Source organism: Grampus griseus, assembly GCF_964374135.1.
Source record: "Grampus griseus genome assembly, chromosome: 15".
Lineage (NCBI taxonomy): Eukaryota > Metazoa > Chordata > Mammalia > Artiodactyla > Delphinidae > Grampus > Grampus griseus.
In genome coordinates, this window is record NC_139009.1 from 19,765,876 (window position 1) to 19,873,455 (window position 107,580).

The 107,580-nt window shown below is 39.6% G+C and overlaps 1 protein-coding gene and 1 long non-coding RNA gene across 2 annotated transcripts; one reads left to right on the plus strand and one right to left on the minus strand.

The window, feature by feature from the left end:
- Window positions 1–331: 331 nt before the first annotated feature.
- On the minus strand, window positions 332–16,278 carry LOC309833662. Its single transcript, XR_014297794.1, has 3 exons — window positions 16,134–16,278; window positions 13,244–13,313; window positions 332–1,264 (listed from the first exon to the last, which is right to left on the minus strand). It is a non-coding gene; the product is annotated as an uncharacterized lncRNA (long non-coding RNA).
- A 308-nt stretch (window positions 16,279–16,586) lies between these two features.
- Window positions 16,587–92,244, plus strand: RAB10 (RAB10, member RAS oncogene family). The gene is made up of 6 exons (XM_082672221.1): window positions 16,587–17,230; window positions 67,521–67,581; window positions 80,324–80,462; window positions 84,490–84,579; window positions 84,923–85,024; window positions 89,772–92,244. Exons 1-6 carry the CDS (start codon window positions 17,104–17,106, stop codon window positions 89,853–89,855), a joined length of 603 nt encoding a protein of 200 aa, XP_082528347.1. The 5' UTR covers window positions 16,587–17,103; the 3' UTR covers window positions 89,856–92,244.
- The last annotated feature ends 15,336 nt before the right edge of the window (window positions 92,245–107,580 follow it).

Consider the following 107,580-nt stretch of genomic DNA (forward strand, 5'->3'; position numbering starts at 1 on the left):
AAGTTTTTCATGATACCTTTGTAAACAAAGACTGGATAATTGAGTTAGTTGGAGTCACGTTTCATTGATCAGCCATTTCCAGAAAGGACTGACGAATGAGTCAACCTAGTAGATCTTGGTGGGTCACAGAGATCTGCTCTTAGTGCTGACCTGGTTGACCTGTTTATTAACTACTTAGATACAGATACAGAAATCATGCTTATTAGATGGAGAGAGGTTACAGGACTAAGCGCAGTTAATACATTCGATGAGAGAGGCAAGATTCAAAATAATTTTCTTTTAATTTTTCTTTAGGATAATTTCAAACATTCACAGATTTAGACATTATGGTATAATAAACCCTATCTACCAATCATCCAGCTTCAACAATTTTCAACTCATGGTCCATCTTGTTTCTCCTATTCTCCCACCCCAACTTCCCTTCCCTCATTTTATTTTGAAGCAAATCCCAGACATCCTATTTGTTAAAAACAAAATTCGAACACTATTATCACACCTAAAAAGAAAACTCAGTAATTCCTTGATCATAAAATATCCATTTTTCAAATTTCCAATTGTCTCACAAATATTAAAAAAAGTATTTTTTGCAGTTTATTTGTTCAAATCAGGATCTAAACAAAGTCTATATACTGTAATTGGTTGATATGTTAGGTCTCTTTTATTCTACCAGTTGCCCTCTCTACCACTTTTTACCTTGCAATTTATTTGTAAATGAACCAAAATAATCTTGATAACAAAATGACAGTAGAGATAAACAGATGTAATACTAAAATTAAATCTTATAAAGTCAGCTGTAACAGTACAAAATGCTGGAGACACCTGCAGTTCGTGAATAAAGGTCTAGGATTTTCAGTTGGCCACAAACCTAAAATAGTCAACACTATGATATAGTTGCCAAAGTCCCAATATATACTCAGGTTACATTAACCCCAGTATGTACGCACACCACAAGATGTGGTGGGTCTTTTCTACCATACCAAGTCAAATCCTGCCTGGAATATTGTCCTGATTGTGGCTCCCAATACAGTTATTCAGAGAGACTGAAAACTGGCACACTTAGACAAAGCCCTGATCCTGGTAAGAGAGCTGAAACACACTTCCTTTGGCCAGAGAGCAGCTGGAGAGAAGGGAGTGGGAGAGCTAGCTGTTTATCTGGGTGTGTGACTCAAGGCAGAGAGGGTCCTTAGAAACTGGGTATCCACAAGGAGATGGTGCTGGGAGAAGGAACATTCTTCTGGAACACTCACATTCAGGAGTTATGAAGCTAAAGAAAGGGAAGAAGAAGCTCATTAGTTAGTGGGCGACACAGAAATAATCAGGTGTGACTACATGGTGGTAGCCAAGGGAACAAATTAAGAGTGTGTAGAATCATGGCATCAGGACAGTGGTGTAGTGTGGTCTGGGCTGGCAGATGATCAGAAAACGACTGGCCCATGTGGGAATTATGGGAAAGTAGGTCTGAGTACCCAGAAATGAGACACAAGAGCTGGGGCAGTACTTGGTTTCAGGCCTGAAAACTTTGATGTCAGTCCAATTTGAGCAGAAGCCAATCCCCAGGCAGAGTGAAGGAAACTGATGGGTGTTGTGCACCTACTAAGTGCTATACATACAGAACATTGTCTGACCCTCACAATAAACCTGCAAGGTAGGTATTTTATTCCTACTTTACAGACATAAAAACTGAGGCTTGGCTTCCTTGGTGGTCCAGTGGTTAAGAATCCACCTTCCAGGATTTCCCTGGTGGTGCAGTGGTTAAGAATCTGCCTGCCAATGCAGGGGACACAGGTTCGATCCCTGGTCCGGGAAGATCCACATGCCATGGAGCAACTAAGCCAGTGAGCCACAACTACTGAAGCCAACGCGCCTAGAGCCCGTGCTCTGCAACAAGAGAAACCACTACAATGATACGCCCATGCACCGCAACGAAGAGTAGCCCCCACTCATCGCAACTAGAGAAAGAGTGCAGGCAGCAACGAAAACCCATCGCAGCCAAAAGTAAACAAACAAAATAAATAAGTTTAAAAAAGAATCCACCTTCCAATGCAGGGGACGCAGGTTTGATCTCTGGTCGGAGAACTAAGATCCCACATGCCACAGGGCAACTAAGCCTGTGCCGTAACTACAGAGCCCATGTAGCACAACTAGAGAGCCCGTATGTCACAACTACTGAGCCTGTAGACTGTAACTACTGAGCCCACGGGCCCTGGAGCCTGGGCGCCACACCTAGAGAGAAGCCCACGCACAGCAACTAAGAGACCATGCGCTGCAACTAAGACCCGACGCAGCCAAAAAATAAACAAATAAATAAATATTTTTTAAAAACCAAAAATCTGAGGCTCATAGAGGTCAGTTACTAGCCCAAGGTCATGAATGCCTAAGTGGCAGGGCCAGGATTCAGAACAGGCTGGCCTGGAGGCCAGAAGGATAGAGCTGACATGGGGGAAAAGCTAACCTTAGTGACTTAGCCATGAGGTCAATGCCAGGGCACCAACACCTGGGGAATATATCGTGTCAGCACTTGCTGTAGCTTCACATCTAGACCAAGAAATGGGTATAATAAGAGGACAATGGGGAGGGATGGGCTGGGATTTGGGGGTTAATAGATGCAAACTGTCATATATAGAATGGATAAACAACAAGGTCCCGCTGTATAGCACAGGGAACTATATTCAATATCCCGGGACAAACGATAATGGAAAAGAATATAAAAAAATGTATATACATGTATAATTGAGACACTTTACTGCACAGCAGAAATGAACACAACACTGTAAATCGAATATACATGAATTTAAAATATTAATTAAAAAAAAAAAGAGGACATTGAGCATTCTCCACAAAAACACGGACCAAGAATTTGGTCTTCATGTCGCCCCAGCCCTGGGCTCTTCTGGGTTTGAGCCTAGGCGTGGAATCCTCTTCTATAGGAGAGGAGAGATGTCTTTGTATTTTCCTCTGCTTTCCTCCTAAAGCAAATCCCAGAGTCACCAAGCAAAGGAAGACTATCTTTGGTAGACGGTGGGAGATGCTGGGGCCCAGCTCATCCTTTCTACCCAGGGATAGATTCCTGAGCCCTGGCCGTATCTCCAACAGCTCGGGGGTGGTCTTCAGCTCCCTTCAGAGCTGACAGGGGCAGTGCAAGGGTGGGAACCCCAGGTAAGAGTCAGGGAGCAAGAAGCCACCCACTGAAGAGGATGCTGGGATGGGGCAGGGCTGGGCTGGCCCAACCAGTTCAGCCCAGCCAGGAAAGGGCAAGTCAGATCTGGCTCAGCAAGGGCCACTGGGTGGGGGCGTGGTGCTGACTCAGGGCCTGGCAAGTCAGGTGACAGCCAAGGACAGCTGTTGCCTGGGTGTTTTTAGAAAACTGGCTGCCAAAGGCTCTCTCATGGGCTGCTTCTGCACCTACTCAGAAGCAGGCAGAGAAAATGGGGGCATCTTCTTTATAATAAGCTGTAGGCGTGGGGAATTAATAACCCGACCATACCCTGTTGATTCTTGCTTTAATGTACCTAGAGAACAGGAGCAGAAATTAGTCGAGTCTTCTGAATTCCCTTTGAATCCTTTGAAAATCACTGATCTGTTCCCCTTAGATCTTTTTAGGTACCTTGCCAGGAATCCAGTGCAGAGGTTAAGAGAGCAGGTGCTGAAGTCAGGAGGGCCTGGGATCAAAACCCAACTTTATCACTTATTATTTGTATGACTTTGATCAAGTTTCTTAAATTAAAACAAAACATACTTTTTTTTTTTTTTTTTTTGCGGTACGCGGGCCTATCACTGTTGTGGCCTCTCCCGTTGCGGAGCAACAGGCTCCGTACGCGCACGCTCAGCGGCCATGGCGCACAGGCCCAGCCGCTCCATGGCATGTGGGATCTTCCCGGACCGGGGCACGAACCCGTGTCCCCTGCATCGGTAGGCGGACTCTCAACCACTGCGCCACCAGGGAAGCCCAAAACATACTTTTAATTATGGAAAAATTCAAATATATACGTTAGACATAACAGTATGAATTTCCATATACCTGTTACCCAGCTTGAACAATTATCGACCCATGGGCAACTTGTCTCATCCACATCCTACTCATTTACCTCCCTCCAATTATTTTAAAGGAGATCCCAGGCATCATCTCACTCCATCCCTCTTTATTCCTTTAAACTCTTGTTTCCTCATTTGAAAATGGGGATTATAATAATCCCCACCTCAGAGTATTAATGTGAGGTCATGCATGTAAAGGGCCAGCACAATGTAGGAACTCAGTAAATGATAACTTATAGTATTAGATTAAAATATAAAAATAAGAAATGTCTCTGCTACCCTCCCATCTCTCTGCCTGTGCCCTTCTTTCCTCTTGGTGACCCTTCCTTCTATCTGAGGACTCTCTCCCCTGGTCAGTACTAGGTCCAGTGCTGACATCACAAAAGGGTTAGGATGACTGCCCAGCTGTCCAGGCCTCAGGATGGGCTGGGAGTACAGGGTGCTTGAGCCCGAGGGAGGGAGCTGGAGGAAGGCAGTGGAGACACAGGGAAGAGGGATCAAAAGTACAGCAGCCTGGGAATTCCCTGGAGGCCCAGTGGTTAGGACTCTGTGCTTTCACTGCTGAGGGCCGGGGCTCAATCCCTGGTCGGGGAACTAAGATCCCACAAGCTGTGCTGTGCAGCCAAAAAAAACAGTACAGCAGCCTTGGGAGAGAGACCGGCAGACAGGGGCAAAGTTTGAGCAGGTCCAAGTGGCAAGGGCAGCAGAAAATAGGAAAGAGAAAGTGGATAGGGTGAGAATATCAGGCAAAGTTGGAGTCACCCTAGGAGTTCTACCAGAAACAAGTGTGTACGTCAGGAATCTTGGTTGCAGCACAGTCTGACTTTGGCAAATAGAAGCAGAAAATAAATTTACTGAAGGGCTACTGGGAAGCTCTCAGAATTACTGGGGAGGCTGGAGAACCAGGCTAAGGAATTGGGGCACAGAAACAGGCCACACATGCAGTCTGTTGAGGCCAGACAATGAGGTCATCACTGCCCTCTCTAGACACTAAAGAGATTCTGCAGCCGGCAGCAGGGCCAGCATTGGACGGAGGATACACCTAGCTCTGGGGCCCACGGGTGCCCTGGAAACCAGGTGCTCCTGCTGTACCCCACTGCCTTCTCAGTACACACCCCACTGCGCCTGCTTCTTTGTGTCCTAAGCCCCTGTGTCAAGGTTTTGGGCTGGTGCTTGAGACTGGTAGAGCCCCACTCATGTCCCCACAGCCTAGCTGTGTGTTTGGGGGTGCAGTGGGGGTGGGTGCTGGGGAGGAGAAGATAGTGGGAGGAGGGCTCTGCATACTGAAGACTCACGGTGGAGAGTTTCTTAGTCAAAGAAGGGGGTTCGGGCTTCCCTGGTGGCGCAGTGGTTGGGAGTCCGCCTGCCAATGCAGGGGACACGGGTTCGTGCCCCGGTCCGGGAAGATCCCACATGCCGCAGAGCGGCTGGGCCCGTGAGCCATGGCCGCTGAGCCTGCGCGTCCGGAGCCTGTGCTCCGCAACGGGAGAGGCCACAGCAGTGGGAGGCCCGCGTACCGCAAAAAAAAAAAGAAAGAAAAAAAAAAGAAGGGGGTTTAAGGCTTGGCAGCCAAAGACCTGTCAAATGTCCATTACACAAGGAAGGGAGTGTGAATATGGGTGAGGGGTGGCGGACTGGCACTGGTAAGAACAAGGCAAAGAAACAGGATCTCCATGTGGCTGTCAGGGACACCAGAGCCCTGAGGTAGGGCAAAGGGTAGTGGAATGCTGGATGCACAAGCTACATGGGAGAGAGCCTCGCTTCCTCCTGGGGGTATTTTGGACAAAAGAGATGGCTGAGCTCAGATATTATCTTGGCAGTGTCTAATTCAATTGGTATGTAGCATGAGGGCTTTTGATACCCTGCGCTTCTACCCTCTCTCTGGCTCTGGGAAAGAGGTGGGGCAGCCTGCAAATAACTGGGTGCTTAGTCTGAAAAGCTGGGACCAGACAGGGTTGGGCAAGGGCTGACAAGGGACAGCTGAGAGCAGAGTACAAGCTTTGTGAACAGGCAATTCCATGAAGTCTGAGCTTCCGTGATCAAATAAATGTGATCAAATCAATCTGCCACAAATTTTAAAATCTGCATGACTATTGTTACGCTATGTGTCAGTTAGGCATAAAAGCAAACAGCCAGAATCTGTGTTCTTTTTATCAAACCAAACCAAATATTTAGGGGTTTTCCCCCTCACTTTACTATTATTCTGATATCTATAAGGAGTATCAATCAATATCAGTTTCCTCTATCTCCATGTACAATATTAATCCCTTCCTCACTTTTTTAAAAGTCCTTGTTTATTTATTATTCTTTTTGCTGTGCAAACATCACCACCACTTATTTCCAGAACATTTTTATCACCGCAAAAAGAAATCCATACCCACTAAGCAGCTGCTCCCATTTCCCCCAGCAACCATTAATCTGCTTCGTGTTTCTGTGAGATTGCGTATTCTGGACATTTCATGTAAACGGAATCACACTTTATTCCTTTTCATACATGTGAAAATAGAATATTTTCATACTTATGAATCATATAATATGGCCTTTGGTGACTGGCTTCTTTCATGTAGTGTAATGTTACGGTGCATCTGTGTTGTAGCATGTATCAGTACTTTATTAAAATAATATTTTGTTTATCCATTTGTCAGTTAATGGACATTTGTGTTGTTTCCATCTTTTAGTTATTGTGAATAGTCCTGCTAAGAACATTTATGTACAAGTTTTTGTTGAGCACCTGTTTTCACTTCTTTTGGATGTATACCCAGGAATGAAATTATGAGGTCACATGGTAATTTTATGTTAATTTACTAAGGAACTACTAAACTGTTTTCCACAGTTTAGTACTATTTAACATTTCCACCAGCAATGAATAAGAGTTCCAATTTCTCCACATCCTTGTCAACACTTGTTATTTTCCCTTTATTATTATAGCTATCCAAGTGGATGTGGAGTAGTATCTCACTGTGGTTTAAATTTGCATTTCTTAATGACTAATGATGTTGAGCATCTTTTCACATACTTGTTGGCCATTTGTACATCTTCTTTGAAAAAATGTCTGAAAAGACATTTTCTGACATGAAATGATCTGAAGAGACGTTTTTAATTTATGTATTATTAATTTATTTTTTGGCCGTTCTGTGTGGCTTGTGGGATCTTAGTTCCCCAACCAGGGATTGAACCTGGGCCATGGCAGTGAAAGCGCTGAATCCTAACCACTGGACCGCCAGGGAATTCCCCCTCTTGTTTTATCTCATTTTATATTTTTCCCTTCTTCCCTTCTCAATGTCCTCTCCCTCCACAGGTTCCCTCTCTAATGTTGGATGGGTGTTATTAAATACCTATGAAACTTCATAAAACATAGTTTTGCATTTTTTTTTTTTTAGTTTTGCATGTTTTTAATTTACATGAATGGCATTGTACTATAAATCAGTTTGTTTCCTTTGTTTCAGTTTTCTATGTTGCTGAATGTGTAGCTAGTTAGTAGTTTAATATTGCTATAAGGTATTCAATAGCATGTGGGGTAAGCCATGGGCGGGCCTGCTATAGGCCCAATAGTACACCAGGAATTTTCTTTTCTTTTCTTTTGAAGTATTATTTTAAAAACATATTTGTGTATATATGTATTTATTTATTTGGCTGCGCCAGGTCTTAGCTGCAGCATGCTGGATCTTTGTTGCGGCATGCGGGCTCTTAGTTGTGGCATGTAGGGCCTTAGTTGCGGCATGCAGGATCCAGCTCCCCGACCAGGGATCGAACCCAGGCCCCCTGCACTGGGAGCACGGAGTCTTAACCACTGGACCACCAGGGAAGTCCCCAACAGGAGTTTTCTTACGTGGTAGATGGTAGACCCTTGAATGCTGACCCAGCCCCTCCCCAAGCCTAATCTTACAAAAACTTAGTCCTGACTGAACTCATTAGACAAGTTTTCTCCCTCTGAAAAGCCTGCTCTGATCACCAGAATTGGGGCATGTTTCTGTGGGGAACTAGGAAGGCATTGTTCTTTGCAAGTTTGCTAATTTATTAGTAAACTGAAGTGATAACAAACTTGACTTGGGTCTGAGTTTTCATATTAGCCAATTTTCAAACCCAAGCCAACTCTTTATCACCTGGACTAACCACCAGGGAATTCCCCGGGAAGGCAGTTTCCTCTCAGTCAGGTACCAAACCACCTCAGCCTTACAGAGTATCCCAACTGGCCCTTACTACTATAATAAGGTAATAGCCTGATCTGGGCATTTTCACAGGGTTATGTTATCAACTCAAGCACAGTGTTCAATTATGGATGCCACGCTCGAAAACGGACACGTGCAAATCAGAATGGTGGCACTAACAGTTATCTGAGGGTCATCTTATTTGAAGAGGGTTAGTTTGGAGCAGTTTAGAGGAAAATACCAATGCTATCTTTAGATAGTTGAAGAGTTGTCAAGTGAATATAGGGGAAGGTTTATTCTGTGTTGCTCCAGAGGACAGAATTAAAACAAGTTGATGATATAACATGGAAGCACACTTAGACTCAGTGCACTCTTCCGTCAGAAATATCCAGCCCTGCAAACAGCAATCAGCCCTGCAATCAGCCTTCTTGGCATCAGCAGCTCACTGGCAGTGTTCACACAGAGGCTGGACAGGCCATACGTTGGTTTCGGCATTTCTTCACAGAGCAGAAATCAGTTTAGATGACTTCCAAACTTTTTTCTAATGCAGACACAATTCAACCTAATTAATATTCATTGAGCCCCTATTACATGCAAGATACTGGGCTGGGTATTATAGGAGATACAACAGTGCTTCCTTAGATGGTTTACATCTTATGGGGGAAGAGAATTAGTGTTTAATGAACCACTTGTTCTCCTGCCAGGTTCTTCGCATAGATTAGTTTAATCTTTACAATAGCTTGAATTTCACAGCTACTGATAACCTCAGTTTCCAGATGAGGAAACTGACGTTCGGAATGCTAAGAAATGGTCTAAGATGACCCAGCTAAAATGAGATGGAACAACGATTCAAGATCAGATCACTGTGGGGACTTCCGTGGTGGTGCAGTGGTTAAGAGTCCACTTGCCAATGCAGGGGACATGGGTTCAAGCCCTGGTCCGGGAAGATCCCACATGCTGTGGAGCAACTAAGCCTGTGTGCCACGACTACTGAGCCTGTGTGCCACAACTACTGAAGTCCAAGTGCCTAGAGCTCGTGATCCGCAACAAGAGAAGCCACCTCAATGAGAAGCCCGTGCACCGCAACGAAGAGTAGCCCCTGCTCGCCGCAACTAGAGAAAGCCCGTGTGCAGCAATGAAGACCCAACACAGCCAAAAATAAAAAAAAAAAAAAAATCAGATCATTGTGACTCCATTATACCGTGCCATGAGTCTACGAATTTATGTTAAGTGTAGCTTCATACTTCTTGTCTTGGCAAAGGGTTAAAGCATTCCCCTCTTGTCATTGTCTTTTTAAGTCTGATGAATCCTCTACGTCTTGATGCTTGAGATACAGTTTTCTGGAGAGATATCTAAGTTTCTGTTCCATTGGGGTTCCAAGTCTTTCCTTGAGCAGACCTCTTTCCTCACTTTGCCAATGCTCCCCTGGGTTCTGCCTTTAGGAAGTGCTTTTTTTCTCCAACTCTATTCTGCCCTAACTTTTAGTGGCTTCTAGGGTTTTTTCCAATCGTCTCAGGCATGTCAAGTTGCCAAAACCTGTGCTCTCTGCCCTTTTCTCTCTCTCAGTTTACCTAAAGCCTTTTTTGCTCTTCAGAGCTCTGACCGCTGCTACAATAAATACCCCAGTTTTCCTTTGACAGCGGAAGTGTGCCTTATAGCCCTCTTTTGTATTGATCCATCTGGGGGTTTACTATGCACCTCTTCATGTTAAAAGAGAACCACTATGTTTGTTCATTTCTTGGTGCTCTCCATTTTCTAAGTAAAAAATGAATGAGCAGTTATTACTTTAATATATAGTTGAATAGCCAATTATTAGCAAATAATCATCCTTTGCCTTAGATGATTCTTTTGTTTTCCTTTAGATATTAAAAAAAGAGATTAACTTACATATTTACATTTTAATATGTAAATGTAAATATACAGTTCCTAGTGTGGTTAGGGCTCCTGCTTGACCGATAGTCACTTTTAGAAGAGGCATAGAGTTGCAAAGATGGATTTAGGGGAAGTTTTTCCCTTCTAGGAGATCCCTATAGATTAACAGAATGCATTACTTGTCTCAAAACTATGAGTTTTTTTTTAACTTATGTCCCTCTAGATTTGCTTTTTTCAGCAAGCCAATGATCCCCAAACAGAAAAAGTTTTCTCAGTTCTTGTGGTGGTAATAACATTTCTGAACATTAACTAAAGGCCAAACATTATGTCTTATTTCATCCTCACTCAACCCTATAGTAGTTTTTATCTTGTTCCGACTTTACAGATGAGGAAACAGGTTTAGAGAGGTTAAGTAACTTACCCAAGGTCTCTAACAAAGTGACAGATATAGAATCTTAGGTCCAGCCAACTCAAGGCCCATGTTTATAACCACTGTGCTGGACCAATTGCTCCAACAGAAGTGAATAGAGATTCATCCGCTGGAGTTGATGGTGGGAAGTTTTTTTTAGGGGGCAGTTGTCTGCTGCCTTCAGCCATTGTATTTCTTTCTTTTGGTCTCCTTTTGATGATTCCATTAAATCTTCACAGCTTGTCAGTTCCAATTCTTGTTTCTCCCTGTTTTAATATTTCATTCTCCTTCTGACCTATTCCTGTTCTTGGTTCAACTTCCTTTGGCACCATGTTTTGTCCAGGATGGCTTGTTGCTTTGATCATTTATAAGTATTCTAAATTTACTTGTAATTTTCTGCTTTCTTTTTCCTTATGGTGCAATTCATTGCTCTTATCTCTTAGTAATAATAGTAATCATTTATATTTGCATAGTGTTTTACAGTATAAAAAGTACATTTACTTGCATTATCTTATTTAATTTTTAAAACAGTCTCATGAGGTACTATATTCTTTTGATGTATGAGGCTTAGTGAGGTTAAATGAATCACAGAGCTAGTCAGTAGCACAATTGGTTTTTTTTAAAATTTTTATTTATTTTTGGCTGTGTTGCATCTTTGTTGCTGCACTCCAGCTTTCTCTAGTTGCGGCGAGCGGAGGCTACTTTTTGTTGTGGTGCACGGGCTTCCCATTGCGGTGGCTTCTCTTGCTGGGAGCACGGACTCCAGACGCGTGGGCTTCAGTAGTTGTGGTTCGCAGACTCAGTACTTGTGGCTTGCGGGCTCTAGAGCGCAGGCTCAGTATTTGTGGCGCATGGGCCCAGTTGCTCTGCGGAATGTGGGATCCTTCTGGACCAGGGCTCGAACCCGTGTCCCCTGCATTGGCAGGCGGATTCTTAACCACTGGGCCACTAGGGAAGCCCACACAGTTGGTTCTTGAGTCTATGTTCTCTGATTCCAAGTTAAGTGTTCATTCCACTATATCACAGTTGCTCCATTAGTACTAACAGTATTTCTTGTTCATAGAAATAAACTCTAAAATGGAGTTAGGTGAGTTCTTCATGTATTTTCTAAAATTAATAAAATATTGCTCCAAAGGTATTATCTTCCCATTCACTTCTCTTGAATTTTCAATCCCTCCCCACTCCCAGCATTTTGAAAGTTTCTCCAAATTAGTACTGTTTTCCAGGAAAAAAAAAAAAAAGTGAATCAGATTATCTCTGAATTTCATTTGCTTTTTCCTTCACTAAACATGTTTTGATGTTCTGATATATTCAAGGCACTGTGCAAAGTGATGTATGCAATAGTCACAGCCCTCAAGGATATTCCAGTTTGAGAAAATACGATATGTACATAAATGTCTTTCAGAAAATGGAGAAAATGTGTCATAAGAAATGTCTAAATAAAGAGTTGTGGGAAGAAGAATATCCACGTAGCTATTCACCAAAATGCTAATAGTCGTTATCTCTGGGGTAGAATTTTTAAGAATTAAAATTTTTGTTTTGCTTATCTGCAGGTTTTAAGTTTCTAAAAGTAAATATGTATTATTTGTGGAAATGAAAAGGAGGAAACATACTCGATTTTTTAGTGCTAGGGAGTTCAAAGGTGGAACAAGTTCCTTCTTAGAGAGTGTGCTGTGGAAGACAGGCTATGGTGAGGACATTTAAGTTGAAGGGATGTGGGTGGGATGAGCAGCGGTGTGCACTTTGCATGGAGAGAACCACAGTAAACTAAGCATGAAATCAAGAAGATACAGAGTAACTGTGAGAAAGATGAGTAGTTCAGCCTGTCTAGAGACTAGTATGTGGAAGATAGATAGGGTAGGAAATAAAGTTTGTTGGCTAGGGCCTGGCGCTCCTTAAGTGCCAGGTGAGGAGGCCAGCATTTCAGAACTGAGATATTCCTGCAGACTACAACAAACACATCCAGTGTGCTGGAGAAGGTTCATGGGGCAGTAATTCTCTAACAGGAGGTAGGACTAAATCAAGATATGAAGGCAGAGCAGAATATTGGCAGGCTATGGTGATAAGAACAGTGGTAGCCTCTGGGCAATCAGTACTTAGCATCAGGAAGGTCAAACAAAGACCTTCCTCTAAGAAGGCCCTGGGGAAGAATGAGAGTGTGAACACAGGAACTAGGCAGTAGTAAATAGGCAAAGTCCCAGGAACTGGAGGGGTAGGTTTTACAGCAATGTGATGACTTAGCAGTGGGGCTGCCATTCAAGGGAAGACTTCATTCTTTTCTTTTTTTTTTAAAATTAATTAATTAATTTTCGGCTACGTTGGGTCTTCGTTGCTGCATGCGGGCTTTCTCTAGTTGCGGCGAGCAGGGGCTACTCTTTGTTGCGGTGCGCGGGCTTCTCATTGCAGTGGCTTCTCTTGTTGTGTAGCACAGGCTGTAGGTGCGCGGGCTTCAGTAGTCATGGCACGCGGGCTCAGTAGTTGTGGCTCATGGGCTCTAGAGCACAGGCTCAGTAGTTGTGGCACACGGGCTTAGTTGTTCCGCAGCATATGGGATCTTCCCGGACCAGGGATCAAACCCGTGTCCCCTGCATTGGCAGGCAGATTCTTAACAACTGTGCCACCAGGAAGTCCCTGGGAAGACTTCACTCTTAACAATAACAGAGAGAGCAAGGGGCAGAGAGATTAAAGAGGAAGAAATCAGGGAGAGAGACTGGGAAATACATGTGGGAAGAATGATAAAGACAATCCTGAGTCACTATCTTTTCACGCAGGGATTTCTTACATGTTGTAGAGGCAGGTCCTGAAAGTTGAAGCTGAAGACTGGAACCATGAACTGGCCAGCTGTGCACTTTCTAGAAAAATACAGAGACAATACCTTAATTACTGGTATGAACATATAAATATACCTATTTTCTTTCTTGGCTTTGCACATATTTGGACTAGATTCTGTACAGAGCAATTCTTTTTTTTTGCGGTATGCGGGCCTCTCACTGTTGTGGCCTCTCCCATTGTGAACACAGGCTCTGGACGCACAGGCCCAGCAGCCATGGCTCACGGGCCTAGCTGCTCTGCGGCATGTAGGATCTTCCCAGACCGGGGCACGAACTCGCGTCCCCTGCATCGGCAGGCGGACTCTCAACCACTACACCACCAAGGAAGCCCTGTACAGAGCAATTTTAAAAGCAGGTATAAGCTCCAAGCTACTACTACTAAATTGGCATTTTCTTTCACTGTTTCAATTATTACCAAATATTACTTCGCAACTCTAGGTATACCTTTAGGCCTACATGGACTCCCATTTTATTCTTATTTTCTAGAGTCAGAGATCATGCCTGATCACTCTAGTGGCCTTCAGTGGTAGACAGGGCTTGAGGTTCAGGCCTCACTGCAGCAAAACCTTTAATTAATTTTAGGAAAGCCAAACATTAAGTACTTGCTGAGCCTTCCAATTCTCGCCTTCTTGCAGTATGATGTCCTGTAGAGGTGTTCTTCCCTTTTCCCTTGCGCATGTAGTGGCCGGCTCTGCCACTGCCAGTGTGACCTCTGGCAAGTCCCTAACCTCCCTGAGCCTTAGACTCATCTGTAAATTACGTGCAGGAGTTGAATTATGACTTAAAGATATTACAGCTCTAAACTTCTAGGATCCTGATACAATACTAAATAAACTTCATTAATAGTATAATTAATTACTAAAGTTCCAGAATATTGAGTGCATGGAGAAAAGGCTCTAACTGATAAAACTGTTGGAAACAACTGGGATAAACAAAGAAATTTAAAAAAAATTATTTTTCATTTTTAGTTGCCCACTGTCCCCAACATTTATGTAGTGGAACTAATTAGGCTTTCTATGTTTAAAAATCATAACTTTCTAAAATGCTTCACAACATTGGGGCTTGAGTTAATTGTAGTTCTTTTGAAAGGAAGAATCACATTAATACTGATGATTTTCCTGAATGTTATGACTCTGAATTGATGACAAACCTGTGAGGCACTGATCATAGCTCATTTTGTGATGTGCATGGCTAGGCTATTTTAGAATTGTGGCATTATTCCTAATAAGACATTCCCAATTGGAGAAAGAATGATTCATAGAGAATAAGGTTTAAATGACAAGAGCAATTCCAGAAACAGAACGGAGAGTGAGATTAGAGAAGACAGGCATCTTCAGAAACGAACGAAGCTTTAGGGGTAGTTGGAAAAGAAGAATGTAAGACAAGTCTTCAAAGAATGGGAGACTGAAATACGATTACCCTACTGCCTAAAGACTAATTTTAATCACATATTAAATACACAAACATTTTGGTGGTGGTGGGGCGTAAAAATGCAGTTTTTACTTCTTTCCCAATCCCTGTTGCTTTTTTTTTTTTTTTTTTTTTTTTTGCGGTACGCGGTCCTCTCACTGCTGTGGCCTCTCCCGTTGCCGAGCATAGGCTCCGGACGCGCAGGCTCAGCGGCCATGGCTCACGGACCCAGCCGCTCTGCGGCATGTGGGATCTTTCCGGCCCGGGGCACGAACCCGCTTCCCCAGCATCAGCAGGCGGACTCTCAACCACTGCGCTACCAGGGAAGCCCCAATCCCTGTTTCTTGCTTTCCAGATGTCTCAGGGTTTTCTCCTGTATCGGGCTGAACCAGCCCACCAGGTTCAACTACTCTGCCATCACATCCTAGGTGTGCTTCGGAGCCATGACACACACTAAGAAAGGTAGGGCACGAGTATGAACATTTAAACTACAGAAAGGAAGAAGAAAGGGAAGGTATACCTGAGACTGATGGAAAGAGAGGGAAGGAAGAGTGCTAGGCATATGAAAAGAAAGTGCAAGGAAAAGACAGCGGGGTTGGGGCTGGCTTCACTATCTCTCAATTTGGTACATTGATGGTTCGATTCTGGCGGCAGGGAGGGGCCCCGCTTCCTCAGCATGGTGCTATTGGGCTCTCCCTATTGCAAAAGGGTGGCCAAGGGCTTCCCCGCTGGCACAGTAGTTAAGACTCTGCCTGCCAATGCAGGGGACACGGGTTCGAGCCCAGGTCTGGGAAGATCCCACATGCCGCGGGGCAACTAAGCCTGTGTGCCACAACTACAGAGCCTGCGCTCTAGAGCCCGCGAGCCACAACTACTGAGGCCGCGTGCTACAACTACTGAGACCGAGTGCTACAACTACTGAAGCCCAGGCGCCTAAAGCCTGTGTTCTGCAACAAGAGAAGCCACCGCAAAGAGAAGCCCGTGCACCGCAACGAAGAGTAGACCCAGCTCGCCGCAACTAGAGAAAGCCCGCGTGCAGCAACGAAGACCCAACGCAGCCAAAAATAAAAATAAATAATAAAAAAATTAATTAATAAAAAAAAAAGTGTCCAAGTTCTGGAGCCGGTTCTCCACGTAGAGCACAGCACCGGCGCTTCCACTTGGTGGGGAGGTTGGCCCTGCACCCAAGTGTTCCTCGGCCCTCTACTCCTCGCCCTGGAGGGCAGATTACATCATCCCAACTGAGCAGCGTGGCCAGTTTTTCCCATTTCAAACTCCTGCTCTCTTGAACGCCAACTCTGGTTCCTTAAGTAAACCGGGACGGAGCTTAATGTTTCCCCCGCCCCGACTAGCCACGAGAGAGGGCACTCAGGATGCGCCTCATTTTAGCAAAGAGGCTATTAAATGACCCAGGGCGCTACTTTTTCTCACATTTACAGCTACAGCTACACAGGAACACACGGCGACCCAAGCTCTTGGCTGCGCCAAGACTCTCAGCGAAACACACGCGCCAAACGCGGCCCGAAGCATCCTCAGCTGAGCCCGGTGAGCGACCTGAGGAGGAAAACGGTGGATGTCAAAGGGCTACTCCAGCATGCCGCGCCTGCGCAGTCACTAGGCAGCGCCCCCCCGCGGGGCGTGCTCGTAACGCTGCGCACCCTATCAGACGGCCGCAGGGAGCGCGCCCGCGGCCTCGCCCTCTCTCGTCCCTCCCCTCTCTAGTCTCCGTCGGGGCTTAGACTGAGGCTCGGAGACCTAACGCTCGACTCTGCGCCCCCGCGGGCCCCCACGCCCTCTGGTGCGCGTGCGCAGAGGCGGCCCGCAGGGCGAGGGCGCGAGGGGAGGGCGGGCGTACGTCCTTGCGTGCGTCTCAGGCAGCGCGCACGCCGGCGTGAGAGGGCACGGGGAAAAGGTGGCTCTGGCCGGGGCGGCTCGGCTTCCTGTGGCTATGTAGCTGAGCTCGTCGGCTCCGGGTCCTCCTTCGCTGCCATCGCCGCGTCCTAGCGCGGAGCGGCTGCTCGCGAGGAATACTGTCTTCACGCCCGCCGCTCTCCCTCGACGTCTGAGCTTGCTTGCTCGCCCGTGGGAGCGTCCCGGCCGAGCAGCCCTGAGGGGGGAGGGGAGGCCATTTTGTCCCGACCGACTCCCCGGAACCGGGCGGAGCGGCTGGGAGAGGCTGCGGAGCCGCGGTCGCCGCCCTCGGAGGCACCGGACGCTTCCACCGTCGGGGCTTCCTCGACGAGGCTGTTCCTAGGTCGCCCGCGCCCTCTCGAGCCCTCCTTTTTCCCACGCTTTCCCGGTCCTCCGGCCTGAGAACGCCCGAGAGAGGAGGAGTTGGCCGTAGTGAGAGGGACCGATCCCTTGGGGCCGCCGGCGGCGAGAGCCTGTGCCGCTCCTCCCAATGGCGAAGAAGACGTACGACCTGCTTTTCAAGCTGCTCCTGATAGGGGACTCGGGAGTGGGGAAGACCTGCGTCCTTTTTCGTTTTTCGGATGATGCCTTCAATACCACCTTTATTTCCACCATAGGTAAGACCTGTGGGAGGGTGGTGTGCGGTCTCTGCATCTGCAAACCGTTTCTTTTATTCCAGACATCTTGCTTCCAGTAATATACGCCTTTGTTTCAGTGATTCTGATTCCAGGCGACAGACCCAAGTTACTGTTTGAATCGGCATCGAGCTTTCTGGGGCGGGGTCTTCCCAAGCTTTGCATCCGGTCTTTTGCTTTCAAGTCTCTCACTCTGCTCGGTGCCTGCTGTTACAAAATATGCAGCATTAACAGCGTTCCAGAATCCTATTTCTTTAAGCGTCTGGATTGGCTTTTTCCATGTTTGTGTGGCGTTACTGGCTGTACGATATTTGTAAGGGATTTATTTTGGTGGTTGGGACTGAAGCACTAGAAGTCATTTGGTAAAGGCCTGGATTCATACTTCAGGGCAAAGAAGATTCCATATGGTCTTAAAGTAAACTTGAGGATTTGTGTGAGGAATAATTAAGGCAAATTAGAAGGGAAAAGTGAGTTGCTCGGCGTTGACTAATCCATTGATGTGTCAAACAATCGGAGGCTCTTCGTGCTTGGGGTGGGACTCTCTGGCATGTTTGCTCACAGAGCTGTTCGAGACATCAACAGAAGCAGTAATCTAATGGAGACGATCAGCTTCTGTCCTCGAACCCGAAAAAATGAAGTTCTCCCTTCTGTTTACGCTAGAATTTACAGGGAAGTGTCTTGCCAGTCATAGCCTTGGGACTTCTAATGTACTTTTCACCTCATGTTTCAGAATTATTTAGTGTGAAAATAAGAGCTAAAGATTGACCTTTTAAATCGGTTTCCCGTTTAGGAAAAGAAAAGGGAACGCTCTAGGAAAGTCCCATTTGACTCTGCTGAGACAATTTAGTGCATTAACACGAATTGTGTTAAATGGGTTGTATGCGAAATCCGTTTTTTCCCCCCCACACAATAAATATCTTAAAGGACACATAGTTGTCTCTGTCACTTGGGGCCCAGAACACAGCGTTGGGGCAGTGCAATGAAACCCATTTTTAAGTGTAACTAGTTTTATATTAAGATGAGTTTTTAAAAAAGCAACTGTAGTCTTTGAACTCTGGTAGTTGTCACAATTAAGCTGATTTCAGACAGTTTATAGCATTTGGAATCGTTGATTTGGATTTCTTGTGATAAATATTTGTCAGCTACTTAATTCATTCTCATAAAACAAATTTTACTGAATTTAAATTGGGCAAGTGATCATTTAAACTACGTTTTGATTTTACTCCCTTTTTTGGGGGGAGGGGGTCATTGTAATCATTATTTCCTGAGTGTCATACTGCTCTCTAGACCTGTCATAAATTTCACGAAACTTAGAACTTGTTCTCTGCCTGTGGGTTAGCACTTCCTACCACTATGTTTACTTTTAATATTCCACTTTTAGCTGTATCTGGGTGGGTCAGGTAGTTAGATAGTTCAGTAAATATTTATTGAGCACCTAATGCTAGGCACTGTTTTAGGGACTGGGGATAGATAAGTGAACACAATAGACCTTTTAAGGAGCAGTCTAGTGAGGACAATCACAATAGAGTGTGGAAAGTGCTACAGTGGGGGTAAGCATGGGAAGGAGGGGTGACTAGCCCAAATTAGGCGCTTGCATGGAGATGGTGTCTAAAATGAAGTCTGAAGGACAGATAGGAATTGGAACACGGGTGGGGTAGGGCCTTTCTGGAAAAGGGAGCATTGAATAAACCTGTAGTAAGATCAGGGATTTAATTCACGTGGTCAACTTTAACCTTTCATTGAGAAGGGTAGGGGGTGGAGGGTAGGAAGCAAAACATTAACTCCATCTACTCTTGTCTTTTTTAATGAGTGCATACCCTCAACTAAAGCCCAATCCTGTAAGATAATGACATAATCTTCTTGTGTAGTCTTTCTTTTTTACTTTTTTTTTTTTTTTGGCTGCCCCGCAAGACTTGTGGAACCTTAGTTCCCTGACCAGGGATTGAACCTGTGCCCTCTGCAGTGAAAGCTGGGAGTCCTAACCACTGAACCGCCAGGGAATTCCTTGTGTAGTCTTTTTAGTAGGGAAAATGTGTAGTAATTTAGGATCAAACCTGCTGGGTTGGAATCCTAGTTCCACAGGTTACTAGTTAGGGAACTTTGGCAAGTTAATTAATCTCTGTCTGCTTGTTTCTTCTTTAAATAGTGTTAATAATAGGACCTATCGCATAAGGTAGTTGTGAGGATTTTATGGGTCATTGAGAGCAAAGCACCTAGCGTGGTGCCAGGCACACTGTAGGAGCACAGTGCATGCATATTAGCTGTATGTGGAACTTGTGACCCTTCTGCTGCTGAAGTGAGGCAGAACAAGGTACTTTATGGATTGAATGCCCTGCATGCAGTGTTCACACAAATATTTGTTAGTGCTCTGCTAAACAATTTCACTTTAGATTCTGAAACTTTAATATTTTGATATAAAAGTGTGATATGTATGATATTTTGATATATAAGATATATTGAACAGTGTAAGCTGAGAAATGGATAAATACATGGGTGTAAAATTCTGAGTACAGCTCCAACACATTGCATGTATTAGCTCTGTGTGCAGGTTTTAGAAGTCTGCTGGCATCTTAACACCAGTGCATCCAAAAGAAATATAATGTGAGTCACATAGATAATATTTTTTAGTAGCCACATTTAAAAAGTAAAAGAAGTATTTAATACTAATTTTAACTCATGTTATCCAGTCTTATAATTTTATTATGTAATCAAGATTAAAAAATAGTTGAGACATTTTACATTCTTTTTCTCCAGAGTGTATGTTATATTTACAGCTCATCTCAATTTAGATTAAGCACATTTCAGGTGCTGAGTGTGGCTAGTGCTGCCATATTGGACAATGCATGTTTAAACAGTATAAACTAGCCAGTTGGCTAATGTGCAGATGATTAGAGATACTTGGAATGTGTACTACTTTTAGGACATTTTAAATTTCATCAGTTGACTAGGATGTTTCTTTGTTTTGCTTTGCTTTTTAAAAAATCTAGAGCACTCTCTAATTATGAATGATACTGAAATTTGAGTTGTCACTTGATTGTTAAAACCTCTTGAGGTTTGGACAGAAGTAGTTACCTTGCAGGTGTTCAGTAGGGCCAAACTGCCGGTATAACGCTGGCCCTCATTATTTTAGGCACAGTCATTTCAGTTACTTATTGGCTATTGATTCTTGGAAGAAATAATTTTTATAGGCTTATGGTGCTTACTTTACAGTGCTTACACAGACTACCGTATTTAAAATTTTCTGTATATTTTCACTTCCCACACATCTGTGTCAGAAATTGTGTATGATGTTTATGGTCAGATTTATTGCAGACAGAGTTGTAAAAACAAATTACTGGTATGTTCCACACTCACCAATCGCAAAGTGAATCCAAGGGCACTGGAATATATAAGCTGCACAAGGACAGAGGGCTTTGTCTTTTAGCTGATAGATGCTAAGCACCTAGAAGAGTCCCTGCATTTAATGGGTGCATGGTAAATAGTGAATGAAGGCAGGCAGACAGACAGGTAGTAAGTATAATCAGCATCCTCTAGAATTGGCTAGTTTTATTTTAACATTTCTTGTCTACCTACTTTCTGAGCATTAAATATGTGAAGTAGATTGAGGTCCGATTTTACATAAAAAAATCAGCTGTTTGGCTAATAGAGTAATTTTAGGGTAAAACTGGTCTTGGAAATTCAGATTGTTGAAGTATTTGCTAAAGAGAGTTACTGGTTTTGGATGAGCAGATTTCATTGGTTTATTTGGCTATAACCCTGTTGGCAGTATGAGCTCAGGAAAGCATTACCCTTTTCGTGATATGGTAGGTACTTGGACTCGTCCCAAAGCAGAAATTTTTAGTGGGCTGTTTTACTGAAAGTGCTGTCTTTTGGTGGTGTTAATCCTCCCTCCACCCCTCGACATCATATTACTTTTTCTGTTAGGACTGTCTTTCACTGGGAAACGGAGCCTCTGGGTTCCACGTAAAAAATTAAATTGGTGGGCTTCCCTGGTGGCGCAGTGGTTGAGAGTCCGCCTGCCGATGCAGGGGACATGGGTTCATGCCCCGGTCCGGGAGGATCCCACATGCCGCGGAGCGGCTGGGCCCATGAGCCGTGGCCGCTGAGCCTGCACGTCCGGAGCTTGTGCTCCGCAACGGGAGAGGCCACAACAGTGAGAGGCCCGCATACCGAAAAAAAAAAAAATTAAATTGGTAAAGGCTCTTGCCTCTGGGAGAGGTATAAAATGAACACACCCTTTTTGTTGTCTTTCTGAGTGTTTTTACTAAGCGTTGGAAGAGTAGGATGGTTCCACTAACATGCATTTAAGAATTGGTTTATTTAATTGAAATGAGCCCATTTTATATGAGAGGCTGCTTTTTCGAGAATTGAGCAAAACCTTTTTCATATTAAACGTGACAGGACTTTGCTGTGACACCCAGGCAGTGGCTCATGCTGCAGGAATGCCAGCGTGCCCAATGAATTTTTCTTTAAAAAAAAAAATATTTATTTATTTATTTATTTATTTTTGACTGTGTTGGTCTTCGCTGCGGTGCGCGGGCTTCTCATTGAGGTGGCTTATCTTATTGCAGAGCTCCCAGTCTAGGCGCGCGAGCTCAGTAGTTGTGGCATGTGGGTTCGGTAGTTGTGGCTCACGGGCTTGAGAGCACAGGCTCAGTAGTTGTGGCGCATGGGATTACTTGCTCTGCGGCACGTGGGATCTTCCCGGACCAGGGCTCGAACCTGTGTCCCCCACATTCCCAACTACTGCACTACCAGGGAAGCCCGCCTAAGGAATTTCTTTCATTTGAACTTGTATTTTTAGGATTGATTAAGAACTATCCCGAGATTTTCCCAAAGAAGATACAAAGGGCCAGTAAACACATGAAAAGATGTTCAACATCACTAATCATTAGGGAAATGCAAATCAAAACCACTATGTGACGTTACTTCACATCCATTAGGATGACTGACATCAAAAATTAACTTTGGGAAAAAAAAAAAGAACTTTGTCATAGACTTATCTGTTCGAGTCCCTGCTTTCAGTTCTTTTGGGTATATACCTGGAAGTGGCATTGCTAGATCATACCATAATTCTATTTTTAATTTTTTGGGAAACCACCATATTGTTTTCCACAGTGGCTGCACGGTTTTATGTTGCCATAGCACTGCACCAGGGTCTTACTTCTCCGCATCCTCATCAACACTTGTTATTGTCTGTTTAGTAGCATTATTCACAGTAGCCGAAAGGTGGAAACAACCCAAATGTGCATAGACCAATGAATGGATACACAAGATGTAGCATATACATACAATGGAATATTATTGAACCTTAAAAAGGAGTGAAATTCTGATAGATTTTACAACATGGATAAACACTGAAAACACTATGCTAAGTGAAACAGGCCAGACACAAATAGACAAATACTGCATAAAATCATTTATGTGAGGTACCTAGAATAGGTCAATTCATAGAGAAAGTAGAATAGTGGTTACCAGGGCCTGGGGACTGGGTAATGGGAAGTTATTGGCTAATGTGTACAGAATTTCAGTTAGTGGGGAATTATTGCTTAAAGGGTACAGAGTTTCAGTTTGGGAAGATAAAAAAGTTTTGGAGATGGATAGTGGTGATGGTTGCACAGCAGTGTGAATATATTTAATGCCACAGAATTGTATACTTAGAAATGGTTAACATGCACAGAAGGACAAATACTGCATGATTCCATTTATATGAGGTATTTAAAGTTGTCAAATTCATAGAAACAGAAAGTAGAATAGTAGAAAGTAGAATGATAGTCTCCCAGGGACTGGGGGGAGGGGGAAATGGGGAGTTGTTTAATGGATATAGTATAGTTTTAGTTTTATGAGCTGAAGAAGTTTTGGAGATCTGTTGTGTATCAATGCAAATACACTTAACACTACTACACTATACACTTAAAACTGGTTAAGTTGGTATATTTCTATGTTATGTGTTTTTTTTACTGAAATTTAAAAAATGGTTTAAATGGTCAATTTTATGTTACGTATATTTTACTACCAAAAAGCCCCCAAAAAACTCTTTGCCACTTGACACAGCTCTCTAAAAGGGCATTTAATCACAGACAGCCCCTCACTGTTTCATGTGATAACTACTGTTAACCAGTGGTCATTGAGTCAAGAGGATCCTTTAAGGTACTTTCCCATGCTTTATTATTACCGGTCTGTACTTTCAGATACTGAAGGCAGGTTTGTCTTTTTGTTGTGTGTATCTACATAGATCTCCTTGGAATATTAATACAGGAAAATACCCTAATATGAATTTTTTTTTCCTTTTTTTAGCACGTTGGGTCTTAGTTGCTGGGCGCAGGCTTCTCTAGTTGCAGTGAGCAGAGTGGGGGGGCTGCTGTTCGTTGCGGTGCGTGGGCTTCTCATTGCAGTGGCTTCTCTTGTTGCAGAGCACAGGCTCTAGGCGGGCAGGCCTCAGTAGTTGTGGCACGTGGGCTCAGTAGTTGTGGCTCGTGGGCTGTAGAGCTCAGGCTCAGTAGTTGTGGCGCACAGGCTTTGTTGCTCCGCAGCATGTAGGATCTTCTGGACCAAGGATCAAACCCATGTCGCCTGCATTGGCAGGCGGATTCTTATCCACTGCACCACCAGGGAAACTGAGTCAGGAAACTGAGACTGATGAGGGGAGGTAACTTGCAGAAGATTATATGGCTAATTAGTGAAAGAGTTTTGACTAAAATCCACATCCAATCCTGTTCATGGCTGTGTTTCTCATCCTGAGAATTTCATTGTTTTGTTTGAAAAAATTAATGATAGGGTCATTCTCCTACTCATCAGTTTTAATTTGAAAAGTGGAGTTACAGTGGTTTATTGTTGTTTTGTCTTTGTTTTGACAGAAGTGGGAAAGTAACAAGTCTCAGCACCAAATACCAAGGGGTTTGTTCAGGTTACTTGTCTTTTGCAAACAGAGTGTAACACAGCAGAGCTGAGCTGATAATGTTAGAAATGATTATTTTATTTTCAAGAATTATCATGTATAATGGTATACGAGATGTGGCAAAGGAAATACTGATATTCCTGTTCGGTTTGTAAAGGGAAAGAATGATAGGAGAAATACTGTCAATCTGTTTCAACTTTTAACAGTACAGAGTTGCCCAGCCAGTGCTGTGATAGCAATTGTGATTAACCGAGAAATAGGGGCTTGTTGAGTTGATTTACAAATAAGAGACCGTTATTTAGCACAAAATATAAATTTGTGAATAGCTAAGAGATCTGCATGGGAAGACTGCTTATGGAGATGGTTCAGTCATAAAGGTAGAGTGTAAAAGAGCTATAAAGTGTTGAGACCATTGTCTGAACCCAAAGACTGATAAAAGTCTTGAAAAGGTCATGGATTTGCTTCCTTCAAAGAGGTGAATATTGGGGGTTAATGGATTAAGTCCTTTAAATTTGGGTCATAAGAAAAGGAATTTGAAAAGATGACTAGAGTAAAATTTTGGTGAAGAAAACTCATCTGAAGGTAAATCTCAAATGAGAAAAAACATTATATTTGAAGATAGTAGTACCATATAGTTTGAGTTACAAACAAAAGTAATTGCTTGATATTTATCCTTCTTTCCAGAGATGAAAAATCATATTTTTGGGGAAAACAGCAACGGGTGATGGAACACTAAGTTTCCAGCAAACAGAGCATCCAAGGTTGTAAAACATTAGAAAATGGAAAGAAACATTATTCTGGAGACCCAAAAAGTACAATGTAGCAAAATCAGAACAGAGGACAGTATTGATTTGTTTCTTTCATATCAGTAGCAGTGCTTACGCAGGCTTTTTTAAATTGACATTTTTATTAAGGCAGTTGTAGATTCACATGCAGTTGTAAAAAGCAGTACAGAAGGATCCCTTGTACACTTTGCCCAGTTTCTCCTAATGGTAACATTTTGTGAAACTGTGGTATAATATCACAACCAGGATATTGTCATCTGTTACAGCACACCAGTCTTACTCAAATTTCTCTAGTTTTACTTGTACTCATTTGTGTGTGTATGAAATTCACTACAGTTTTGTCACTTCTGTAGGTTCATGTAGCCACCACCACAGTCAAGATACTGAACAGTTCCAAGAGACAAGGATCCCTTGTGTTCTTTTTTAACTATACCCCTTTCCTCCCTCCACCCCCGCTTCTCTCCTCCAAAAATTTGTCCTCCATTTATAAAATTTTGTCATTCACAAATGTAATATAAATGGAACCATATACGATGTAACCTTTTGGGATTTGCTTTTATTCAGTCGGCTTAATTCCCTGGAGATTCATCCAAGTTGTATGCATCAGTAGTACCTTTTTTATTATTGAGTAGTATTTCATGGTATGCATTCCCCACAGTTTGGTTAACGACTCACCCATTGGGGAACACCTGGGCTGATTCCAGTTTCTGGCTGTTATAAATAAAGCTGCTATGAATTTTTGTGTAGAAGGTTTTGTATGATCATAAATTTTTGTTTCTCTGGGATAAATGCCTAATAGTGCAATTACTGGGTCATATGGTAATTGCATGTTTAGTTTTATAAGAAACTACTGAACTGTTTCTCCAGTGGCTGTGCTATTTTATATTCCTTCAATAGCGTGTGAGTGACCTTGTTTCTCTGCATCTTCACCAGCATTTGGTGGTTTTACTATTTTGTGTTTTAGCTATTCTGATAAGTGTGTAGTAATAATCTCATTGTTGTTTTAAATCGCATTTCCTTGATAGCCAGAGGTGTTGAAAAATCTTTTTATGTTCTTATTTGCCATCTGTGTGTTCTCTGGTGAAATATCTGTTCACGTCAGTTGCCCATTTTCTAATTGCATTCTTTTTTCTTTTTTTTTTTACTATTGAGTTTCATGAGCTCTTTATACATTTTATTTTATTTATTTGGGTGCGTTGGGTCTTCGTTGCTGCACGCGAGTTGCGGTGAGCGGAGGCTACTCTTCGTTGCAGTGTGCGGGCTTCTCATTGCGGTGGCTTCTCTTCTTGCGGAGCATGGGCTCTAGGCACGTGGGCTTCAATAGTTGTGGCACGTGGGCTTCAGTAGTTGTGGCGCACAGGCTTAGTTGCTCCGTGGCATGTGGGATCTTCCCGGACTAGGGCTTGAACCTGTGTCCCCTGCACTGGCAGGCGAATTCTGAACCACTGCACCACCAGGGAAGTCCCTTGAAAGCTTTTTAAAGTTAATTTTTACCAGTGATGTGTACACATATTTGAAGTTAAGTAAACTGCTAAGAGATTTATAGTAACAAAAAAAGCAGTCTCCTGACTCATTTCCTCTCCATCTTCAGTCCTTTTCTTTAGAAGCATCTTCTACCTCTTCTGTTATATACTCCTATATTTTCAAAATATAAGGTATACAGCCATCTCTTGAGTATTAATATTAGATGAAAATTTTAACCTGTTATAATCTCATCCCACTTTTATCCCAGTTTTTTTGGTTAAATTGATATCCAGTGGTTACGTTAATATGGCCATGTGAATATTCCCTATCAAGCCAAATAGTCTGTTATGACTCTGTTTCCTTTTCTCCGAAGTTGAAAGTTCTCTTTATTTGATTAATTTCCTTTACCCATTAGCAAGTCTTCCTATATCCTTCAACAACCTCTCAGAATGACTTTCTACACAGTCAAGCCATTAGAGATATATATATATTCCTTCCTGGATGCCTCTCTTCTAAGTCTTTCTCCTTCTTGCTTCCGTTCCCTTAGCCTCTCTCATGTGAGATACTGTTGTTAATTTATTGCCTTGGATCATATCATTCTCTAGTAGCTTCTTGCAAAAAGGGTACATGGCAAAGGACATTTTTTGAGACTTTCCATATTTGATAATGTCTAAGTTCTTTCCTTTCACTCCATCGAAAGTTTGACAGGGCCTAAGGTTCTGGTTTGAAAATAATTTTCCCTTAGGATTTTGAAAGTATTACTTTTGTCTTTTAGCTTCTGATGTTGTTGGCAGGTACAATACCATTCTGATTCTTTTTTTTTTTTTGCGGTACCCTGGCCTCTCACCGTTGTGGCCTCTCCCGTTGCGGGACTCCGGATGCGCAGGCTCAGCTCCGGACGCGCAGGCTCAACGGCCATGGCTCACGGGCTCAGCCGCTCCGCGGCATGTGGAATCTTCCCGTTCTGGGGCACGAACCCGCGTCCCCTGCAAAGGCAGGCGGACTCTCAACCACTGCGCCACCAGGGAAGCCCTCATTCTGATTATTTATCCATCGTTTATGGCCTAGTTTGTCTCTGTAAGTTTTTAGATTTTTTAATTTTTTTGAATTCCTGGTAACAGATCATGTACCTTAGTGGGTGGGTCTTTTTTAAAATAAATCTATCATTCTCGATACTTGGTGGGCCTTTCCAGGTCCTTAACTTCTTCACGTTTTCTTACATTTTTTCCTCCTGTGATTTTCTTCCCTTTTTTTTCTGTTTTTAGTTGGATGTTGGACTTCCTGGATTGATTGTATAATTTTCTATTTTCTAGCTTTGCTAATTCGTTCTTTCTGGGAGATTTCTTTGACTTTATCTTTTAACTTTTCTATTGAAGATTTTATTTCAGCTTTAGTATGTTTAAATTTCTAGTGCTTTTTCTGCTTTATTCCTTAAAATTTGTTTTTTAAGCATTCTGTTCCTGTTTTATAAATATGGTATCTTTCTTGGAAGATAGGTTTTTTGACATTTTCTTCTTGACTCTCTTTTTCCTTCCAAGTTTTCCATACCCATGTTTGTTTTATTCTGTATTTTATTTTAGAGGCCTTTCTCAAATGATTGGTGATTTCAGGACATACGTTCATAATTAAGAATGGGTCGTTGAATCAGCTGCACTTCAATAAGATTTTTTTTAAAAGTGCCAAAAAAAAAAAAAGAATGGGTCTTTGAAAAGATGTTCCTGAGCTTTGTAAACATGGGCGGGGCTTTTTAATCTCCCTGGTTTTAGAGTCATCTCCACACTCCACTGAACCTCTTGTTCCTAAATTCAGAGTGTGTCAGTTTCACATTTTCTAGAGAATAAATCTTTAGACTCCTGCTAGGTCTTGAGGAGTGGTAATATCTGGTTATGTGAAATGGAGGCTACGTCTTGGGGTGTCCTTATATAAACCTTCAATCAGCCTTTACTTTCTGCCTGGTACCTAATACCTCCTATTGCTAAACCTCCTATTTAGACGTGAATTGGCTTGCTCCTCATTGGTATCTTCTTTAGTGGGTTCTGAGGTCATAAACTTCTTCGTCTATTGTGGTTAGTTACAGTGTCTCTCCATTTGTAAACTCTTTATATTTCTTGTTTTCCTTGAAGTTTTGGTGTGATTTTGGAGAGAAGGGGTCAGAAAGATTTTTCTCTTCTAGTTTAACTGGAATTTGAAGTAATTTTTGACTCCAAATGATTTTTGACTCCACTTTTTAACTCATAAATAACATCCAGTAGGATTAGGGATGGACGATACTTTGCTACTGTTCTTGTAAATATCTAGTCCATCCTCAAAATACTGATATTTTTGTTATTTAGGATAGTCAAATGAATGTAGTAGGGAATCAGAGTATTCACAACAGCACCATTTAAAGGAAAGAGCTTTAATTTAGATGTATAATTCTTGGCTGATTTACTTGGGGGGAAGGGAGAGTATTTTTTGCTTTTTGAACAGAGTATGACTGTAGTCTTAAATTTCAGTCTTTTGCTCTCGATGTATACTATTTTATAGAATACTGACCAACAAATGATTCAGCAAACTCATAATCTGTCAGAGGATTGCAATGGGTCCTATATATTATAGCACTTGGCATTGAATGATAAGGTATCGCCCGCTTGATTTTTAGCTGGTTTGAAACCTACTAGTAAACATTTTTCCCTACAAAATGTGAGTAGAGTTATTCTACCTCTTTGTATATTCTCAGTCTTACTAACTTTGCCTTCCTTAAATTAGACATTAATGGATACGTGTGAATTTTTAAAAATCCAGTAGTGTCTTTTTGCATATTTTTGTGTGTGGGAATATATATTCAGCATAATAAATGGACAAGAGTGCTGTGGAAGGTAAATATAATATCAAAATAACTGTTCAAGTGTTAGCTCTTTGCTTAAGTGAGTAAGAATTCTGAAAACTTTTTTCTTCTTTTGCAAAGTTTCAGACCTACAGGAAAGATACTTATTATAATGAATCCTCTTATATCCTTCCTCTAGATTCACCAATTGCCAATATTTTGCTACATTTGCTTTTATGTCTCTTTAGATAGTTTATTTTGTGTATGAAGTGGTGTCTGATTCAAAATAGATTAAAGATTTGTGTGCCATAGTCATTTTTCAAAAATAAAGTAGGAAATTAAGCTATAAGCCTTTGCACTTGCCGTTGAGGTTTTACAATGTGTCAGGCACTCTCTGTGAGCGCCAGAGATGCAGTGGTGAGTAGTACAACTTGGTGCCTATCCTTGTGGTGTTTAAGTTCTAGTGGAGAATTTTGAAAAGTGCACCAAAATACCACTACTTTCTCAGCACCTAAGTTAGAATCTGATTCTCAATATCTTTGCTGCTCTTCTAAGACATTTCATATTTGTGGGAAACACAGGCTTTATGCCCTTTACTGTTTTGTCTTACAAAGTTATGTTTGCTATACCTCATGAAAGAAAGTTTTGTTTTGTTTTTTTTAAGATACAGAATTTTAAACAGTCAGGTGGAAACACTTACATGTATCTAGAGATTAGTCTTCCATTAACCTCTGAACATAATCCAGATGAAAACAAATAGTATATTCACAAATCACCTAAATTAAAGCCACACATAGTACTTAGTGTTTTCTTAGTGCCTTACTGACTTTGTTTTTTAATTCCATTTTATTAGACCCTGAAGAAGCAGCAGACTTTTGTTTTTATGCAGGTGACATGTCCAGCCAGCAGAAATGAGACGAGATAGACATTTAGGTAGGAGAACTGAAAACTAAGACAGAGATTAAAGATTGTATTACCATACGATACAGTTACAGATTTGTGAATTGATGATTATGGCCAATGAGAAGTTCCTTTTTTTTTCTGGGCCGTGCCGCACAGCTTGCGAGGTCTTAGTTCCCCGACCAGGGGTTGAATCCCGGCTGTGACAGTGAAAGCACTGAGTCCTAATCACTGGACCACCAGGGAATTCCCTAGAAGTTCTTTTATCTTCTGTAGTCTCTGTTGAAGTAGAAAGTTTGATATATTTTGGAGACATAATAAAAAATGAGTTTTGTTGCCTTATGTATGTATAATCAGCGTTTGACTTTTGTGGAATAATTTTTCCACAAGATGCTAGATAAATGCTTTATTATAATAAAATGAAATTATTTCTTGTATTCAGAAAGAATTTTAAAAATTGGGATGCATCGATGGAAAAGTGAAGCCTGAGGGTGAATATAATCCAAACAAAATTATGAGCTTGGATGAGGTAAATTTAAGATTTACTCACTAGTTCTCAAGTATTAGGATTGTTGGAGGATTATCCTTTAAAATGTGAGTGAACCAGTTTTGGGGGATAAATATAAGGATTTTTTTTTCATATTGAATGAAACATTTACAGAAGTAATTTCTCTATTTTAAATGGATTCAAAAAGGGTCTCCACAGGTTTGTGAATGTCAGGACCATAAATAGCATCTTAATGAAACTGGCTTAAACCTAAGCTCTAAGATGGACTTCCAGGAAGTCAGCCATGCTCTTAACTTAATATGCCTCCCTCAAGAATAGTGGGCTGGGCTTCTCTGGTGGTGTAGTGGTTGAGAGTCCGCCTGCCGATGCAGGGGACACGGGTTCGTGCCCTGGTCTGGGAAGATCCCACATGCCTTGGAGCGGCTGGGCCCGTGAGCCATGGCCGCTGAGCCTGCGTGTCCGGAGCCTGTGCTCCGCAACGGGAGAGGCCACAACAGTGAGAGGCCCGCGTACCGCAAAAAAAAAAAAAAAAAAGAATAATGGGCTTTTTGGATAAGTCAGACAGGGTTTAGCAGTTTGTATTTCTCTGTACAATAAAATATTCTAATAAAAGTGTTTAATAGTAATATCTTATATAACACAGGTAACTATAAATTAAGCAACAGGTGAACAGTTTCCTTTTTGGGGTATTTGTGACTGATGATCAGTGGGTGCTTAAGGGAATAAAAATAATTTCATTGTTAACCTGATACACTCAAATAACTAATTTTTACACTATAATATCACAACTTCCCCCTCTAATTTTTTTTTCTTTTTCTTTTTTTAAAAATACGCACACAGTCCTCTTGCATGTGTATTTAGGGGTGGGATTGCTGGGTCATGGTGTACGCATATATTTAGCTTTGGTAGGTACTAGCTTTCACACATAGTACTGAACGATTTTACAAAGTGGTCCTATCAATTTTGGTTCATCTTTTTTTTTTAAATTTATTTTTATGTATTTATTTTTGGCTGCCTTGGGTCTGCATTGCTGTGCATGGGCTTTCTCTAGTTGCAGCGAGGGGGCTACTCTTCATTGCAGTGCTTGGGCATCTCATTGTGGAGCACAGGCTCGGCATGTGGGCTTCAGTAGTTGTGGCGAGTGGGCTCAGTAGTTGTGGCTCACGGGCTCTAGAGCGCAGGCTCAGTAGTTGTGGCGCACGGGCTTTAGTTGCTCCACAGCACGTGGGATCTTCCTGTACCAGGGCTCGAACCCGTGTCCCCTGCATTGGCAGGTGGATTCTTAACCACTGTGCCACCAGGGAAGCCCCTTCCCCCTCTAATTTTTCTTCAATTTCTCTTCTGAAAAACTTTCTTTAGTAAGATGTCTATATGTAGGTGCCACAGATTACAGGACTTTTTTTAAACTTTCTTCTTTAGCCCCCAACACATTTTCTTGAGCTGATTTTTTACTTTTTTTCTACGTTATGCTTTTTAGTAGGCACTGTTTAAGTCATTGGTGATGAAGATATACATACACATGTGTGTGTGTGTGTATATATATATATATATATATATATATAAAAATACTATTACTCTTTGCCCTAGGTTGTGGTCTTTCTATTAAATGATGATTTCCAACTCCAGCAGTGATTTAATTAAGCACAGTTTGCCTTTTAAAACTTGCCTCAGTCTCAGGTAACATCCTCATCCTTGACATTCTGTCTCCCTTGGAATGCGTGAGCCCCCTGGAATACTTTAGCCCCTGCTGAATGGATTTGTTTCTTCAAACATTTGCCTTTTTTCCTGATCTTCTATTGAATTTTAGCAAACCTACTGAGTTTAAAATTGCTTCAGTTGAGTGAGAGTTTTTTAGAGAACTGTATTTTCAAATACAGTTTGTTTTATCATCTCTTGTTAGGTGAATTTGGTTGATGGAAATGAGTGGCTAGAAGGGAAGAAATGGAGGTCTTAAAACATTAATTTTAAGGAAAGCATTATAGGTAACTCAATTTCAAGAGTAAATAATTAAAAATTTTTGTTAGTTTGCTCTTGACTCTTCTACTGTAAAACACATCTTCCTGAAAGCAATGGTGTCAGTGTGCCTGCTTGGTATTGTATGATATATGCAATGCAATTGTACATATGTTGTTTTGTAGATTTTGAAATGGAGTACTATTACAGCTTGCCTCATCCTCCTTGCTATTTGTCAGTTGAATTTTCTCACATAACTACCATGATCTGCTTCAGTGGATGATTTTCTTTTAAGACCATATTTGGCTTTCCTCAGCCATTGAATTTGAACAATCTGTGGTGGGTTGATTTTCTTTAAAGATGATAAAGAATGATCCTTTTTTTTAAAATACCTTTATTGGAGTATAATTGCTTTATAGTCTTGTGTTAGTTTCTGCTGTACAACAAAGTGAATCAGCTATATCTATACGTATATCCCCATATCCCCTCCCTCTTGAGCCTCCCTCCCACCCTCCCTTTCCCACCCTTCTAGGTCGTCAACAAAGCACCAAGCTGATCTCCCTGTGCTGTGCAGCAGCTTCCCACTAGCCAGCCATTTTACATTTGGTAGTGTATATATGTCAGTGTTACTCTCTCACCTTGTCCCCTTCCCCACTGTGTCCTCAAGTCCATTCACTATGTCTGCATCTTTATTCCTGTCCTGCCACTAGGTTCATCAGTACAGTTTTTTTTAGATTCCATATATGTGCGTTAGCATCTGGTATTTGTTTTTCTCTTTCTGACTTACTTCACTCTGTATGACAGACTCTAGGTCCATCCACCTCAGTACAGATAACTCAATTTCGTTCCTTTTTATGGCTGAGTAATATTCCATTGCATATATGTGCCACATCTTTATCTGTTCATCTGTTGATGGACATTTAGGTTTCTTCCATGTCCTGGCTATTGTAAATAGTGCTGCAATGAACAAAGAATGATCCATTTTTTAAAATACGCAGTGACTGTGAAGACACTGGTTCCAAAGTGTGGACCTCTTCACGGCAGCACCAGCATCACCGGGAAACTTGCTGGAAATGCAAATTCTCACGTTCTACCTGTCAACTGTTGAATCAGAAATTCCCTGGGTAGGACTCATACATCTGTATTTTTTTTTTTAACACGCATAGTCTGACATTTATAAATTTATTTATTTATTTATGGCTGTGTTGGGTCTTGGTTGCTGTGCACGGGTTTTCTCTAGTTGCGGCGAGCGGGGGCTACTCTTGGTTGCGGTGTGTGGGTTTCTCATTGCGGTGGGTTCTCTCGTTGAGGAGCATGGGCTCTAGGCGCGCGGACTTCAGTAGTTGTGGCATGTGGGCTCAGTAGTTGTGGCTCATGGGCTCTAGAGCACAGGCTCAATAGTTGTGGCACACGGGCTTAGTTGCTCCGCGGCATGTGGGATCTTCCCGGACCAGGGCTCGAACCTGTGGCCCCTGCATTCACAGGCAGGTTCTTAACCACTGTGCCACCAGGGAAGTCCCCAGCCATCTGTGTTTTGACGGAGCCGTCCAGATGATTTCCATACAAGCTGAAGTTTGAGAACCAAGGTTGTACTATTAAATACATCACAGAAATAGTTGTATTTTACTTTTCTTCCTCCCTCCACAGTGTATCTTGGAGATCATTCCTCATGATTAGTTTCTTCATTTTTTTAAAACTGCGCATAGTGTTCCATTAGATGTATCACGATTTAGTTAACCAGTTCCCTGTTTATCAACATTTTGGGTCTGGAGCATAAAGTGTTTAGAAATTATGTGGTGCCGCCTGTGAAGGGCCTTATATGATCTGGCAGTAAGCTTGTACTTCATCCTGTAGATGGGGTAGTGAGTGGCAGGATTAGATCCATGTCACATAATCCTGATGCTACCACTGGCTGGGCGAATCAGTGCCACTAACTTACGGAATATGCTAGTTAGGAGCATGTCTCACAGGCATGATGATAAGTTTTTTTAACCAAAATGCGAAATTTGAGAAGTACATGGTAAATATTCCAAAGGTTTATTGGGGCAAAAACCGTGAGTATTTTAGGATTACAAGTATCATAACTAGTCAGATAATTTAAAAAATAGAACTACTATATGGTTCAGCAGTCCCACCTTCGGGTATAGATCCTGAGGAATTGAAAGCAGAGTCTTGAAGAGATTTTGCACACCCGTGTTCATAGCAGCACTTGTTACAGTAGCCATGAGGTGGAAGGAACCCAAAGACCATTTGTGCTTATCAGGAGCTGGGGGGAAGGGGCAAAGGAGCGTTGTTTAATGCACGTAGTTCTGCAAGATGAAAAAGTTCTGGAGATCTGTTGCACTACAGTGTGAATATACTTAACACTACTGAACAGTACACTTAAAAATGGTTAAGATGGTAAATTTTATGGTACTATTTAAAAAAATAAATTTATTTTATTATTTATTTATTTATTATTTATTTATTTATTTTGCTGCGGCTTTCTCTAGTTGCGGTGAGCTGGGGGCTGCTCTTCGTTGCAGTGTGCTGGCTTCTCACTGCGATGGCTTCTCTTGTTGTGGAGCATGGGCTCTAGGCATGTGGGCTTCAGTAGTTGTGGCACACAGGCTCAATAGTTGTGGCTCATGGGCTGTAGAGCACAGGCTCAGTAGTTGTGGTGCGTGGGCTTAGTTGATCCGCGGCATGTGCGATCTTCCCAGAGCAGGGCTCGAACCCCTGTCCCCTGCATTGGCAGGTGGATTCTTAACCACTGCACCACCAGGGAAGCCCTGGTACTTGTTTTTACCACCAAAAAAAAAAAAAAAAAACCCACATCACAACTAGGTTGAGATTGTATAGCATCCATAGTTCAGGCCATACCAGCATGGTCATGTCCAAAGCGCACTCAGTACAGGCGTACCTCATTTTACCGTGCTTTGCTTTATTGTTCTTCACAGATTCTTAACTTTTTACGAACTGAAGGTTTGTGGCAACCCTGCATTGAGCAAGTCTGCTTTTCCAACAGCATTTGCTCACTTCGTGTCTCTGTCATATTTTGGTAATTCTCAATATTTCAAAACTTTTTCATTATTATTGTGTTTGTTATAGTGATCTGTGATCAGCTATCTTTGATGTTACTGTGACTTGCTGAAGGCTCACATGATGGTTAGTATTTCTTAGCAATAAAGTATCTTTAAGGTATGTACATTTTTTTAGATCGAATGCTATTACTGAATGGACTACAGCGTTGTATAAACATAACTTTTACATGCACTGGGAAACCAGAAGATTCATGTGACTTGCTTTATTGTGGCATTTGCCTTACTGTGGTGGTCTGGAACAAACCTCCAGTAATTTGGAATATTTCGAGAATTATCAAAATGTGACAGACAGGAGGAAGTGAGCAGTGCTGTTGGAAAAATGATGCCAACAGACATCCTCGACACAGGATTGCCACAAACCCTTCAATCTGTAATACGCAATGTCTTTGAAGCACAATAAAGTGAAATGCAATAAAATGAGGTATGCCTGTACATTATTTCAGTTCATTCTCACACTGATCCTCTGAGGAAATTTGTATTATCCCCATTTTGTTAATGAGAAAATTGAGGATTAGGAACATTAAGTAATTGAGCCAAGAAGGTCACACAGCTAGTAAGTGGTGAAACGAGAATTGTTAATCCTGGTCTCTCAGACTCTAAAGCCCATATTCTTTCCAGTACATTATACCAGAGAAGCTGGAAATACAGACCTTTACAAAAGTGAAATCATTTTTAAAAACCTAGAACAAAACAATACTGGCCAGGCCTGAAATATTGGTACAAGGGCTACCATTATTTGACTCATAAAACTTTATTGAAAAGTATCTTTTCGGACTTCCCTGGTGGCGCCGTGGTTAAGAATCCACCTGCCAGTGCAGGGGACACAGGTTTGATCCCTGGTCTGGGAAGATCCCACATGCCACGGAGCAGCTAAGCCCATATGCCACAACTGCTGAGCCTGCGCTCCAGAGCCTGCAAGCCACAACTGCTGAGCCTGTGCACCACAACTACTGAAGCCCATGCACCTAGAACCCGTGCTCTGCAACAAGAGAAGCCACTGCAATGAGAAGCCCGTGCACCGCAATGAAGAGTAGCCCCTGCTCACCACAACTAGAGAAAGCCCGCACGCAGCGACGAAGATCCAACGTAGGCAAAAAATAAATAAATAAAAAATAGAAGTAGTTATCAAAACACACACACACACACAAATGAGAAGAAAAATATCTTTATGAGAGTAATTTCTTTGGGTACATAATTTTGGGGATGGTTATAAACAGATTAGATGTAGTTTCTTTATAGACAAAGAATTTGACTTCATATTTTTAGGTTGAAAGAGCTGATACGTAGTTGAGATTTTTTTTCCCATTTATCTCTTTTGTTGATAATTTTAAGCAGCCATTGCTCTTCCCAGCATCAAACATCATACCCCTTAAATGGGACTCACTGGAATGTCAAAATCTAACTACCACCAACCTAAGGTTCTAGGAGCTTTCAGAAAAGGGATGGAGTTGGTTTCTATATATGACATTTTCTTTGGTTTAGAATGTTTTTATCATGTGGTAAATCACTGTAGTAAGTGCCTTTACTCCTGGGTCAGGAAAGTGATTTCCAGTGACAGGTGCATCTGTTTTTATTTGAATAATATTTTTTAAAAATTTTATATTTAAAGTAATGCCTATTAGCTTAAAAACATAGCATTAGAATGTATAGCATAGAAAGGATAAGTACTGTGATGTCCCTCTTCTTTGCTGCTAATTCTTTGTTCCGCATCCTTAATGTAATTTTGATGGCAATACTTTTTTTCAGTACATTTATGTATTAGGAGGTGACAGCTCTTTGCTTTTCCCTGCCCCCCCAACCCAGCTGGCTTAAACAACAGCAAAATGTTTGAAGATGTGTCACTTTTAGGGTTAGTTTGTTAAATGCTCAGCATCCTCACCAAGAACCCAAGTTATCTTTACATCCTGCCACTAAGTCAGTTTGTCCTCAGGCTAGTTCTCTTCATTGGTATAGAGATACATGCAGCAATTTTAGGCTCCAGACGTACTGAGTCATAACATCATCCAGAGGAAAAGGGACAATTTCTTCCTCATGTCTCTTTTTTTTTTTTTTTTGCGGTACGCGGGCCTCTCACTGCTGTGGCCTCTCCCGTTGCGGAGCACAGGCTCAGCGGCCATGGCTCACGGGCCCAGCTGCTCCGCGGCATGTGGGATCTTCCCAGACCGGGGCACAAACCTGTGTGCCCTGCATTGGTAGGAGGACTCTCAACCACTGCACCACCAGGGAAGGCCCTCGTGTCTCTGTTTTTCCCTTCCAGCTTTTTATTTTAAAAACGTGCAAATGCACTGAAAATTTGAAAGAATAGTGTAACTATTCACATATATGTCCTTCATGTAGATTTTCTATATTATTAACATTTTGCTGCATTTGTGCACTCATACCATTTGTATTTCTTTTATTTGCTAAGCGATTTGAAAATTTGTAAGTAAGCTGCAGATATCATGACACTTCATCCCCTAAATACTCCAGTACGTATCTCCTCAGAACAAGAATGTTCTCTTATAGAACTACAACCTCATAGTTACACCCAAGAAATTTAATATTAGTCAGTAATATATGCTTTATAGTTCTTATTCAAACTGCCTCAACATTTTTGCCTTTTTTGGGGAGTGGTTGGTGGTGTAGGTGTCCAGAGTCCAATTCAAGATTATGCATTGAATTTAGTTGTCTTGTCTCTTTACTTTTGTTAATCGAGAATAAATAAGATAGTGACATTGACTTTTTTGAATGAGTCTAAATATTTTATTAAGAATGGCCCACATTTTGGATGTTTCCCCATGAATAGATTCAAATTAAACATTTTGGCAAAAATACTACCTAGGTGATGTGTCTTTCTCAGTGCATCACATCTCAGTGCATAATGTCATTTTGTCCTATTATTGGAGATACTAAGTTTGAGCCCTTGGGTAAGATAGAGCCTGCCAGATTTCTCCATTAAAGGTACTTTCCCCCTTTGTAATTAATAAATGATAGGTAGGGTGATGCTTTGAGATGGTGCAACTATCTTATTCTCTAGTAACATTTTACCTGTTGGTTTGATCTATGAATGAATCAGTTATTACATTTTTGGTTGCAAAAACTGCCTTTCTCTCATTTCTTTTTCTCTTTTTTTTTGGGTGGGGGGCACACCTCGCCGCTTGTGGGATACACCTCGCAGCTTGCGGGATCTTAGTTCCCTGAGCAGGGATTGAACCTGGGCCCCGGCAGTGAAATTGCCGAGTCCTAACCACTGGACCACCAGGGAATTCCCCCATTTTATCTTCTTTTAGGAGCATAAAAACTCTGACCAGAAGCCCTTTGGCCGGCTTACTTTCACATTTCATTAGCTATAATTGTGTTAACATGGCCATGATTAAGCAAGCATTTTCCTGACTTTTTTTTTTAAGTCATATTTCTAAATCATATGATTATACTTCTGTATTTATTAATTTTAGACATTATGTGTTGATTTCCTATTGTGGAATATGAGAGCTTGAGTCTAGACATTCTGGAGCCAGAATATATAGGAATATAGGAATGGAGGAGTCATTGGTACATGGTGTGTTTGGGGACTGCAGGTAGTACATAGAGGCTAGAATTCGAGGCATGACAGGACATAAATTGGGGCTAGATTGTAGAAGACCTCAAAAGTCTTGTTAAGGAGTTTGGATTTTCTAAGATATCATCAAGTAGGGGAATGACTTCAGATTTAAAGTATGACATTTTCCTCTCTTTAAAAAGTGTGCTGTAGTTGGCCCTCTGTATCCAAGTTACAGAGGGCCAACCATAAGGGACTTGAGTGTCCACTGATACCGAGGGATGACTGTATATATACTTTGATGTGTGTGTTAAAAAGAACACAAAGAGATATATACCAAAATATTAACATGGGAATTAATGGAGGCAGAGAGACAGATTTGCAAAATGCTAGGTAGAATCCAAGAGAGAGAGATGATGAGGATCCGAGCTGGGAAGGTGAGAATTAACATATTAAAGATTTGGTGTGATTCGTGTTGGGGACAAGATTGGTGAGATCAAGGGACCTAACTTAGGTAACTAGTAACTGATATCTTTAACTGAAGTAGTTAATGGTAGGGCGGGGATGGGGATTTCCTCCCCTTATTTGTGAATTCATTTATGTGAGGTCTCTACTAATCCATATAAACTCTATTGGAAAGATCAAAGGGGTGAGCTCTTCAGTAAGTTGGCAAACATGTATTCAGTACTCACTACGGGCACTGTGCTAGGTTGGTGGAGAGTGAACAAAATTGAGTATGCCTAGTGGCTGGAGTGACCATGTAATTTATCATCCAGACTGAAGTATTGAGAGTGAAAGGGGTGCAGAAAATAGTTACATAATTTATTGAAATATTTGACACTGATTTTATTTATTCCAAAACTATTTTTAAAAATAAGAATTTTTAATTCTTAAAAATGAATGTCTGTATTCATGAAAGTAACACTTTTTTTAGTATCAAATATTTGATTGTTAAAAAGATAATCAAGGCAGAATAGTCTTTGTGTCATAGTCATATACCTTTATTAACTATTAACTGTGTCTCTAATGCCATGTCCCTTGTATTTCTGTGAAGAATGTGTTTTTTCCAGTATGGTTGTGTTTTTTAAATAGAGTTTTCGGCAGTTCTCTGAGTTGTATTTTAGGGTTTATATATTGCAAATACATAATTGGAAATTTCATTTGGCACTTCCCTGTTTGCAGCCTCATTTTCAAGAACTGCAATTTGCCAAAGGCTTCAACGCCTTAAGATGGGGCTTCCCTGGTGGCGCAGTGGTGGAGAGTCCGCCTGCTGATGCAGGGCACACGGGTTCGTGTCCTGGTTCGGGAAGATCCCACATGACGCGGAGCGGCTGGGCCCGTGAGCCATGGCCGCTGAGGCTGCGCGTCTGGAGCCTGTGCTCTGCGGCGGGAGAGGCCCGCGTAAAAAAGCCTTAAGATGTTTTTGGCATTTCACTTCATTAAATACTTTGATTAAATACTTCCAGCTGATTTTTAAAAATGCAACCAAAATTTAGAAGGCTCATTTATTAAAAAAAAGTTCAGTACCATTGTAGGATACTTAGATTCATGAAGTAGTTCTTTAAAGGCTCAAACACTTCTAAAATATGATTGAGGACATGTAACAAATCACATGCTGCCCGTTCATTCATATGTATTATTAACAGCTTGATCACAGGTTTTATAGTTGAGTCACTGTGTGTATTTCTAAGGTTTAACATCTAAAGCTTGTCTTTCAGTTGGTAGAATATTGTAGCCTTTTTATATGCAGTTATTTATTTATTTTAATTTTCTTTAAAATTTATTTGTTTATTTATTTTTGGCTGTGTTGGGTCTTTGTTGCTGCGCACAGGCTTTCTCTAGTTGCTTTGAGCAGGGCTGTTCTTTGTTGTGGTGCGCGTGCTTCTCATTGCGGTGGCTTCTGTTGTTGTGGAGCACAGGCTCTAGGCACGAGGGCTTCAGTAGTTGTAGCACGTGGGCTCAGTAGTTGTGGCTTGCCAGCTCTAGAGCGCAGGCTCAGTAGTTGTGGAGCATGGGCTTAGTTGCTCTGCGGCATGTGGGATCTTCCCAGAGCAGGGCTCAAACCCGTGTCCCCTGCATTGGCAGGCGGATTCTTAACCACTGCACCACCAGGGAAGTCCCTGCAGTTATGAATAATGTGTTCCACAATCATTCCAAGTATATTTTTTGTTGTATAGGTTCTTTTTTTTTTTTTTAAGCTTAGTAGAAATACTGTCTTACCATGACATCTGTACTCCACTGGAATTTGTATCCTCATTATTACTAAGAGAAAAAAATTGTCTTTAATGTTGCATATATTTTTAACTCAATTCACAGTCGCATTCACAGTAATATCAGATGTTTCATCTTCAACAGACTGAACCTACAGAAGCTTTACTCTTATTATTATTTATTTACCCACAACACTTTATAGGGGAGAGGTGTGCCTAGTAAATGGGAGTATGGCAAAACCAATAGTTGCTCAAGTTCTAATTCTCTAGTGTTTTCATGATGAGTCCACTTGTGAAACAAAACTTCTTTAGAATAAAGTCTCCAGTTTTTTACCATGTGCCTTAAAGTGATTTCTATTCCTGTTGCTCACGTAAAGGCTTATTTGGTGTTTTTAGAAAGCACTTGTAATGACCCTGGGACTGACTTTGAAAATACAGTATTTTCAAAATTTAAAAAAGTACACATAACCATTTTGCCATAGTGTTCATATATAACTAACTTCTTAACATGTAGTTTTCAAATTACATTATTCTGTTTTCAGTGCCAAAAGCTTAATTTTCATTCCATAAATTGGACTAAGTAAAACATGCCATTAATGGGATGATGGTTTTTCTGTTTTAAACATGACTATCTCTTTGTCAAGTTATTCTGCTAATGAAGCCAACAGATTAATAATTATTGATTCATTAAAATTTTTTTTGAGTGACAAGAAACTTGGAATTGAAAAAATGAAAAATTAATTTAGAGGAACGGTGGTTTGACCTAAATTAAGTCATGCTTCACAGAATGTTTGTAATGGCATCTTTTGTAGCTGCATGTGTTATTGTCATCTTCAGACACAGTGTTACAGTAACTACTACCTTCTGAATTAAATGCTGATGCTGCGTCAGATTTGTTTCTTCTCGTCAGTATTATCACTTTAAACATAAACTTTTTCTGAGTAAATTGCTGCCTAGAGGGCTTACTGCAAAATATATAGATTGATTTTATATATACTTGTATAATATAAAATTATCGTAGCAAAAACATTTTTACTCTCTGTATACCTTATAAAAGAACATTTCACATACACGTATAATTTTCCATGTTACCCATTTATCCCACTGACTGGTGACCTGATGACTTCTTGCATCTTGTTGAGGCAGCAGCTTCAAACATTCTCTTCCCAGCATCTGTTAAAACCAGAGGGAATTGAGGACTTCGTAGGTGGTCCAGTGGTTAGGACTTGGCACTTTCACTTCCATGGCCCTGGGTTCAATCCCTGGTCTGGGAACTAAGATCCTGTGAGCAGAGCGGTGTGCTACCCCCCTCCCCCCCCCAAAAAAAAACAAAAACAAAACAGGGAACTGGCTGCCTTTTATTACACTTTGTCAGCTTGCTATGCTGGAAAGGGAAATGTCAGTTATTTTGCATTTGTAAAGGGTTGGGAAAGAGCAACAGGTTATCACTGGTTATCTTTTTAGATGCAACCATGTGTTAGAAAGTGATAACTGTTTACACTGGACATTTGTCTCACATAACTACTTGGTAAGACCTTGGCAGAAGTTAGTACCAATTCAAGGTCTGCCAAACCCTCTCCACATACTTTAACGCAGCTTTGTTAAAAATATGAAATCTGAGACATAGTAAATTTGGACAGGACATTGGGAAACATGACAAATGAAGACTGTTTTGGTCAAACAGACTTAATGATCACCATACTTGCAGCAATTTGGTGGGGGTGATGTGTTGCATATTCATCAAACAAAAACACCAAACCAGAGTAATCTCTAATTAGATAATTACTATGAATACAAAATATATTGTGAGATCAGAATAAACAGGTTCTTAATCTGTTTCAGGGAATGGGGAGACAGCTCATGGAATTTGGTCCTGAGGAATTGGAATTTATGCTGTTATCTGAGATATTATTAGAAGTTAGGTAGGAGAAAAGAGTGAGGAGAGAAGGAAGAACATTCCAGACAGAGGAAATAGTCAGGAAAAGGTCCTTGGTGAGTAAAGAAGCTTATCTAGTTCAAAGAACGAAAAGGTCTGTGTTGCAGGTATGAGTCAGGTAAGTTGAGCAGAGCAGTAGATGTTGAAGAGGTAGGCGTTGGCCAGATCATCCGGAGCCTGGTAGTCCATGCTAACGATTTGAATTCCAGTGAAGGTCTAAGCAGGTATGTGATGTGGTTAGATTCAGCTTTAAAAGGATGAGTGGCCCAGACAATGTGCAAAATGTATTGGAGTTGGAATTTTCTAGTGAAAGACTTAACAAAGGTGTGTTTAAACTCTTGTTTGTATATTGAGTGATTTAATCTTTAAGGATCATGAGAGAGTATATGTGAATGTGCCTACTGGTGGCTGACAATGAGCCTTTAATTTTTTGGAAATAATCTTTTAGTGCCCAAGTATATGTGACAGAATATTGAGCCGGGGGACAGAATTCTAATCATGGTTAATTTGCTTTGTGAGCTTGAGCAAGTAATTTAATCTCTGAGCCTCTTTCTTTATCTGTAAATTGAGCATGTTAGAGAAATGTGTGTTTAACCTAATTGTGTTAATCGCTTAACTCATATGGGCTGAGTCTTGCTGAGTCATTTTCTCAGACTGACTATGTGGGCAAGGCTTAATAAAGGCCAGTTAAACTTAATGATATCTCATACCTCATCTGTAGAAGTCAGGGGAAAGAAAGAGTCGTTGTGTGTATGTTTTATTTACTGTTTTTTAATAAAAGGGTGTTTTGCAGAGCAGTTAGCATATCAATTCATGCAGATTCGTTGTTGAGGAGAGAGAATACAGTACACTATAGCTAGGGGACAGGACTACTGAGGCAGCTCCTTCTATTTTAAATTTAAGAATTTCTGATTTGCCTTATGCCTATTATGTCTATCATCTCATATATTTTTAAAAAAATTTGAGCTGCTAATACATTCTTAGTGTCTAATGCAGCCTCTTTTTCCCTCTAAACAGCATTGAGATGCTTTGGAATTTTTTTGCCCCCAAAATTGGCTTTAATAGAAGTGGTTTAAATTTTCTGCAGCAGGACCGTGGTTGAAGCTAGTGGTCCTGTCACCAGTAGCAAGAACCTACCTAGTAGCATCAGTAAAACTGCATCTTTGCCTCTGTAAATAAAAAACATAATCCTAACTGTCCCTGGAACTATTGGATTGCAGTGTCCAGCATTTACAGATTTATGTTTTTCCATAATTTAAACTTTCTGAGGTATATCTTGAAGATATTAATGTATTAGATAGCAAAAAACTTTAAGTGCTCAGATAGCTTTGTTGGTAACAGTCTTGGTGTGGAGCATTGTACTTCATTGCGTGTTAGTCTTAGATTTCTCTTTACTTTTCATTGCCTGTTATATTGAGCCATAATGGACGTGTAAGCTACAAGTATTCAATGAGAGCTCCTTGATTTTTAATGCTTGGGCCCTTGAACTTGAAGCTACGCATCCTTGGCTTTATCACGGAAGTTGGTTTTCTTGGCTTTAAGTTTCTCTTTTTCTGTGTTTGACTTCCTGGCTTTTTCACAGAGTGTAGATGACTTGTTTTTGGCTCTTCTGGGAAGTTCAGAAATTCGAGCTTGCTTCAGAAGGATAGGCTAGAGAGCTCAATAAGATATGGTGGGGAAGACTAGATCAAATCATGAAGTTGTGATTTGAGCAAAACAGTATTAAATCTGGTTTTATCTGTTTGTGTGTTTTACCATTTTAAAAAACATTAAGTTTTCACAGTCAATAGAGTGACTGTACATCTTTTTGAACCTCAAGGATTTATTTTTTCCTTTTTGGAATTAATTTTTTTTTTTTTTTTTGCTGTACTTGGGCCTCTCACTGTTGTGGCCTCTCCCGTTGCGGAGCACAAGCTCCGGACGCGCAGGCTCTGCGGCCATGGCTCACGGGCCCAGCCGCTCCGCGGCATGTGGGATCTTCCCGGACCGGGGCACGAACCCATGTCCCCTGCATCGGCAGGCGGACTCCCAACCACTGCACCACCAGGGAAGCCCTAATTTTTTATATATATAAATTTATTTATTTATTTTTGGCTGCGTTGGGTCTTCATTGCTGCACGCGGGCTTTCTTTAGTTGCGGCGAGCAGGGGCTACTCTTTGTTGCAGTGCACAGGCTTCTCATTGCGGTGGCTTCTCTTGTTGCGGAGCATGGGCTCTAGGCTTGTGGGCTTCAGTAGTTGTGGCACACGGGCTTCAGTAGTTGTGGCTCAGGGGCTCTAGAGCGCAGACTCAGTAGTTGTGGCGCACGGGCTTAGTTGCTCTGCAGCATGTGGGATCTTCCCAGACCAAGGCTCGAGCCCATGTCCCCTGCATTGGCAGGTGGATTCTTAATCACTGTGCACCAGGGAAGTCCTCCCTATCTGTTTTTTTTAAAAAAGGAACCAACGAAATACATAATGAAAGCGTCTAACATCGTATGGCATGTAAATTATCAACAGATGTTAGTGTACCTCCATGGTTCTCAAAATTTGGATCTCCACTGACCCTACCTGGGGATCTTTTTTGACAGATAGTCAAAAGTATTTTCATATTAATTCTAAGATGTTATTTGCCATTTTCATCATGGTACAGAAACAATGGTATGTAAAATTGCTGGTCTTAGTGTGAACTAAGACAATGGCACCAAGCTGGCCTAGTTAGTTGTTGTATTCTTCACCACCATGGACTCTAACAGGAGAAAACAAAGCTTAATTTCACTTAAAAATGTCCTTGATGAAGCGGAAAGAATTTTCAGTTTTATTAAATCTTGACGCATGAGCACACATCTTTTTTCTGTGACAAAATGGGAAGTAAATGTAAAATACTTCTGCCTCATTCTGTGAGAGTGATGGTTGTCTCAAGGAAAAGCACTTGTGAAATTGTTTAAATTGGCGACCTTTTTTAGGAACTTGATTTATACTTGAAAGAAAACTGGCATCGTATGGTTATTCAAACGAGTATTTGGCAGATACTTTCTCAAATGAATGAAATGATAGTATTTGTTGCCAATGATAAATTCATGCTTTTAAATGAAAATTAGAATTTTGGAAAACTTGGGTCTGCCTCCATGAGCTTGACAGCTTTCCAGTTCTTAGAGATTCTCCTGATGAAGTCCATGGTGATATTAATGAATATGATTTTTTTCATATTGTGTAATGAGATGTGTCAACATTTGGAACTTATGTTCTTAAGCTTAGTGAACTGATGTTTTCCAAAAAATTAATGTTTTATATGTTATAAAATCATGCATGGATAAAAAGATCCACTCAAAGTGTAAAGTAACTGATGGATTTAATGTAATAGAATATGAAAAATTCATTGACATGGTTTTAGGTTCCACATTGCAACAAATCTTTAAGAAAGTACCACTTGTTGAGTTTGGTCGTGTCGAAGAAGAAGAATATCTAGGGTGATCTGAGAAGGCTCTTAAAATATTCTTCCTTTTTCCAGCTACATATCTGCATGCAACTAGACTTTCTTCATATACTTCATATTCTTCATGCATTTCAATCAGAAGAGCATATTGCAACAGACTGAATGCCGAAGTAGATGTGAAAATTGTGGTCTGTTAAGCTGGACTTTAAAGTTACAAAGCTATAAAATCATGCCACTCTTCTCACAGTTTATTTTTGTTTTGGAGGATATAGTTATTTTTCATAAATATGTTATTTATGGGTTTGTTGTTATTTTAAAATATATTAATAAATATTTTAAAATGTTTCTTAGTTTTAATATCTAATGTGGTAAGTATAAATTGATGTAATCCACATAAACAAAAGCTTGTTGGGCTCCTTAGTAATTTTAGAAGTATAAAGGGTTCCTCAGCACAAAAAGTTTGAGTCCTGGTGGTCTACCTCTTTCATTGCTTCTATGTATGGTCCATCCTAGCTCAGTTTATAATCTAGTAGGATAGACTGACACAAAATGAAAAGTCAGATGGTAGGATAATGTATGAAATAATGGTACTGAGGAAAGTCACTTAAAGGGAATCCATTCAAAACAGTAAAAGAAATTTCCTAACAAGTAATGGAAAACAGACAAAAATGTTGGGAAGTTGTTGAGAAATAAAATTAAAACTTATGACACCTAGTTTGTTTTGTCTTGTATTTGACAAAATTTAGATTATAATTTTGATTCCTCGTTACTATTCAGCACTGAGAAAAAGAATCTAACGTTGGAAGTGTTGGCATACTTTATCTGACAAAAGTATATAAATAAAATCCTTGAATCTTTTGACTTTTATAGTATGAACATAAAAATCCATTAAAAACACATTTAAACAATATGGAATAACAGGAGATTAAAATAGGGCAGAGAGATCCAACAAAGAAGCTATTCTAACTATGGAAAATACATTAAATCCATGGCAGTATCTCAAACTGTTTTATTTTGAAGTGATATTACCTCAGTTCGCCCAAAAAAGTAACACAATAACATACTGTTATTATTACAATTTGTTTAAAAAATAAACATACATAACACCTTCAAAAAAAGAAGTTTAAGAGTCTTATTCATTTCTTCAAGGGACTCTCTTAATCCTTTGCTCATATAATTTTTTAAATATAAATTTATTTATTTAATTTATTTATTTTTGCCTGCGATGGATCTTCGTTGCCGCCCATGGGCTTTCTCTAGTTGCAGTGGCGGGGGCCACTCTTCATTGCGGTGCATGGGCTTCTCATCACGGTGGCTTCTCTTGTTGCAGAGCACAGGCTCTAGGCACGTGGGCTTCAGTAGTTGTGGCACATGGGCTCAGTAGTTGTGGCGCACGGGCTTAGTTGCTCCGCGGCATGTGGGATCTTCCTGGACCAAGGCTTGAACCCGTGTCGCCTGCATTGGCAGGTGGATTCATTACCACTGCGCCACCAGGGAAGTCCCTGTTCATGTAATTTTAATTTTAGGCCCACTTGTGCTGCCATCCTTATCTATTTCTGTTTATATGTTAACTATCCACTCCTTTGTTTGTCAGTGACTTATTTCTTCCCTATCATTTTTCAGTGCATCTTTACTGGATTTCCAGTCTCTCTTTATAATTAAGTTTACACTATATTATTAGAACATCTGGTAAGAGACATACCAACGATGTCTATGTGATGGCTGAGGGATAGATGCTAGTAAGTTGTGTATTTATTAGTATTTTCATGGTGTTATAACTTCAGCTGCTTTTTACAGCCTTGTGACTTGGAATCTATCAGTAGATAAGGAAGACTTCCGTGGGCATGCATGGAATCACACGTTTCAGGAAATGTAAAGAGCAAATGAGGGTACTCCTTTCAGGAAGTTTGGAATTAATGCTTTCTATATTGTTATTACAATTGTTAATTTCTGTTTGATTTAGAAATAGTTAATTTTAACAGTGTATTAGTAGAATGTTTTTAGCAGTCTAGGAACCCTCAAATAGAAAAACAATTCCTTATTCTGTGTTTGCAGTGAAAGAGAACCAAGGTAACCAATTAATGGGAGGTTGATATAAACCAACATGAGTTAGAAATGGCCTTGAACTTCTTAGATTTGTGCCTATCATCATCATTCTGTAGCACAAAGAGTAGAAGAAGAAAGAGCAGTTGATGAAAGTTATGGAATGGAGAGATTAAGAGTTGAGTGACTGAATGAATTGGATTTTTAAACTAATTGCAGAGGCTATAAACTGGAATACTTTCTTTGCTCTGCTCTGTAGTAATCTTTTGGTAGTATAATAGTAGACAACTTTGTACTGGAGACAGAAAACTAGCTTTGGTAACAATAAATTTTTTTAATAGGCAAATGACTTCATATCTTGGCCTTCATTTCCTGTCTGTAATAAAAGTGATACGATCTAACACTTAGGCTAACTAAGGTGCTGGGAACTGTACTAGGGTTTATATGGATTGTCTTTGTGGTTCCTGTATTAGCATGGTCTGAGAGATGGTTTGTGCTGTCCTACATATAGAGAAATAGCAGTGTACCAGCAGTAGTGCCTCTGTGAGAGAATAAAGCAACATTTCTTTAAGAGATTTGGAGGAAAGTGACTTAACTGATATGCAAAATAACTTATACACTACTTTGAGGCTTCAAAGGGGAGCAGTAAAGTGAAAGGCTGTATAGCAGTGGTAGTGTTACATTGATTGGATCTTGAGGACTCTTAAATCTTTCCACCTTTTCTTTGTCATCTGTCACCTCTGGAAACAACATTAGATTGGTCCTATAAAGGAGGGAGAGCCATTGGTCTGATTTCTTGCACAGGCATTCTGTAAGTTACAGATTTTATTTTTCAAGGTAAAAAACGGAAGCGGTGGCATTCATAGTTAAGAGCGTGGACTTTGGAGTCAAACTGACGAGTTAAAAAGCCAGTCTTAGCCATGTGTAAATTAGCCTTGGGTAAATTACTTACCTTCCTTGTGCCTTATTTTTCTCATCCACAAAACCCTAAGAGCTACTATGAGGATTAAATGAGTCAATGGGTGTAAAGTGCTTGTGTCTGGCACATAGTAAGCAGTATATAAATGTTAGATAAAACAAAAGTAGTAACAAAAGCCAGGGACCTCTGGGAGGAATAAGAAGTTGGGGCCCATATTTGTTGTGAGTGGAAACTGAGCTTAATTTGGAGGTCTTGAAGAGGCATGCCTGGTTCTAAATTTTGAAGCAGATACATGCAGCAACGTGAGAGTACAGGCTTCCTAGACAGTAGAAGAAAAAAGATGCCAAGATGAGATAATTGAAAGTGGAATATTGCTAAGGAATTAGAGAACATTATGCTTAAATTTTATTAGTACATCCCCTTTCCCCACATCAAACATTCTTAACAAGTGCCAAAAGTAGAACTATCCTTTATTTTCCAGTAGGGAAAACAGTCCTCATCCCTTCCATTAAGTCATTTATTGCCTGATGCCATTTGAAGATCCTTCCCGTCCACCTCCTCCCGGCTCTCTGTTGGAATTGAAATGGTTTTGTGCTTTGGCTGGCAGTGTCCTGAGTGGATCAGCACAGATTTAACTTGTTTAAGCAGATGTTTTTGTCTCTCTGATAAATAAGCTAGAGAAGAGGGTTGCTTGAAAGGTTTTTTTGTTTTTGTTTCTTAAGACTAAAAAAAGGAGGACTTCCCTGGTGACGCAGTGGTTAAGAATCTGCCTGCCAATGCAGGGGACATGGGTTCGAGCCCTGCTCTGGGAAGATCCCACATGCTGCGGAGCAGCTAAGCCCATGCGCCACAACTACTGAGCCTGTGCACCTAGAGCCCGTGCTCCGCAACAAGAGGAGCTGCCGCAACAAGAGAAGCTATTGCAACAAGAGAAGCTACCGCAATAAGAAGCCTGAGCACCACAAGGAAGAGTAGTCCCTGCTCGCCGCAACTAGAGAAAGCTCGCGCGCAACAGCAAAGACCCAATGCAGCCAAAAATAAATCCATTAAAAAAAAAAAAAGACTAAAAACGAAAAACATTAAATAAAACCTCATCTGAAATCTAAAGGGGAGGAGGACTTAAAGATTTGGGGAAGTCAAGTGGATTAGCAGGAATTTAAAGTGGCTATGTTTTATCTAATACAGAATAAACAAATGCCATTGCAAAGTATTATTCTGATGTAAAAATTTCGTGGCTAAATAGCAAGTTGTCATATTACTTAGAGAGTAATAAGCATTATGCATTAATAAGTTTGAAACAGTTGATCAACAAGTCCTAGATTCTGGAGATTCGGTGGCCTTTAGAGATAGTATATGAACTCATTTTAATGATTTAGAAAACCTTTTAATACTTGAAAAGTTGCAAATATCCATAAAAGGGGAAGGAAGATAGAAAGCAACAAAGGGTTAGAAGGTGAGTGAGCAAGTTCTGGAAAAATTGAGAACAATGTTGCTGCCTTGAGATGTTGCTTGGAATACAGTTTGGTCTGGATCAAGGAGGTATCAGGAGAATAAGATAAGGGCAGGCCAAAAAGAAGATAGACAGTTTGACTCACTAACGGCAAAGCGTTAAGACTGGGAGAAGGCTGAAATTGGGTAGCTAGAGTAATGTTCAGAACCAATGTAATAGCTTCATTGAGGGCTTTTTATGTGCCATCCTAGACTTTTTACACATTAATTCTCATGTAATCCTCGCAGCATACTGGTGATAGAAATTTTAATTCCTGTTGTGGATGAGGGAAACAGGTCTAGAGAGGTTAAAGTTTCACCCAGTGCAACACAGCTAGTACCTGGCAGAGTCAGAGGGCATGTTTGTCTGTATCCTCTTAATCACGGTGGTCCATACTGCCTTTCTTAATTCCTAAAGTTAATTCACTGTCAGCCCTAACCTTATATTTGCTTATTGATGTGTAGTGTATAACCTAACAGATCATCAGTATGATTGGAATAGTTTTGGAGGGATCATGATAGTTATTTGAGGCAGAGTTACTCTTGATGCTGTGGTACCAAATAAGAACATATGAAGATACCGCCATGTTCTAGAGAACACTAGCTTCTGGAAGGTGCCTCCAAAGTTTTGAGTAGTGGAAGTAGCAACAAAAGCAGCTAATGGTGTTTTATCACAGAATCTACTTGCTCAGTTCTTTGACATGAAAAAAGTTTCTCTTTCCTTTTTAGAAAAGTGTCAAAGGAGCATTATAAAAGAAGCTCAGGAATAAAGGAATGGAGGAAGTTCATTAGGGACTCAAGGAGTTAACTACACATGCCAAATTTAAAACTACCTCTGGAAATGTGTGACTCCAATGAAACAAATCTTATGACTTCTGTGAAACAGAGCAAAGCTTATTACTTTCTACTACACTAATTTTGAATTCAAAATAATTAAGACATAGTAAGTGGGTTGTGTTTTTTACTTTTTCAGAGCATTTGGGTTTTCAGAAATTGTGTGAGATGTACGTGTGAATTGGTTATATTTTTTTCATTTTTACCAAATTTGGTAGGTGGTAAAATGGAAATTCTAAGTAAATATTTAAAATGCCACATGGGTATTACAAATATAGATATTAAAGGAAACTTTAAATTTTCAAATAGGAAAACTTACTCTGGCAGGTCGAGAAAAGGCATCACATCTTTTGTGCATAGAGAAACATGTTAATTTTCTGTTTTTGTGGTATTGCTTCTCTTGCTTTTATATTACTGTCTATTAACTGATGTGGAATTTGTCAGATTTCCCAGCTGTCTTTTCCAACTATATTACTTGTGAGAATCCTAATGACTTTATGAATTAGAGGAGTGTCTCTAAAATTAGTGCATAACAAATAAGACTTTCTTCATCCTGACTTACAGATACAGCAGTTCTTGGGCTTTATTATATATTACCGTGTGATGTCAGCTTCTTTGGTTTACTTGGATGAAATTATTTTTTGTTAGAATGACTTTTGTTGGCATTTGTCATGTAATTTTAAGGTAATATAATGTACAGATACTTTAGCTACTTCGGTTTTTAAAAGTCTGTGAATGAGATATAAGAGCAATATGCAGAAATGAAATGTATTTATATACACTGGCAGTGAAACATCCAAAAACGAATTTAAGACAATAATTCCATTTACAGTGACATCAAAAGAAACCAGTATTTAGGAATAAAGTTGATAAAAGAACTGCAACACTTGCACACTGAAAACACTGTTGAAAGAGCTTAAAGAAGATCTAAGTAAATGGAAAGATTACCCCACTGCTCATGGACTGGAAGACAATATTAAGATGGCAGTACTACCCAAATTGACCTACACAGTCAGTGCAATTCCTATCAAAATCCTAGCTAGCTTGTTTGCAGAAGTTGACAGGTGGCCCCTAAGAGTCATGTGGAAATAGCCAAAATTACCTTGAAAAGAAGTACAAAGTTGGAAGACACACTACCTGATTTCAAAACTTAAAGCAAAGCTACAGTAATCAAGGCAGTGTGGTACTAGTGTAAAGACAGACATACAGATCAGTGGACTAGAGTGGAGAGTTCAGAAATAAACCCTTAATATTCTGGTCAATTGATTTTTGTTAATTAGATATTAAGTACCCCAAAGTACTGTCCTTTCCAATTCACCCTTCTGTCTCTACCCTCTCAACTTTCTTCCATTACTTAAATCAACAGGTGTTTATTGTGAGCACATAGGACTAGGGTGACTTCTGAGGTGATTTATTCACATACATCTGGCCTGACAGAGCTGGCATGTACTCTAAGGACTTGTATCCTAGAAGAATGCCAGCTTTTAACAGCGGTTAGAGAAGAATGGTGAGTAAGTATGTATGTGAAATATATATATTTATAATTCAGTATCAGTGTTGCTCTTGCTGGTGGCTAGATTTGGGATAGTAAAAGAAAATAATTCACCTTTTAATAATTATATAATGAAAAAAGCTAATTACGAAATCGGGTACAAAGTCCAGATGACTTTGGCTTTGTTTCTTTTTTTTTTTTTTTTTTTTTTTTGCGGTACACAGGCCTCTCACTGTTGTGGCTTCTCCCGTTGTGGAGCACAGGCCCGGACGCGCAGGCTCAGCGGCCATGGCTCATGGGCCCAGCCGCTCCGCGGCATGTGGGATCTTCCCGGACCGGGGCACGAACCCGTGTCCCCTGCATTGACAGGCGGACTCTCAACCACTGCGCCACCAGGGAAGCCCTGGCTTTGTTTCTTCACTCTGTAGTGTCAGACTGCCAGTATATCATCATGAAGATATGTGAGAAATATTATCTGTCACAGGTGGAGAAAGAATAATAGCTGGATTGTTTCTGAACTTCGTAATAAACTTAAAAAAAAAAGTCTCATTTGATTTAAAAAAAAAAAAACTTCCTTGGCTCAAATACTTTAATTTCACACTTAGCAAGTTTTCAGTAAATAAAAATTGGCCCTAAAACCTGGAAAGAATGATAGTGTAGTGTACCAATACTATAAGTTACAGCCCTCTGGAACAATAGAAGGTGGGGGGACTGGGGCAGAGGCTATGAACTCCCTGAAATTCTACTTACAAATTTTGTATGTATGCACATTGGTGTGAGGGCATGTGCAAAGGATCCATGATTTTCATTAGGTTCTCAAATGATTTGGAACATATCCCAGGAAAGATTAAGGATTGCTTAAACCTTTAAAAGACAATAAAGCTGTTGAGAACTTTTACTTCTGGACATTACAGAGTAATTTACTGGTACCAGATTAGCCCTCTGGCCATAAATAAGGAGGAACTTGGACAAAACACATACAACAGGCAGGGCAGGACTGCATTCCCTGAGAGAAGGAAAATAAAATTCAGCCCTGCGAATCTCACAGGCTTTCTTTCTGAAACTAGATTCCAGTTAGAATCTAAGTTAATTAGAATCTAAGCAGGGTGAGGCAGTCTTGTTGGGCCAAGGAGGTACAAGTCAGAGAATAGACTTGAGAGGCTGGAATTTGCAGGGGTGATTACCATAGAAGATGGGGTTACACAGACAGTGAAATCCAGAAATCTGCAGAGGAGCTCCTTTGACTCTTTGGCTGGATACTAAGCTGGGTGGAGCTCCATAGGCTGGGCAAAGAACAACTAACTATTAGAGGAAGAACAACTACCAGAGACTTGGTAGAAGTATTGGGACTTAACGTTGGGTTGTGAGGTATTTCTAGTTTTGACCAGCCAGAATGGAGAGACCTTGTGGAATATCAGAACCATTTGGGAGAGTCCCCAGATACGGTACTCCTTAGGAGTAGGGCCAAAGTAACTTTAGAAAAGGGGCTACTCAAGTCTCACCTTAAAACTGTGCTGAAAAAGAGGCCTCAAAAGGATTAAGCTGATTCTCAACTAATTTAGCTGCCCACCTGAACAAAACTCAACATGTAAGAAACCCATGGAAGCATTTAAAGGAAGCATGAACGTGAGAGAAATGAAAGATGTAAAAAAGACCTATTAGAACTCCTAGAACTGAAAAACACAATATCTGAAATGAAAAATTCAGCTGATGGGCTTAACAGCAGATTAAAAGAAGAAAAGACACTGCAGAAGAAAAGATCAGTGTAAGGTAATAGAAACTGTGCAAAATGAAACACAGGGGGGAAAAGTCTGGGGAAAAAAAGGAGAGAGCCTCAGTGATGTGTGGGACATTATCAAGCAGTCTCATGCATGTGCATTTGGACTCTAGGACGGCAGGTGGGGGTCCTGTGGTTGCAGAAGAAGTATTTGAAGAAATAATGGCTGAAAATTTTCCAAGTAATGACGAGAACTGTAATCCCATAGACTTTATGAACCTAGGTAGGATGAACATAGAGAAAATCACACTGAGACACGTGCTAACCCAGTGGCTAAAAACCAGTTACAAGGAGAAATCTTAGAGAAGCCAGAGGGAAAAAAGACCACATTACATATACAGAGGGACAAAGATAAGAACAGCTGTTGACTTTTTATGAAACAATATGAGCCAACAAATGAGCAAATAACCACACTGAGGAAGAAGAAAAGAATAATCAAAATACCTTTAGAAAACAGTATTTGATTAGCTATTGTAAGACTAAAGGTAAAAAGGACTGTAAACATGCATTTTGGTGATTCTGATTTCTCACAAGGGTGGTATGGGTTAGCAAGTTGGAAACTATATACTAGGAATGAACACATAAGTAGATATATTTTAGATAATGAGAGCCAGGTTTCTACTATTAAAGAGGTTAAGGAAAGGAAGAAGACTAGAAGGAACTCTGTGATGTTGAATTGGAATCAGAATTATCAGTATGAACTCATGGTTTTATATATTATACATGCAGGTGGTTGTGGAAATACAGGTGTGTGTATATGCATGGATTAGTGTACATAAATATATTTTCTCACTCTGTCCTCTGGGAATGCCTAGAAGAAGCAGTGAGCATGCCTAGTGCCCAGATCTTGGACTCTACATTCAGTTTTTCAACAAAAGGAACCAGGACTCTTAAAAAGAACTGACTGCCTCCAGAACTGGGATATATGGGAGCATCTTTGGTGCCAGAAAATGAAGAAGTGCTCAGAAAAGGATGGGATATGTCAAAAGTATGTAAGAACCGGGCTTCCCTGGTGGTTCAGTGGTTAAGAATCTGCCTGCCAATGCCGGGGACACAGGTTCGAGCCCTGGTCTGGGACGATCCCACATGCAGCGGAGCAGCTAAGCCTGTGCGCCACAGCTACTGAACCTGTGCTCTAGAGCCCATGCGCCACAACTATTGAGCCTGCGCTCTAGAGCCCTTGAGCCAGAACTATTGAGCCCGTGGGCCACAACTACTGAAGTCCACGTGCCTAGAGCCGTGCTCCACAACAAGAGAAGCCACCGCAATGAGAAGCCCGCACACCGCAATGAGGAGTAGCCCCCACTCGCTGCAACTAGAGAAAGCCTGCGTGCAGCAACGAAGACCCAACACAGCCAAAAATTAATTAATTAATTAAAAAAAAGTATGTAAGAACCAACCTGAAAGAGCTTCTAATGTCCAAAGCTGTAATGAAATAATTATAATATTGCATTACTACCAATAGAATAAAATAGCCATTAGTCCATATTGGTATGTATAAAACAAACAGATAGGTTGGTGGGTAGAAGGGACAAATCATAAATGAAGAATTCCAATTAATAAGTGTAAAACCGTGACTGAAACAAAATCACCGTTACGCAAATACTGCAGTAATAGTTGTCACGGGCAGTCCAGTGATGGAAGGTAAAACCACTGGGTGGAGGTACGATGAGAAACGTTTGCATAGTCTCAAGGTATTTTCTCTTAGAAATTATTGATTACAAAGGGAAAAACAGCAAATTTACAGCGGAGAGAAGCTCTGTAGATACCACCTTAACTAAGTTATTAAGGTTAATATCATAGAAAGAAGACATCCGCAATATATACTTGGTATAATGAACCAAGAAAGGCAAAACATTACATCTGTGGTGTTTTGTGGTATTCTTATCAAAAAATGCAAAATCTTACTCTAATTATGAGAAGGCAGCAGACAAACCCAAATTGAGGGAGAATTCTACAAAATACCTGACCAGTATTCTTTGAAAGTATCAAGGTCATGAAAGACAAGAAAAGACTGAGTAACTGTCACAGATTGGAGGAGACTAGAGACGTATGACAGCTAAATACAAAGTGGAAATCTGGATTGGATTCTGGAATACAGTGACATTAGTAAAAAAACAAAAAACAAAAAACAAAAACTGGTGGATTAGTTCTGTAGTTTGCATTGTACCAGTGTTACTTTCTTATTTCTGATAAATGTACTATGGTTATGTAAGTGTTAACATTAGGAGAAGCTTAGATGAAAGGTATATGTGAACTCTGAGCTATTTTTTGCAACTTTTTTGTAAAATAATTGCAAAATAAAAAATTTCTTAAATCTACAGTTCTCCCCACATTGGGGAGTTGGAGAAAGAAACAATGCAAGCCAGAAGACAGTGAAATTACATATTGAAAGTTCTGAAAGGAAAAAACTTATCAAGTTAGAATTTAATCCTAACAAAAATGTCTTTCAAAAATGAAGTCAAAATAAAGACATTTTCCATACAAAAGCTGAGAGAATTTCTTGCCGGCAGTCCTGCACTATTACAAATGTTAAAGGAAGTTTTTCAGGCTGAAGAAAATCATGCCAGATGGAAACTCAGATCTGCACAAAGGAATGAAGAGATTAAGAAATGGTAAATATGTGGGGAAATATAAAACACTTTTTTCTCATTTTAGTTTATTTCAAAGACAATTGACTATTTAAAGCAAAGATTTCTATGTTTTATAGGATTCATAATATTTAGAAAACGTAGAAGTGTAACATGTAGAAGAAAAAAGATTTTTTAAATAGCCCAGTAATAGGAGAAAATGGAAGTATACTGCTATAAGTGTCTTATATTAATACCAGAAGTGGTATAATACTGTTTGAAGGTAGACTGTCCTAAGTTAAAAATGTATATTATAAATGCTAGTGCAACCACTTAAAAAAAATTAGGGATATCTAATAAGCTATTAATCATAAAAAAGCTCAAATGACTATTAATATTTGACAAAATAGATTTCAGAGTGAGGGATAAATACAGACTTTACAGTAATACAGACTTTTCAGAACAATAAAGTTGTCAATTTATCATATTTATATACCTAATAGTTTCAAAATACCTGAAGCAAAACCTGACAGAATTGGAAGGAGAAATAGACGATGTACAATTACATAGCTGGATGTTTCAACATTCCTCTTTAGTAATTGATTAAGTAGACATATATTAAAGAAATTGAGGGACTTACCTGGCGGTCCAGTGGTTAAGACTCAGCGCTTTCACTGCAAGGGACACGGGTTTGATCTCTGGTCCAGGAACTAAGAACCCACATACTGTGCAGTGTGGCCAAAAAATTAAAAAAAAATTAAAATAGTAAAGAAATAAAAAGAAACTGAATCTTAGTTTAAAATTCTCTGAAAGAAGCCTCAAGGCCCAGGTGGCTTCACTGGTGCTTTTTTTTTTTTTTTTTTTTTTTTGCGGTACGTGGGCCTCTCACTGTTGTGGCCTCTCCCGTTGCGGAGCACAGGCTCAGCGGCCATGGCTCACGGGCCCAGCCGCTCCACGGCATGTGGGATCTTCCCGGACCGGGGCACGAACCCGTGTCCCCTGCATCGGCAGGCAGACTCTCAACCACTGTGCCACCACTGATGCATTTTATCTAATGTTTAAGGGAGAAAATACCAATCTTAAACTACTTAAATAAATATAGGAGGAGGGCACACTTCCAAATCATTTATGGGACCAGCTTTATCTTGGATACTAAAACCATATAAAGATAAGACCTATTCCAAATGATCATTGACATGTCTTTCATGAACATGTATATAAGAACTCTTATCTAACTTGCAAATCAATTCCAGGAACTTATAAAATGAATAATATGTCACAACCAAGTGAGATTTATTTCAGGAATCCAATGTTGACTTCACATTCAAAATCAATTTTAATTATCCACCTTACTGGAATAAAGAAGAAAAATCATGAACATCTTTAATACGTATAGAAAACCCTTTGACAAAATGCAACCTCATTTTGCATCATGATACCTCTCCAAACTAGGAACAGGACATTTCCTCAACCAACTAAATGATGTACAGTTAACACAATACTTTAATGGTGAAACTTTCAGTCTAAGCTTTCTCTTTTGAGGATCAAGTACAAAACAACAATGTATTAGAGGTCCTAACTAGTACAATAAGGCAAGGGAAAGAAGCAAGTCATAGAGGTTGAAAAGGAAGATGATATGGAAGTGCCTTTATACAGACTACCTGATTATATACATTGAAATTCTAAGCCACCATCACCCCCCCAAAAAAAAAAGAGCAACTGTAATTAATAAGTGAATGTAGCAAGGTTGCAGGATACAAGGTCAATACAAAAATAAATTGTATTCTATATTTAGCAAAAAAAAAAACAATTGGAAAATAAAACTTGAAATTACCATTTACGGTATTATCCACAAAATGAAGTAGGGATAAATTTAACAAAATATGTGCAAGACCTAGGCACTGAAAACTACAAAATACTGTTGAGAGAACTTAAAGAAGACCCAAATAAACAGAGATCATGTTCATGTTCATGGATGATGAACCATGTTCATCTACCATGTTCATGGATCAGAAGACTCGTTATCACTGTACCCAAACTCCTACTTATCTTTCCTGAACATGCCAAGCATATTTCTACCTCAGACCCTACGCACTTATTGTTTCCTCTGCCTGAAACACTCTCCTCACGTATTTTATTTTTTTTTGTCTTCTCTCCCTGGAATGTAAATCCCGTCAACAGAGGATTTTGTCTGCTTCATTTAGTGTCAAGTATATAGTAAGTGTGGTTTATTCTTCTGTAACACACATTACTATAATGTGAAATAGCTTGTAGATAATACATATATAGACATATATATTACATTGCACTAGAAATGCTTGTGTTATCTCTTTATTACATCTTAGGATGTAGTTGGAAGAGTTGAAGTTAGCTTTGGTTTTGTCAGTAATTTCTCAGTTCCCAGGAACTTATCCTGTCTCATACATTTCAAAAATTAAAATCAGTAGTTAATGGCATGCAGCAAAAGAAAAAAACAGATCATTTAATTGGACTTCATCAAAATTAAAAACTTTGATGCATCAAAGGTAATTAAGAAAGTGAAGACAGCCTATAGAATGGAGGAAATATTTGCAAACCATATTTGTGATATGACTCTGTTTTCCAGAAGATATAAAGAACTCTTACAACTCAACAACAAAAAGATAACTTGATTTAAAAATGGGCAAAGGGGGCTTCCCTGGTGGCGCAGTGGTTGAGAGTCCACCTGCCAATGCAGGGGACACGGGTTTGTGCCCCGGTCTGGGAAGATCCCACATGCCGCGAAGCGGCTGGGCCCGTGGGCCATGGCTGCTGAGCCTGCGCGTCCGGATCCTGTGCTCCGCAATGGGAGAGGCCACAACAGTGAGAGGCCCGCATACCGCAAAAAAAAAAAAAAAAAAAAGGGCAAAGGACTTGAATAGACATTTCTCCAGAGAAGGTATACAAATGGTCAACAAGCACATGAACTGATGTTTAGTATCAGTAGTCATTAGGGAAATGCGAATCAAAACTACAGTGAGGCACCACTTCATATGCACCCCCTAGAATGACTTATAAAAAGGAAAATAATAAGCATTGGTTAGGATGTGTAGAAAAATTGAACCCTCATACATTGCTAGTGGAAATGTAAATGGTGCAGCTGCTGTGGAAAACAGTGGTTCCTCAAAAAGTTAAACAAAATTACCATATGACCCAGCAATTCCACTTCTTGTATATACCCCAAAGAATTAAAAACAGGTACTCATATAAACACATATACATGCATATTCATAGCAACACTTTACCAAGGCCAAAAGGTGAAAACAGCCGAAATGTCCGTCAACAGATGAGTGGATAAGCAGATAATGGTGTATATACATATGATGGAATATTATTCAGTCATAAAATGGAATGAGGTACTGACCGATACATGCTACAACGTGGATGGACCTTGAAAACATTATGCTAGGTGAAAGAAGCCAGACACAAAAGGTCACATGTTACATGCTTTCATTTATATGAAATATCCAAAATAGGTAAATCTATAGAGACAGAATGCAGACTGGTGGTTTCCAGGGGAGTGGTGGGAGGGGAAATGGAAAGCCACTGACTAATGGGTATGGAGTTTCCTTTTGAGATGATGAAAATGTTTTGGAACTGGATAGAGGTGCTGGTTGTACAATATTGCGAATATACTGAATTGTTCACTTTAAAATGGTAAATTTTATGTGAATTTTACCTCAGTAGAAAATAGGCTAAGAGCATGTATGGTCTGCAATCAAACAGACATGAAATTGAGTCCTGGTTTTTGCCACCTATTAATTCTGTGACCTTAAGTAAATTACTGTATATTTTGTCTTCTATAAAATAGGCATATTAGGGGAATTCCCTGGCGATCCAGTGGTTAGGCCTTGGCACTCTCATTGCCGGGGCCTGGGTGTGATCCTTGATCTGACTAAGATCCTGCAAGCTGTGTGGCACGGCCAAAGTAAAATAAAATAGGCATATTAGTACTTTCTCAGAGGATTTTTGTTAATATTAAATGAGATAGTATATGTGAAATGCTTACAATATTTAATTATCCAGTGAATATTAGTGTTAATTGATTTTTCTTTTGCTGCTGCTATTGGTTTTTATTTCACTCATCATTTGTAGAATAGAAATAATAGTATGGACTAGGATTGTTCTGATGACTTAATGAGTTATCTATGCAAAGGGCTTAAAACAGTACCTGGCACATTGTAAATTCTCAAAGTGTTTACTAAGCTATTACTATTAAATGAAAGGATCTTTAGAGGGAACTTTTTTGCATTCTCCATTTTCACATCCATATGGAGATGTCCATTATGGAAAATGGCCTTTTCAAAATTTGTGCTGTTAATGACAGAGCTAGGACTAGGTCTTTTAAATTTCAGACTAAGCTACATTCAAAGGATTGTAGGTATGCGATTCCTATTTCCTCTCCTGGTGTGGTGAAAACACTTGATTTTCACCTGTTAAAAACCACAGATATAGATCATTTAGCTATACGTTGTTGAACTTCGGTTATCTGGAGTTTATTATATAGGTTGTTTCTGCCTGCATTAATTACTATTGATGTGTCATCAGAAGCCAAGTTTTGGAAAACTGATATTTATAATGACTAGAAGTTGCAGTTACTTCTCTTGCCACTGGATGGTGCAACATCATTAAGGCAAATGTTTTGCCTGATATTGTTTCTCACTTTCCTGAGCAACTGAAAATTGGTAAACGAATTAGACTGTGGTAAATTGAAATACTTGTTTGAACTGGGTCCCAGGAATCTGTAAAAAGTGGGGATTTCCTCTAGTATATTTTTACGTAAGCAAAAGCTGGAAAAGAATCGCTGGTTGGATCAAACCCTATGATTTTGCTCTAGTCTGTGGTAATTTAAGAAATGATAGTGTTGCAGGAGAATCTGATTCTTCCTGGCAGAATCTTAAAGGGTGATAGGTTTTCCTAGCTTCTCTTGGCAGCTGAGTTATTGATTTTGCCCTAATCTTTAACTTGTATCAAAAAGTTTTCTAGGGCTTCCCTGATGGCGCAGTGGTTGAGAGTCCACCTGCCGATGCAGGGGACACGGGTTCATGCCCCGGTCCGGGAAGATCCCACATGCCGCGGAGCGGCTGGGCCCGTGAGCCATGGCCGCTGAGCCTGCATGTGCGGAGCCTGTGCTCCGCAACGGGTATTAAAAAAAAACAAAAAACAACTTTTCTACTCTATCTTAAATATAGGTTTTTCCAACCTATGTTTGAGGGTGTGGAAAGTGCGTGCTGGAGTGACTAAGGTATTTACTTGGGAAAAGTGCACAGTTGTAAAAGTTGTTTTTGAGAGTGACTATAGAAAAAAGGCTGGAAGGAATGAGACTGTAGGGGTGGCTTGGGGCCATGCTAGAAGTTAGGTGATCAAGTCGGAGTGTTTGTGTAGTGGAGAGAACATTTGTAAACATACCTCCTCCTCTATTAACCTAATTTTTGTTTCTATTAATGTAATAACTACAGAGTTTTAGAAGTTAGTACTTTAAGGCCTATGACAACAGCAGCAGCAACAATAAATCCTTGCCCCATGCTCACTTGTGTGTTACCTTTCCCAAACATTTTTTGGCCTTTACTTCTGATACTCAACCCCATATTCCCTAGTCATATGTATTTAACTTTTAAAAAGACTAATTTGAGAAATTTCCTCTTGTTGTTACGGAAGATGAGAATTGGAATACTCTTAATACCATGAGGCATTCTTGGTTCCTCTCCCTTCATCTTCTCAAATAGTTATAACACGTTTTGTTAACTGCTAAACCAAGTAGTGTACTATAATTGCATTTCCTTTCTTGGACAGTTTTCTGTTTTTACTGAGTTTACAGTCCCTTCATTGTTACATATGCTTAGATTTCAAGGCACTATTCATACTTTATCCCAAACTCTACAACAGAATTGCCAGACCTTCTGAACTCTTCTTTTCATTTAAATTCCATTAATACCATTTCATCCCCTCCTTCTCTTAGGAGGCATACCTCTTGGCACTTTCTCTGCATTTTAGCATTTTATTCTGTCCTGTTGTTTTCTTTCCTCATTCTCTCCTGAACTGGTTGCTTCTCTAGGCCAGTTTGAACTGCCCTTTACATCACTCTTTTTTGGGGGGTGGAGGAGCGTGCTGCATGGCTTGCGGGATCTTAGTTTCCCGACCAGGGATTGAACCTAGGCTACGGCAGTGAAACCACCAAGTCCTAACCACTGGACCACCAGGGAATTCCCTATATCACTCTCTTTGCTGGATTCTTTTTCTTCCTATTCTTGGTAAAGCAGTCTCTCCTAGTAGCTGTCTTAGAAAAGATGCACGAGAGCTAAATATTTTGAGATCTTTCATCTTTAGAAATGCCTTTTTTTTACTCTTATTTGATTTTGGCTGGATATAGGTTGGGAATACTTTTTTTTAAAATTAATTTATTTTTGGCTGCATTGGGTCTTCGTTGCTGCGTGCAGGCTTTCTCTAGTTGCAGTGAGCAGGGGCTACTCTTTGTTGCAGTTCATGGGCTTCTCATTGCAGTGGCTTCTCTCGTTGTGGAGCACTGGCTCTAGGCGTGCGGGCTCAGTAGTTGTGGCGCACGGGCTTAGTTGCTCCATGGCATGTGGGGTCTTCCCGGACCAGGGCTCGAACCCATGTCCCCTGCGTTGGCAGGCGGATTCTTAACCACTGCGCCACCAGGGAAGCCCGAGAATACTTTTTTTTTTTTTTTTTCTTTTTTGCAGTACGTGGGCCTCTCACTATTGTGGCCTCTCCTGTCGCGGAGCACAGGCTCCGGACGCGCAGGCTCCATGGCCATGGCTCACGGGCCTAGCCGCTCCGCGGCATGTGGGATCTTCCCGGACTGGGGCACGAACCCGTGTCCCCTGCATCGGCAGGCGGACTCTCAACCACTGTGCCACCAGGGAAGCCCCCGAGAATACCTTTTATTTACTTTTTTGTATCCTGGATTCTAGTGTTGCCGTTGAGTAGTTCAGAGTTGTTATTCTTGATTGTTTAATATGGCCTGGTTTGTTTCTCTGCAAGCTTTTATAATATTATCTTTATTCCTGAAATTTATCTTCAGCCCTGAAATTTCGTGATGATATAATTCGGTATAGATCTTATTTTATTCATTATGCTAGGCACTAGGTGAGTCTTTCAGTCTAAAATAGATTCCTTTGATTCTGTTAAGTTTTCTTGCATAATTTTTAGATTACTATTTTCTGTGTGTCATTTTCTCTGTTCTTTCTTGAACTTATGAGTTAGATGTCAGATCTCCTGGTATGATCTTTTGACTTATCATATCTCACATACATTCCATTCTTTGTCATTTTGTTGTATTTTTTGAGAGATCTTAATTTTCCCTTACAGCCTTTCTGTTGAGCATATTATTTCTGCCTTTTTAATTTCCAGGAGTTTTCTAGTTCAGATTACTGTTTCTTCCCCCCACCCCCCCATCTTGTTCTGAGAAGATAAAAAGAACTATATCTTTTCCTCTGTATTGCCCCTGTTTCCTCCAGGTTTCCTTTTTTGTTTGTTTTTGCTTTTTTATTTTGATATCTCGTTGGAACTTTGTCCTTCATGCTTTTGCCTGAAACTCTAAAAAGCTGACTGGAAGCTAAGCAGGCAAGTGTGGAGCTTGTCAAGTGGTGAGTTTCACCCTAAAGGTGAAGCATCTGTGTCTTTTCTCAGGGACCCTTTTATTTTCTCTAGAAAATGTCATTTATCTGTTTATTCAACAGTGATTTCTTGAATGCCTGCTTATATGTCAGGCATAGCTCTAGGTGCTGGGAATTTAATAGAATTGAACAGATAAAAATCCCTACCCTTGTTGGATCTTATATTTGGCAAAGGGAGGCAGAAAAAGAAAAAGAAAAAGTAAATATATACAGTATATTTAAGGAATGTTAAAGATTAAAAAGTAAGGAATAGGGTTAAGGGAGTATTAACAGATAATGGACATGGGGTAAGGGACATGAGGAAAAGTTGCAGCTTAGGATATGTTAGCTAGGGGAAGGAGCTCTGATGGAGAAGAAAGTATTCCAGGATGGGAGGACAGTATATACAGAGACCTTGAGGTGGGAATCTGCCTGACCTGTGTGTGGAACAACTTGTGGAAGCCAGTACCGTTAGCGAGATCAGAGTAAGATGATATAGAAGATGCTGGGACTCCCCTGGTTGTCCAGTGGGTAAGACTCCATGCTCCCAATGCAGGGAGCCCAGGTTTGATCCCTGGTCGGGTAACTAGATCTTGCATGCATGCCGCCTGCCACAACTGAGGAGCCCACATGCTGCAACTAAAGATCTCGCATGCCTCAGTGAAGGCCCAGTGCAGCCAAAATTTAAAAAATAAATAAATAAGTAAATATTTTTTTTAAAAAGATGATATAGAAAATGCTGAGGTCAGAGTGAACAGGGGGGAGGTGGGCAGAATGTGTAAGACCTTATGGACTATTTTAGGGACTTTTGCTTTTAGTCTTTGTGAAAGATTAGATTTGGAGATAGCCAGTAAGCAGTTGGGTATCTTAAGTTTGGAGTTAAGGGGAGCAGTCTGGGCTATGATATAAAATTTGAGAGTTGCCAGTGTGTACATGGAATTTAAAGCCATAAAATCAGGGAAAAGACGTTCACTCCAATTTTTAGAAAAGTTAGGTGAGGAGAAACCAGTAATGAAGATTGATGAGTGGCCGGAGAGATAGGAACACTAGCAGAGTTTTTGTGCAGAAAAGAATGAAGAACTGCTTCAACTGCTGCTAATTATTTTGAGGATAGACAACATGAGATGGAGAGGGAAAATCATGGAGTCTAGATGAGGTTTCTGTCTTGAACAGTTAGGTGGATGGCTTAAAACAGTCTAAATTCTTGGAAGTTTTCCAGTGTTACCTGGTTTCCATCACAAAGGGTTTAGAGCTTTCAGACTGTCCTAATTTCACTTCTATTCAGGAAAGTTTTCTGAAATAGTATTGGTTGTCAGGTTTGTCATTAAGATTAATTAACAAATTCTATGCCTAACTGGGATTGTTCAGTCCTGTTCAGAGTTGTTCTTGACAACCAGATCATTTTAGGACGATTTTCTCAGTAATTCCTAGAGAAACAAAAATATGGGCTGTAGACATAGTCTGAGGTTTGTAAGTGTCAGACAAATGGCCCTCTTTTTTTATTTTAATTGGGTATGGGAAACAAACTGAAAGGGCCAAATTGAAGATTTTAGTTAGTTAAAGAGCAGACAGATCCTGGGGAACCTATAATACTTTTGCTTCATGTACTGTGACACACTGTGTTACTAGATGCATAAACATCTAGTACTTTTACACTTTCTAAATTCATTGACCTGTTCATCATTATGAAACGACCCTCTTTATCCCTGGTAGTATTCTTTTCTGGAAGCTAGTGAAGGGTATGTTTTTTGCTAATAGGAAACATCTTTTTATTCTTTTGCATTAAAATATTAGATATTAAAAAATATTTTTTTAATTTCCTAATTGTAAAATCTCTGTATATAACTATTTCTTCTACTGTCTTGGATCTTATATCACACAGGTTTACAGTTGGACACTTTTGCTCAGAATTGCATACATAGTAAATTTCCAGAACCAAACAAACAAATTTTGAAAGTATGTTTTTACACCAATTAATTTTAGTATAGCCATGTTCAGAGCCATAGATACAATTTACCTTTTTTTTTCTATGTTGTAGGAATAGACTTTAAGATCAAAACAGTTGAATTGCAAGGAAAGAAGATCAAGCTACAGATATGGTAAGTAATGCTAATTTATTCACTTTATGTAGTAGAATGTTAACTTCCTGAAGGTTAGGCAGTGAAATCCTTCCTTGTCAACTGTTTAAATTCTAGGAAACTTCCCATTCTAAGCCAGTAGTCAGGTGACCTTCTTTCAGTGATGTAAAAAAAAATTGTTGCCATGGACTTCGGAGTCCGTGAGATCTGGCTTGAGTGTTTTAACTTTTCTACTTACAGTATGAACTTGGGTAAGTTACATATCACTGTGAGGCCTTTATATCTTCATATGTAAAATGGAGATAATATCACCTATCTCAAAAGATTGTTATAAGGATTACATGAAATAATCTAGGTAATGCCTTTAGCACAATACTTTGCTCAGAAACACTATAAAAAAATTAATATAATCTTTTTGTTGTTTGGAGAGTCTTTAAGCTAAAAATGTACTTAATGTGTTTATAACTTTTTATAGGCATTATTATTTTCATTAGTTTGTATAGGATTTGCCCCGTAGAAGCACAATAAAATTCTTTAAATTTGTATTCAGGTATGAATCATAGACTTTAAAATTATAATAGCAGCATTTTTCAGTGAATATTAAGTGATCACAATGACCCTGTGAGAGATATATTATTCCTTTTTTAAAAAAATTTTCCTGAACAGCCTTATTGAGGTATAACTGGCACACGATAAACTACACATATTTAAAGTATACAGATTGGTAAGCTTTGACATATATATAAATCTGTGAAACCATCACCACAGTCAAGATAATGAACATATTCATCACCTCAGAAGTTTCCTTAAGCCTCTTTGTAATCTTGCCTTCCTATCCCCAGTCCCCAGGCAACCACCTTTCTGCTTTCTGTCACTATAGACCTGTTTCCATTTTCTAGTACTGTATACAAATGCAGTCATGTAATGTGTTATTTTTCTTTGTCTTTTTTGAGGGGAGGGGTCTGGCTTCTTTACTCAGCGTAGTTATTTTGAAAACTATCAATGATTTTATGTGTATCAATAAGTTCATTACTTTTTATTGCTAAGTAGTTTTCCATTGTTAAGATAAATCACAACTTGTTTATTCACCGTAAAGCTGCTACAGATCTTTGTATAGGCAAATGCTTTCTTTTCTCTTGGGTTATTCCTATTTTATAGATAATGAAATGGAGGCATTTTGAAATAATTTAACCAAGGTCATACAGCACGTAAATAGCAGAGCTGGGATGCATTACATGCTCAGAATGTAGGGTTGAGAGTGACATTCTTAATTGCTATACTGCCTCCTATAAATAGTAGTTTGTCAATTGATTTTGCTGCTCTTTTCAGTAACTATCGTTTTTCTTTCTTCATTGCCAGTCAACAGTTGTGTTAAATATGAATTCATGTTAATCTTTGGTTTTACTGTAATTGGACATATCGTAGAGTGGTTATGAGGATAAGTGATACATGTAAGGCACTTAGAGCAGTCTCCAGTGCATAATTAATGTTCAAGAAATCGTAGGTATTATTATTTGGGGATCTCCCATGTTGAGGCTAGAACCCTAAGAATGGTAACATTTTTGAGCAGAGGAACAAGTTAGCAAAGGAAGTTGCAAACCCATAGTTGGAGAGTTAGAAAGGAGAATTAGGAGAGAACAATGTCCCAGAATCCAAAAGACAGTTTCAAAAAGTTAGGTATAATTAGAAGTCCAGTATGTCTAACCAGAATGTCTTCATTACCTGACCATGTAATTAGAAGTACAATCTTTATAACATCTTTAAAATTTAATACAAATTTAAATAAAATCTAGACATTTTAAAGCATTTCCTAAATTTAATGATTCTCTTTGAAGCACAACCCACTTGATGATCATTGATTTTTTCTTTTCTTTAACTGGGAAATAACCCAGCAAATGAAAAATGCCTCATATTCTATTTCATTATAATTAAAGTGATCTCAAGGGAAAGGGTGTCAATTACTTATTCTGAATTTCAACCAGCCCCTCACGTCTTATTCCGACCTTGTCCCTACATAACATTTGTGTTTCAAGCGCCCTCCTAGGCCTTGCCAGACTGATTGGCTCTCTTCTTAACTGTATCCCCTCTGTATAGGGGATACAATTATTATTTAAGCCAATAATTCTCAAACTTTTTTGACAGTAGGTAAGATACATTTTACATTGTGACTCTGTGACTCAATATACATGTATATGTGTGTGTATATAACAGAAACAGGAGCATACAAAACAATATTTTTAAGACATATTTTTCTTTATACAGTATATAAAACCTTTGCCCTACTGAATATGTCCTGTTCCTCCTCCTACACTCTGTCCTCCACAGACTCTCCCTTCTGTTTCTTGACCTGTGGCTTTAAACATTTTTCCCTCCTCTTACCATTTTAGTTTCTGTAGCTTTCAGAAGTAAAGAGTAACACGTAATGCTTGTTTTTAAAGAGAGCCTTCCTCAGAAGGTGCTCTTTTGAAATAAGAAGTCCTCCAGTGTAGCCTTCAAGATTAATCTAGAAAAGATTTCTAGTGTACCTATAAAATCAAGTATAGCAGAGAAATGGCAACATTTATAATTTAGAGTTTATAACACTTTAGAAGGAAAATTTGATGTAGTTTAGGTTTTCATGTATACAATTGACTGCTTTTTTTTTTTTTTTTTTTTTTTTTTTTTTTGTGGTACGCGGGCCTCTCACTATTTTGGCCTCTCCCGTTGCGGAGCACAGACTCCGGACGCTCACGCTCAGCGGCCATGGCTCACGGGCCCAGCCACTCTGCGGCATGTGGGATCTTCCCGGACCGGGGCACGAACCCGTGTCCCCTGCATTGGCAGGCGGACTCTCAACCACTGCACCACCAGGGAAGCCCTGCTTTTTTTTTTTTTAATTAATTTTTATTTATTTATTTTTGGCTACATTGGGTCTTCGTCGCTGCACGCGGGCTTTCTCTAGTTGTGGCGAGCGGGGGCTGCTCTTTTTTCTGGTGTGCGAGCTTCTCACTGCGGTGGCTTCTCTTGTTGTGGAGCATGGGCTCTAGGCATGCAGGCTCAGTAGCTGTGGCTCGCGGGCTCTAGAGCGCAGGTTCAGTAATTGTGGTGCACGGGCTTAGTTGCTCCGCGGTATGTGGGATCTTCCCGGACCAGTGCTCGAACCCGCGTTCCCCGCACTGGCAGGCAGATTCTTAGCCACTGCGCCACCAGGGAAGCCCTGCTTTTAATTTTAAATATCCATTTTCTTGTAAAGATTAGGAATGAGTGACTGGTTAAAATTTGTGATTAATAGTTTTCAAGAGGTTAGCATTAGGCCAGCTGATTTTGTTTTCTTTGCTTGAGTTGATATGCATGTTAATATTCCAGGGAGAAAAAAAGTCATGTAGCTCCAGGTTAAGAGATCTGCTGGGATATGCTGCAGTGATTCAAGAAAGCTTTTAGGAGGAAAAACCTCATTACTATTAACTTATGATGATACCAAAATTCAAAGTGCTATTCTCAACTTCAGTACTTTGCTTCCAGTTGCTACTAAAAAGCACAGTGATTTTTATCTCTCTTTAGTTTGAATGAATATATTCAGGTTCTTGTTTCAGCATGAAAAATTGTTCTGTGATTGAATATTAATTTTGGAAACTTTCTTTAGTCTGTGCTAAAGCTTTGTCTTATTTTTCTTACTCGAATGGTCTTCACTCATTTCTTTCTAGGAATCTTTTAGTTTAACTGTTGCATAAGGGTCTCACCTGTCCAAGGCACATGTATGTGGGCCTGAAATTAGCTTGTTTGGCTGATAGAGAAGCAGCTAGCTATGGTTTTTAAAATCCTAGATCTCTAGAAAATTTCTACCGAAGTGTCTTTTGCTATCTACATTTTCCGTAGAGTAGTGGGTCCTGCCAGGAAAACAGTCATAGTGAGTTACTTTAAGTCTGCCTTTTCTTTCGGTTTTTTTCTTTTTTGTTATTTTTGGGGGTTTTTTTTGGCGGGGGGGTCAGAAATGTTTGCCACTGTCAACATTTGTATCTTGTACCAGCAGCAGATTTTAACGTCAGCACAGTTACCAGAAACCAGTTAGTATCATATTGTAGAGAAATTAAACATTTACCGACATAAAGTGCCGGATACACGGGAGCCGTCTTTGAGTTTTCCCATTCCCTTAACCCCAACATCCAATTTAGCAAGTCTTGTTGATTCTGTCTCTAAAATATGTCTAGAATCCAAATACAATCTGATGTCTCCGTTGTTACCCCCTAGTTCAAGCCACCATTACCTATTCTTTGGACCATTGCAGTAGGCTTTTAATATTCTAACAGGTCCTTACTTCCCCTTTGCCTTCTTCCAGTACTTTTCCCAGGTAACAGCCTTAGTAACCTTTTTCAAATATAAATATGATCATGGTTGTCATTCCTTCCCCTATTTATAACCATTTTGACTTTCCTTTGCATTTCGAATGATAGCCGAAATTCCAAATCCAAACTCCTTTCCACAGTTTACAGAGTGGTCCCCTGCCCGCTGTTCTGACCTCCTTTTATGCTCCCTGTATATATAGTCTCTCCCCACAGCTGATCTCCTTTCAATTCCATGAACATGGCAAGCTCTTCTCCAGTTTAGGACCTTTGTACATACCCTGTAGATCCCCCTTAACCCACCCAAGTGTAGCTAGACTAAGCATTCTGAAGTACCACTCCATTCCAGAGGCTTCCCATTTCAACAGAAATGAATTTGAAAACTCCAGTTTCTGGCTACTGCCCCTTCTGACCTCATCTCTTACCAGCTTTGCTCCAGCCACTGTGGTCATTTTTTCCTCTCCTGAACATGCCAAGCATATTCCCATCTGTGGGCCCTTGTTATTCACCTGTTCCTTCTGCTTGGAATGCTTTTTATCAGATCTTTGTGTTGCTGCCTTCTCTCATTCAATCTCAGTTCATTGTTAGCCTCTGAGAGAGGCCCTGCATGATGACAAACTAAAGCCACCCCAGTCCTTTAGGCACTATCATGTTTATCTTAGTTTATGTTTGTCATAGTATTTTTTTAGTATCTAAGTTTACCATATTTAAAAAATGTGTTCATTGTTGTTCCCCTCACTAGAATGTCAGCTTTTTGAGGGTGGGGATGCCATCTGTCTGATTTGTGGTTATGTAACCATCCCCTACAACAGACCCTGGCAGATACAGATGCTGAATAAATATTTGTTGACTGAATGACTTTGTTTGATTGGTTTCTGTTCATACTTCACTTCTCACTTACCTTAAACATCACCTCTATAGAGAAGACCTCCTTGATTATCAAGATTGCTTCCCCCCTCCCCTTTACGTCATTCTTCATCACTCTACCCTGTTTACCTTGTTAAGGTTTATCACAATTTGGAATTACATATTTATTTACTTGTTTGTTCCTGTCCCCACTGTAATGTAAGCTCTGCAAGGGTAGGTATCAGGCTTTTGACTTTTGACCCGTTTTGGGCGATGAAGACGAGCATAAATTAAACTCACAGTATTTTGGGTGTAGAGAAGTTGCATATCTGTGAGGAAATCCAGGCCTTGTTAAGATAAAACCCAATGTGAGAAATTTAACATCCTAATTTATAAAGTAAATAACTTCATTATGTTACCAAAAGCACAAAGTTACGAAATTTGGGGTCTCTGCCTTGCCGAGGAGCTTGATGTTGTCTCTGGCCTGTTCTGGTGCTGTCAGTGTCCAGCCTAAAAATAGCTGTCATAATAGCAGCCAGAGCACACGGCTTCTTTGACCCTGTGTGTGGGACTAACAGTTAAGGAAATAAGCTCTTTTAGTTCCTAGGAATATATCACTCCTTTCATTATATGTCAGTGGGAAAAAATAGGATTTTACAACATTCTCTTAGCTGTGCATCTGTCATTTTATGTAAGGAAAATTCTATTGCCATTGATTCATAATTTCAGAAATCTGATTATACTACATAGGCTGAGAAGAAAAAATTTTTAATAGGAGAGGAAAACCAAGTGGTTTTGAAAACAGGCTCAAAAACCTGTAATATGGGACATGAAAAGGTAATGTGAATATATACAGTGTTTAATTGCTCTTCAGACAATAAACACCTGCTTTTGCTGATTGCAGTCAACCTGCTGTCTTTAGACCTGGGTGTATGTGTTTTAGGTTTTATGCAAACCTAAAAATAATTTGACCATGAATTAGCAGCTGTGGCTATTTTTAGCCCTGGGTGGAGGGTCACCAATTAGCCTAGAGATGGTGAGGCAGGGACTCCCTTTCTGCTTTGAAATAAATTGTTGATTGCATTAACAATTGGTAGGGATTGGTATTATAGGAGGATCCAGGAAAAGGATAATTTTAAAAGACTTAGCAAGGAGAGCATATAAAAAGAAGGAAGAGGGGTTGTAAGAAGTTTTGGGAGATGGAGGAGACAAAAATCAAAGAACAGATGGAGTAGTATGCCATCAGTGAAAACAAAAACTCTTATTTTGTTCTGAAATCATGATTACTTTTTCAGAAGGGCCATTAATATTTCAATATCTTTTTATCAGTATTTCATAACTAAGCAGCATAATAATATAAAAATAAAATTTCCTCTCCAGGTGCCATTGATTTAGATTTAGCTAAGTAGTTTCTTTGCAGTGTGTTTTTTCTTGGTGGAGAATGTAGTCATAGATTTGACACTGAAGTGTGTATATAATTTGCTAGTTGTGAATGAATGGGGACGTGAGCCATATGGATACCTGGGTGTAACAGTGTTCCAAGAATGTTAGACAGTGTTGGGGGTGGTATTCATAGCAGAATGCTGTGGAAGATTTTTTCCCTAAATTGTTATTACTTATGATAAAAATCGAAATGCAAGTTTTCTATCCCTCCTACATTACAGCTGTTAGACACTACTGGAAGCCCGGTCCTGTATGTTCTTTGTCTTGGATAAGTACTTCTTTTTTTTTTTTTTTTTTTTTTTGCGGGCCTCTCACTGTTGTGGCCTCTCCCGTTGCGGAGCACAGGCTCCGGACGCGCAGGCTCAGCGGCCATGGCTCACGGGCCCAGCCGCTCCGCGGCATGTGGGATCTTCCCGGACCAGGGCACGAACCCATGTCCTCTGCATCGGCAGGCGGACTCTCAACCACCGCGCCACCAGGGAAGCCCTGGATAAGTACATTTTTAGCCTGGATTTTAGGTAGGAAACTTTAACCCCTCCCTAGTGGGATAGAATTATTAGTTAATTTATACTTCTTTTTGCAATTTACAAAAGAACTAAACTATTTCTACTGTGATAGGACAAATTTTTATTGTTTTTTCATGAAAACATTTATAATTACATCTGTTTTAAGGCAACTTGTAACTAAATAGATTAATAAAAGATAAAATAAGAATTTGGAATTGAGAAAAATGTAAATATACTGTCTCTAAAGGACAACTCATTTGCTATGCTTAATTTGTAAAGTTTACCTATAAACTTCTTGGCGACCAACACAAAAAGGGCAGGGAGGGAGGGCTACCAACAAAAAAAGTAAGTTATTCTTTTTAGAAATAATGTAAAGAAAGCAGGAAAGAACAGGTCATAACTAATACACAGTAAGTTTTCATAAAGCTATTTGTAATGATTCTAATTTGTTGACATAATATTGAGATAATGGAGATAAGATTGTGTCTAAGAAGGTATATAAATACATAAATACAAATGCATACATGTGCGTGTCTGTGTGTATGGCCTTTTAGTAGTCTAACCTAATTTAAGGATGCAACATAGAATTGATAGCAAGTCTATTAGATGGTTTTTCTTAAATGTCATTTTTTTGGATAGGTATTACATTACCTCCTAACTCTGCTTTTGCACACACACCCATTTTTAACACAGTAGACAGAACAGTTTTTTTTTAAACCCAGATTAAGTTATTTCTTTTCGTAAAACCCTCCAATAGACTTCCCATCTCACTCAGAGGAAAAGCTGCGATGCTTGCCGAGGCCTATAAGATCCTACATGATCTGCACTCCCGCCCCACCACCTCTCTGATCTCCTGCTAGTCTGGCTTCACCCCTTCCATTCCAGTCACATTGATCTCCTTTCTATTCCTCAACCATGCCTCAGGACCTTTGCACTTGTTCTTTCCCCTTCTTGGAATACCGTTGCTCCCACATATTTGTATGGCTCACTTCCTTATTCCCTTCACTTCCTCTACTCTGTTTAAAATTTCACTTGTTTGCACCATCCCCAGCATCAGCCCCTAGTCTCTTTACTTTTTGTCTTCTTGACACTTTTCACCCTCTGAAGAAGTGTAACTCCAGAAATTTGTATGACAGGGCTGAGATTCTCTTAAGAAAATTGAAAAGTCCAGCCAAATCTTTAACTTGGCTAAATAAAAAAACATATTATATTACTTTCATACAGAAATAGGCTTCAGGCAAAGCCAGGGTTTTGCTTGTGAAACAATTTTGATTATAGCTTAAACACACACAACTATTAACTTGAGAGAGCTCTGAATACCATAGACATAGAGCATCTCTGTAGAGATGGTTTTGACTTAGGACATTTTAAAAGCACAATTAAATTTTGGGTCACATATAATGATATTATTACATGTTTGCATATTTTTATACTATAGATTCTTCGGGGTTATCTATAATAAATACAAATTAATTATAAAATTTTACTTTAGTTATCCCTACTACTTTGTTTGTTAAAAAAAAAACCCCAAAGATCCAGGGAGGTTAAATACCTTCAAGGTCACTCAGCTGGAAGGATTGGAACCTGACAATAAAGTTGGATCTGACTCCAGACCCATGTTCTGTGTGTGTTCTTGCATAATGCCTAGCACATGGTAGACCCTCACTATATATTTGAATTGATGGATAAATGGATAGGTGTCAGATATATGAACATATAATGCACACTGTGATTAAATGTAAGGAATATTAACGTATTGGTAGTTCTTTTTTTTTGCGGTACTCGGGCCTCTCACGTTGCGGAGCACAGGCTCCGGATGCGCAGGCTCAGTGACCATGGCTCACGGGCCCAGCCGCTCCGCGGCATGTGGGATCTTCCCAGACTGGGGCACGAACCCGTGTCCCCTGCATCGGCAGGCGGACTCTCAACCACGCACCACTAGGGAAGCCCTGGTAGTTCTTTTACATTCCTTGCTACTCATATTTTTAGACATATAAGCACTATTTTTAAAAATGTACGTTTTTAAGGGTCATGTAACTATAAATTGGAATGCCTTGATTCTAAAATATAATAAAGGACTGCTAGGTAAGATTCTGAAATACTGACTCATTAACAAACATTTGAGTGTTTATTCACCATGTAGATACTCTGGATTTTGCAGTGAACAAGACAAACAAATCTCTGATGGAACCTACATTTTAGAGGACATGGGAGACAGTAAATAAATCTATAATAAGTGCTTTGCAGAGAGGTAAAGCAAGGAGATGGAATAGAGAGAGACTGGATGACTATTCAAATTGGATGGGCAGAGAAGGCTTCTGATAAGGTGATGGTTAAAATGCAAAGATGAGGTGCCAACCATGTACAGGACTGTGGGCACAGCTAGTACAGAAGCTCTCTGGTGAGACCAAGCTTGTGAATTTGGAGACATGAAAAAATGTGGTTCTAGCTGTCAGGGAAAAGAGTGCCTCAGAATTTAGGGGGGTGGGTGGTGCTGGTGAAAAGTACAAATCCTGTAATACTTTGTAAACTTCAGGGTAAGGATTTTGGGATTGGTTCTGGTTATAATGAATCGCCATTGGAATTTTTAGTTTGTTTTTTTAAGCCTAGTCATGTTTTCCGTTTGTTTACTTGTTTTGTAATGGCTTTATTGAGACATAATTCACATACCTTATAATTCACCCATTTAAAGTATACAATTAAATAGTTTTTTAGTATATTTGCAAGGTATATTCACCATGATCACAATTTTAGAACATTTTTATACTTCTGGAAAGAAACCCATACCCTTTAGCAGCCTTTTTCCATCCTGCCCAAACCCTTCATCCAGGGTAACCACTAACCTACTTTCTGTCTCTGTAGATTTTCCTGTTCTGGATATTTCATATAAGTGGAATTATATTACAATATGTGATCTTTTGTGTCTGATTTCTTTCACTGAACATAATGTTATCAGGGTTCACCCATGTTGTAGCATATATCAGTACTTCGTTCCTTTTTATGGCTGAATAATATTCCATTGTATGGATATACTACATTTTATTTACCCATTCATTAGTTGATGAACATTTAGGTTGTTTCTACTTTTTTTTTTGGCCAGTTCTTTCAGATTTTCCACATAGATGATCATGTCATCTGTGAACAAAGACAGTTTTATGTCTTCCTTCCAAACCTGTATACCTTTTTTTTTTTTTTTTTTTGTGGTACGCGGGCCTCTCAGTGTTGTGGCCTCTCCCGTTGCGGAGCACAGGCTCCGGACGTGCAGGCTCAGCGGCCATGGCTCACGGGCCCAGCTGCTCTGCAGCATGTGGGATCTTCCCGGACCGGGGTGCGAACTCGTGTCCCCTGCATCGGCAGGCGGACTCTTTGGGAAAATATTCCCAAACCACATAACCTGACAAAGGACTTACATGTAAAAAGAACTCTCAACACTCAATAGTTAAAAAAAAAAGGGGTGGGGGGAACCATCCAATTAGAAAATAGACAAAAGAGGGAATTCCCTGGTGGTCCACTGGTTAGGACTCTGTGCTTCCACTGCAGGGGACACGGGTTTGATCCCTGGTTGGGGAACTAAGATCCTGCATGCTGCACTGTGCAGCTAAAAAAAAAAAAGAAAGAAAATAGGCAAAAGACACGAATAGACATTTCACCAGAGAGGATATATGGATTGCAGATAACTACATGAAAAAGGGTATAACATCATTAGCCGTAGAGAAATACAAATTAAAATGATGATGAGATATCACTGCATGCCCTATTAGTACAACTAAAATAAAATATAGTGAGAACACCAAATGCTGATGAGGATGCAAAGAAACTGGGTCTCTCATACATTGCTAGTGGGGATGTATTAAAGTAGTATAGCTACTCTAGTAGCTACTACTGGCAATTTCTTATAAAGTTAAACATATACTTACCATCTGACGCAGCAGGAACATTCCTGGGTGTTCATCCCAGAGAAATGAACACTTATGTACACACAGAAACTTGTACACGAATGTTCATAGCAACTTTATTTGTAATAGCCAAAAACTAAAAACGACCCAAATATCCTTACACAGGTGAGTGATTAAACAAATTGTGATGAGTCCATTCAGTGGACTACTACCCAGCAATAAAATGAAACACACTAGTATTACATGCAACAACTTGGGTAGATCTCAAGGGCATTATGCTGGAAAAAGTGAAAACAACCGTTTCAAAAGGTTACATTATGCATGATTCCATTTATATAACATTCTGGAAATGGCAAAAGTAGAGAAATGGAAAACAGATTATTAGCCAGAGAGTAGGGACTATATAGGAGGTAGAGAGAGGAGTGAGTGATACAACAGTTTTCTGCCTTCTTTATGGCAGTGACTACACAACTCTATACATGTGATAAAATTGCAGAGAACAGTACTCTAATAATGTCTGTAGATTGTACCAGTGTCAATTTCTTTTTGTACTATGATGTAAGATGTTACCATTGGGAAAAACTGGGTAAAGGGTACACAGGACTTCTTTGTACTGTTTTCGAAACTTCCTGTGAGGCTGTAGTTATTTTAAAACAAAAGTTTTAAAAAGAAGTTTGCTGGTAAGGGGAACAGAGAAATGTTAGTTGGAGGGATGTGGGGTTGAGAGTGGGGTTTTTTGTTTGTTTGAATTTTGCTTTTTTTAGAAAAGATAGGGGAGGGACTTCCCTGGTGGCGCAGTGGTTAAGAATCTGCCTGCCAATGCAGGGGACTCGGGTTCGAGCTCTGGTCCGGGAAGATCCTGCATGCTGCGGAGCAGCTGGGCCCGTGTGCCACAATTACTGAGCCTGTGTTCTAGAGCCTGCAAGCCACAACTACTGAGCCCGCGTGCCACAACTACTGAAGCCCACACGCCTAGAGCCCGTGCTCTACAACGAGAAGCCACTGCAACGAGAAGCCCGCACACCACAACAAAGAGTAGTCCCCGCTCGCCGCAACTAGAGAAAGCCCACGCACAGCAACAAAGACCCAACGCAGCCAAAAATAAATAAATTTTTTAAGAAAGGGGGGGGGGAGACTTAAACATGTACATATGCTAATTATAATGATCCATAAAAAGGAATTGGTGATGCAAATGAGGGAAAAATTACAGGAGCAAAATATCTTTAGCTTGAAAGCATTGAAAAATACTACTATTTACGTATTTCTGTCCTGTTATTTATAAATGAGGTTATCTTTACAACTTTTTGTAAATGATTCTAAAGATAAATGTGGCTATACTATGGTGTAGTCCTTTAATGTTCTCAAAATTCCACAAGCTTTTGTATTACATTGTGGAACTAGATCACTAAATAAATGGAATTCCAAGAGTTTTTATCACACTTGCTGGTATTCGTCTTTAAATAACTTTAAAAAGAATTTTATGTCACTTTGTACTGTTCTCCCTTTCAGATTTTCATCCAGTATTGGTAGGTTGTTAATTTCCTTAGACTAAAAAGTATTTGCACATATATATGTTTACAAATAACCTTAATTGTATACTATTTAAGAATTAAATGAGTGGTGGTTCTATTTTGTTTTGTGTCATATAGTGGATTTTAATCTCTATTTTACCAAACTATTCTACTGTTTTGCCCTTTATCTAGAACTTAGTAATATCAAATGCTCAGTGCAAATTATTGGTTGTTTATTTCAGGGATACGGCAGGCCAGGAGCGATTTCACACCATCACAACCTCCTACTACAGAGGAGCAATGGGTATCATGCTAGTATATGACATCACCAATGGTAAAAGTTTTGAAAACATCAGCAAATGGCTTAGAAACATAGATGAGGTAAGACCTAGAAATTGCGTAAACCCTACATAAACACACATTTGTGTCCTTGGTTAAGAAGAATAAATATTCCAGTTGATCTTATAGTGTTTGCTATCATTACTGTTGAATATTTCTACTTGTTTACAGGGTAATGTTATTTTTTGCCTACCTTTTTCTTAAAATTTTGGGCAGATCTGTTTTGAACCCCATCCAAGGCAATTACCAGATTACCCAGAAACTCTATACGGTCATCTTGTAAGATGGCCCCAACTAGAAGCTACCAGTGGTTTTACACACCTGTCTAAATGAATTCTTTCTTGGGGAATTTTTATTGAATGAATGAATTACATTTTCAATAGTAATTTTAAAAACGTATTTTTGGGAATTCCCTGGCAGTCCATGGGTTAGGACTTGGCACTTTCACTGCTGTGGCCCGGGTTCAATCCCTGGTCAGGGAACTAAGATCCCACAAGCCATGTGGCATGCCAAAAATAAATAAATAAAAACGTATTTTTAAGTTATGGAAATACCGTATCACTTCTAGACATTTTGAAAGATACAGAGTACTAATACAGTAAAATGCTAACCAAGAAAATAGTGCCATATCATTGCACGTGAAGATGTCAGTTTTTATAAGGTAATGTGTCAAAGCTTGCCTGTTTCTGTGCTGCAGCATAGGTAGCTTCTTGTTGGAATTATTTTTCATGTCTTATTTCTACCTTCTATGCTTTGAATTTCATTAAGACTAACTCTTGGGAATTCCCTGGCAGTCCAGTGGTTAGGACTCTGCACTTCTACTGCAAGGGGCCCGGGTTTGATCCCTGGTCGGGGAGCTAAGATCCCGCAAGCTGTGTGGCACGGCCAAAAATAAAAAACCTCTTTAAAGCAACTTTTGGCTGGAAACACAAAGACCAAGTCTTAAGCCAGTATTAGACCCAAGGTAATAATATCTTCAATGGTAACAATCCTAAGGGCTTATTACTAACTTTGCCATTGCTACAAGAAGTCTGTTAGTATTTAATAATCTGTTAATGAGACAGATTTTGAAACCAAAAACAAAGCCTCCATTTTAAAATTTCCTTAGCCTTTATTTTATTGTCTGGCCAAGTAGCATGTGTAATAAGAGCAATTTATATAGAGATACTGTGCAGTGTTCCAGCAGCAACCGATTTTCCAATTCTGTGACATCAACTGGATGTCCTACAATTCAATCCTGTTCTGACACTAATTACTCAGTCTTAGTGTCAGACTCCACAGGTTTAAGGACTCAGTCCCACAAGACTGCTCTTCCTTCAAATGCAAGTTCTGGGTCCCCCAGGCTACCTGCACTTCTGTGTGACTTGGCTACAAATTTGGAGGTTCCCATGACCCATTTTGTGGTTCGGTAATTTGCTAAAATGACTCATGGAACTCAGGAAAGAGCTATACTTACAATTGTATTATAAAGGACACAACTCTGGAACTGCTAAATGGAAGAAATGCATAGACAGTGTATGGAGGTTGGAGAATGCAGAGCTTCTAGGCTGTCTCTGGACATGTAACCCTCTTGGCACCTTGATGTGTTCACCAACACAGAAGATACCCTAACTTCATTGTTTCCAGGTTTTAATGGGGGCCTCGTTACGTAGTCATGATAGTTAAATCACTGACCTCTGGTGATTGACCCTAATCTCTAGCCCCCTTCACCTCGTGGCGGGTGGGGGTTAAAAGTCTGAACCCTCAGTGTTTGGTTCCTCTGGTGACCAGCCTCCATTGTGAAACTCTGTAGAGGCCCTGCTGAGAGTCCTCTATTAGCATAAATTTAGGTAAACAGAAAGAGGCTTGTTATGAATAACAAAAGACACTCCTATCACTCAGCAAATTAGGAGCACTGTGCCAGGAATAGGAACAAAGACCAAAAATATGTTTTTTATTATACCACAGGGTCATACATTTAACTTGGTAGGCTGGATGGCTTAAGTTTCCCAGCATGAGAACTAACATACGTAAAACCCAGCCATTAAAAAAAAAAGTCTGTTTTTCTGATATATAAGAGATAGACTTTGTCTAATTTTTAATGTGTTGTAGAAATTTAAACTTTAACAGCTGAATTGATCCAGCAACATTTAAGAAAAGATTATATATATCATGGTCAAGAGAAATTTACCTAGGAATGCAACATATGAAATAATGTAATTCACCATATTAATAAAAGATGAAAACCATATGATCTTGTCAACAGACACACGCAAAAAAACCCATTTGGCAAAATCTAAAAGACATCTGTGAAAATCCCACAGACAACATCATCCTTTCCCCTACAGTCAAGGACATGATTAGGATGCCTGCTCTGGCCACTACTGTTTAACATTGTACTAGAGGTTCTAGCCAGGGCATTTAGGCAAAGAAAAAAAAGAGCACCCAGATTGGAAAGTAAAACTATATTTGTAAATGGTATGATCTTGTATATAGAAAATCCTAAGGAATCCACACACTTCCACCAAAAAATAAAACTATTAGAACTAATAAACAAGTTCAGTACGGTTGTAGGAAGCAAGATTAGTATACAAAAATCAGTTGTATTATATACATTAGCAGCAGATAATCAAAAAATGAAATTAAGAATATAATTTTATTTATAGTAGCATCAAAAAGAAAAAAATAAGAAAAATTTAACCAAAGAAGCACAAGGCTTTGAAAACCATAAAATGTTGTTAAAAGAAACTAAAGAATATCTAAATAATTGGAAAGACATCCTATGTCCATGAATTGGAAGATTCCATATTGTTAAAATGACAGTACTGCCCAAAGTGTTCTGAGGATTTAGTGAAATCCCTATCAAAATCCCAGCTGCTTCTTTCGGATAGCGGCGGGAGTTGACAGGCTGATTCTAAAATTCATATGGAAATTCAGGGTACCCAGAATAGCCAAACAGTCTTGAAATAGGCAGTGACGTTTAAGCTGAGACCTGAAAAGATGAGTAGAAGGTATCCAGATGAGGATGGGGCTGGTGGAAATAATATGATGGATTCAAATTTAAGACAAACCAAGTCTCGTAAATTACTTTTGGTGTCCAGAGAACATAATTGTGTTGCTGCAGGGATATTTCAGGGAAAGGTGCATTGGGCCAAAGATAGACAATTTGAGATATTTTCCCCATCCCATGGGTTGCTTTTTCATTCTGCTGATAGTGATCTTTGACACATAGAAGTTTTTAATTTTGATGACGTACAATTTATCTGTTTTTTCTTTTTTGTTGCTTATGCTTTTGGTGTCATATCTGAGAAATCAATTCCAAGGTGATAAAACTTTTTCCCTATGTTTTTTTCTAAGAGTTTAATAGATTTAGGTCTTCTATTTAGGTCTTTGATCCAATTTTGAGTATGGTGTTGTAAGTTAAAGGTCCAACTTCATTCTTTTGCATGTTGATATCTGGTATTCCCAACACCACTTGTTGAGAAGACTGTCCTTTCCCCCATTGGATGGTCTTGGCACTCTTGTTGAAAATCATTTGATGGTGTACACAAGAGTTTATTTCGGGTATCTCTATTCTGTTCTTTTTGTCCATGTCTGTCCTTATGCCAGGAGCACACTGTTTTGATTACTGTAGCTTTGTAGTAAGTTTTGAAATCAGGAAGTAAGTGTGAATCTTCCAACTTTGTACTTCTTTTCAAGATTGTTTTGGCTATTCAGGGTCCCTTGATATTCCACATGAATTTTAGAGATGGATTTTCCTATTTGTGCAAAAGATTTCATTAGGATTTCAGTGGAGCAACATTTGTTTTTAACTGATTTTTGTGCATGGACTCCCCTAGCAATGTGACTTTTTGAGACTAAGGGCTCTATAGAATTTTAAACTAAGGTTTCTTATAGGGTAATACACATTATCTAAAATCGTGATCCAGCTTGGATGTAGACTATGTGTAAGAAATTACAGTTTCAGATCTTTTGCGTATGTCCTCTCTTGTTGAGAATGTTTCTAGAAACTAGACAGCCTCCTATAAAGTCATTTTTATTAAGCCATAATTCATGGTAGTGTGTAAATTAAATTTTTATTTCATTTTAGCATGCCAATGAAGATGTGGAAAGAATGTTACTAGGAAACAAGTGTGATATGGATGATAAAAGAGTTGTACCTAAAGGAAAAGGAGAACAGGTAAAAAGCTCTGAATGAGACTAATATGCTGCCCTTTCTTTGTGAAGATGGTGTTGCATTTGATTGTTCTTATGTTAGTGGTAGTGGAGTGCACTTGAGCTATTTGCATCCTTTTAAAAATGCTATAGGAAATGATAGCTTATCATTTGAGTGAATTTTTGTTTGTTTTCTAAGGAGCTTGACCATTTGAGTCTTGACCCATTGAAATAATCTGTTCATTTTAGATAACCTAGTTGAGATTACTACCTTTAGAATAATATTACTGTTTCCTTTAGGATGCTAAAGTCATCAATTGGTAACCTATACTTGATAATTTTATGATGATATTTTGCTTCTATTTTAGATTGCAAGAGAGCATGGTATTAGATTTTTTGAGACTAGTGCAAAAGCAAATATAAACATCGAAAAGGCGTTCCTCACATTAGCTGAAGATATCCTTCGAAAGGTAAATTTCTTTTTTCTTTTTCTTTTTTCTTTTTTTTTTTACTGCTAAGGTGCCTGGTGTCACATTTGAACATTTCATGTTTTCTAAAGTACTAGATTTACATACAGAAATTGGGTTTGGGTGGTATCGTTTCTAAACGTTTACCCATCACCAATATATAATCCTCCAAAGTAAAGAAAGGAACTGGAAGGAACAGGCAACCATCTAGAAATCTCTAGGATCTAGTCAGTGGTAACAGTTGACACTCTGAGCTCCAGTACTCAGTCTCTAGCCTAATTTCATACTCCTTTTTCCAACTTTTTGTCTGGTCCATGGTGTTATGGCTCTTCTGTTTCATTTCTCTTATATATCCTTTGCATTCCCATAGATAAAAAATTTAAGATAAGAGGTGAATCTATGATGTAGTTATTGCTACAAAAGCACTATTCTTCTATATAGTCATTTCTCAGATGTGCCAGTGAGGGGCATGTATATACTATATACTGAATAAATAGAGTAAGTCTGCCCCCAAATTTCATTTACCCAATCATTTCAACTTGTAAGGTAAAAAAAAAAAAAAAAAAAAAAAAAAAAAAAAAAAAAAAAAGAAAATTGATCTCGGGGAATTTTACCTCGAGGTTACTTTCTGGGTTTAATTCGTGAATCCCAAAATTTGCCAGTACAAGTAACTTGTAGCAAAATTGGGAAATCTGATTTTCATATTTTCCCCTCAAATGACTAGATAAAATACACAGTTATGAATTAAGGTTATGAGTCCTGAATTCGCTATTCAATCTTATGGTGTATTTAAAATGCAAGTAAAATAGAGAAAATCTGACACAATCCTGAGGGAGGAGCAAGCATTGTATAGGAGAAAATTTAATTGCTTCTGGTAACCTATTTTTATACTTGAGATATCAGTATTTCCCCGCCCCCAAAAAGCCCCTCAAATTTCATACACACACACACATATAAATCTAAGCTGTAACAGAGATGGTATTATCGAGTGTAAATCTAATGAAATTTCTGAGGAACCAAGCAACTTAATTTTTTTGAGGGGAGAGCTATCTGTTTACTATAGTGTTCAAACTAGAAAAAACAGTTATCACTTATTGCTGTTTAGAGTAACTACAAAAGTTGTGCCTGTTCACATCTGCTGACATCCTGCATATCATGTCTGATATCTATAATGTATTGACATATTGAGTAATAAAAAGCAAGTTAGGATATAACATGTGTGGTAAATGATCTTTTAAAAATTATATGTGATACCCAAAACACATGTACACATATACACACACACATTTGGTTATGCTTAGCAAATAAGGATCTGGAAGGATATATACCAGACTCTATCTAGTGAGTACTCTAGCGTGATGGTGGGAAGGGGAAGGGGATACAGGACAGAATCACTTTTACTTCATGTACAGTTTTGTTTTGAAATTTTAACTTGCTTCTTTTTAAAGTTATAAAAACAATTTAAAAAATATTTTTACACAACTGGATATAGGTAAAAACCCATTAGAATTCCTTGAGGAAATATATTTTTATTTTAAAAGATTCCTGTAAGAAACAAAAATTAAAGTAGAACAGAAAAATACTAGGGAGACTACGAAAAAACATTTGTATTTTTAATTAAATGAAGGGAATAACAGATAGAAAAATACTTTAATTGGTGGAAAGTATAATACTTTGTATTTCTGAGATTGGTGGGTTACAGTGAAAAATTATTTCAGTACTTATAGGAATTATCACAAAACTTACTGAAATACCCGTGTTCTCTGTGTTTTTTCTCTTTCTGGAAATTTGGTCTTCTCCATTGTTTCTGACTTCTTTCTGTATTATATCCCTTGATCTGCTTCCAAATCTTTGCATTTCAAAAAAATAGTGCTATATAGGCATATAATTTGTGTGTCAGTGAGGTAGATCTTCCTTATCATATTAAAGGTTAAAAGGTATGGATGCACCAATAAAGAAAGATCTCAGTCTAGAGTCTTCCCCAGGTAGGCAGGCCCAATTGTGAGGCAGCGTTTTTTCCCCATACACATACATGCACTTTTCAGTGTGATAAAGTTATGAGTTAAAACATCAAATGTAAACTTGCTTTAAAAGATGTAAAATACAGTAGTGATTCCTGACTAGCAACCTTCTGTGCAGTGCTTTTTCTCCTGAGTTGATAAAAGAAAAAAGAACTTTAGAATGAAAGCAATTTAAAACATTTAAAACTTAATTATTTGAATAGATAATTCATTCCCATGATTCAGACATTTAAAATAAAAAGAGTAAACATACAGAGAAGTTTCTCACTATATTCCCCCAACTCCTCATCCCTCCCCCATGGGCAACCAATAATTAATTTCTTAGTTACTAATATATGAGTAAATATGAATATATATACATTTTATTCCCATCCTTCCCCCCCCCCCTTTTTTTTTTTTTTTGCGGTACGCGGACCTCTCACTGTTGTGGCCTCTCCCATTGCGGAGCACAGGCTCCGGACGCGCAGGCTCAGCGGCCATGGCTCACGGGCCCAGCCGCTCCGCGCCATGTGGGATCTTCCCGGACCGGGGCATGAACCCGTGTCCCCTGCATCGGCAGGCGGACTCTCAACCACTGTGCCACCAGGGAAGCCCCCCCTTTTTTTTTTTTAAAGAAAAAAAAACACGTAAGGCAACATGCTCTGCACTGTTTGGCACTTAATATAAGTAAAATAGTTCCATTTTTAAAATAACTGAGTGCTACTCCTTTGAGTAGTCTATTATAATTAAACAGGTTTCCCAGTGAGGGACATTTAGGTGATTTTCAGCCTTATGATCTCATAAATTGTGTTGTAGTGAATAATCTTTATATTATTTTACACATGTGCAAGTATATTTGAAGGACAGATTCCCAGAAGTAGCCAAAGAGCATATAGTACATTTATAATTCTGATACATGCTTGCCACCTTCTGCCTGAGGGCTGTACCCTTTTATACTCCTGCCAGCAATATATGAGAATGTCTGTTTACTCAAACTCTTGACCAACATAGTGAATTATAAGACTTTCAGATGTTTTCCAACCTGACAGGTGAAAAACACAGATATAATTTGCAGCTCTCTTATGAATAATATGAGCATTTTTAAAGATATGTTTACGAAGCACTTTTGTGTTTCCTTTTCTGTAAACTTTTTTGTTTATTCTTTTGCCCGCTTTTGCTATTTAGTTATTGGCCCTTTTTTTGAGAGTCTGTTTCAAGGGTCTAAGTTAAATTGTGCAAGGACAGACTGTGAGTGATATGCTAACTGAATAAATGTAGTGACCTCCCTGGCTATAAGCACCCATATATCTTTAACTGACCCACACCCAGGAGTCCCAGAGAAAGAGTACTTCCTATGCAACTTTTTTTTCTGTGGCCAGGTGCTGAGCTGCCTCTTTCTCTTCTGTGCATTTTTCACAAAGACCTTTTTAATGCAAAACTTGCATCTTTAACATACAGTGAAAAGAAGAATTCCATAAGGCAGTGAGATTAGGTGGGTTAGCTCAAAGTGCAAGTAGAAATTTCACCTCTGTATGAATTCAGCAGGCCTCTCTTGGGCTATGTGAGTTTTAGAAATTATTTTAGTTCTTTCCCCTTGAACTACCTTAACTTTATATTGTTTCCATGAGAAAATAAGTTCCCACTTATATCCTAGCTTTTAAAATTCCATTCATGATGAACACTGTTACACAACAGCATGGATAAATCACACAGGATAAATTGCATAGGCTGACACTGAGTAAAAGGAAAAAGAAATCAGATACAAAAGAATACATGAAATATGGTTCCATGTATATGAAGGTCAAAAACAGAAAAAACTAATCTATGGTGGTAGAAATCAGAGTATTGGTTACCTTTAGGAGGGTAGTACTGACTGGAAAGGGACACAAGGGAGCCTTCTGGGGGCATATTATATATGTTCTATATTTTGATCTGGTGGTTTCACAGCATATATTAAAAATCCATCAAGCACAGTTAAGATTTGTATACTTTGCTGTAGGTATGCTATCCCTAAAATGAATTCTGCTTTCATACATATAGTATAGGCTATCCACTTAAAATAGTATATTCTTCTGATTATACAAGTAATATTTAGGATGTTGGGGTAATACAGGATTATACAAAGAGGAAAATAAAATAATTCATAAACCCACCACCTAAGGGGTTACTACTATTAACATTTTGGTGTCTCTCATTTTGATTTTTTTCTGTATCCATTTTTAACATGAATTATACAACTTTGCATTCTGCCCCACCCTATTCCCTCCACTTAATGTATCATGGTTAAAATTGCCTTTTTAAAGCAATGCTATGGAAATACAAGCTCCAATCTCAAAAGGCAAGTAAAACTAAACAGAAAAGGGCTGTTTCACTTCTCTGAAGTTAGACATGATCCAACATTGGTTTTATACATATGCTTGATGATGCTTTTTAAGTACTAAATACTCAGGGGTCAGGCCAGGAGATAATATACCTCTCTTCACAAGAGTTAGGGCAGAGAAGATTTCAGAAGTTCTACAAAGGAAAGCCAGGAGGCCTCAAGACATTTCACAACTTGGAAGAAAAAGGCAAAATGAAGATCAAAAACAAAACTTCCATTTCTTTACTTTGCATGGGAGAGAAAACCTATCTCATGTGACTGTAATTGCACTGTTACATAAATTAACATTTGTGAGAATATTGCTGTTAAATCTTGATTTATCCATGGCAGTGTTTTTTCACGGGTTGCTTTCCTTGTGTGTTTGTTCCAGACCCCTGTAAAAGAGCCCAACAGTGAAAACGTAGATATCAGCAGTGGAGGAGGCGTGACAGGCTGGAAGAGCAAATGTTGCTGAACGCTCTCCTGTTCCATCAGTTGCCATCCACCACCCTGTTTCCTCTTCCTGCTGCAAAATAAACCACTCTGTCCATTTTTAACTCTTCAACAGATATTTTTGTTCCTCATCTTTTAACTCCTAGTCCACCTGTTTTATTTGTTCTTTCATCTGTGACTGCTTGCTGACTTTATAATTTTCTTCAAACAAAAAAATGTATAGAAAAATCATGTCTGTGAGTTCATTTTTAAATGTACTTGCTCAGCTCACCACTGCATTTCAGTTGTATTATAGTCCAGTTCTTATCAACATTAAAACCTATAGCAATCATTTCAACTCTATTCTGCAAATTGTATAAGAATAAAAGTTAGAATTAACAATTTTATTTTGTACAACAGTGGAATTTTCTGTCATGGATAATGTGCTTGAGTCCCTATAATCTATAGACATGTGATAGCAAAAGAAACAGAAGCCAGGAAAACACTCATTTTCGCCTTGTGTATGTAAATGGGGTTGATTTTGTCCTGTGCCTTACGTGGAAAGGAACTTCTTTGGTTTTTCCTTTTTTTGTTTTGGTGGAAGCATGTGCAGGAGACATATCATCAAAACATAAAGCATTATAATGTTTGTGGTCTGCTTGGCTGTAATTTTCAAAGTAGTTAATTGAGGACAAAGGATAATGCAGAAATGATAGCTTTGGTTTGTGGAGTCTCATTTTAAGTGGCCTTTATAATTAAAACTATTCCTGCCACCGGTTCTTTTCCTTGGCCACTTTTTCCTTGTGTTTCTTCCTGCATGCTGCTTTATTTGCTTCTCCCCCACCACCCTGTGGTATGATTTATTTAAAAATGAAAGGGGTAAACTAGCAGGTTTGTCGAGTTTAACATAAAGCACTGATTTAACTTGCTAAGTAAACTGAAAGATAAATTCTAACTGCCTGTTATCAAATGTCAGTTAACTGTGTCCTCCCCTCATTTTCTCTCTCCCCTAAAGCTTCTGTCCCAGATTCCTTCATTTGCTGTTCGACTTCATGTTCCTCTTCTCTTTCCCTCTTTGTTCCCTTCCTGTCTCTCCACTGAGTTTATGAAATGGAAGAGTTAATTGCATGCACTAGTGTTTGGAGGGTGTTGTGGTTTGTCTTTCTAATTAGGTGTATAGCCTATTCACTTTCCTAGAATAAATCTCTTAACCTAAATTTGAATAGTCTCCATTTTGGCAACTCCTCTAGCAGTTTGGTAGCCCAGTCAAGGTTGTTTCAAAAAGGTGGGAAGGAGGAGTGAAATTTATTAACATGTTTGCCAAATATATTGAGATTTGGCCTTCGAAGAACATTCTTTCAGTGTTAAGTTGTCTTTACCTTAAGATTTAGAAGTACTTTAGAATATTATTAATTTTAAGTCCTATCTTCACATCCCTTTGGAAAACTTGTATTACCATGGATTTGGAAAAAGGACAACAAAGGCTTTTCATGTGAAGATAAGATACTGTAGCTCTCTCTCACCCTGTCATTTTTTCACTTCATTTTTCTAATTTTGCTTCATTGCTTATCATTAGGATAGGGCAAGTTAAGTTTGCTATGCTGCTAGCATCCTAAGATGATACCTTTGTTGAAATAATTGTGAATAGCATGATTCATTTCTCGCAGAGGCTGAGTTTAGGACAGCAGCTTCCATTGAAAAGTCTTTTTGTGTCGTGGGTAGCATTTTAATGACCTCTTGGCTCACATAAACAACATAGGGACGTATCTGCTATGAACATCCATGAATTTTCAGATAGTGCCCTAAAAGTGATTTTATATGCCTCACTGGTGGTTGTTGTTAGGTTTTTTGCCTCACTTTATCATTGTTTACTACTAGTAAAAGCAGCATTGCCAAATAATCCTTAATTTTCCATTAAAAATAATAATGACATGATGTTAAGCTTCTCAAAAAGTTTTAGGTTAAACCTACTGTTGTTAGATTAATTTTAATGTGTTTGTTGCTTTCCTTTATCTGGAATGTGGCAGTAGCTTTTTTTATTTTTAACCCTCTTTTAATCCTTACTCAGTTCAGTGACTTAAGGTTTGAGAGCTAAACACTGGGATTTTTGGGTAACAGACTGACAGTTTTGTTTGCATACTTATAATTGGCATTGTACATAGAAAGGATATGGCTACCTTTTGTTAAATCTGCACTTTCTAAATATCAAAAAAAGGGAAATGGAGTATAAATCAATTTTTGTATAACCTGTTTGAAACATGAGTTTTATTTGCTTAATAATAGGGCTTTGCCCCCTTTTCTGTAAGTCTCTTGGGATCCTGTGTAGAAGCCGTTCTCATTCAACACCAAACAGTTAAGTCCATTCTCTGGTACTAGCTACAAATTCGGTTTCATATTCTACTTAACAATTTAAATAAACTGAAATATTTCTAGATGGTCTACTTCTGTTCATATAAAAACAAAACTTGATTTCCAACTGCGTGGCTTGGTTTTCATTTATTTATGGAGTTTAAGATGGAGGATTCCTTCTGAAAATAGTGCAGAATAGCAAACTGGATATTAGAGGACTAGAAATAGAAGGAGAATAACTTTTTCAACTAGGGAATGCTGGGAAGGCAATTTCAAGGGCTATCATTGGAAGACACTGCATTTTAAAAGCAGAATCATCCTGGCATCAAGTGCACAACCGTAGTCACTCCCCAGCTAACACTTGCTAGAATGTGCCAGAGGCCAACTCCAACTGAAGTCAGCTGATTACCCAGGGGCACCAAGGTAAGGCTGCCATGCTGGAGGATGAACCCTTGTTTTAGCAGTGACTGTCCTCTTATCTGAAAAATGTAAAGTGTTTCCTACCTTTTTTGTGAACCATAAAAAACAACTTTGGCTTTTTTTATATGTAGTATTGATGAAAGAAATGTTTGATCCTGTATTAAGGCCTTATTAGTCAATAAATAAAGATAAATACTTGTTGACAAGATTATCTCTGCTGGAAGGATATATAGAGGTTTTCTCATAGTGCAGTTTTTATAAGGATCACCTAGAATGATGTTAATGCTTCCCCGTTCACTCCCATCAACACGGAATTTTGTGTCTCGGGTGGGGCCTATGATTTCTGCCTTTAAGATTGGTATAGGAAAACAGACCATGGCCTCTGCCCTTACGTTTATGACCTAGTTTAGAAAGCAAAAGGAATTAGTGATCAGGTGAACATATACAAGAGCCAAATAGTTGTGATCCAGATTTAAGTGCTGTGTTAATAGAAGAGCAGGTTCAGTTGGTGAGAGTAGTTGGGGTGGTGTTTGAGAGAGGAGGGAGGGACATGAATTGGTCCTCAGGTATGTCGATTGAATGGCTAGGGCTAAGGGGAGGTTAAGAAGAGACCACGAGCACATTAGAAACAAGCTTTGCTTGTGTGGCAGACTATAAGTCCAACTGGACAATGTGATAGGCAATTGGAGTCCTGGTGAGCCCTGCAGAGTGGTGAGAGCAGTGTGTTTGAGGAAGGCGAGTCTAGGTGGGTTGGAAGAGGAGACACAAGCGTTCTAGAGATCAGACAGAAGGTTGCTGAATTATTGCGATTTGAATAAGACCAGACTAAAATGATGGCAGAGGGCAGGCTTAATATACAGGGGAGTATGTGAAAGAGAAAGACTGTCTCTTGCCTACTAGGAAGTGGATTAGGTACTTGTGGCACTGTTCTTTGGGTTATGTCGTCAACGGCCTGGTGAAGTAGTACCATTTGTACGAAGTAAACTGTCTCGTGGTGAAGTAATGTGCTTCAGGTTGCACTGCCAGTTGGTGCTGGAGTTGGATTTCGAAACCAAGCCAGTGCTCAGTCTATTTTCACCTTCTCCATATCACAGTTTCTCAGGATAAGGTCCTAAGGTTTGGTTATACTGATTATAATGGGGGCAATAAAACAAACGCGCCAGAGCCAACAGAAAGATAGAACGCTGGAGTGTAACCTTAGCTTATCGAGTTAACGTAGCCGTTTAGCCTAACCTTGGTACCTCGAACAAAGAACAATGCCCTTGAAAAGTACTTAGCACAGTTTACTACTTTTTTTCTTGAAACCTATATTACCCCTTACCATCTTGTTAATTTTGTTTCCTCCTACTTCGCACCATCTCGTGGCTAGAAGTAAATGATGATGAAGTTGCTTTTCACGATTCTCTTAATTGGCTGTCTGAGGCTATGTACTTTGAGGGGGACTTTTGCTACTTAATAATGGCCACAGCAGTGAATAATAGTAGTGAAATAAGTCAAAATACAGGGGCGGGGAGCAAAGGCATCTGGGTATAAGTTCATGCCAACTTCCTAGGTGGATTTGAGATCAGTGTGACTCCCGAAGATCAAGTCATGTAGGGGATGTGAGTGCTCCAAGTCAGAATGTTTTGCTGGGACATCGAATTTAGGTCTGAAACTTCCAGCACCAAGATAAAAAGAGGTGGTGTGTTCCTGTTCCATCTAGTCAAAGGGAGAATAACAGTTGCTTAGGAAAAAGTCTGTAGCAAAAAATTCAGGAACTTCTAACATTAATTGTCATTGAAGTACAAAGTGGAAATGTCTCCAGTGCAAGTTCAGAGAAATCCAGACATTTTATCTTCTGACAAAGAACACAATACTTTCTATGCTGAGGCCATGCCAGAAAAAAAAAAAAAAAGATCAAACCTCAGGTCAAACTTACCTAGATCCAACTACCAATTTTACAGGAAATCTAAGGACAGAGGAATATATTAAACTACATCAGTCAACAAAATCCAGACTGGTAAATTTTACAGGATAACTGATCCAGTCTCTTCAACAATTAAGTTCCAATGGAGAGAGAGATTGTAAATTAACAAAAGATGGAAAGGAAAAAAAAGCAACAGGCAAAACTAAACCTTAATGTGTTTAGGGAAGTACAGAAATAATATAAAGAATATTAAGGGGTTTCCCAGGTGGCGCAGTGGTTGAGAGTCCGCCTGCCGATGCAGGGGACGCGGCTTCGTGCCCCGGTCCGGGAAGATCCCACATGCCGCAGAGCGGCTGGGCCCGTGAGCCATGGCCGCTGGGCCTGCGTGTCCGGAGCCTGTGGTCTGCAGCGGGAGAGGCCACAACAGTGAGAGGCCCGCGAACCACAAAAAAAAAAAAAAAAAAAAAAAAAGTCAGGGAGGGGTATTCTTAGGGATGGAGGAGTTATACATTGTAGGGGGACATGAAGGGTTTGGGGGATAGCAAAATCCTATCATGACATGGATGTTGTTTACAAGGGTGTTTGCTTTATAGCAATACATTAATCTACACATTTGCCCTATGTGGGTTTTAAAGTTTGTATTATATTAACCATAAAGGGTGCCGCGTGTGTATGTGTTTAAATGATATCACAATTTTCAGGACTATAGAACCAGTCTGAGAGGCTTTGCAGCCGAGACCAATGCTCAAAATCAAGCTTAGCAGGATTGGTCTGCTAAGGTGCTACAGCCCCTGCTGCTGAGCATCAGGCCCCAAGAATTGTCACTGAAATAGGGACTTCCCTGGTGTTCCCGTGGTTAAGACTCCGCGCTCCCAATGCAGGGGGCATGGGTTTGACCCCTGGTCAGGGAACTAGATCCCGCATGCCCCAACTAAAAGCCTGCATACCGCAACTAAAAGATCCCTTGCAGCCAAATAAATATTAAAAAAAAAAAAAGAATTGTCACTGAAACAATATAGCTGCCACCAATGCAAAATCTTTGCTAAGTCTATATAGTTCAGCCTCTGTTTCTTTGTTTTCAGTAGCTTTCGCTGCAAAGTCTGGGTTGGTTGGTGGAGCCCAAATTCCAGGCAAGTGAGGGAAAGGGAGTATCTCTTGTTTTCAGCTTCAAAAGTGGGGGTGGGCTCTGACTCTAAGGGTCGGGGATTCAGGTGCTGGGCGGACAAAATGAATGATAAATGCCCCTGGTGTCAGTGATGCTCAAACTTTACTGCCTGTTAGAATATCTGGGAAGTGCTTTTAAAAATACCAATGTTAAGGTTGCACCCCAGGCCAAGTAACACAGGATCTCTAGGGTGAGACTGTTAGTGGTTTTCTTGTTTGACTTTCTGTGTGATTGCCATGTGCGGCCAAGTTCATGAACCAGTGCCTACACTCTTGCTACTCAAAGTGTGGTCTTTAGGTCAGCCACATTGGAATCACCTGGGAGCTTGTTAGAAATGCAAAATCTCAATGCCAGGCGCGCGCGCGCGCACACACACACACACACACACACACACACACACACACTATGGCTGTACTGAATTAGAATCATATCTTGAAACAAGAGCCCTAGGTGCTGCTTGTTATGCACATTCCAATTTGAGAAGGGCTGATCTACACTGTTCTTCCAAGGCCAGCCCAAGTCCCACCAGCAAGGATATTCCCTACTCCTGAGCAGGGAATTGACCTTGCCCTTCTCCATCCATTCTGTAGCACTTTTGAGCTACATTTCCACTGGGCATGTATTGCAGACTTCCTTGGTTGTGGTTAATTGTCTTATGTTGGCTCATCTCCTTACCAGACTGTAAGCTCTGGTGGGCAGGGACCCTGTCTCATCTCCTTTGTGTCTTCACAGTACTTAGCGCACTGCCATCCAAGCGGCAGGAGCTCAGGATGTGTGATCAGTGAACCAGTGACAGCCTTCTCCATCTTTCTCTGGCCTCCTTGTTCCCACCCCGACTTTCATGCATTCACATTTGTATTCCAATTTAAAGGCAACTTCAAATATAACCATAAAAGAACCTTAAAATTCAAGCCCAACCTTTTTCTGCGACTACCTCCAGACACAGGATAAGCTGGATGACTCCGTGGATCTCCGTTGCCTTGGAGGAGGTGGGCTAGGAAGCCCTCGGAGACTCAGTCCAATGTAAATATTCTCGGATTCTGTGGCTCCCCTCTGCCGGATTAACCAAGACTCAAAAGTACTCTTAACTCTTGCGAGTTGGCAGGGATGGCTATGAAGAAATTATAAATTAAATAGAGCCATTGAGCCACCTTGTGACCATTCCTGGGAACTGCGTTTCTTCATTGTGCACCGGAAACTTCTCCAGAGCCCATCAGTCTGAGATCCATCATCAAGAATTTACGGTAAACACAGCCACACAAAATTAAATTCTCTCTCCCAACCTCCAATAAGATGGGAGTAAAGGAATTTACAAAGTATAATCAATCCTACAAAAACCAAATAAAAAAAGGCAAGAAACATCTGTAAGAATAAAAAAATTTATTTATGCAAATATTGACCTAGGTCTTTAAAAAGTGGGAGATAGAAAACAGAGCTAACTATTCTAGAGCAAAAGTTACAACCTAAGTGTTTTCAAAGGTGGATGCCAATAAAAAGTGAGCAGATTCACCCTGAATCCCACGAGTTCCAGAGTTTAGCGGTACCAGGGACCATGGAGATGATAAACATGTGGTGATGGGTTAAAAATGGGGATGAGTAGAAAGTCTGTGTAAGAAATAATGGGATCCCCAGGTGTCCCCGCCCACCTCTTGCTTCCAGGAGTTGCTGCCACTCTTGCTGGAGGCTTATTATTTGCAGAAATGGAATGACAGAACCTCCAGATGAGGACACAGGGCATGGGGAAAGGTGGAGGTGAGTCAGAGGGTCGAACACCAGGAGTTCAGTGAATATCTGCATTGGGTTTTTAGTTTATTTATTTATTTATTGGCTGCATTGGGTCTTTATTGCTGCATGTGTGCTTTCTCTAGTTGCGGTGAGCGGGAGCTGTTCTTCATTGAGGTGCGCGGGCTTCTCACTGCAGTGGTTTCTCTTGTTGCGGAGCACGGGCTTGAGGCACGAAGGGGCTTTAGTAGTCGTGGCTCATGGGCTCAGTAGTTGTGGCTCGCGGGCTCTAGAACGCAGGCTCAGTAGTTGTGGCGCACGGGCTTAGTTGCTCCGTGGCATGTGGGATCTTCCCAGACCAGGGCTCGAACCTGTGTCCCCTGCATTGGCAGGCGGATTCTTAACCACTGTGCCACCAGGGAAATCCCAATATCTGCATCTTGAACGATGAGCTCCTCAGATTCCTTCCTTCCTTCTCCCCTCCCTTTCCCAGAATTTTGGCAGCCAGGCCAAAGATTTGGAATGTCCTCTCTGGAAAACCTGTCCCAAAAGAAAAGACTCACAAATACTGGAGATTCACCAACTACAAGTTAGTCTCATTGCAGATTACTCTATGTTGAAGGTCTCCAGTCATCAAGATAGATGAATATACATAAAGTTTCCAATCTACCTAGAATATATATATGAGATCATTTAAACACAGAAACGTATAGACAAATTAATAAAAATCCACGTTCCTGACCCTCAGACTTAACAGATATTTGCATTCAATCAGATATTCAGTTCTTCACATTAACATAAATGAGAGAATAAAACAACAAACAACAGAAAAAGGAAACAAAGGGGGAAAAAATGCAGAAAATCAAACTCACTTTCATTAATATTCTTGGATATGAGATGATATTGTATCCAAAAAGCAAGATAAGGATGTCATAAAAAAAAGAAATAAAGAATGAGATAGGATTCTCTAAAATAAAAACTGTCAACTGAAATAAAAGTTTCAAGAGAATTAGAAGATAAAAGTCAAGGAAATCTTCCTGAAAGTAAAACACACACAAAAAAGAGTGAGAAATGGAAAATGGGAGGAAATGATAAGAAATTTAGAAGGCCAATCTAAAAGCCAAAATTTGATTAGTTGGAGGTCTAGAGAAAGAAAATAGAGAGGAAAGCTGAAGGAAGGTGGTTATCGAAGAGAGAATATAAGAAAACTTACTAGAATTGAGAGATTTTAGTCTCCAGATTGAAAAGACCTAGCACGAAAAACAAAAAATTACCTGCACCCAGGAATGTCATCATGACATTTCAGAATTCCAAAGATAAATGATTTAAAAAAAAAAAAAAAAAACAGAGAAAAAGCAGGTCACATACAAAAGAATCAAGGACCTGAATGATTTAAATGTTCCTAAAGTAATACCGAGACCTCGAAAACAATTCTGAGTGAAAAGGATATTCTATGTAGAATTCTATACTCATTCAAATTACCTGTTAAATGTGAAATGATGTATTCAAATATGCAAAGAGGTAAATGTTTCATTCCCTTACTCGCCTTCTCAGGAATCTATTGGAGGATATATTCTAGCAAAATGAAAAAGTACACCAGGAAAGAGGGAGACCTGAGATCCTGCAGGGCGGTGCCGCTGGCCTAGGAAGCAACCGATCTCGAGTGGACTGAGGACGTGGTCTCCAGAAACGCAAGTGGGAGAAATAATATTGATAGGTGATGGATGTTACAGAGCTGATGGAGCATGTGAAAAGAATGAGGAAAGGGACCAGGCTAGGGACCAGGCTGTCTGAGAGCAGGGATAAAATCTGCCCGGTTTGCCACTGGATCTCCAGTGCCTAAGTGTTCCTGGCACATAGAAGTTGCCCAGTAAATCATGTTAAAGGAGTGAGTGAATGAACGCATAAACGAGAGTTGATGAAGCTTCACGTATGTGCTTTGAGCCAGGCAATACAGCAGACACCTAGAAATACAGGATAAATGTAATTTTAAATGCATAGCAAAATTCTCAAGAAAGCAAGGACAACTGAGGGACAAACAGGTTACTTAGAAATCATATTGCAGGGCTTTAATTTGCAGATGTCCAGAGATGCCACTGCTCCTTCTCCTCCCTGCTCAGTGAAATCAGGGCTGCATTCCCATCACCCCATCAGGAAAGCTCTTGCCGAGGTCAGAGCGATGCTGAATCTGAGATGTTGACTCATTAATTTCACTCCTTCCTGAAACACCTCCTTCACTTGGATCCCAGGACACTGCTCTCTGCCTCCCTCACTTGCTCTCCTCAGTCTCAGAGCCAGTGTCCTCTTCATCTTCCTTTTTTTTTTTAATGGATTATAGTTTATTTACAATGCTGTGTTAGTTTCAAGTGTACAGCAAAGTGAATCAGTTATACATATATCCACTCTTTTTTAGATTCTTTTCCCGTATATGTCATTACAGAGTATTGAGTAGAGTTCCCTGTGCTAATCTGATTTCAGCTAATCCTGAGTTAGGACACGTACTCCATGAGGTATGTGTTGTTGTCTGCATTTGGCAAGTGGATAAATACAAGCTCAGCAAATTATGTAACTTGTCAGAATCACACCAGCAGAAAGGAAAACTCAGGCCCATTCCCAGGTGGGTCTGACTCCCATACCTGATCACTTACTTTCCCTGGAAGTCCATGCCCTAATGGATGGCCACTTTCACTTCTTGATATCTGTTGTAAAAACAGAGCAGTACTTTAGAAAATAATATGAGACATGTGTATACTATAATATCATCTGAGTATGGGACTTGACCCTGCACCACATAGAGGGATGTTATACACAACTGACTAGAGTTTACAAGTCCGTTTTTTAGAACTGATTAAATGTCTTTTATTAAAATTTAAATTCCCATAATATTGTAATAATAAGTGCTCACATAAAAAGCAAATAGAATAGACTCTGGTCATTTATAAAATAGCATTATATGAGTCTCAATAAATTTTAAAAGATTGAAATATTTAAAAGTATCTTTTCTGACCACAATGAAACTAGAAATCAATAATAGAAGAGAAACTGGAAATTTTACAAATATATGAAAATTAAACAACATACTGTTTTTTCAATGAAGGTATAATTGACATAAAACATACTCATTTCAGGTGTACAAAATAATGATTCAATGTATGTATATATTGCAAAACAATCACTACGATAAGTCTAGTTAACACCCATCACCAGACATAGTTACAGATTTTCTTTTCCTTGTGATAAGAATTTTTAAGGGCTTCCCTGGTGGCGCAGTGGTTGAGAGTCCCCCTGCCGATGCAGGGGACGCGGGTTCGTGCCCCGGTCCGGGAAGATCCCACATGCCGCGGAGTGGCTGAGCGCGTGAGCCGTGGCCGCTGAGCCTGCGCGTCCGGAGCCTGTGCTCCGCAACGGGAGAGGCCACAACAGTGAGAGGCCCGCGTATCGCATGAAAAAAAAAAAAGAATTTTTAAGATCTACTCTCTTAGCAACTTTCAAATATACAGTACAGTGTTATTAACCACAGTCACGATGCTGTACATTACACCCCCTGGACTTATTTTATAACTGGAAGTTTGTACCTTTCGACCATCTTCACTCATTTCACTCCATCCCCCAGCCCCCTGCCTCTGGTAACCACTAATGTGTTCTCTGTATCTATGAGCTCGTTTTTTCATTTGTTTTTTTTTTTTGTTTGTTTTAGATTCCACATATAAGTGAGATCATATGGTATTTTTCAATTAGCATAATACCCTCCATGTTGTTGAAAATGGCAGGATTTCCTTCTTTTTTTATGGTTGAATAATATGCCATTGTGTATGTATGTGTATATGTCTATCATAGTTCACATAGTTCACATTTTCTTTGTCCATCGATGGACACTTCGGTTGTTTCCATGTCTTGACTATTGTAAATAATGTTGTAACGAACATGCGGGCATAGATATCTTTTCCAGTTAGTGTTTCTCTTTCTTTCAGATAAATACCCATATGTGGAATCGCTGAATCATATGGTAGTTCTATTTTAAATATTTTGAGGGACCTTCATACTGTTTTTCACAGTGACTGCACCAAGTTACATTCTCACCAACAGTGCTCGGGGCGCTCTCTTTTCTCCACATCCTTGCCAACACTTGTTATTTTTTATCTTTTTTACAACAGCAGTTCTAACAGGTGTGAGGTGATATCTCACGGTGGTTTTGATTTGTATTTCCCTGATGATTAGTGATGCTGAACATGTTTCCATGTACCTGTTGGCCATTTGTATGTGTTCTTTGGAAAAATATATATTCAGATCCTCTGCCCATTTTTAAATTGGGTTGTTTGGGGTTTTCAGATATATGATTTGCAAATGTTTTTTCCCATTTGGTAGGTTGCATTTTCATTTTGTTGATGTACAGCATAGTGACTACAGTTAATAATACTGTATTGTATATTTGAAAGTTGCTAAGAGACTAGACTTTAAAAGTCTTCATCACAAGAAAAAAAATAGGTAACTATGTATGGTGATGGATGTTAACGATACTTATTGTAGCGATCATGTCATAGTGTATACAAATATCGAATCATTATGTTATACACCTGCAGCTAATAATGTTATATGTCAATTATACCTCAGTAAAAAACAAAAACAAAACCCCAAAGCAATATGATCTTGGCATAAAGACAGACATATAGACCAATGTAACAGGATAGAGAGCCCAGAAATAAACCCTCACATACATGGTCAAGAATCCAACTTCCCCAGAAGGCATTCCTACCAACTGTTCAGTCACTATGTGAGTGACTGAGTGGGAGCTCTCCCACAAGTTCTGGAAGCTTCTTGGCTTGACAGTAAGCCCAGCGCTCTCAGTTGCCGCCTTCCATCCCTGATGGCTGGTTGGTGGCAAGAAGACTGGTGAAAACAGCAGCAAAGCAAGTGGTAAGGGTAAATTTGTGATTTGTAGTAAGTCAACTTGCCCGGTTATAAAAATATCAACCATGTTGTGTGGCCATCTTCAAAACGTCAGATCTTAAGTCTGGAGAAGGAAGCTCACATCTTTCAGACCCATGAATATTATCCAGACTCTATTGCTCAGATAGGCAGAGCAGAGGTTTTAATTTTAATGAAGTCCAACCTACCATTTTTTTCTTTTCAAAAGCGTGGATCACGCTTCTGGTGTTGCATCTAAAAAGTTATCGCCCAACATAAGGTCACTTAGGTTTTCTCCTATGTTATCTTCTATGAGTTCTATAGTTTTGTATTTTACATTTAGGTCTATGGGCTATTTTGAATTAATTTTTGTGAAGGGTGTAAGGTCTGGGTCTATATTCTCTCTCTATCTCTCTCTTTTTTGCATGTGGATGTCCTGTTGTTCCAGCCCCATTTGTTGAAAAGACTATTCTTTCTTTTACCATTTAATTGCCTTTGCTCATTTGTCAAAGATCAGCTGACCATATTTGCCTGTGTCTACTTCTGGGCTCTCTATTCTCTTCCATTGATCTATTTGTCTTATTGCTCAGATTGGAATATCAGTGGAATTATTGGACAGTCTGTCTCAGCAACAAAAGCAAAGCTGTAGGAGCCTCAGCTAATTCGTTGACTTGATTCACAGAAAAGACATTGGACAATTTCTACAGTTTTGCTTGGTTATTTGCTGTCGCTTGGGCCCAGATGATACCAAGGCCATCTGAAATGTTTATTCAGGCAAGTGTGGTTCTGAATGGTATGAAAAACAAGTAGCACAAAAATCTCTTTTTTAGAAAACAATTTGAATAAAGTCATTTTTAAAGGATTCTGAAGCTTAAGTCATGAACATAAACACCACCATTTAAAAGCAAGAGATGAGAAGGCTAATGAAGCTTCAGTTTAAAGACATCTTAGTGATGGTGAAGCTTAATTAGAAGAAATTTTACAAAATGAAAAATATGGAATAATGAAAATAATGAAACATGTTGATTATTTGTTACTTCTTTCCTAATATTATTTAAAATACTATTTAGAGTCAAAATGTTTTATTTGTTTAAAACATGTATGATTTACTTGAAAAAAAAGTGTATCAACTAACAAAATACCCAACTTATAAGACGTGTAGTTTGATTTACTGTGTTCACTATTGACCAAAACTTAAAATTCTAACTTCCCGAAATAAATATTTCATGAGTTATTTATTTTTTGGAAGGAGCATTTCAGGAACAACCTATAGATAAGGATTGGGTTCCAATTCCTCTTTATCCCTATAACATTCTCTCCTTTTATGATAAAATATTAACATGCAAAAAAACACACCCCTTGAATAGGCTCCTTTCTACATTTTTTTGCCTAATGAACTACATTAGGTAAATTACAAAGGTCAACCAAACTGTGGTTCTTTTCTACTTTGCAGGATTCTAAGACACTTTATAGTTCACACCACAGAAATAAGAAAGAACATCTTCAATGAATTCTTAACTGTAGAGAACTTATGAGAAGGAAATTAACACAATGTTACGCGATGACAAAATGAGGGCTGAAAGTCAACAAATTGAGCTCATTTTAAAAATGTCGGGCTTCCCTTGTGGTGCAGTGGTTAAGAATCTGCCTGCCAATGCAGGGGACACGAGTTCGAGCCCTAGTCCAGGAAGATCCCACATGCCGCGGAGCAGCAAAGCCCGTGCGCCACAAGTACTGAGCCTGCGCTCTAGAGCCCACGAGCCACAGCTACTGAAGCCCGTGTGCCTAGAGCCCGTGCTCCGCAACAAGAGAAGCCACCGCAATGAGAAGCCAGCGCACTGTAACGAAGAGTAGCCTCTGCTCGCCGCAACTAGAGAAAAGCCCGCGCAGCAACGAAGACCCAACGCAGCCATAAATAAATAAATAAGAAAAAAGTGAATGGCTTTAAAATAAATATTCCCAGCCCTTTATAAGAACACACGATGACATGAGAATTCCCTGGTGGTCCAGTGGTTAGGACTCCACGCTTTCACTGTCGAGGGTACGAGGGTTCCCTGGTCAGGGAACTAAGATCCCACAAGCTGTGTGGCTGGGCCAAAAAAAAAAGAACACACAGTGACAATATCCATATGGTGCTTCAAACATCAACAGGAAGACTTCCAGACTGTTCTTTGGTCTATCCAGCCTGCTAGCAGAGGGGGAAGTGCTTATGGTGTTCCAGCCACAGAACTATGTAGCAAGTGGACAGAATTGTGGACATATTTCCCTCAGAGGACAACACAGACTTCTTAGTTGTTTTCAACTCTGAAAAGCCTCTATCACCTGGACTCTACAGATGGTGCTGCTGGGAGTACAGTCCCCAAATCACTAAAAGGAAGCAGTAGTCCTTGAAGAAATGGCTGATTCCAGAGCTGGGCAGGCAAAGGGCAGAATGACCCTGGAACATCCTATTGTTTCAGAAAGTGAGGAAAATTCCAAAGAATTATGGGTGCATGCCAATGGCACACAGGAACTAGATGAAAGATGCTCCCTTTGGTCAAATATAGGACAGTTTGAGCATCAAAATAAAGAATTTAAAAGAATTCATGAATTGATAATAAATAAGGGGCTGAGGGCAAGCTCCTCTTCGTAGTGGAATGCCAACTAATACAGGTTTAAGGAATGACAGAGTTAGAAATTCACCATTTAGTAAACATCACAGTAATAATTGACTCAGGCAAGAATCAGCAATGGATGCTATCATTGGGTGCAAGTGTGCTGGGGAACAGGATGTTGTGAACAGTCACAAACATCTTCCCACCAATTCTCTGTTAATCACAAAGGGAAAAAAGGTGCCTTTATAGTGCGGACACCTGGCAAACACAACCTGAACCAAGTGATCTAAGTTAGCATCACAAAAAGTGGGACAAACTGACATCACTTGCCTCCTGGTATGGTGCACTGAGTATTCCTGACAGTGATGCATCAGGCAAAACTGGTCGTTCTACAGAACACATGGTCTACACTCTTCAAAATACCAATGTCTTAAAAGCAAAAAAAAAAAAAAAAGGCTGAGAAAATGTTTGAGCTTAGAGACATGGTAACTAAATACAGTGCATGATTCTAGATTAAATCTTGGGAAAAGATGCTATAAAGGACAATACTGGGATAAAAAATTGAATGTTGACTGAATATTATGTATCAATATTAAATTTCCTGAATTTAATAATTGAACTGTGGCTGTGTGAGAGAATGTCCTACTTCTTAGGAAGCACATACTGAAGTATTCATGGGCAAAGGAGTGTGATGTCTTGAACTTGCTTTCAAATGGCTCAGAAAAGAAAAGAATAATACGTATTATATTGTGAATCAAGGTTAAAGGCACATGGGAGTTTGTTATAATATTTTTACAACCTTTCTATAGGTCTAGCTCTTTTCAAAATAAAAAGTTTAATAGAAAAATAAGGTTGGGGCACTTCCACTTCTGGTAATGGTTGAGTAAATCCTATGAAAGCAACCTCCACAGGGGGAAAAATTAAAAAAAGATAAACTCTGGACTTTATACAAAAAATCAGCTAAATAAAGCCCCTAGAGAGTGAACTATTTATTTACCAAATAAAAAAAATAAAAGTGAAACAATATCTCTAAAGGCTGAAAGAAAGTCAACCCAGAATTCTATATCCCATGAACACATCCTTCAGAAAAAAGGGAAAACAGACATTCTCAGTTAAAAGAGGGAAAAAAAAAAAAAAAAGAATTCATTGCCAGCAGATTTGCAATACAATAAATGCTAAAGGAACTCCTACACGCTGAAGGTGTATGATACCAGATGGAAACTTGGGTCCTCAGAGAGGAATAAAGAGCATCAGTAAGTAAATATGTGGGTAGATATAAAAGTCTGTTTTTTCTTCTTTGTTTCATTATAATATGTATGACTCTTTACACCTAAAAATGACAACATTGTCTTGAGGGGTTAATGAAATACATGTAAATGTGTGTACATACATACAATGTATACACACAGTGCTGTGTATATTGGAGAAGGGATAAATGGATCTATATGTTACAAGTTTTCTATATTTAGTGTACTGCTAACTCTATAGAGACTGTGAAAATTTAAGAATGAATAATGTAATCCCTGGAAAAACCACCAAAAAAAAAAAAAAGTGGAAAAAAAAAAGTATAGCTAAAAAGCCAATAGAAAAAAAATGAAATGAAAAAATTCTTTAAGAGGCAAGGAAGGAAGAACCAGAAGAACAAAAAGTAGAGGAAGTGAACAGAAAACAATAAAATAGTAGGTAAGTTATCTCAACCTGATAAAGGTCATCTACTAAAAACCTACAATTAACACCGTCCTCAATAGTGAAAGGCCAAAGACTTTCCTTCTAAGATCGGAGACAAGGCAAAGATGTCCACTTCCACTTCTCCTATTCAACATAGGACTGGAGGTCCTCGCCAATGCAGTTAGACGCAAAATAAAAGGCCTACAGATTGGAGAGGATCAAATAAAGCTGTCTTTATTTGTAGACAACGTGATCTGGTACACAGAAAATCCCAAGGAATCTACGAAACAGCTATAAAAACTAATAGATGAATTTAAGAGCAGAATATGCAGTTGATTTTTATATATTGACCTTATTAAATTCATCTGTTTCATTGCAAAATGGGTTTATTCAGGAATTGGCAAGAATTGCAATTTGGGGGACTTCCCTGGTGGTGCAGTGGTTAAGAATCTGCCTGCCATTGCAGGGGACATGGGTTCGATCCCTGGTCTGGGAAGATCCCACATGCTGTGGAGCAACTAAGCCCGTGCACCACAACGACTGAGCCTGTGCTCTAGAGCCAGGGAGCCACAACTACTGAAGCCCGCGCCCCTAGAGCCCATGCTCTGCAATAAGAGAAGCCACTGCAATGAGAAGCCTGCACACCGCAATGAAGAGTAGCCCCCGCTCACGGCAACGAAAGAAAGCCCATGCGCAGCAACGAAGACCCAACGCAGCCAAAAATAAAATAAATAAATTTATAAAAGAAAAGAAAGGATTGCAATTTGGGACATGCAATCTACAAGGAACCACAGGTAAGTCTGGAGAACAAAGGAGAGAAAACTCTTTTATAGAGGAGAAGGGGGAGTTGGGAGGAGCTATTATAAATAGAGTCCATTGGAGGAAACCGGGAATTCAGAGTGTAGTGGCTTTTCATTAGCTGAGTTGTGACAGTCTCTCAATGGCTAGGCTATTTCCTGGCAGGGAGAAATTCTTCTTTCTGCTAGGTAGTAAAGTGGTAACCTTCTTCCCATTAGAGATACAAAGGTACCGTCTGTTC

Bases quoted from the DNA above. Each gene is read 5' to 3' on its own strand.
- RAB10 (XM_082672221.1), top strand. From the start codon at position 17,104: ATGGCGAAGAAGACGTACGACCTGCTTTTCAAGCTGCTCCTGATAGGG. The intron at 67,582-80,323 runs GTAAGTAATGCT...TGTTTATTTCAG, and splicing joins AAGATCAAGCTACAGATATG to GGATACGGCAGGCCAGGAGC. The intron at 80,463-84,489 runs GTAAGACCTAGA...ATTTCATTTTAG, and splicing joins GGCTTAGAAACATAGATGAG to CATGCCAATGAAGATGTGGA.